This window comes from Erpetoichthys calabaricus, chromosome 5, assembly GCF_900747795.2.
Source record: "Erpetoichthys calabaricus chromosome 5, fErpCal1.3, whole genome shotgun sequence".
In the NCBI taxonomy this organism is placed as follows: Eukaryota; Metazoa; Chordata; class Cladistia; order Polypteriformes; family Polypteridae; genus Erpetoichthys; species Erpetoichthys calabaricus.
This window is the reverse complement of record NC_041398.2, coordinates 179180567-179324745: the sequence shown is the minus strand read 5'-3', so window position 1 is coordinate 179324745 and position 144179 is coordinate 179180567. Positions and strand designations below refer to the sequence as shown.

Here is a 144179-nt window from a genome sequence, read left to right as displayed (position 1 = left end):
GTCTCCCACAGACAAATAAAGTTCTGTCTCTATCAATTGTTGTTGTACTGACACTTTCCACATTGCCAAATATTATACTGTCTGCCAGTACTTTGTCTCAAATGTCCCAGAGTCGTACTGCATTGTTGGCAATACCCATGGAGTGGTGGACGTCCAGCGTGCCAAGAAGCCTCTGAGACCAATCACCCTTCAGGGGGAGGACAGGACAGTGGTGCAGAGTTATAAGTACCTGGAGGTTCACATGAATAACAAACTGGATTGGTCTGAAAACACAGTGGCTCTGTTAAAGAAGGGCCATTTTTTATTTATAAAAAAGCGCTTTATAAAAGTGGCCCGGTCGACTTGAGCTGTGGACCCACTACACCACAGGGCCTCATGTATAAATGGTGCGTACGCACAAAAATCGTGCATACTCCTGTTTCCACACTCAAATCGCAATGTATTAAACCTAAACTTGCCGTAAAGCCACTCACATTTTCACGCTAGCTCAATCCCTGGCGTACACAAGTTCTCCGCTCAGATTTGCAAATTGGTGGCACCCAGCGTCAAAGCAGTACTTTTGTTCCAGTGTGGTTTCCCTTTCTTTTTTAGATCCACATCCCTGACGCGGTTTTATCAAATACACTGAAACTAAACGCATATTGTTTATTAGTTTAAGGCATCTGATTGTAATTAACCTGTAACAATATAATGGTCCATGGAATGGCCAAACTATTCCAAATACCATAGCTGCTTTAGCGTTGTTACTCTAACAGCACCTTCTTCTTCTTTCAGCTGCTCCCGTTAGGGATTGCCACAGCAGATCATCTTTTTCCATATTACTCTCAATGCACCACTCGGTGTATTTATATCACTGTATCTGAGTGTGGAATCACAGCTGTACAGCAGCTGATTGGAAAGAGAATTATCGGTATACGGCATTAAGCACACGCTGCCTCAGCCATGCTGCCTATTTGAACTGCTCTCACACGGCAAACACTTCAGAGCCTTTCCTGTAGGGACATCGCGGTTCAGAAACAGTTTCATCCCAAGAACTATAAACGCACTCAATCAGTCCATCAAGTACTCCTTGTAGAACTGTTTGTACTTATAAGTACAATCACCTCACTGTAAACTTGCGATACAGTTATAATATTTCACAACCTGCGCCACTTTATAAAGCACGTATTTACATATGATGATGATATCATTTTTATGATGAAATGCAGCAAAATATGTTTATTATATTATACAGATAAAATGTTAACATTATTTAAATAATCTATATTGTTAATAATTAAACATGTGAGGACACGTTGTCACAGCGCTAGCTAGTTCAGGGATTGTTCCTGCCTCATGCTGTATTCTTGCTGGGGCTGGTGCGACACTGGATGAAATAATTAAACATGTACTACAAAGATATTTCAATGTTCCTTAAAGGTTTTGAAGAATCGGCGTTCCACTTACTTGGAGAAAGAAAAGGAAGGAGTAGAATTGGGGGTTAGTACGTTTGAAAGAGACAGTACTGCTGCAATAAATTATTTCATCGAAGGCCGCTCACAGCGCAGCAAGCATCTTGTGGGAGGCAGGAACAATCTCTGGATGTGGCGCCAGTTCATCACTATCACTGCGCCACTGTGTTCCCATGTTTAATAAAATGCTTTAACTCCGATCATCATGAAAATTATATCAAGTATACATCTCAGTATTTAAATTATTCAGAGAGCTCTAATATTACACATATAATGGATTCTGTGTCTTGTCGGAGAAAGAGAAAGCCCGTTTAAGAATCACGTAGTGATTCACACACATAGATCACACAGAAGAACAAATACAATACAAAACATTTAACGTGTTACTTTAGTTACGATGGTACTTGAGAAACTAGTAAATTAAATGATTTTAAGATGAAGTTTATGATGTTCTACTTTAATGACAAAATAAACTATGTGATTAAAGTGGAAATTTCGAGATTAAAGTTGACATTTTGAGCTTTTTTTCCCACTGTGTCCGTATTTTTGTTTCTTTTCTCTGTACCCTAGTAAGCTTTCATATGACGTTCAGACGGTGGGCTATGACAACTTCTTTTTTATTTTGGGCATTGTGCAACTTTGTGAACTTGAACTTTTGAGTTTCCCCGACATTCTACGTCACTTGATCATCTTCCTTTTGTTGTTTATACCATTGCTTAAACCAACAAATAGTACGTTTTTCCTTGCCTCCACTTGGTATTTGCTGAAATTCTTCTTTTTTCCCCATGTTTTTGCCATTGCCTATTCACAGAACGCTGAACTTAAGGGCTATTTATATTGATTTGCATATTCAAAGAGGTGTAATTCTGGGAGGAGTTGGGAGTGGCAGCAAGCGCGTGCACGTGCGTTACTTTTCACACTGACCAGGATTTGTGGAGTGGAAGAACGTGGAAGTTGGTGTACGCACAGATTTATGCATCTGGATTATTTGTGCATATGAACATTTCCGCTATTGTCTGTACGCCATGTTTTAGTGTGAATTCTACGCATGGCGTTATGCATGAGGCTCCAGTTGACCCACAGAGCCCAGTTGAATTCATCCCAGAAAGTCATTTGGAGGAACATTATAAACAAAAGGTGGGCGTTTGGTTTAATGCTCGTAAAGAGATGAGCAAATCCAGACATTACCAAGAGCTATTTTAAATTAAATGCTTATAAAAGCACCCAGACAGACACTGATTTTGCTTACTTTTCATTTCAGCTGAAGTGTATGGTAACAGTCTGAATCTCTGCTGATCTTCTCCTTCCTTAGCCTCTTACATTAATATTCTCTTGCTACCATATGATAATTTTTCTCCTTTCTTAGTCACATTACAAACTTTATCACATGCTGAACAAAATTGCATGTATAGTTCAAAACCTGATTTCTATTGACGAGTCATATTTTCACTTCATACTTAAGAGTAGTGAAGGCTCAACTCTTTAAATTACATGGTGGGAATAAAATGTACATTTTCTGAACGTGTTACTCACCAGGCAATCTGCTTCGTTTACCTCCATCACCTACGGCAAGTAATTATTCTTGCCAAAGAGGTATACTTTCTCAAAGCAGTTAATGAGGGACAAGGGAAGATAAATCAAATCCAACTTTTACACATGTGAGGAAGGCAATCTCTCTGTCCCCTGTAGCATGTGGTTATTGTTTTGTTTCTTTCTTTCAAGGTAGACTCACCGCTTCATTCTCTCCACAATGGCTTTCTACTCGTTCAGCCTTATCATTTATCACCATCACCATGCTCCCAATATTTGAATTCTTTCTCCTCCTATCTCCTGTAATGGTCTCTCTCTAGTCTTGTATCTCTATAGAGGTTTAGATCCCTAGTAAATGATCAAAAATCAAAATAACATCATATTCATAATCACTGGCCTTGAAATAGTCTAAAACAATACTCAGCATGCTTATGTTTAAAATGTGTCAATTTTAATCTTCTGGAAATGGCTCTAAGAGAGCTAGGACCACCAGTGAAGAATCAAATATCAAAAATATTATCATATTCATGATCAGCAACCTTGAAATAGCATAAAACAACACTCCACAGTCCTACATTACCGGTCCCAGTTTTTTCTAGTGAAAAGGAGTAGGCTTGTTCCCACATACCCCATTTAGGGGTTTCAAGTCCTTCTGATAATTTTTGCTGAAGATAACTATTAATTTACTCTTTATCATAAGGGTCTAACCTCCAGCAAAAAATATGGTCCAAAATTGACCTAGATATTTGGGTTTTCCAGGTCTTGAGGACCAAATAATTGTAGAAAACACCTAAACCATTCATGTTCTGCAGAATTAGAAATCAGGACAAGCTGAACGATGTATCATATTTGGGGATTTTCTGGTACCAGTGCCCCGTGTTTGCGTGGGTTTCCTCCGGGTGCTCTGGTTTCCTCCCACAGTCCAAAGACATGCAGGTTTGGTGCATTGGCGATCCTAAATTATCCCTAGTGTGTGCTTGGTGTGTGTGTGCCCTGTGGTGGGCTGGCGCCCTGCCCATGATTTGTTCCTGCCTTGCGCCCTGTGCTGGCTGGGATTGGCTCCAGCAGACCCCCGTGACCCTGTGTTAGTATATAGCGGGTTGGAAAATGACTAACTGACTGACTGGTACCGGTGAGTCAGGAGGCACTGGACAAATTCTACGAATGGCGGTTAGTGGCGTTAAGTTACAAGTATATTTGGCCACTTATTTAGTAAGCTAATGTTAACTGTGTTATCATGTGAAGCACCACACATCAAAACAACAACAATATTTATTTATATAGCACATTTTCATAAAAATGATGTAGCTCAAAGTGCTTTACAGGATGAAGAAAGAGAAAAAAGACAAAATATAAAAATAAAATTAGGCAATACTAATTAACATAGAATCAAAGTAAGGTCCGATGGCCAGGGAGGACAGAAGAAAATAAACTCCAGACGGCTGGAGAAAAAAAAAATCTGCAGGGGTTCAAGGCCACAAGACCCCCCAGCCCCCTCTAGGTATTCTACCTAACATAAATGACCTCAATCAGTCCTAATGGTATTCAGGGTTCACATGGAAGAACTTGATGATGACGGTCATGTGGTCCTCTGGCCTTCAATCCATCAATGTAGGGACATCACAGTGCTTTGATCAGGTGGTGGTGGCACAGATCGCCACCACAGAAAACCAGAAAAAGAACAGAAGAGAAGGTAGGGGTTAGTATGGATTTTGGAGCCACCATGAATGATAATGATAATTAAATGCATATACAGAATATCAAGATTCAGCTAAAATGAAGCTATGTGAAAGCCATGTTAAAGTAATGTGTTTTTAGCTGTTTTTTAAAGTGCTCCACTGTATTAGCCTAGCAAATTTCTATCAGTAATCTATTCCAGATTTTAGGTGCATAACAGCAGAAGGCCGCCTCACCACTTCTTTTAAGTTTAGCTCTTGGAATTCTAAGTAGACACTCATTTGAAGATCTAAGGTTACGATTTGGAGTGTAAGGTGAAAGACATTGTGAAATACAAGATGGAGTGAGATTATTTAAGGCTTTGTAAACCAATAGCAGTATTTTAAAGTCAATTCTAAATGACACAAGTAACCAATGTAGTGAAATCAGAACTGGAGAGATGTGCTTGGATTTTCTTTTCCTAGTTAAGATTCTGGCAGCTGCATTCTGCACTAGTTGCAATAGATTGATGTCTTTTTTAAAAAAAATTTATTTATTGATTTTATTGTAATCATTCCATACATATAGATTAATTTATAACAAAAAAGAATTGAACACAAATCAGACCCCACCCTTGAGAAGGAGAGCTTAGCCAAAGGAGAATTGCTTAAGGCTTTTAATAGGGCAAAAAATAAAACAAAAGAGAGGAAGAAATATATATAGGTAAATAAAAAAAATGGAGAAGGTAAATAAATGCGATAATAATTATTTCTTTTATTCTAAAATATTATTGATTAGATCCTGCCAGGTTTTGAAAAAAATCTGTACGGATCCTCTAAGTGAGAATTAGATTTTTTCCAATTTCAAATAATATAAAACATCGGTTTCCCACTGACTTATCAGAGGAGACTTAGGATTCTTCCAATTTAACAAAATAAGTCTGCGTGCCAAAAGTGTAGTGAATGCAATCACCGTTTGCTTGTCCTTCTCCACTTCAAGTCTGTCTGGAAGAACACCAAACACAGCTTTTAATGGGTTAGGAGGGATTGTGACCCCAAGGCTGTCTGAAAGGCACTTGAAAATTTTGGTCCATGCCCAAAACATGTGACCTTGTGAGGCAGGAGCTTGGTTGCAGCGTTCGCAGGTTGGATCTTGCCCTGGAAACATTTTGAACAGTTTTAAGCGAGACAGATGAGCTTGATATATAATTTTGAGTTGAATAAGTCTATGCTTTGCGCATATGGAGCTCGAGTGAATTCTCTGCAATGCTACCTTCCACTCCTTTTTTGAAATATTGATTAAGAGATCTTTTTCCCAATGTCCTCTTGGGTCTTTGAAAGGTAGGGACTCTAATAAGATTTTATATAATGCAGAAATGGTGTCTAATTCCTCGAAATTGAGCAGTATTTTTTCCAGCATGGTGGAGGGTACGAGGTGAGGAAAATCGGGCAGTTTCTGTTTAACAAAGTTTCTAATTTGAAGATAGTGAAAGAAATGTGTAGCTGGGAGGTTGAATTTGGAACGTAATTGTTCAAAGGATGCAAATATGTTGTCTATATAAAGATCCTTCAGCATTTTAATCCCAAATATTTTCCAGGTATTAAAAACTGGATATGTTTGCGAGGGTTGAAAGAGGTGGTTCTCTTGCAGAGGTGCCACAGATAAAAGATTTTCCATCTTAAAATGCTTTCTAAGTTGGTTCCATATTTTGAGTGAGTAAAGCACAATTGGGTTATTAGTATATTTGCGATGACTTGCATTTATTGGAGAGAAGAGCAGGGAGTATAAAAAAGTACTACAGGATTTTACTTCTATTGCGGACCAGGCTTGTGTATGTTCATTTATTTGTGTCCAGGTTTTTATAGTTTGTATGTTTGCTGCCCAGTAATAAAACTGAAAATTAGGTTAAGCCATGCCACCTTCTGCCTGAGGTCTTTGTAGGATTCCTCTTCGGATACGTGGGTGTTTTGAGTTCCAAATGAATGAGGTTATTGTTGAGTCTAATTGCTTAAAAAACGATTTATTGTTATATATTGGAATGTTTTTTTAAAAAAAAAAGAAGTTTAGGAAGGATATTCATCTTAACAATGTTAATTCTTCTGGCTAGAGTGAGATGAAGGGTTGACCATCTATGCAAGTCTTGCTTAATTTTTTCCATACAGACGGCAAAATTTTGTTAATAAAGAGCTTTATGTTTACTTGTGATATTTACCCCTAGGTATTTAAATTGATCTGTTATGGTAAAAGGTAGGGTGTCCAATCTAATATTATATGCTTGTGAATTCACTGGAAAGAGTATACTTTTATTCAGATTAATTCTAAGACCAGATATCTTTTGAAATTCCATGAGCGCTGTTAAAACTGCAGGCACAGTGTTTTCTGGGTCTGATATATATAAAATCATATCATCTGCATATAGAGAAATTTTCTGTTCCAGTCCTTTTCTGATAATCCCCTTTATCTGATAAGAATTTCGACAGTGGACCGCCAGTGGTTCAATGGTGATTGCAAACAGCAGTGGTGACAAGGGACATCCTTGTGTGGTGCCACGTTCTAGCTTAAAGTAGTCTGAACAAATGTTGTTAATACAAACTGAAGTTTCTGGATTGGTATACAGTAGTTTGATCCATGCACAAATATTCAGGCCAAATCCAAATTTCTCCAATGCAGTGAAAAGGTAGTTCCATTCAATCATATCAAATGCTTTTTCTGCGTCTAATGATAGCAATATCTCTGGGGTGTTTAACTTTGATGGTGAATATATTACATTAAACAGGCATCGGAGATTGGAAGATAAGTGTCGGCCTTTAATAAATCCAGTTTGATCTTGTGATATTACCGAGGGCAGCACTTTCTCCATCCTTCTAGCTAGAATTTTTGAGAGTATCTTAACATCAATATTCAGGAGTGAAATTGGTCTGTATGATGCACATTGTAACAAGTCCTTATTTTGTTTAGGAAAGACGGTGATTAATGCTTGACGAAAAGTTTGAGGTAGTATTTGGTTGTCTCTAGATTCTGTAAATGTTGCCAATAAGAGGGGAGCTAGCGAAGTGGAGAATTTCTTATAAAATTCTTCGGGGTAACCGTCAGGGCCTGCTGATTTCCCGCTTTGAAGTGACTTTATAGCATCTAGTAATTCTGATAGCGTCAGAGGTTTATCCAGTTCCTCAGCACTTAAAGCATCTATTTGTGGTGTCTGTAATGTATCCAGAAATGCATTAGATTGTGTGTTGTTTTCTTTGAGCTCAGTAGAATATAAGGATTTATAATAATCTCTAAATGATTTCTTCTCCATTCGTGTTGGTGATTACTGGTATTGCATTGCGAACTTCTTGTTTGTGAATTTGTTGAGCTATAAGCTTATTAGCTTTTTCTCCGTGTTCATAATAATGATGTCTTGACTTATAAATAAGTTGTTCAGTTTCTTTAGTCGTCAAGATGTTGAGTTCTGTATGCAGAGCCTGCCTTTTCCTGTGAAGAGCTTCACTTGGACGCCTGGATTGTTCTTCATAATAATAATAATAATAATAATACATTTTATTTATATAGCGCCTTTCCCATGCTCAAGGCACTTACAGAATATAATAAAGAACGGCAGCGTATACAGTATATAGCATTGTACAAACCAGATAAATAAATAAGGAAGATTAAGACAGTGAATTCTGAAAAAAAAAAAGAAACAAACAACATAATTGATGGTCTAGCACACACACACAGGTTACATTAGCATCTTGACAGAGAAGTAAACTGAGAGAAGGGTAATAAAGTCAAATAGAGCTAAAAGCCTTCCTGAACAGATGAGTTTTGAGTTGTTTTTTAAAAGAATTCATGGAGTCAGCTGACCTGATTAATTTTGGTAGGTCATTCCAGAGTCTGGGCGCTATACAGCTGAAGGCCCTGTCACCCATGTAGTAATTTTGCTTCTTAGTTCTGACACTTTCTTGGTTTCTAATTTATTTCTGTGGGAAAGATATGAAATAATCTGTCCTCTTGAAAAGGTCTTTAGAGTTTCCCAGAGTGTTTTGATTTGTTTGGATATAAATTCTGTGCAGTTCTCGTCTGCCAATAGAAGAGGATTAAGACGCCATCTGCGAGGTGAGTGTGAGGGGCTTAATGATTTTAGCTCCTAGACTTGAGGGGCATGGTCGGAGATAACAATTGTGTTGTATTTGCACAATTTGATCATAGGCAGGAAATTATTATCTATAAAAAAATAATCAATTCTTGAGTAGCTATGATGCACTGGTGAGCAGAATGAATATGTTCTTGAGTTTTGGTTAAGAAACCTCCAGGGGTCTGATAAGTTGTGGTCAGTTAAAAACTGTGTAATTGTCTTTGTAGTGTTAGATGTCGTCCCCCCTGTCACAGGAGTCCTATCTAAGAGTGGATTTAAAACACAATTAAAGTCCCCAGCCATTATAATTTTATGAGTGTTCACATTGGGAATGGATGCAAATAGATTTTGCATGAATTCCTTATCATCGACATTGGGTACATAAACATTTATCAAAGTAATTTTACTGTTAAATAAGTTGTCCATGACCATCACATATCTCCCTTCAGGGTCCGATACTACATCTGATGCTACAAATGGGACTGTTCTGTGTATAAGAATTCCCACACCTCTAGTTTTCTTTGTAAAGCTAGAATGGAACATTTGGCCAGTCCAGTCCTTTTGTAGTCTGAACTGATCCTTGCTTAGTATGTGCGTCTCCTGTAAAAATACTATTTTAGCGTTTAAGCCTGTTAGGTGAGAGCATACTTTCTTTCTCTTTAATTCGTGATTCAGGCCTTTAACATTCCAGCTCACAAAGTTAACTGTCCCATCATGGAGACATTGACTCTGAGTTTTTAATGTCATTTTATAGTCTTAACTGGTAGTGAGGTAGTTTTAATCTTAATTTCAAAATTCCCCATGAGTTATTGCCATATAGCCTATTGTGTTTATATTTATACTTATAAGGATTAGAGGAATAGATTAGATATAGCCTGCTCTCCTTCTCTCCCCCCTTTATTCCCCCACCCCCCCATTTTGCCTCCCCACATGAGGCTTGATCCCACTTCACAATGTTCCAGTCCTCTGACATACAAAGAGACAGAACACGTCCAAAACAAAACAAACCCCACCCCGCAGCGGCGGTTGAGAATTAAAACAAAGTAGAGATATCTATTGCAGCTAAAGTCTAAATACTATCTGCCAAAAATATAATCATTAACAGTCTTTAAGCTTAAAATAATCTTTAGCAATTTTAAGATATTAAGATAATAAAATAATGAACCCTGGGAATGATTTTAAAAAGTGGTCTAGGATAAACATAGTAAATTCTAATGCAATAGTAGAAATAGCAATAAGCCAATATTAAACAGTCTACTTTAAGGTAGTAAACAAAAAAAAACAAAAAAAAAAACCAAACCCTACTTTAATTACTTCCACACTTCCACACACTCACATTTGTAACTGTAATTAAGACATAAACATATAGTGTCCAAGTAAAGAAAAGGATGTATAATTATAATACCAGTCTCTTTAAAAGTGGATCAGACAGCAAATGATAGGTCCTTCCCATGCCATGACAGAATACGGCTCCTTATTAACTTTCAAAAGAGTGTCGGAAACAGCTTCTTTAGTTCCTTTTCAGCTTCTTCCTTGCTTGAAAATACATAATATTGGTCTTGAACTTCCACTTTCAGTTTGGCGGGATACAAGAGGCTGTATTTGATATTGGCTTTCTGTAGCAACTTTTTAATGTTTAAGTAGGCTGCGCGTTTTGCAGCTGTTAATGGTGAGAAGTCGGGGAAAATCCGAATAAGATTATTTTCGAATATAATCTCTTGCTTGTGTCTGAGAAGTGCCATCACATCAAGCTTACATCGTAGTCGCTTGAAGCGGACAATAAAAGACCTGGGTTTAAAGGTGCTTGATCTGTATATGCGATAGGCTGCTGCTATCTCAGTGTCGAATTTAAAGTCATCTCCAATTATTTTAGAGAGTAATTGTACTGCAAATTTCACTAGGTTTGAGCTTTCTCATTTCTCAGGTATGCCCTCAATTCTTATATTATTTCTTCTACACCCATCTTCCAGGGCCGCAAGTCTGTCTCCGAGTTTTTTGCATTCAGAATCCACAGCTGTAGCTTTTTAAAGGCGGTAGAAGCCAATTGTTCCGCTGTTTCAACTCGAGCCGTGAATGCCTGCTTAACGTCGTCCAGCTGATCTGTAATGTCATTCATCTGGTCGGCAAGTTTTTTCAGTTTGGTTCTATTTTCTTCGATGTGTTCCTCTAATTTCTCCAACATGTTTTTAAAGGTCACGTCAAAACGTTTAAATAGACACGTTTCCCGGTCTTTGTTATCCTTTTTAAGCTCAATGTTAGTCTTCTTAAGCTCATTCTTGTTGTCCTTTTTAAGCTCATTTATGGCTGTAGCCATGGCAGTGGCCAGTGTAGCGATCATCTCTTTCAATTCGGACAGTTCGCTTCGGCTTTCATGCTCCGCGAGTGGAAATGCAGCTCCTGTTACAGCAGGTGCTGTGGGCTCGCGATGAGTAGATGAGAGCACATCCTGCAGGGCCTTTTCTAGTCTCAAATGATCCTCAGAAATCGGCGATCCATCGCGACCTGTATCACTTGTACCTTCGCTCCCATTTTCACTCTCGACTGGAGACGATACAATGGAGCGGGGTCCTAGGAAATCTGCGCATTCGTCTGCCTGTTCCAGGTCAGTCTCCAAGAGGCCATACCTCGCACTCGGGCCGGATGTCTGTCCAGAATTTGATGCAGCTTTAAGTTTCTTTTCCGGTTCTTTCTGACTTTTCTTCTTGTTGCTCATGCTTGTATATTGTAGTGTATTGTAGTGGAAGTTCCTTGGTTGGGTTAAATACAGGATACCTCCAATTAATATGAAATATGTGGGAAAATAAAGCCACTGCTAGCGGAGCTCTGCTTCAGACGTCCATCTCCTATAACGGATGAAACCAATCGCAAGATTGATGTCTTTTTTGAGTAGTCCTGAGAGGAGTGCGTTACAGTAATCTAGTCAACTAAAAACAAAAACATGAACTAATTTCTCAGCATCTTGCAATGTTATAAGAGGTCTAACGTTTGCTATATTTCTTAAGTTAAAAATTGCTCACACTCTTCTTCCAGTGGGTATTCTGGTGAATTCAGAAACTATTCGGACCCCTTCACTTTTCACATTTTGCCATCTTTTCAGCCTCATGCTAAAATCATTCAAATTCTTTTTTTCCCTCCATCAAGCAACACTGAGTAACTCCAGGATAACAAAGCAAAAACAGGATTTTAATTTTTTTTGTGTAAATTTATGAAAAATAAATAACTGAAATATCACATTGATACAAGTATTTAGACCCTTTGCTGTTGTGACTTGTAATTTGTCTCGGGTGCATCCCATTCTATCGATCATTATTGAGATGTTTCCACAACTTGTTTGAGTATCTTCAAATGACTGGACATGATTAACAAATTGACACACAAGTCCCAGAGTTGCTCAAAAACCAAGCCATGAGGTTGAAGGAATTTCCTTCAGAGCTTAGAGACAGGATTGTGTTGAGGTGCAAATCTGAGGAAATGTACAAAAAAATTCCTGCAGCATTAAAGATTGCCTTCATAATTCTTAAATCGAAGATGTTTGGAATAACCAAACCATAACTTTTCCTAGAGCATGGCCACCCAGCCAAACTGAGCAATAGTGGGTAAGAGAGGTGACCAGAAACCCAATGGTCACTCTGGCTGAGCTCTAGATAACCTATGTGGAGATGGAAGAACATCCACTAGGACAACCATCATTGTAACACTATATTATGACAGAGTGGTCAGGCAGAGGCTTCTCTTCAGTAAAAGACACGTGGAGGCCCACTTACAGTTTGTGAAAAAGCACCTGAAGGATTCTCATTCTGTGAGAAACAAGATTTTCTGGTCTGATGAAATTAAAGTTAGCCTCATGTGTGGGAGGAAACCAGGCAATTCTCATCACGTGTGCAATACCATTTTAACGTGAAGCAGAATCATGGTCTTGGGTTGTTCTTCAGTGGTTGGGCTTGGGACCCTTGACTGGGTTGAGGAAAAGCTAAACAGTAGTTATCCTTAATGTAAAACTGTTCTAGAGTGGTCAGGACCTCAGACTCGCTCAATGTTCACCTTCCAACAGGACAGGGAGCCCTAAAGACAACAAAGTAGTGGCATAGGGACAACTTTGTGAATGTCCTTGAGTAGCGCAGGCCCGATTCAGACAAAGAGAGGCCTGAAACTCTCTGTCCACCAACTGTCTCCATCCAGCCTGACACAGCTTGAGAGGATCTGCAGAGAGGAATAGCATAAAATCCCAAAATCCAAGTGTGCGAAGCTTGTCATGTCATACCAAAGAAGACTCCAGGCTGGAATCACTGCCAAAGCTGTTTCAACAAAGTACTAAATAAAGGCTCCTAATACTTGTGTCAATGTGATATTTCTGTTTTTCTTCTTTTAATAAATTTGCAAAAATTTATAAAACCCTATTTTTGCTTTGTCATTCTGGGGTATTGAGTGTTACATTATATGGGGAGAAAATAATTGAAGTGATTTTAGCATAAGGCTGCAGCATAGGAAGATACAAAAAAAAGTGAAGCGGGCTGAAGACTTTCTGAATCCTCTCTATATGGTCCTAAATGCCTTCAGTTCTGCACGCCACTTATCATTATTGAAAATATAAAGTTTCTTATTTTCTGATGTCAAACTTGTGCTTCTTGTCATGGACAGCAACTGCCTATACTGATAGCATCAGTTAAAATGTGGGAAGCAACCACAATCTCACTCTTTCACAATCAAGCGAGCTGCACGATTTTGGACAGAAGAGGAGACTACAATCCGCACAGCAACTCATTGCAGACAGAATTAAGCATCAGTGCGGGACGGCCACAACGGGATGTGTGCAAAATAAGCAAGAAAGCTACCCTCAGTTTCTTGAGTAAAATGTTTAGTACAAAACCTCAACTTTGTCTTCTTAAGCATTTGGTTTCCAATTTTTTTCATCATATGCTCAAATACAACTTCTTAACAAGAAAATGACTGCTATTTGTAGTATGTGAAGTCACATGCCAAGTGCAGGAAGCTTGTTTCCGGTTCATCGACTGGCTCTAATGGCCCTGCAGTGCTTTAAGTTTACTATTAGGTACAGTATGTGTGTGGGGGTATTTTCAATATGATGGGGCCTCAAGGCTTTAGCCTTTTTATTCTCGGCAATAAAATGAGGATGACCTTTTTTCATTTTAATTGCACATTGTGAGCACCCCAAACACCCAACACATGGCCCAGACTCAAGTTCTAGTGTGTTTCAAAGGTTTGAATTCTTTTTCCCACCGTGAACAAAGGCTTCAAAACACAAAATCCAACCACACAGCAATTCTTTCATCACTCCTCTGCTCCTCCAGTCAAGCTTTGTCTTCCTCCTCCTGACTCTGGCTCCCTGTACTGAAGCAGACTGTTCCTTTTATGCAGGACCCAAGAGTACTTCTGGTGTCCCGGAACTGTGGCTTGGGAATACTTCTGGGCCTGTCTGAAGCCAGACAAAGTAGGCCTTGCAAATCCCCTCAGTGTCCCCTGGTGGCACCCACAGAACCCAATAGAGCTGACCCAAAGAACTACAATTCCCAATATGCCCTGTGGGTCTCAGTAGTGATATTGAAATCCAGAGGGGCTGCCACTTAGAGACAATGTCCTGAAAATATTGTCTTCGCCTGTCCTTGCACAATACCGACATTGCTGCTGGGTAAGGAGCCTAGATCAGCTCCAGGTGGGATACCAGTCTCAGCATGACGTATCTCGCAACATTTTCACTTCCAGTTTGAGCTTTTTCCCCAGTCAAGGCGCTTTGGAAAAAAAAGAAAGCAGATCAATATCAGGGATGTGCTAAGGAAAAGAATGTTATACAAATGGAGCTGAGCTGAGCAGCAGTCTGATTTTTATCCACTGTTGTCTAGGACTGCCTGAAGGTACTAAATTTGAAAAAGTAACCAGGGAAACCCAACATATCCTTCCTCCACTTTGTGGAAAAGAAACCCACAATATGATGTCCCTTTCTAAGAAACAGAGAGACACCTGATGCAGAATGAACAGTGGTGCTAACCGCTGCTAGTGGACATTCTGTCTTGTATTTGAGTCGTGCATTGTGTGTAATCTGCTTGTTCTGTCTGAGTTATTGTTGCTTGACCTTTCTTGATCTCAGACATTTCATTTTAAGCTTGAGCTGTTGGGCAGGTTATAGCCAATATTTTTTCTTCTACAGTCACTCTTTTATTGTATTTAAATCTATATTGCTGTACTGGCCAGATGATGGAGCTATCAGAGGGTATTTAATGATCTGACACCAATTGAGAGATACGAGGCACCAGCACCCCACTGTTCGATTGATTTTTTGTGACAGAAAATGTGCCCAAAATTGCACAATTTGCTAATCATTAACAAAAGGGAGGCAGATAGTATTAGTCGGGTAAATTAATATTAATGTTAGGGAAGTCTACACACATAAAGGGAAATTCTGGTTAGGCCTCACCAGAGTTATCATGTCAAACTGGGAGAAAATCTTCACAAAGATGACTGGTGGACCAGAATATGCCGTAAGATCTGTGTCAAAAATAACGTAACAATTTATGATAAATTTACATTTCACACCTGTGAATTATACTCACGCTTCTCAGAATCATGTTTGCTTCTGAAAATTACGAGTACAACTGTGAAGCATGAATAAACTGTCAGAAGGTCCTCGCTGCAAGTTGTGGGATGAGATGGAGCTCAGGGTGGCGGGGTCCAGAGCTCATAGGAGCGTGAACATACAGGGTGGGGTTAGGATTTCAGACCTGCCCATGTAGTGTTTTTCTGTGTTTGCATAGTTAGATGTTGGCGGTTTGGAGTTTGTCACCAAATCCCATCCTATTTGCCACTGCGAGGAGATTAACTTGATCTGCCAAAGCACTTCTTCGTTTTCCTCCTGAAACGTTCGGTTCATAAAATGCTGCGTAAGCTCCAAAATATTAAATTACTATACATTTTAGACTGAGTTTCTTTCTACTGTCTTTTGTTTAAATCAGGGGTGTCCTACTCGGTCCCTGGAGGGCCGCAGTGGCTGCAGGTTTTCATTCTAACCCTTTTCCTAATCAGTGAGCAGTTTTCACTGCTAATTACCTCCTTTTCCCTTCATTTTAATAGCCCTCTGAATTGATTTGTTTCTTCATTAAATGACAGCCAAAACAAGATGAGATGTGAAATGAGCCAACAAAATGACGTCAAACTCTGGCCAATTTCACCTCCAATAAGTTTGTTAATGAGAAGCCAGTTCTTGCTGTGGATTAAAGCCATTATTGAATATCATGACTTGTTGTTGCTCTCATTCTGCCACAGCAGACTGTTGATTTTCTGTTTTTTCTAAGACCATCATCAAGATGTTTTGGTGACCTGAGCAGACCGACATGACCAAGACCTTCACCCTTTCTTTTTCTTCAGGTTAGCTGGTCATGTGGCGGCTTGTTTTGTGTTTCATTATTATTTGGCTGCTCATTTAGGAAAAAGAAACAGCTAAGGGGTCTGAGTCACGTCAATTAAAACTAAGGCAAAACAAGTAATCAGCAGCAAAAACGGCTCAATTAAGAAGACGGTTAGAATGAAAATCTACAGCCACTATGACCTTCCAGGACTGGAGTAGGGGACCCCTGGTTTAAATGACTGTTAACATGTCATTACAGCATTACAGTTCATGGATAACACCTAAGTAATATTAATTTATTTCACATACCGTAGATACTCGCGTATAAGTCGAGAAAATTTATGCCTTAAAATTCATTCAAAAAAACAGGATCGACTTATCCGCAGGGCAACACAATTGTCCATAGAATTTGGGTAATGACATTGTACACTCAACGCTTCACGGTGTTAAGTCACCGGTCATCTGCCGTTTCCCATGGTCTTTGAAATAATTATAAGCCAGCAATACTATTGCAAATTAGTTAGTTTTTTTCTAATTTCATTAAATAATTCTTTAAACTGTGAAATACTTGAATTTGAGCATTAGCTTTTGCAGGTTTTGGATAACAAACATACCATTAGCTGCCACGTGTAACCAGATTTGGAATCAAAAGAACCAAGGCAACACACGCTATCAATGCGATGCAAGCGCAGCCCGTGATTCAAAAAATTTCTCTGCCTACCCGTTTGTCTCGTCTGACAGTAGCTGAAAGCAGCATCAGGAGAGAGCAGCCTGAAGTAGTCCAGCAGCGGGTGATCTGTCGTGTCCAACAGCAAGCCATTCTGTCTTGTGAAGTCCGGTAGCCAGTTCGGCTCCCACGGATCAATGTCTGGGTATTCCTCCCATGCTAACCTTGCCGTAGGTGCATCGGCTGCGCGAATGCGTTCAGCTGGCAGCCGATCAGCTGGCGCGGCATCGGCTGGTGTCCACTCAGCTGATGCCGGCTTCTCACTCTCTTGCTGAATTCCTGATCACTGTTAATAAAATCCGATGCTGAAAAATCAGAGTCTGACTCAGCGATAATGTGCAAAACATCGTCTGCCGAGTGTTTTCTTTTCTGCACTTGCTTCGCTCCCTTGTGACATATCGACACCATCTTGCCTTTGTTTACATTTCGCAACTCACAGCACACGCAAGGATTAGTTGCCGAGGTCAACGAGTCTAGCATTCCTCCAAGCACAGAGGGAATGCCTGTGACGTGACAGTGAGTTTTGTCGCCATTAACAGCTGATTGTCGCCCTCTATCTCTGATAGCTGTCAAGTTTTTACCCTCGAGACTTATACGCGGGTCATAACAAATTTCATAATTTTTCAGTTTAAAACAATAAACTCGACTTATCTGCGAGACTGACTAATACGCGAGTATCACAGTAAGTTATGGTGCCTTGATGCAAATTTTTAAGCATGTTGAAGATTCGCATTGTAATGCATTAACTGTTTTTAAGACAAATCTTTCACATTATTTTGTATTAATGTGGCTGTTATGTGGCCAAAAGTTATGTGGTTTGTTGCGACTAATGCAGTGGTAGCGGACTGAATTGTGTTTAATGATCTTGGGTTGATCTTGTTCAAATAAAATGATAATTAATTTACCATTTAAACCATAGCAAATTGCCTGCACTGCTTGAATTGGTTTGAACCTTTTAAATAATAATAATAATTATAATAATAGATAATTAGTTGATCGCCGAGGGGAAATTTGTTCTTTCACGTTACCTTTTGGGGGTCTTTGTGTATTTTACCTAATTATTTAATATGTTCAAGTATATCTCATATAAATTATTGTTAAGCTACTATGCATTTCTTTATTCTAGTATTAAACCACCATCGGCTTCCTCTTGTCATCAAATAAAGCCTTATCATTTAGTGAAATCATTGACCTTCATCTGCTCTCATACTAGAGACATTTGGACATAGATCATCTGCTTTATCTGCAACTTCTAATTTAAATAATCCCCAGTCCATCTTATCTGTGGTTTTTGCAGTAATTCTTTTCCTTTTATACTGTAAATAAAATGTATAATAATTTAATATTTAGGAGTTTATGCAGCATTTTAAGAACCAATTATTTTGGGAGGAAAACATAGACATGCTTTGGCAGATTGAGTAAATCTCCCGGCAGCAGCAAACAGGATGGGATGGGGAGACAAACTCTGAGCTGCCCACATCTAACTATGCTAACGCAGGTAACGTTACATGGGCGGGTCTGAAATCGTAACTCCACCCGTGTATGAGCACGCCCCTCTGAGCTCTGGACCATGCCCCCATGAGCTCCGTCTCTGTTCCACCCCGCGACCCGTAGAGTGGATCTCCTGACAGTTCACACTTGACAATTGTACTCGTAATCTTGAGAAGCAAGTGTGATTTTGTGAAGTTCAAGCATAATTCAGACGTGTGAAATGTAAATTTGTTGTAAATTATTGCGAATTATGTTTGATAGCGATTCTCACTCCATACCAGAAACCCTGGCACAAAGTTGCTAGCTGCAAAACTGTACACCTGCTGTAACATATTAAATTATTGTTGACTACTTCCTAAATGTTAATGATGTTTTAGTTTGCTTGTGTGTTCTTTTTGACCTGATTTAGACAGCATTTAACACCATATGTATCCTGTAACTATCTAAAGAGGGGTATTAAGTAAAGTATTAATCATGTCACACACGTGCGAATGGGAGGCAGCTAAAGGGCTTAAATAATAGTACTACCATGCCAGACCAGGGGTGGTGCGCTGCACTAACTCTTTCTCTCCAACCTCTGCAGAATTTCTCCGGGAAATCCCACTAGGTTCTGGCACTACTGATGATGTCACTTACGGTACTGGCGCAATGGATGATGTCACTTCCACAACCACCACTAACCAAAACCCAGCCCTCAAAAACGTCACTTCCAGTTCCAGAGTAGTGGATGACATCACTTCTGGTCTCGAGGACACAACTTACGGTTCCGGTCCAGATGATGTCACTTCCTGTCATGTCCTTTAAAGTTGCCATGTTATCAAACTAAAATCAGTTTCTGTTTTGGATTTGAACCTGAACACAACTCACAAAAAATACCCATTTGCAGCCAAAGCCACAGGTGGCTGCCCCAAACCTTTGATGTTTCTTGGCTATCTTTGCTACAATCAGGAAAAAGAAATTACATTGGAAAACTTTGAAATGTTATGATCCCATTGTATCAGCCAGGTTTGCTTTCTAAAAAGAAATTGGTAGCAAAATTTTAAATGGAAAGTTCTTCAATATCCATCCATTTCCCAACCCGCTGAATCCGAACACAGGGTCACGGGGGTCTGCTGGAGCCAATCCCAGCCAACACAGGGCACGAGGCAGGGAACCCATCCTGGGCAGGGTGCCAACCCACCGCAGGACACACACAAACACACCACACACCAAGCACACACTAGGGGCCAATTTAGAATCACCAATCCACCTAACCTGCATGTCTTTGGACTGTGGGAGGAAACCGGAGCGCCCGGAGGAAACCCACGCAGGACACGGGGAGAACATGCAAACTCCACGCAGGGAGGACCCGGGAATCGAACCCAGGTCCCCAGATCTCCCAACTGCGAGACAGCAGCGCTACCCACTGCGCCACCGTGCCGCCGTTCTTCAATATAAGGGACATAAAATGTAAAATATAATATGACACATTTAGTTCCTTTAGGTTCAAAATTTCATTGATTTATAGTTTATGTTTGTAATGAGAACATGTATGATTGTTGTGAATGCTGTCAAAAAAAGCCAGAGGGTACAAAAACACAGCAGGTTCTGTGCGGGTAGAATTAAATGCCAGGAAGTCAAAGAAGCGCTTACAGCTGCTTCCTAATTTTCTACAAAACTCCGGACCATAAGTAATGACTAAATCTTATATTTCTCAAGTAGAAGTGCTGTATATATCCAGGATAAAGTGATGTGACAAATCATTGCTTGCTTGTTCATTGTAAACAAGAAATAAACATTTTAAGCTCAATTTTTGTTTGGTTATACTCAACCAATTAATGGAAAAAAATCCTGAAAATTTAGAAGCTTTCTTTTCTACTTTAACTTGTTTGATTATGAGTGGCCCTGAAACAGAACTATGTTTGGACCTTATTACTTCTATATAGGTTATGATAAGCTTTTATTTTTTGATTTTTGATTATAATAAAAAAGGACATAGATAGATAGATACTTTATTCATATCCTCAGGGAAATTTAGGTATCCAGTAGCTCAAACACATCATTAAAATTGTTACAGATTATTTAAAAATAAAAAGAAAGGATAACAAACATAAATAAATAAATAATAAATAGTCTTCTTCTTCTTCTTTAGGCTGCTCCCTCTAGGGGTTGCCAAAGCGGATCATCTTCTTCCATATCTTTCTGTCTTCTGCATCTTGCTCTGTTACACCCATCACCTGCATGTCCTCTCTCACCACATCCACAGTGTTGGAAGGTACAGTGGTGACGAGGTTATGAATCACTTGTGTTGCCAACACAGTTATAAAATGTCACATCATTTGGCAGTTCTAAGGTTTTTGCTGCCCTTTGGTGAATTTGTAAATGTTACCCCACCATCCCCTTATAAAACATCATTGTGGTTTTCTCAGATTTTTTTTTTCACGATTAAATAATTTTTTTTCATTAAAGGTGGATTTTTGTTGGTTCTCGGGTTCATGAGAATGATCAGTTAGCAAAAAGCCATTTTTCTTTAGGCAGTCCGCAAATAGCCAAGAATTTCTTGTCAGTCTGCCAGGTAGGGACATGCTGTAATGAATGGGGTTCATCAATAGTGATTTTTCTGCCTTCATTACATTTTTGGTGCTCTATTAAGGCTTTGTTATAATCTCCAACTGTTATAAATGTTTTTGTGTAAATTCCTGTGCCAGACCTCTAAATCTGTATATGGATTATAAGGTTTTGAAACTCAAGGAATTTGAATTGAGGGTTAAACCTTTTTGGTGTTGTAACTTACTTTTTTCCATATAAGTGTTTTCATGACCGACCTTGAGTGTGATCGTCAGAGAAGGGAGGGATTCTTTCTCTTTGTAAATTGAGCCAACTGCGCAACCTACCACAACCCACTACCATTATAAATAGCATTTTGCAACCCACCAGCTGCAGTCCATGAACAACCCAGTGGTTGAGAAACACCGGTCTAGAACCTATTCAGAAAAAGTCCATTATTTAATCATGTCCTATTGTGACGCCATTTTCTTTCCTGTTGAGACACATTGTATTGGGTTTCTGTTTCTGCCCTGAAGATTTTTCTTAGAATTCTCTGGTGTACCCTCGTGTGGCCACCAGGGGACACTCCAGCTCCCCAAACCCAACACAGACAGGCTACAGGTTCAGACAGAAGTGTAAAAATGAATAAAGAATTTTTATTTGTGAGAAACTCTTCTTGGGTAAGCATTTCCCACCACCACAGCAAGTACAATTAAGGACAAACACAACTCTTTGTCTTCTTCCATTCTTTGCCACTGGTCGCTGTGTTCTCCATTCCTTTTCGCAAGCTTTGTACATCTTCCTCCTGACTCTGGCTCCTGGAATTGAGGCCTTTTATCCAATCTTTATTTAGTCCTTCCTGATTCTTTCATATCCCTGCTATTGTTTTTGACTTCAAACTTGTCAATTTCCTTTTTACTGTCTGTAACAAGTCAGTACAGGCTTACTCTTTGAGTTACTGAAGAACATCCTGTGCTGTGTAGTTCTTATATAGTCTTGTGTTTGGAAAAGTTTATTTTATTAATGGCTTTCTCGGAAACACTGCACAACAATTTTTTTGAAAAGTCTTGCTTCCTGAAAGTTGTTGATGCTGGTGACAGGTACCTACTGGGTATGCACAAATATAGTTTTTGGTTTTACTGCATTACGTAGGAACTCTGAGAAATAGACATTTATATGTTTACTGACAATAACGTATTTAGTCACGCTTATGTTTCGCATAAGCTATTAAATTCAACAGAATTAAAAGGCTTTTGCTCCTGATTTTATTTTGTATTCAATGTCCGGTGCGTCACTTTGCAGTGTCCAACAGTAGTCAGCAAGCATTGATGGATTCCAGTTGCCCTGGTATCGTTTCTCCATTGTAGCAATGTCCTGCGTGAAAACCTTTCACCGTGTTCGTCACTGACAGCACAGAGATTTGCGGGGAAGAAGTCCAAGTGTGAGTGGAGGAAATGAATCTTGAGTGACATGTTGCACTTCATTGTCTTGTATGCTTTGAGAATTTTGTCTACCAACCGAATGTAGTTTGGGGCTCGTAATTGCCCAGAAAATTGTCAACAATGTCTTTGAAGGCTTTCCAGGCAACAAACAGATCTTCAAACCACTTGTCACTCATAACATGTCTGATCTGGTTGCCAACAAAAATGCCCTCTTTGATCTTGGTGTCAGTCATTCTTGGGAACATCTGTCTTAATAACGAAAACCTTCACCTATCTTGTTCAGTGCTTTCACGAAATTCTTCATGAGTCCCAGTTTTATATGAAGGGGAGGCAAAAGTATCTTTGCCGGGTCGACAAGCAATTCATGTGCCACATTTTTCTGTCCTGGAACTAACTTTTTATGGAGTGGCCAGTTCTGTCGAGAATAGTGCGACTCTTTGGCACGGCTGTCCCATTCGCAGATGAAACAACAGTACTTTGTACAGCCGAGCTGCAGGACTAGTAACAGAGCAACGACTTTAAGATCTCCACAGATATTCCAGTTGTACCTGCTATACTGGACGTGCTTCAGCAACAGCTCCATATCTCATATGTTTCTTTCATGTGTGCTGCATAGCCAACAGGTACTGAAGGATAAACATTACCATTGTGTAGCAGAACAGCTTTCAGGCTTAACATTGATGAATCAATGAAGAGACGCCACTCTTCCGGGTTGTGATTACAACCCGAAGGCCGAGAACAATCCTTCAATGTCACAACAGAAACAGAGACTGTCGACTTGTGCAAAAAATTTGGTTATATCATGATGTCAGCCTCGAAACACAGACATTTTCGTACCTGGTGACAGCAAACACCATTCCTGCAGCGTCGAACCCAGCAGCTCGGCTTTTGCTTTTGACAGACTCAAATCTCTGACCAAATTGTTCAATTCAGACTGTGTTATCAGATGTGGATCACCTGATGAGCACGGTTCAAAATCCGGGTCAGTGTTACTGTCAGTACTCTGCATTGCAGTTTCTTCATCTGGTTCGTCTAAGGGTCCAGTCCTCTGGTGGTTTTGGAATTGGAAGACTGTCGTCATGTGGCATTGCTGAAGGCAGATTAGGATATTCAGTTGACTTTTTGTTTTTGGCAGAGAAACCAGACACATTAGTCAAACAGAAGTAACAGTCCGTCACATGGTCTTTCTGTTCTTGCCATATCATCGGAACAGCAAACATCGTCTTTCGAGTGCCTCTGAGCCAGGCTCTCAGACTGACAGCACATGTCGCACAGCAAATGTGAGGTGCCCATTCCTTGTCTTGATCACCAATTTTGCAACCGAAATACAGATGATAAGCTTTCTTTCACAAGAGCAGTCATCCAATGTCTCTGAGGCACAAGTGTATATTCGCCACAGATATAGCAGAATGTATCGCGGCTGTTACGACATTGACGAGACATATCGTCCGACACCAAAACGTCTATAGCATCAAGCTTACTTACTGTTATGTTGCTACAGATACTATACTTTACTATACTGATAATATACATACACACTGACTACCTATATTAACCAAATGAGCAGGATCGGTGTATGCAAGCCACCTTTATAGCATGCTGAGAGAGCGTCAAGCTTGTTCAGGCCTGCCCAGGATGTCAACTTCCACAGAACAGCTTACCAACCTGGCCTGATTCCATGCCTGGACATGCCCAGGCTGCACAAACCGCTGTTGATAAGTCACTTATGGGGGCGAAAGTGTTTGGATACAAATATAAGGAAAAATCATGACAAAACTGAAATGGTACATGATGGGTAAATTTTGATGTGATATTCGTGATCAGCACCCAAAAATCTATAAGAAACACCCAACAGTGTTCAAGAAGCAAAAACTTTGTTGTGCAGTGAAATCTGTAGCAACATCATTTTGTGTTATCATATATGCTGCCATTTTAAGCAACCATTGGCATGTCATGACTGCAGGTTGTTAGTGTTGTGATCTGTGCCTTTATTTATTTTTAATGGGATTTCCTGAATGAATTTACACAATCTGTACATTAATGTAGTTTTTTAGTTTAGTGTAAACTGAGAAAGTTCAAGATTTTTCCTATTATGCTGAATGCCAACTTTGTTTCCTTTGGCACTACTTATGGTTTTCCCTATTGTCATAGCAGTTCTCCCACAATTCTATGGGATGTGCATAATTTATGTTGTCATTAGAGGAACAGTTTAAAGATCAACCCAAGCATCTCTATAATTTTCAAGTTTTATGTATAGAACTTGCATTGAAATCTTTTGAAACCTTTTGACATCCTGGTTTCCTAATCTCTTGCTCTCAATTCTGACAACTGATTTTTAATTACATTACCAGTTTGTTTGAAAGTATATATTTAACTAAAAATTCCAGAATCTTTAACAAATTATTACAAGTAAATACTTAAATGAAGTTGTAACAACAAATTATTAAAACATATGGAAAAGGACTGAAGGCAACTAAATGGTGAACTAAACATGGCCTAAAGGTTGAGCACGTGAGGTCTGCCTCACCTTAGAGAAACCAGCAACTTAAATTTCCAAGACTAGAATGAGGTAAATGAGAAACAAACACCCCTCTAGAAAGCAAGGATAAAGTAGAGGGAAAGCCCAACGATCCCTCCTATGAAATGGCGCTAAGATCAATAGAAAAGTTAGACTCCCCTATCAACAAGGTGGCATTCAGGTAAGTGGGAGATTTGACAGGAGTCAGGAAATACAGGTGGCACTAGCTGATTGGATGGCATAACAAAGTTCTGCATATTATACATATTAAGAATCAGATGACATGATGTATTAGATGAGGTAATGGTAATAGAAATATTTAAATGAATTGTTAATTGATTGTTCACTCAAAGGACTGAGACATTTATGCATGATCTGTGCAAATAAAGAAATGTTCTGCATTCTCTTCTGAGCTCCATGACTGCCTTCTTTTAAAATAGGGGAAAGTTTTTTCCACAACAAAAGATATGATCGACTTTTAGTTCTAACCTAAGCTTGCATTTTGACTATGCATATCTCCCTATCTTTCACATTTAAAACATTACTGTCTCACTCTGAGTTGGTATAGTTAAGGACTCGCCTTTATTTCTGAGTCATTCATGTCAACATCTGTGTTTGCTTAGAAAATTCTTGAAACATTTTTGCAATTTTTGTTTTTCGGTGTAAGATTCTAGCTTGCCCGTCATCAGCTTCAGCTTAGGTTAATGTTCTGGCTTCGGCACACAGTTTAATTTATTACTTTTATTTTTGGCCTTCAATATTTCTGAACATGAATATATTCGCTTGTACATTTACTGATCCTTAATCAATAGTTAATTTGCCTTGCCTTGGCTCGGTGTAACACATGTAACTTTATTCTCTTCCATACATTTTTGGAGATGAAAGTGAAATATAAATAAGAACAAGTTATGTAACATAAATAAGATCAAGATAAAAAAGGAGGCAGTAGGGCTCAAACTACTATACCTCTGAGTTGTATTTGGACATACTATCATCTGGCATCTGTGCTATTCTGCAAACACCATAGGCCAGCACTGGAATTGCCCATTCTGTTTATTAAATGTGAAACATAATGACTTTTTTTTCAAATTTTTAAATATTCTTCTTGGTGGTTTGACTTTTTCTAAATGCCTTGTGGCCATATGATCCATTAGCAAAAACTGTTTTTCCTTAGTTTGTCCGCAGTAGTCTTGTCAGTGGGTCAGTCAATAGGGGACATGTTGCGTTATACACTGTATAGTGATGAAGAGAAAGCCTGGTATGGATCATCTTTAGACCAAACACAGTTTTCTTTAATACTTTTTCCAAAAGTGACAGGTACAAAATGCAACACAACATATTAGTTGTAACAGGTAATAACTGTGAATTTCCTTTTACATCACATATTGTACACTTTACAGTTGTATGAAACAGTGAAAACTGCATGCACACACACCCCTGAAGTTTCTTTATCAGAAAAAAAAGAAGAGAATTAGACTGGAATTATACCAGCAAAGACACTTCTTAATTTAAATTACAGATGATGTTTAAACAAACCCTGCTTTAATCAAAATTAATTTATTTCAGTCTGAATACATTCAAAAAATGATAAAGGAGACTTCTAAAGAACAATAAAAGTTGCAAGGTTCATTTCAAAAGGGAAATGCTGCCCTGGATACATGGATGTCCTATCCACTGCCATAAATATCTGGACATAACTCTGAAAGAAGAAAACAAATCCAGTTTAAAGGATTAAAATTACAACACAACATCCATCAATGCATTCATTTCCGAAGAGTTTATCCAGTTATGGGTTTGCGAGGTAGAAAACAAGTGTTAATTAATTTAATGAAGTTCTCTTACTATTAACATATAAAGTGCAGAACAGATCACCAATCGCAAAACCATCAGTTAAAGAACAGGTGACGTCCTAACAGTCAGGCAAGTGTTTGAGTTTCCGTCAGTGACATGTGAAGTAAATTTCACCTCTAGGAATGAAAATCAATTCTATTCCATACACAGCGTGACTTATTACTTGGTGCACATACCACCCCTCTATGAATCCATGATTGTTTATTGATTTTAGTTTTATAGTACAGCCAAATGCAAATTCACCAAATATCACATCAAAGCTAAAAGTCTTACCACTTCATACAAAAGAAAGTAACAAAAATGACCAACTTATGAAGAATTTAAAAGTTTTCCAGTTGATATTTTGTGAGCTTTGTATGCACATCTATTCATTTATTTTCAAATCAGTTAAACCAGTCTAAGAGTTTATCTGGGGAGGGCACACTCACACATTTATTCTTACCACATTGTACGTGCCAGTTTAGAGCTACCAATCAACCTAACATGCAAGTGTTTAGAAAAAATTATGCAGACGTGTGGAGAGCATGAAAATGTCAGTGAGCACACAGGAATTCAAAGCTGTTCTCGAGGAGCTGAGATGTAGCTGTGCAAACCATACAAATATTTTACTGCAGCAGAAATAAATCTTAACAGCATTAATGAAAATAACTTACTAATGTATTGTATCCTTATCTATAAAACAAGCAAGAAAATAACAAATTGTGTGACCTGCTCTATGGATTGCATCCGAATCACTTGCCCTCTTCTGTACCAGAAACCAGAATGAGACCTACTTCTTGGTTTCAGGTGTTTTTCCACTATAAGCAGAAACTCAAAAGAAGGCATTGTACATTGATTACATTAAATGAAAGCCACTGGTATTTGCATAATTAGTCACATAATTGACAGATATTTCTGCTCATCAATATTTTTTAATTTCTTAGCTTTTTAAATATTGGCTTACATGCAACAGTTTTCTTCAATTCTAAGTTCTGGAGGGGCAGCAGACCCTGAGGAGGCAGCTAAAACAATTCAAGAAGACTTAGACAAGCTTCAGAACTGGGCAAACACTTGGAAACTGCAGTTTAATGTAGAAAAGTGTCAAGTGCTACACACAGGCAAAAGGAACGTCAATTATAAATACAAGATGGAAGTCCAATGGGAAGCAACCCCTGAAAATGAATTTGTGGTTTATTTTGACACAAACTATTAAAAAGGCAAGTAAAATATAGTAAAAACTGTTGAATATAAATTGACAGATGTTGCATTCAGCCTGTATAATGCATTTGTGAAACCGCATCTTAAGTATTGTGTACAAGTCTGGTTACCACACTACAAAAAAAGATATAGCAGCACTTGAAGCTGTGCAGAGGAGAGCAACCAAGCGCCTCCCAGGACTCTGACAGACTCAGAGAATTACCGATTATACTCACGGATAAGTTGAGACTTGATTTTATTGTATAATTTCTGGTATTCTATAATGTTGGTCGTATAAGTCGAATGTGGAAAACATACGCTATTGGTCTAAGAGATTATGATATGCTAACGCCGACCAAAGAGAGTAACCATGGAGCACACTGCCTTTTTTTTCTATGTGGTTGCAGCAATGCGCTGTATCAGCGTGTGCTCCTAACCTCTCTTTCTCTCTATTGAGCCTACGTGATGTGGTAACTGGATGGGGGTGGTACCCAGCCGGGATGCCCGAGAAGATCGGAGGAGGGCTTGTGCCTCCTCCAGACCTCGAGGGGGCGACCGCCCTGGGGGCCGCGGGTACAGAGCTGGGAAGCTCGACCCTGTAGGGGCCCGTGATCACCGCCAGGGGGACCCCAATACCTGGAGGACCCTGGACCGCAGCACTTCCGCCACACCAGGAAGTGCTGGGGGGAAGAGGAACAGGGACACCCGGAGTGCTTCCGGGGAGACAGCCGGCACTTCCGCCACACTGGGGCGTGTCGGTGGGAGATTGCCGGGAACACACCTGGAGCACATCTGGGTGCTTATTTAAAGGGGCCGCCTCCCTTCACATATTCCACAGTGACCACACGGTAATACCCAAACTATTCCAAAGCAACGATTGCACTGTTTTGTGTTTTTTGTAATCTCACACCCTCATACATCTTTATCGTAAGAGCATTCCTTATCTATGATAGATTGTTCGATCAGAAGAAAATATGAAGCTGGTTTCAAATTAAAAGTCATTGAAGTGGCGAAAGAAATTGGTAACTGCGCTGCTGCAACAAAATTCGATGCGTCTGAGAAACTTGAGCGAGACTGGAGGAGGCAAGAAGATGTAAAAAAAAAAAATTAAGTGTCGCATTTTTGAACGGGCATATAAGATTTTATGATCGATTTTTTGTGTTTTAAGACCAGACTTATATGTGATTATATACGGTAAACCTATTTAGTCTGGAGCAGAGATGACCGTGTGGGGACCTGACCCAGGTATTTACAATCCTCAAAGCAATTGATAAAGTAGATCCAGCAGAATTATTTCAGCTGAAGGGTGAATAACATACTATAACATACTCGAGGACACCAGTGGAAATTAAGGGCAAGTGCACTTAAGACTGAAGTCAGGAAGCACTTCATTACGCAAAGAGTTGTGGGACTTTGTAACAAACTACTGAGACATGAAGCAGAAACCTTGACAATCTTTAAAAGTATCTGGATGAGATATTGGGACAGCTGAGCTATAAGCTAAACAAACAAGCTTGATGGACTGAATGGTCTCCTTTTGTGTGTCAAATTTATGTTCTAAAGTTTACAAGTTACAGTGAAAAACTGTGAGTAAGTGCCTGCACTTTGTCTGGTCTTTCTGCTTAATTTTCAAATTTGTTGGGTGGTAAAAGAAGCCCAGTGCATACAGTAGGTACATCCTGGACCTTAACTACATTTTGATCATGCTTGTTATGATTTTGTTAACTTTTTTCCAGTTTCAGATTTTATTGTTGAAGACTCTTCTTATTGTTTTAAATTTGATAAGTTGCTCTTTTTAGTTTCATTATTATTTTGTTGCTGTGTTTTTTTTAACACCTATAGATTTATTTAATCGTGGATTCTTGATGCCATATTGCCTTTTTGTATGGACATTGTCACTTTGCATGGTGCATGACATTATTTCCTATGTAGAAAGCATCTTCATCATCATCTACATACCCAAAAAGCCTTCTGCAAGTTCTTTCCCTTTTGATGTTATGTTAACTGACTTATTGGCTAGGAATTCTTGACTTTAAGTTTTCTTTCACATATGTTTTATCTATCTCTCTCTTTAGTCTCCCTGGTTACGACTCCTGCTAGGCTTTGACACCTGATTACATCTCCTGGTCCATTTTGTCTTGTCAATTTTTCACTTATAGTAGAACAAAATCCAAAATATTCTGGAGAATGACCATAAAGATGGTGAACATACACACTTTTTTGCTTACAATGTTTTCTTAATAAGTCTACGACACTATTTCTGTGAGAGTTAAAGAAGACCAGAGTGGCACAGGAAGCTATGACCTTTTTCTCAAGGGTTACTGCTGAAAGTGGACTGACCTCCTCCATTACTGTGTGGTATGAGAATATCTGCCGAGGAGAAGAAGCTGCTGCAGAGTGTGGTGGTGATTACGTCTAACATAATGGGATTCACTCTACTTTTTCACAATGAGATGTAAATCCATTAAGCTCTGATCTTACTCACTGCACCCCTTACATCTCCTGTTCAATTTCTTTCCATCTGGTCATATGGCTTAGGTCAAATTAGCAGATTTCATAACTGTACTTATCCATAAGCTATGAGATGCATGGACTTACAACTTTGACCTCAAAGCCTTCTTAGCTACTTTTATAATATTTTTGTGGGAACTTATGGAATGATGAGTACTGATGCACTTGTATATTTGCTGTATTTTAATATGTCATTGTATGAAAATAAAATCATATTTCTTGCAATTGCAAGTAAACTTTATTTTTCCTATTTATACAAAATGGACAAAGTGTATTCTCATGTATGGATAAATTGTTCTTAAACTGCATTACATGGAACAACCTATTTTAATTTTGAATCCTAATTTTGGGCAGCTTGGTGGTGGCACACTAATTAGTGTTGCAGCCACATAGCTCCAGGGCCAAATTGAGCACAGTTTACACATTTTTCCTGCTTTTGAATGGATTTTATTAAGTTTTCTTTCACATCACAAAGTAGTGCACCTGGATTTTAATTTGAATTAGTGCTGCTGTCATCACTGGCTCAAACATCTGCTCATCTCCAGTGGTCTGTTGACTTGTTCCCTTTTAGACAAGTTGCGAACTTGAGCGATGTCAAAGGGTGAGAGCAGCGGGTTTGAATGCTACCTTAAATCCTCAACATCTGAGAATGCAAGTGACTCTGAGAATGTAAAATGGGATCTATTAAATCTTCCTAAACTCAGCTGGTAGCACTGAAATCACTGCCACCTAAGGATCTCTGTTACACATTATCAGAGTGGCAACTTGTCCGAAGATGGAAGGAGGGAAAATCCAGAGTGAGCATAAAAGTAAGGTGGAAATGTTTCAAAACTGGCCTGCGTCGATTTTTTTTAAATAAGTTGAATGAATTGTGACATTTCACGGTGATTTACATCAAGTTCAGGTGCATTTTGGCTACGGCAGAGGACGGACTTAAACTTCTTATTTCAGATGACATTTAATACTGGATAGATTTCATCTAATATGGTCAGAGTGGAAAAGACAGCAGGAGACTTGAGATTTATGTGAATAAGCAATTGTAAAAAGGTAAGCACATTATAATTAAAACCAAAATGTGTGACCCAGACATTGACAAATTCAGTCAGCGTTTTAATGTTACCTCCTAGGAAGGTAAGTTACATCGTCCTGTTTTAATGTTTATTAACTGAGCATCAGAAATTATTCACTGTGTTATCAGCACCATATTTACCCAAGAATGCTGATGACTTCAACCAGGAAACTTTGAAAAGAATGAACACCTATCAATGGGTTCTATTTGTGGGAACAACAAGCTGGACCTGCTTTTTTAAAATGTCAATGTCCTTAAATGTAAACCTGTGGTACAACTGGGCCGGTCTGACCAAGTGTTACTGCCATCTTATGAGCCTGATATTGACAGCAGTTGTTCTCTTATCGTTATCCAAGCCAGAAGTTCTTGTGTAAGGAGAGTTGTGATTTCTTATATTATTTACATTTTTCTTGAGCTTTTGAAAATTTTAATTTCCCATTTGGGAAAATCTAGTTGCCTGGAATCCCAAACTGTATTACTTTATACTGTTTATCCAGTTGTGTTGAGATGGCAGCCAAATGTGACCCTGTAATGCTGCATTTGATGGATACCTAAGCATAATGTTTACTAACTAGAACATACAATATGAAAAGAGGTAAGGGGAAATTTTCATTTAATCATTGAATGATTTATGGCTAAATAGAATCACTGTAAAAATAATACAAAAAATGTATTTTAGTTCATTGGTTAAGAATGTCAGAACTTTATTAATATGATGCAATCTAACTTCATATCACCTTTAAAGACGGGGTCAGTCTAGTGCAGGACTAATGTTTGCATGCTAAAAAGTGAACTCTGATACAGTACATTCTACAGTTCTTGGGTACAAGGGACAGACAGAGAGCTACTACTTCATTGCAAAAAGTTTCAGACACAGTAATGCAATTAGGATTTGTTTTAAGGCTGGCAAAGCGAAAAATCCAAAAGGTTGACCACAAATATATTTTGGCTGATGATGTGCTGATGGACTCTAATATCATGACATTTCTTGTGAGATTACTTGGATTATGAAAATATATTGAATGGACGAGAAATAGGTTGAACAGTCGCCTCATTTACCTGACCTAAGCCTTGAACAAGCTTTACTACAATCACTGCATCTACAATGGATTACAAGTATTAATTCTTCTGATGGTAAATAATCACAACATAAAATACGTACCTCCTAGGAAAGAACTGTTGATCTTCTTCCATTTCTTGGCTGAAAGATTAATTAATAAAATTATTCATCTCTAAAAGTATAATGTAACAATTAAGACATCGCTATACATAACAACATAACATATTCTCAGATATGATAGACTAGAGTCTATCCCGGCAGGAATTAATGCAAGACAGGAAACAGCTGGTGGGCCAGTTCATGATCACACCTACATTCACAGGTCAATTAACCTAATCAGAACATCTCTGGGGATGTGGGAGGAAAACTAGGGTACCCACCGAGGAACCAGCAGAGACCCATGGAAATTAATCTGGTGTGGAATTCAAACCAAGCTGCAATGTTACCCACTAAATGAAAGGATTAATGATATATACTGTATCCGGTTGGTGTGTTGGCCTCATCTTTAGAGTATTCTGAACTATATAAAATGTATAGTGTGTGACAAACTGTGTCACTGATCAGTGAAATTAAAGGTTTTTAATTGTTCGGTATTTTACCTGGCATATTAACCTGGGCTGGTATGACTAGGAACTGACATGTTAGCGTGCACATGCAATCTAATTGAATGATCAACTGCTGAGTTTGGTGCAGTAATTGATGGGCTTCAGCTGTGGTGTTGTTGGTCGATGGTGAATGTTGTGAATATCTTGAGTGAGTGGTAATCTTTTCATGAGGGGAACTTGTTGAACAATTTGTATCTCCTTGGAGTACCTTCCAAAAGAGCAGAGTCAAACCTGCTCTGCTGCAGTAAGAATCAGGGGAGATGGTGGGCTAAGGAGAGCTCCCTACAGGTACTGAATGAGGTGGCAGAGACAGAACACAGGAGTCCAAGTTTTGCTGCCAGAGAGCAGAGATGTTAATTGTCAGATGCAAATTGCAGGCTTGAATATCTGCAGGCAATATGGCGTGAAGAAGGAGTTCATGGAGTGAATAAAGAGTCACTAGCACTATTGTTTGGAAAGCGACGATGGAGGCAATGGACCTTTGAAATATCTGTTTTTCCTGTTGGTTTTAGCAATGGTTTATTTATTTATTTTTTGCACTCCTAATAACATTTATGTTTAAGAATGACTAATTTGTGTATTGCCTAATATGCATAATGACACCTGTTTTTAGATAAATATGTATTGTTGCACTTCTTGGCATCCTTCAACTCTGTTGTTGTCTCCTCACATGCCCTAGTACATCCTTGGTTACATACAACTAGATGTCATGACATGAACAGGCACCCATGGCTGCAGGCATTGGGAGATCACACTGTACTCTAATAAGAGTCTTTTCGGACTGGAAGTTGTGTAGTGATTGGTTGTATCTGTGGTTTGGGAAGTGAGATGTTCATTACAGCCCACAGTTAATAATGAATTAATTAAAAAATGTACATTTTGCAATATCCACATAAAGAATAATGGGTTTTGTTAAGTGAATGCAATTCTATTTTTGTGTTTTCATTCTATTTAAAAACAATTTCAATACTTCTTAAATTAATCAAAAACAGAAGTATCTGTAGGCATGTGCAGAAATATGATGGAATAGGGTTAGTTTTCATGTTTCTCTTCGTCTGGCTCTCCACAACCCTAAAATTGGGTAAACCCAGGTCAGTAAATACTGCAGATGGTTGGAAGACTGAAGTGAATGGGCATATTAGATGCGGAAATGTCTCTCTACCTAAACAGAAAGTTCTTGACTGGTTTCCGTGGAGCAAATACAGAATTGTCTCTTGACCCATAAGTGACTATGGGGTTAAGCCATTAGTGATTCGAGGAGAATGTTTGAAGACATGTCACAGCCTGGAGCATATCGAGTGTATTGTTGGAAAGTGGACATGGACTCAAATACTAGAAAGAAGAGAAACCAGGGGTGGGAAAGATAGACAGAAATATAAGTAGCACATAGAAGTAAAAAAACTGGGTGAGCCAATCTACCTGGCAGATGGAGAAGCAACTTATCTCCCTCTTTCTTTTTCTCTGTGTTGAATTTTTCACCTTCTACCTGTTGACAACCACATCCTTTCATGGGCTATATACTGTATTCACTTTTACTGTTTTTTTACTACATCTTAATTACGTCCCATGATCTTAGCAACAGTTGATGTTTCAGTTGCAATTATTACATTTAACTCACACTTTAATGTTTCACACCTTGCTTTTGACAAGTAGAGCTGCCTTGATTATTTCCTACTGATTTCTCTGTGTACTTGCTTTCTGCGACCCTCTGTGTTTATCTATAATGCATATGAGACATGCAAAAATGTGACAAATAAATGACATCATTGTGACAGAAATGGGGCCTCTTCAATACACCAGCTACACATCTCTGTTTACACAAAGCCATTCACCACTGGAAACTAAATTAGCCATGAAATACAACAGCGACAACAACGAAGGTCAGTACCAGCTATGTCTCTCAACCCCTTTTGGATAAGATGCTAACACAAAATGCTATTTCCTAATATTTCTACCTGCTGGGCTATGAAATTGCTACTACATGATCAAATCAATTTTTTTTTGCTGTTGTCTACAGGACTGATGCATCATCTTCAAGGACAGTTTACTGGCATATATAAATCTTAATATTAATTTCAGTTTCAGAAGGTTAAGTGTGGAATATGTGTCAAACCCACCAACTAATATCTGAAAGCCATACATGAATGCAAAGATCTATTTATTCAATCTTTTCAGAATCTGCTTTTCTGATAATGGAGTCGTGCAGGCTAAAGCATATGCAGGTTGTCATGGGTACATGGCAGGACTCAACCCTAGTGGCACAAGAATGCTTCTAATAGCAAACCTATTGACATATACGCAGTCGGGCCAATTTAGATTTGTCAATTAACAATACATCTTTACAAGATTTAGAGTTACTTCTCCAGATAAAAACGGTGTAAGCTAACTCATCCCGAACAATGACTGACTAAAACACAAGTTCCTAAAACTGTGCAGCAACAGAGCTAGCCACTGTACCACTCTCACATTTTAAATCCATATTACCATATTGAACAGAATAAAAAAAAAAACCTACTCTTAAACACTTTTTAAAAATATCTTGTTTTAATTTTCTGAATCCCACCATCACTGGTAAGAAATTCACATTGGCGACACCTCTTTCCATTGTTCATTGGCACTCTGAGATACTGAAGGAAAACTCAGGAGACTGGATTTAGAGTTAAAAGAGAACTCTCCTCTTTTGAGTGCCCAATCAAGCCTCTCACTTTAAAGACATCTTTGTTTTATAGCAGCTTCTCTCCTTTTTAATGTTACTACACTTGCTCTTCTCAGTAGATTTGCCTCACCTCATCTTATCGAATCCTTGATTAGCTCTTACCTGTCACGAAGAAGACATTCACCACATTCAGGTACAGAGAAGCTGTACTTACTACACAGGGAGGCAGTAATTTTGAATAAAGATGGAATGAGAAAATAGATCATAAAGAATAACAAGACAAGCTTACAACCAGCAAGATAATATTTAGTAAATGCAGTCCTGGATGCGAGATAAGAACTGTAAACAGAAAAATGGAGTCAGAATGTCAGAAACCAGAATAGTGAATAAAACCAAAACATGAGATGTAAATCTCTGAGATTCTTTTAAAAACTCAAAGAATAATGCTAGGTATGAGGTTGTATCTACAAACTTGAACGATTAGCGCATAATACTGACAGTTCATATGTTGTTACGCTGATGATGTTATTCATCTTGACTTCGGGGAGATGTTACCTGACAACTCTTGAATGCATTCCAAATTATGGATGTTCAAAATAAAGGTGTCCATAATGAAAAAAGTGGGCGGCACGGTGGCGCAGTGGTAGCGCTGCTGCCTCGCAGTTAGGAGACCCAGGTTCGCTTCCCGGGTCCTCCCTGCGTGGAGTTTGCATGTTCTCCCCGTGTCTGCGTGGGTTTCCTCCAGGCGCTCCGGTTTCCTCCCACAGTCCAAAGACATGCCAGTTAGGTGGATTGGCGATTCTAAATTGTCCCTAGTGTGTGCTTGGTGTGTGTTTGTGTGTGTCCTGCGGTGGGTTGGCACCCTGCCCGGGATTGGTTCCTGCCTTGTGCCCTGTGTTGGCTGGGATTGGCTCCAGCAGACCCCTGTGTTCGGATTCAGCGGGTTGGAAAATGGATGGATAATGAAAACAAGATGGTGACACAGAAGAACCTATTTCAATTTTAACATCATTAAAGTTGCGTCTTATTCAAAAACCAATGTGGTGACCTTTAAAACGCTAAAATGAAATCTCCATTATTTTTAGAGGTTAAGGAAAAACTGTAAAAGATTAAAAATAAATGCCAAGTTATAATGGTTCAAGGTTAGCGAAGCTAAAATAGAGTGAGTCTGCTGTAAAAAGAAGCTTGACTAGCTAAGATGGCAGTTCTTTGCTCTGCAATGGGAAGAGTTTACATCTAGCACCTCCAAGTGAGAATGTATAAATGAGACGAGCACCACCCAAACTAATTTCTCTCTGGTGACACCCACCTTTCCCTACTTGAGGGATGAGCAGTTGGGGAGATGAAGGTACAGAGGTTGAAATGGGGAGAGCCTGTTTTTTAAATAAAATATGACCTCACAATCAGAAACTTGATAGGTCACTAGAGAGAGTTTTCCTTGAAGGCCATGTCACATTACACAACTTATACATAATCTTAGCAAGTTGGAGGCAGTCAGCGTTGTGCTCCTGTGAAGTCCGGTTGTCTAGTCTGACATACACAGCCACTCACTCCAACTAGTCTGCGACTCTCCATGACAAAAGCAAACAGGTTTGATTTTGTCTTTAGTCATAGTGGTGGGCTCTGTGGGCTTGATGAATGATAACCAATTAATGGTCATCTTGAAGTACAATGCATATATTGCGGCAATGAGGAATAAGGAATGTTGGTGTTTTGGTCCATAAACAGAAAAGAATCTCATCAGTCTGACGTCTCACGGTTTCAGTAACACAACTGGAGAAAAGAAAAAAAAAAGTCTGAGATTGTATCTAAACTCACCATACCTGTTTACCCTGTGTATAATACCGGCTCCATCAGCCAGTGTGCTATTGGTTGTCAGAAACAAGGGGCGAGCATAAATGTGCTGGAAAGTTGGCATGCAGCTGCTAAAACTGACATGCCTGGTGATTATCATTCATTTAAACTTATATGGTCCAGAGAGAAGTTCAGCAACTCAGTCTACAAATTTGACATGCCCAATTACTAGAAGTCGAGGAATTTGAGATTGGCATTAGTTTGAGTGGCTAAGACAGACATACACTGCACTTTGAATCTAGCAGCCCAAGATCACATCCAGGAACTCCAAGTCAGGACTGAAAGGGACAATGCCTGAATGATTTTTTTTACTAGTGACACCCACTTTCCCTATTTGGGATACAATGAGAAAAGTAAAGGAAAATTTTTTAAATTTCTTTTTTTTATAATATTTTTAACATATTTCTAAAATATCTTGGAAAGTAATTAAGGTAGCTATGTACAAAATTAAAAATTGTAACAGTATTCCGTACCCTAAACAAGAAGTATCCTCGGCTTTGAATTCCTGCAGGTCCTTGAAGATCATCCTGAAATCGTAAAAAAAGAAAAAAACAATGCATATGCATTATTTTTTATCCTAAAAGTTATAAAAAAAATGTGATGCATGGAAATATATAGTTCTAGTAAACCAGATATTGTTTGGTTTGCCTTTGACCCATTCAAAGTAATAACAATACATTTTACAAAAGATGTCAGCACGGCATAATCAAGACTGCCGTTTAGAATTCCATGAGTAAATGTTTCTGAAAGTTTCTTCTGAACTTGTGAGACATAATTCACCACTAAAGAGATGTCCAGTGTTTGTGTGAAATGATCACTAGTTCATAATTTACTGGCCTCTTTTTCCAATTAATGAAGCCTTAATCATTCTTCTTCCTCTTTTTCTTGGCCTATTCTTACTTTAAACATTGGTTACTCTGGCAATTTCAGAATAAATTTGTGTTGTTGAAAAGAACTCAGAACTTGATTCAGTCTCACATCTCTCTTATGATGCAGATGATGTTCATATTAGATATTTGCATTCATCAGAAACCTGACACAACTACAGTTAGGTCCACAAGTATTTGGACAGTGACACAATTTTTATAATTTTGGCTCTACACACCACCACAAAGGATTTGAAATGAAGAAGTAATTACATGATTGAAGTGTAAGCTTTCAGCATTAATTCAGAGGGTTTAACAGAAATAAAGTATGACCAATTTAAGAATGAGAGCCATTTTTATACATGTTCCCCCATTTTCAGGGGCTCAAAAGTATATGAACAACTGACTGATAAGCTGTTCCACAGCCAGGTGTAAGCAGCTCCCTCAATATTTCATTAACTATTAAGCAGGTAGAAGGCTTGGAGCTGATTCCAAGTGTGGAATTTGCATTTGGAAGGTGTTGCTGTGAACTCCTAATATGATATGTCCATGCAAGTAAAAACAGGCCATCATTAGGTAGAGAAAACAAAACAAACCCATCTGAGAGATAGCAGAAACACCAGGAATGGTTAAATCAACCAACTTGTACATTCTTAAAGAGAAGGAATGCACTGGTGAGCTCAGCAACACCACAAGATCTGGATAACCATGGAAGACAACTGTGCTGGATGATTACAGAATTCTTTCCTTGGTGAAGGAAAAACAATTCACTACATTTAGCCAAACCAAGAACACTCACCGGGAGGTAAAGCTATCATCGCCAAAGTCTACAATCAAGAGAAGACTTCACAAAAGTAAATACAGAGGGTTTACCACAAGGTGCAAACCTCTGGTAAACGTCAAGCATAGAAGGGACAGATTAGACTTTGCCAGAAAATATTTTAAATAAACCACTCTAGTTTTGGAACAGTTTTCTTTGGACAAATGAAATTAAGATCAATACGATCCAGAATGATGGTGGTGTTGGTGGTGGTGGTTGGGAGCATGCACTGATACAGCACATTGCTGCACAAACCACACAACGAACCACCTGAGGATCCCAATTAGGACTCGAGTGCAGCTGTGCAATGGGTGACACCACAGCACCACACTAGCTCAGATGGACTGGAACATTTTAAAGTGGTGGATAGAGAAGAATATGAAGAGAAGGGGCGGCTCATGATCTGTAGCATACCATATCATCTGTGAAACATGGTGGAGGCAGTGTTATGACAGTGGCATTGGTGACTGCCAGTGGAAGTGGATCACTGGTATTTATTGATTAGATATGACTGCTGACAAAAGTTGCAAGATGATTTCTGAAGTGAACGGGGCTATACTATCTGCTGAGATTCAGACAAATGCTGCAAAAATGGTAGGACAACGCTTCACAGTACAGATGGACAATGAGCAAAAATATACTTTAACAGAAAACCAAAAGCTTTTCAAGGCTAACGTTAGGGCTGCACGATAACAGAAAAAATGATTATCACGATTATTTTGCTCAAACTTTTTATCACGATTAATAATGACGATTATTCCTTTGGTAAATGAAGTCTGTGACCAAAGCAGTGTAGCCTCGGCCAGTTATTCACAGATGCTGCCCTAATCATATTAGCTGCGTTGTCCGTTGTGATGCACACAAGTCTTTCTTCCACCAAGCCCCAAGTGGACATCGCTTCTTTGAGGCCCACTGCAATAAACTCCGCTGTATGGTCTTGTGGGAAAAACGAAGTTTGCAAAAGCTTGCTTTTCATCTCAAACTCGCTGTCAATAAAATGAACTGTCAAGCTCAAATACGGTTACGCAGTTCTGCTTGACCATAAGTCGGTTGTGGCAGCAAAATATTCAAGGCTGAGCCTGAGAATTTCTCTTTCTATTTCTTTTCGGCATTTCGCATACAGCGAGGGCAGCGCGACATTGGAAAAATGGTTGCGTGAGGGAATGCTATATCTTTTATCAAGTGTTGCGATCATTTTGTTAAACCCCTCACTGCTCACGGTGGTTATTGGACACATATCCTTGGCTATATGGTACGTGATCGCCTCTGTTATTTCCCGGTGTCTTTGCGAGCTAGGCAGATATGGTATTGCGTTGAACAATGTCCCTGATATTGTTGTCTGTGTTGTGGATGGCTGGTAATTTTTTGTTGTTGCTGTTTGTACCTTCAGTCGTTGAAATTCTTGATAGTGTACTTTGTGGTGGCTTTTAAGGTGGTTGATGAGGTTTGTTGTGTTACCTTGGGACGTTTGGACGGAACAGGAGCAAAGTTTGCACAAGACTCGTACCTGATCAACATCACATTCCTCGAAATCGAAATAGTTCCAGACAACTGAGTATGACCCCTTTTTAGAAACTAACGATCGCACTTCTGCACCTTCCTCACGTTGCTCCGCCATCATATGTTTATTCTGACTGACTGTTATTGCTGCTATTGACTTCTACTGCTTCAGAAAGCGCTTGCAATCTAGACGCAGTAACGTCATAGTGACGCAATCCAATCCGTAAACTCAACCCATAAAAAACAGTTTGGTCTTTATACTGTAAAATCGCGACTATATTTATTAACTGATCGTGGGTCATAAATATCGTTATCATGAGAAAAAAAAGATTAATCGTGCAGCCCTAGCTAACGTAGTGGAATACCAATGGCCAAGTCAATCAACTAACTTCCACCCATTTGGACTTGCCTTTCACTTAATGAAGACAAAACTGAAAGCAGAAATTTCAATAAACAAACAGCACTTGAAGACAGCTGCAGTAAAGGCCTGGCAAAGTATCACTTGGGGGGAAACCGAGCACTTGGAGATGGCCATGGGTTCCAGACTGCAGATTCCAGTTCATTATATTTATGATTATGTTAGTTTGTCCAAATATTTTTGAGCCACTGAAAATGGAGGGGGGGGGGGGGGGCATGTATAAAGATTTCTGTCTTTTCTAAATGGCTCATACACCATTTTTGTTAAACACCTTTAATTAAAACTGCAAGTCTACACTTTAATTACATCTTGATTGCTTCATTTCAAATCCATTGTGGTGGTACATAAAGCCAAATTTATCAAAACTGTATAACTGTCCAAATACTTATGGACCTAACTGTGCCTAATTTGCAGGGAAAACTTGGGGTTTGGTGGCAGGATTGGCACTCCAGCCACCATAAAAAAAACTCTGTTCCAGTGTGGTGCTGAGGTATCACCTGCTGTACTCAGGTCTCAGTTCAAGTGGTTCTTCGTGTGGTGGGCGCAGCAAGCGCTATCAGCGCATGCTCCCCAACCTCTCTCTAACTGTATGAATATAACCGAATGACTGATCAGAATTGCCAAGACTTAGCACTGATCTCTTCTTTATCTCTGTCTGTTCTCTAACCTACTTAACATACTGTAGTTCAGGGTTGTAGTTTCCAGAGCCTAAACTTGCAGCACTGGGGGAAACCAGCTCTTGGTGGACTGCAAGTCCATTGCAGGGTTTGGTTATTCATTCACACACTCATATGGGGACAATTTAGCATCATCACTAAGGAAACATACAAATATTCTAGGTAGGAAAACAATAAAGTACTCCGACAGAGACGTGTGCAGATATGAGGAGGATGTGCAAACTCCACGCAGATGGTGGGTTTCAAATGTAATCTCCTGAACTATGAAGCAGCAACATCTATGCACTTGTGTCTCTGCAAATGAAAATGCGCAAACCAAAAATAAAGCTATCTCTGATGATCATTCACCTGATTGTATTGCTCTTAAGATTAAAAGAACGTACATTCTGTCATTGTAAAAAAGACTCTTAACTTTAGGAACTAAACATGTACTGTATATGATTTGATTGAAAATAAAAAAAGAGCTTTTCATTGCAAGCATTGCATAGAGGTAATAACCGAATATTACATGGAATGTGACTTTCCATTTTCAGTCTTCACCCTAACCCTCTATCTACAGCAGTCACAATACAGCAATTTGATATATCATTAATGTAGGACTGAGCCCTTTGTGGACTCAGCTGCCTCAATAAGTGTTTTCTTTGATTTTAAAATGCAGGAAAACATGGCCACATGGCCATTGTTGATGAGATGCATGACTACACACTTAAAATACAATATTTTGAAACTGATATACTGTGAAATGAAAGCAGTTATTTATTTCCTTGAAATATAATAGTACCCTGCATCAAACAAGCCTAATAAAGTTGAAGTATTTCTGTTTGGAGTGATAACCTGTAACAAATTTAAGGCTTGTTCCTTTTTTAACACACAAAAAATCTAATTTCATTTTTTACATCTGTATTAAAATTCCTTTTTTTTAAAAAAAATAGGATGGAATATTTATTCAATAATGCAAAAATATTAGAACTGGTATGTAATTTGGCTTCACCCTGCAAAAGATAGAACCTTCTCTGATGGACAGTTTCCTAAGCATCTGGTTATTTCGGTGATATCCTTTCAGCAGTTTATTATAATAACACTTTGCCGTGAAAAAGTGTTCAGGTCACAACATGCTTTTCCCATTTTTTTTGCCTGAAAATTTCAAAATTTCTTAAATGACAATTTACCCTTAGTGATCAGCAAAATTAGCATTTATTGTCTAATTAAATTGTACAGTAAATGTCAGGATTGTTCAACAAGTTACACAAAATGAAAAATAGAAATTGTAATATCAAAAAGGCTTTTATCTCCTTTGTAATTGTAGGTATTAATAAAAACAATAATAATACATTTTATTTATATAGCGCCTTTCCCATGCTCAAGGCACTTTTGCTGATGGACTCTACTTGTGCTGGAAATTATTAGATTGCACACATTAAAGGTCCCACAATATTGTAGATAATGTTACAGCACTGATTCTTGCATAGGATGGCGATGACATTGGTGTTTAGTCACCACTTATCATTCTGGCTTCAGCGCCAGCTGCAGGGGAGCCTAAAAAATTTATGAGCCTGCCACAGTCACACAAGTGCCATTCTAGTGTCTGTGATGGTCCAGGTTAGCTGCAGCTGCAGTAACATACTTGAACCTGAGACCGTCAATAGTCATGACCAGGATGAGCAATGAGGATGCATAACAACCAAAAGGTATGTGCAAAATGCAAATGTGCTTTTATTTTTCTGCCATAGTGCAAAAGTGCAGTACTTCTTAATAAATAAACTCAGTAAATATTTGAAAATAAAAAAAGTGCCTCCATGGAGGTTAAAATCCCATAAACAGAATCAAACAAATAAAATCCATAAGTAAAACCATGCAAATATCAGGTTCTTTTCCATTCTTTTTCTCCCAATCAGCCCAGCGCACCTTTCATTGTGGTCTCCCCAGATCACCCCATCGGGTCATCTCAACAGATGGAGACACCGACAGCAACAGTCCATTTCTCCAGCTCTCATTATGACTGCCTCTTTTGGCTTCTGCTGGAAGCCTTGGAAGGATCTGCAGGACCCCCGTCTTCCTCTTACACCCCTTCTTGGCCTATTCTAGGATCCCCAGGAGGCTAATCAATCATTCCCCACCACCCAGTTGTGTTCAGCAGGGAAAGATGCACCCCTGTAGTGACGTATGCTCGCTCTTCTGCATGCCTCCTGACCACCACTTTAATTGACACTCCCGATTCTGCCTTTCTTTTCTTTTCCAATAACATCCTCACTGACTCCAGGCTCAGGCTTCTTTTTATCCACCTTGTGGGTGCAGTTTCTCCACCTGATGACCTGCAAAATGTCAATGGAGACAGCTGAGCTGTCTACACTTGTACATAACAAGCAATCAGTTTGCTTGCCTACCAAAAACCTGCAGCAGTGCTTTCTAAACACAGATGCTCCCACAAACAAAAGCCTCAGTTGTTTTTATTTTATATACCTGCCTATAGCCATAGACCCTAATGTGCTTCATCACAGCATCGGTAAAGCGAGCCATTGTTTGAAGGAGAGCGAGCTGCCGAAAAGAGCAAAGAAATCAGCAAAAATCTAATCAGTCAGAACTAACAAGTAATATGCAGTACTACAATATTTAAAAAAATGCTTAAAAATGAAATCATAACAGCATTCATTGAAAGTCTGAGATCTGCCAGTTCTGTAGCTCTACTTGTGAGATGCCATATCCCAAAATAGGACTTCCGTCATTCTCTCTCTGGACAGAATGTTATTAGCCACAGACAGCAGAGTCTGAAGAAACTCTTGTTTTATTCATTAGTTTAACTATTTCTTTAATAAAGACCCTCATCTGGCTCTCTCTGTCCCTGGTATTATTTTGTCAGCAAAGCACTTTTTCACAATGTATGCTACTAATAATTATAACTTATGATGCTTTGAAAAGCATCACAAGTTATAATTAAATATTTAAATTATTTATCTTAAAGAGATTGATCCAACCTGACCTGACCTAACTTGACCCTTGTAAACTAAATATTATTGTTATTTAATTATTGGGTTGTAGCATCAAAGGTGTATTGCTTGGCAGGAAAAAGTATCAGGAAGACGTAGTTGTAAAATAGGCTAATGTCGGAACCAGAAAAACTGCTGTCCTTTGTCAAGCCCAAAATGTGAATTGAAAATCAAATTCAAAAAAGGTGTGCTTGAGGGTCAATAACTAGAAACAACAAAAGACTATTACATTAAAGGGCTAAAGCATTTGAGAATGTCTGAAATCTTGGATAAAGATAGAACATCAGCAGTGATGTTTTATCCTGCCGTGCCAAAAACATCAATTATGAGTTATCACCAGGAAAACATATCAACAAACAAATAAGAAGACAAATGTCCTGGCATAATATTATTTTAATAATGCCCAGGAAACATCAAAATGTGAAACTAACACCAAAATCTAAATCTCCATGATCAAAAACCTACAGAGCGACAGAAAATGTTAAGAAAAATGCAAAGGAAAGCTCAAGAAAAATTACATATGAAATGCCATCATAACAAAAGGCTAATATGGCTGACCATACTTGTTGATAATAAGTATAGTTAAATAATTTGCAGGGTGGCACAGTGGCGCAGTGGGTAGCGCTGCTGCCTTGCAGTTAGGAGACCTGGGTTCGCTTCCCGGGTCCTCCCTGCATGGAGTTTGCATGTTCTCCCCTGCGGGGGTTTCCTCTGGGTGCTCCGGTTTCCTCCCACAGTCCAAAGACACGCAGGTTAGGTGGATTGGCAATTCTAAATTGTCCCTAGTGTGTGTGTGTGTCCTGTGGTGGGTTGGCGCCCTGCCCGGGATTGGTTCCTGCCTTGTGCCCTGTGTTGGCTGGGATTGGCTCCAGCAGACCCCCGTGACCCTGTGTTCGGATTCAGTGGGTTGGAAAATGGATGGATGGATAAATAATTTGCCTCACACTTTGGGCCCACCCTTGTGCAGCAAATTGATCCCAATTTGATAAAGTAAAAAAATAATAAGTACATGGTGTGCTATGACTCTAAGGATTCTGTTAGGAGTGAAAGAATTACTAAGCTTTAATAAGTCCCTTGAGCATGGGAAAGGCACCATATAAATACAATGTAGTATTATTATTATTATTGCATAATGCACACAAAATCAACACCATGTCACTCTTCTAAACCCATCCCTAACAATTAAAAAAATGTACAATTTATTTTAACACAGTTACTTAAAATGGTACACTAAAGTTCTTGATCGCATCAAGTAAATGCAATGGATCCATTCCCAAGCTGCAATGACAATAAAGTCCTAATTACATTATGTTTCATTACTTTCTTAACACTATAAAAATATTTTTTCACTATATCACACAGATTTATCTATCAGTAATATTTCCAACATTTGAACCATTTCATTTGTCTTGTACTGCAATATTGTTACTTGCTTTGTATTGAGCTATATATTTGAACAAGAAAAAGCACCATATGATACAAACACCAGCTGCAAATATGGGGAAAAAACTTTTACTCTAACAGAAAAGGTTTTTTTAGTGAACAAATTAAAATTTTTAGGAATACCTCTCTTTTATATATTGAAGACATATTGAAGAATTCCTATAAAAAGTGAATATAGCAAAGGGAAAGTAGGAAAAATGCAAAATTGATAATTAACTTCATAAACGTCTCAGCTTTATTTTTCAGTTGCATAATTACATGTTAATTCAAACAGTCAGCTACTATAACCTAGTGTGTTTACCTCTGTAAAGCACCTGCATTTATACACAGATTCTGCATGTGTGGACAGCTGTCTTCAGTGTGGTTCCTGTGCATATGTGTAGGCTATGCTGAACTTTGCAATATGTGTCATCTGCAGGAGGTTCATGGAGATGAAAGCTCAATTATAGATCTAATTTTGGTTAGAATGTATAAACCCTGGAAATTTGCAGATAAAACTCTAGTTTTAACCAATTTGTTACTCTTATTGGCTTTATTTGTACATTGTAACACACAATCATCCATCCAGCCATTCATTTACTGAACCTGCCTTTTTAAATTTAACCCATAATTTGTCTTGGAAAGTGAATGTTACAAAGTGCAAATACAATTAAGAACTAAATTAATTGCGCTGGAAATTTACGCTGTCACTGCAAAAAAAGGCAACTGTTTTAAAATATTGTGTAGGCGATTTATAGACATTGCACTTCATATACAGTATACACTGTACACAACCATGTGTATATACAAAGTTTGATGAAAATGTTTCGAGCTTGAATCTGCACAGCAATTCTATGGTACTGATGTTGTATGTGACCAAAGATTTGTTCCTAGAACGCAGGTTGTCTCATGACGCTGATGCATAGTCTGCAGAGCTTGTAACTGGTTTGAATTATGAGGAGCAAAACAGGCAAATTTTAATTCACATACACCGAAATTAATTTTGCCAGTGATTTCATAATTGTATATTTCAAGGAGAATCTTAGCATGGGGGAATCTTAGAAATGTTTAATACTTGGAGATGAGACTGTTATTAATTGTGCACTTTGAGAATTTTTTCTCTCTCCTAAGATATTTTTACAACAATATATGACATGGAAATTTGGTCTTTTTTGGTATGGGTTCTTTGCAGTTATATATTTCCTAAATATAGTAATTATTAATTATGTTGTTTTACAATTGAGTGTCACAAGGTTATTATTCCCATCACGTGGCTCCCGGTTGCCATGGAAGTTACATAGCACAACACCATGTCTTTTGTCATCATGGCAATCCTTTAAATCCAGTACAATCATTCATTCAGTATCCAAGATTGGGATAAAAACTCTGTCAAATGAAATGTGTATTCTTTCTCTACTGTTTGGTTTACCGATTCAACCAATTCTCTCTCTGACTTGGATTTCTGGTTTATGATTAGACTTTAGTTTTAGGGCTTTGTCTTTATAGTTTTAATTTGTTTCCGTTTTGACAAGCATTTCATCTCCTCATCCTATGCTTGCCTTCTGGAAGAAGAGAAACTTGTATTCATCAATATGATCCAAAGTCTGGAAAATATTCAAAATAACAGAAGCTTGGTAATTTTCCAAAACAAAAAAATCTCAAGGTTAAGAAAAGGCTTGGCTGCATCATGTGTACAGTTTTTTATGATCTTGTTGGTTTAGTCGCTTTCGACTACATGACTGTAAAGGCACAAGGAACCAGTCAATATTACACTAATTTTGTAAGCTGTATGCTTCAGTTAGTCAGAGGAAATCCTACAAGGAAACCATCCGTGCTTCTGCTTCAAGGCCATGTGAAACTGTGAATTCATAGAGAAGCCACATCCAAACCTTTCTCTATTCCTGGCTCCATGTGACTACCATCTGTTTCCCAACGTTAAGGGTTAGCACCATGGGATATGCTTTGACAGTAATGAAGACATTAAGTCAGCTGCAGAAGAGTTGTTACAGAAGTTCAAGACAATTTATTTAAGTGGCATAGAACTGTTCTGTGATCTTTAAACCTTGTATATTAATGTTCATAAGGATTATGTTGAAAAATGAAATGTGTTCGATGTTCCCTGGTGTTTCTCTAATAGGCCAAGCTCAAAAAATTTTCAGCAGTCTCATATAAATAAATAAATGAATACTATATTTTATGTAAAGCAAAAAAATAAATTGGACTTCATTTCTCACCATTTGATCAAATTGGCTGTTTCTAGTTACAACATCTCTTAATTAGCATAATTAACATTAATATTATTTTTTTAAAGGAAAGGGGACTTTGACACTTGAAATGGTAGCACGAGTAAGGGGTACATACGTCACTTCTGAATCTCCTCATCCTTCTCACATGGAGCTGGGGGACAAGTTGCAGCAAAGGATGCAGAACAGACGACTGAGAGACATGAACACAGACACGTGAACAACAATGCAAAACTTTACATGTGATGTCAAGAGAAAACCAACAGTTTCCAACACAGAGACTTAAAAAGAGACATACAGCAAGAAACATAGAAATTAGTTTTCCCACACATTTTGCCTTAGGGGTTAATCTTTGTGAAACAGAATACGTTTAAATGGCAGGTACAAACTCATTTGGATGTATTCACAAGAAAAGTGAACACTACTGAACATACAACAAAAACAAAAATGGATGAAAAGTCAGGTATCTTTTCAGTAAATGTGTTTTGAATGTAAAGAAAAATTAAAACGTAAAAGATTACCAAAGCTAAAAGTGGGAATAAATTCATCTATCTAAAGACCCTCGATTTAGTGATGTATTTTGTAGGCTGTACCTACAAAATGTCATTTTAAATGTCAGTTTTCTTTCATAAATCATTGTCACTGACCATTAACATTTGGTTTTGTTCCAGCTGTATTTAGGGAGATATTATCAAAGGAATATGCTGAATACAGTCAAGATAGAAAAACCTTTACTCTTGTAATTTGTATAATTCTGTCTCTGTCATAGTGATAACTTATTGAAACATAACATTATACATCTGACAAACAAGAGAAGAACCTTCAGTCTATCATTTGTTTACTTACTGTAATAGCCAAGTTATCTCAATATCTCTTCCAGCTGCTTTTTTTTAAGTTTGATACAGATTTACATGGCCCATTACAGTGGCAAGAAAAAGTATGTGAACGCTTTAGAAATATGCGCATTTATGTATAAATGTGTCTTCAAATATGGTCTGATCTTTATTTGTTACAATAATGAACAAACATCATCTGTTTATCTAATAATGTATAAATTATTGCACTGTTCTTACACTTATTGAATACATCATTCAAACATTCACAGATATAGGTTGTAAAAGTATATGCACCCCAAGCCTAGTGACTTCAACAAAAGCTAGCAAGCCTCAAATCCAAACAATTAAATCAGATTGAAGGTGTGGATTAGAGATACTTTGACCAATAAAAAATGGTTCAGGCATTTTGATTTCATGGCTTACAAGACACATCTGATGATGTGAAGTATGCCTTACAAAAAAGAGATCTCAGAATATCTATGACAAAGGATCGTTGATTTTCAGAAAGCTGGAACGAGTTAAAATGTAATTTCAAACAATTTAGATATTCATCACTTCACAGAATGAAGAACTATGTATTAATAGAGAAGATTTAGTGCTGTGGCTGCTATATCTAGAAGTAAGTGTTCACCCAAATGACTCAAAAGGCCCAATGCAGAATACTCAAAGTGGTAAAAAAGAACCTTACAGTAACATCTAAAGACTTGAAGCAATCATTGGAACATGGTTAACATCTCTCTGACTGAGTCTACCATACACCAAGGAGGAAATCATTTTTACTCAAAAAAAAAAAAAACAAACCTGCAAGCCTGTAGTTTGCTAAAGACCATCTTGACAATCCACAGCCCTATTGGGAAAATGTTTTGTGGACTGATGAAACTAAGGTTGAATTGTTCAGGAAGAATATGCAGCAGGTACGTATGGTGTAACCGCAAACCGACATGAACACAACATTCCAACGGTGAAGTATGGTGGCGGGAGCATGAATATTTGGATCTGCTTTGTTGATCTGGGGCCTGGAATGCTTTACATCATCGAGGGGAAAATGAATTCCCAAGTTTATCAAAGTATCCTACAGGATAATGTCAGGGTGTATGTGCGCCAGGTGAAGCTCAGTAGAGCGTGAAGTGTCTTTAAAAAAAAATGAAAATCCACCTTTTGGAGTGACCCAGCCAGAGCCAGTGGAATAACTTCAAGATACTTGTTCACACTAGATGTACAAAAAATATGACTATGCTGAAGCAATTCTGTAACAAACAATGGTCCAAAATAGGTGATCCACAGCTACTGGAAACTCTTGTTAGAGGTTACTGCTGCCAAAGGAGGTTTGAACACATATTAAAACTAAGGGATCACTTTTTCCACAGCACACTCTGAATGTTTGATGGGTGTGTTCAATAAAGACACAAATGATTATAATTGTTTGTATGTTGTTAGTGTAAGAATATTGTGTTTATTGATACTTGTGACTTGGATGAAGATTAGATTACATTTTATGACCAACTAATGCTGACAAACATGTCATTCTAAGGGGTTCACATACCTTTTTCTTAAAACTGTACATTAACAAGTGGTTCCTAGTTTATCTCCTGAATGTACTTTTCACTAAAGTCTACATGTCTCCTTAAATAATAGTAGTTGAAAATGCATGGTTGGATACGCAATATCTTTAATCCTTTCAGATGTGGTTTTGATTACAAGTAATTATTCTGCAAAATTAGTGCAATTATACACTAGAACTGAAAGTAGAATCTTAATTCATTTAAAATTCCATAATTTATATTGCACCTTTTACATTTTTTATTATTTATAATACATTTAAGTATTTATATGTTGATGTGTAACACATTACAAACTTACAAAAAACAATTTTTGGCAGAAAACAAAAACACATTTAGTTGAACATGCCTGACTCTTCCATGCCATGTTCATTCACAAAACGACTTCAAAAATGCAACTTCAGGCATGCAATGAGAAGTTCATGCATACAACAACCCTCATAGACCCAACTTAAAAGTCAAACCAATAATTACAGGATACAAAGAAACAGGGAAACGTGTAGAGTAAAACACAGTAAATCACATTCAAAGCATACATAGGGATGGTTATGAATTTCTTCAGGCTAAAGGAGGTCAGAAATACAAACAAAAGTTATCTGCCATGGATGGAATTCTAAAGCTGTCTAAATTTGTACTGAAGGTATTTAATATTGGTTAAACATTTAGTTAATATTCAGTCATTCTTCTTCAAACACCCAGATCAAACCTGCAGTGACCAAACACTCTCCAGTCTTACAGTGAAGTGCAGGGAGTAAACAGTTTCTTACTTCTGAATAAATTACTTTAGTGCATCATGCATATTGATTTAGTAGTCTAAAACATGTGCTTTAGAACTTCCTGTTGTCACCAAGCTGACCTTACAGAGAGCAAGGGGCGGTTTGCCAAGACATTGAGTGTTTACTGATCTGTCTTTTAATGCTGAGCTGGAAGAAGAAAAGTAGTCAGCTCACCCACTGGTGAAACTGTATAAAATTTATACTGGATGACTGACATCAAGGAGAATTTTGTGACTTCTAGAATATGTGCTATGCCATCTAACAGCATATAAATTTAAACAAACTGTATATGAGGATGAGAAAAAAGAACTCTTTCAAGGCATGCTGGGGTGTGATTCGATAAGAGAGTTTAGACTGTCATCTTTGGTGGATTAAATGCATACTACCTAATGAGAGGAACAGTTTTGATCTAGATTAATAATGTTTACAATACAATTATAAGTTGAATAAATACACACCTATTTATATTTATTCTACAAAAAAATAAAAAAGCACATACTGTACATCAAAATGTAATGTGTTAGCAACACGCTAGCACTACTGCAATTCTCTGTCTTTAGATCTCAGTCCTTTTAATGTTTCTGGAGTAGATGTTCTGGTGATGTCATGGAACCTGTGTTGAATAAGATTCACGACAGTTTTATAGCTGCTGCCTCTTTAAAAGACATGCAGACATCTTTCTTTTTCATGTGTCTTGTGTCTTCTCAGTGCTCTATCTGATCATATAGCATTGCTCGGTAGACCAGTGTGAATGCATGATGGTCGTCTTTACCTGAATGATTATATAATAGTGTTCTTGCTTCAAAAAAATCCCTTCAGTTTCAATAATTTAGTTGAGTACACTGAAATTTCATAGGAGGCTGATGTGTAATTTCAATATGAATAAAACCAGTGTTATTTTAAATTCACAACAAATATGCCCGAGAGTGCACAAGCAACAAATTACAGCATACACAATTTCATTCTGCACAATGTAATGCCACATGTTTGCACTGTAACGAGCCAAAAGAAAGTTGTACCGATCAAACATGAATAAGGTGCGATTGGTAGTTTTTGCTTTGTATTTACTTTTTAAATATTTGTTGTGAGGGGCGGCACGGTGGGGCTTCCTGGGTCCTCCCTGCGTGCAGTTTGCATGTTCTCCCCGTGTCTGCGTGGGTTTCCTCCATGCGCTCCGGTTTCCTCCTACAGTCCAAAGACATGTAGGTTAGGTGGACTGGCGATTCTAAATTGGCCCTAGTGTGTGCTTGGTGTGTGGGAGTGTTTGTGTGTGTCCTGCGGTGGGTTGGCACCCTGCCTGGGATTGGTTCCTGCCTTGTGCCCTGTGTTGGCTGGGTTTGGCTGCAGCAGACCCCCGTGACCCTGTGTTCGGATTCAGCGGGTTGGAAAATGGATGGATGGATGGATATTTATTGTGAGATTAATTTTAATTTTATTTCCTTTACAGAATGAGTTCTTAACTGGCACAACCAGCACCTAAAAGTTTACTGCATTGCATTTTGAGATGGCACTTCTGGTCACATTTTTGATATTGTTGGATGATGTCAAAAATTATGTTACTTATGTACGTAGTTATGTATTGTCATCTCCCTGAGCATTATTAGATGCCTGAAGATGCTAAAAGAGTCCTGTTTGCAGCATACTTTTATTTTATTAGGTAACTTAATAATATTGATGCAAACCAAGTTCTGATACTTTTCTGCCAAACTTCAGATAATAAAGTTTTCAAATAACAGTTTCTTGAGCTCTGATTGAGTATATGTGGGTAAACTCAGCATTGACATTATGCCCTTTGATGTTTCAGTTCATAGTTTTTCAAGATTATTATTGTTCTTTGCTTAACACTAGAATTACCAGAGCCTACGAAAAAACTCGTAGATCCGGCCCACCTTAAATCGCTTCTTAAATCCGTTCACACCTCTCCGCCAGTGTCTTTTGTCCTCTAAATGTGCTGATAAAAGACAAGCTGCCAGCAGCCGGCTATTCCATCCCCCCTCTGACTTAGAACGTGCACAAACTTTTCCCAGCTCATGCCTTGATTGATGATCTGGGAGTGAAGTGGAGTTTTAGAGTGGAAATAATAGATTGTTATTTGGAACACACGCATTTCATGTGTGTACCGTTTCTACAGTAATCTGTGTAAACACATTGTTAAAACAGAAACTTTTTCATATTTTAGTAATAAATGTTACAAAATGTAGGCATAAACTATAGAATGTGTAAAGCCTGAGTTCCAAAGATCAAATAAACACTTTCACAAAAGCTTCAAGAACTATACGACAGTTTCTGTGGCATAGCGTGCTAAGATTTGCCTCTCAGAGCTCAGTAGCTTTGTTGTGCCTCACAGATCTGAGTTCAATTCCCCGCTGGGGATGAAGTGTTACTTCTTCTTTTCTTTTTAACCTCAAACGGTCATAAAATTTTTAAATTGGTATGCACTGTCAGTTAATGAGATCGTTATATTTTCATGTGGGATGCTCCTTTTAAAATATTTTTTTAACAATTGAGACTGCAATTAACATGAACAACTGTTCTTATAACTTATTTTTTCAAGATCCATAACACACAGACAGACAGAGCACTGCGTAATAGAGAGACAAACAGGCAGAGATATACAAATAAACAGGGAAGGCACATGTACTGAAAGAAAAAAAGATCAACATGTGCGTTGTTCCTGCTGCACTGAATAAACTCACGTGCTCTAACATCACCCCTCCCCCCCGATCTGACTCTCTAAGTAACAGCACAAGTACAGACACAAACCAAGTGTAATCAAGAGTTCCCCGGTTCGATCCCCACTCACTCCTATATTTGCCATTTTCAGTAGTAAGCTGCACTTTTTGTTAATATTATACAGTACACACATGCACTTGGTTTGTGTCTGTACTTGTGCTGTTACTTAGAGAGTCAGATGGGGGGAGGGGTGATGTTAGAGCACGTGAGCTTATTCAGTGCAGCAGGAACAACGCACATGTTGATCTTTTCTTTCTTTCAGTACATGTGCCTTCCCTGTTTATTTGTATATCTCTGCCGGTCTGTCTCTATTACGCAGTGCTCTGTCTGTCTGTGTGTTATGGATCTTGAAAAAATAAGTTATAAGGACAGTTGTTCATGTTAATTGCAGTCTCAATTGTTAAAAAAATATTTTAAAAGGAGCATCCCACATGAAAATATAACGATCTCATTAACTGACAGTGCATACCAATTTAAAAATTTTATGTCCGTTTGAGGTTAAAAAGAAAAGAAGAAGTAACACTTCATCCCCAGTGGGGAATTGAACTCAGATCTGTGAAGCACAGCAAAGCTACTGCGCTCTGAGAGGCAAATCTTAGTGCGCTATGCCACGGAAACTGTCGTATAGTTCTTGAAGCTTTTGTGAAAGTGTTTATTTGATCTTTGGAACTCAGGCTTTACACATTCTATAGTTTATGCCTACATTTTGTAACATTTATTACTAAAATATGAAAAAGTTTCTGTTTTAACAATGTGTTTACACAGATTACTGTAGAAACAGTACACACATGAAATGCGTGTGTTCCAAATAATGATCTATTATTTCCACTCTAAAACTCCACTTCACTCCCAGATAATCAATCAAGGCATGAGCTGGGAAAAGTTCGTGCACGTTCAAAGTCGGAGGGGGGATGGAATAGCCGGCTGCTGGCAGCTTGTCTTTTATCAGAACATTTAAAGGACAAAAGACACTGGCGGAGAGGTGTGAACGGATTTAAGAAGCGATTTAAGGTGGGCCGGATCTACGAGTATTTTCGTAGGCTCTGGTAATTCTAGTGTTAAGCCAACATTCTGATGCTGTCTTCATCTGTTGCTGCTCCACTGCTTGTTTAACAAAATCCAGAGAATGAGGTTTTAAAGTTCATCAGCTATTAAAGATTGGATCAATAACCCTGTTTATTGATAGGAATATAAATCTTAAGAATTTTTTTGAGTCCATCATTAATTTGATATAATCTACTTCTACACTAATCCACTGGTAAGTTTGTGCTTTTAATATGTGATCCATGAACTGATTCATAAGTGGCAATTGTATGCTGATTTTAAAAGATAAATAATGAGATATGATATAAAAAGGATGACATGGGTGCATTTATCTGAGAGCATACCTTCATGCTCCATTTTCACCAGCCATTTGCTTTTATTTTTTGTGTTCATATATTTTGAACTTGCTAAAATGAGAGCATAAGCAAAGCAGGAGAACAAGTGAAGCACATGGAATTCTGTGATTATATAAAAAAAAACTTCCATATATATATATATATATTATGAGGGGCCGTTCAGGAAAAAAAGATTGGTTCATAAATATATACATTGGTTCAGATATATATATTGGTTCGGATACATTGGTTTGAATATATACATTGGTTTTAATACATCCGTTCAAATACAGTATATATATCGGTTCAGATATATACATTGGTTGGGATACATTTGTTGAGATATATACAGTAATCCCTCGCTACTTCGCGGTTCACTTTTTGCGGATTCACGACTTCCCGGGTTTTTAAATACAAGTGATTGCCCGCCCTATCGCGGAAGTTAAGTTCCAGACCCATCAGCAACAGGAGAAAATCTGCGATATAGAAAGACCATATAAATAAAACATTTTTATAGTTTAAGCCTTAAAATACCCATCCCACATGCTTTAAACACATGTAAACTTATAAAACACACTTTGTTAACACATATGATATGTGGATGTCGGGCTAAGGATATGAGTAACATCTCACTATTATAAAACATTTTAACTTCACACAAGACAAGACAGTGAGACAGGAAAATAGGTGATGTACAGGCTTTTAAATTATTGACACGCAGAGCGACAAGCAGCACAAAGCCAGCACAAAGTCCACTTCTCCTTAGCATTCATTCAGCTCCCCACCCCCTTGACAATGCGAAGTGGCAGGAGCGTACTGCGCCTCCGGGGAGGGGGGTTTGAGCTAACGTGCGTTCAGCCCTCACAAACCCCCACTCCTCCTCCTCCTTCCGAACGCGCAGAGTGACAAGCAGGCATTTTGGCAGAAGCAGCACAAAGTCCATTTCTGCTCAGCGTGAGTTCAGCTGCCCCCCTTCACAAAGCGAGTGCAGACACATCGATGTCTGATCGCTGCGTGCAGTGTGCAGTGTTGGTCTGCGGTGTTTAAGAATGCAGAAAGTGTTTAAGAGCATAGGAAGTGTTTATAGAGTGTGGGAAAGGTTAACAAGAGAGTGAGAAAGGTTTATAAGAGTGTGGGAAGGGTTTATAAAGCCTTAAAATATGTATAAATAATAAAATAAATATAGGTCGCTACTTCGCGGATTTTCACCTATCGCGGGGGGCTCTGGAATGTAACCCCCGCGATAGGTGAGGGATGACTGTACATCGGTTTGAATACATCCGTTCAGATATATACATTGGTTTAGATATATTGGTTGAGATATATATAAATTGGTTTGCGTAGATCCATTCTGATATATATACATTGGTTGAGATACATCCGTTCAGATATATACATTGGTTTGAATACATCTGTTCAAATATACAGTAATCCCTCGCTATATCGTGCTTCGCCTTTCGCGGCTTCACTCCATCGCGGATTTTATATGTAAGCATATTTAAATATATATCGCGGATTTTTCGCTGCTTCGCGGGTTTCTGCGGACAATGGGTCTTTTAATTTCTGATACATGCTTCCTCAGTTGGTTTGCCCAATTGATTTCATACAAGGGACGCTATTGGCAGATGGCTGAGAAGCTACCCAGCTTACTTTTCTCTTTCTCTTGCGCTGAGTTTCTCTGATCCTGACGTAGGGGGATTGAGCAGGGGGGCTGTTCGCACACCTAGACGATACGGACGCTTGTCTAAAAATGCTGAAAGATTATCTTCACGTTGCTATCGTTTGTGCAGCTGCATGTCAGCTCGAAGGGCACGTATTGATTTTTGCTTGAAAAACAAACTCGCTCTCTCTCTCTCTCTCTCTCTCTCTCTTTGTCTGCTCCTGACAGAGGAGGTGTGAGCTGCCGCCTTCAACAGCTTTGTGCCGCGGTGCTTCGCATACTTAAGCCAAACAGTCCTATTGATTTGTTTGCTTTTGTCTCTCTCTATCTCTGTGACATGATCTGCTCCTGACAGGCACTCCTTTGAAGAGTAAGATGTGTTTGTATTCTTTTAATTGTGAGACGGAACTGTGATCTCTGTCTTGTCATGGAGCACAGTTTAAACTTTTGAAAAAGAGACAAATGTTTGTTTGCAGTGTTTGAATAACGTTCCTGTCTCTCTACAACCTCCTGTGTTTCTGCACAAATCTGTGACCCAAGCATGACAATATAAAAATAACCATATAAACATATGGTTTCTACTTCGCGGATTTTCTTATTTCGCGGGTGGCTCTGGAACGCAACCCCCGCGATGGAGGAGGGATTACTGTATACATTGGTTGAGATATATATATTGGTTGATAAACATTGGTTTAGATGTATATATTAGTTTAAATAGATTGGTTTAGATATATACAATCGGTTCAGATACATCTGTTAAGATATATATATTGGTTCAGATAGATCCGTTCAGATAAATACGTTGGTTGGGATTAACAAGTAGCATATGCCTGTCTGTTGTGTTTTGTTTAGTACGCCATCTTGTTTGGGGGTCCTTGATTTGTGCGTGTACGTGTACATGCGTGTGTACATGTGCATGTGTGTCATTTTGTCAGTTTTACTGTAAAACAGTTAAACACCCGTTACTTGTGAAGCAGGGATATGCTGATCATTCTGATCCCTGATCACTGATAAACATTCAGAAGAAGCAGTGCTATTCCAGTGTTTTCCTCCATAAAATCCTTTCAGCAAATGGGAGTAAAGTTCCTTGCTGAAGCAGATTGGCCTTTAATGAAATGCTTGCAATACGGAATAACAGATATCACCGGGCGGCTTTCGGTCAATGATAAACCAGCGTCTCATGAGATGAAAAAATGGGACATACTGTGGTTGCAATCAATGCTTTCTGGTAACTCTGCTTTTGAGAAGAATCTGTCATGGGAGGGACAAGAGGGAGCGAGTGAGGCGAGTGCATTGAGCCAGGGCAGGACGGAGCGGGGTGATGAGGCGGGTATCTGTGCAAGTGTTTTAAATAATGAAAGGAAAAAAAGTGCTATGAAATCGAGGACCCCCAAACAAGACGGCGTACTAAACAAAACGCGACAGACAAGCATATGCTACTTGCATAAAATATGCACAATAATAACAACAGTGTTGAAGCAATGATGACGCGAAAGGGAGATGCTAAACTTGAGTGGCCGCATTGTGCCTGCCCGTAAATCCCAACCGATGTATATATCTGAACGGATCTATCTGAACCAATATATATATATCTAAACGGATGTATCTCAACCAATGTATATATATCAGAACGGATCTATGCAAACCAATTTATATATATCTCAACCAATGTATCCCAACCAATGTATATATCTGAGCCGATATATATATTTGAACAGATGTATTAAAACCAATGTATATATTCAAACCAATGTATCCGAACGGATATATATATCTGAACCAATGTATATATTTATGAACCAATCTTTTTTTCCTGAACGGCCCCATATAATATTTATATATATATATATATATATATATATATATATATATATATATATATATATATATATATGGAAGTATAAATGCAATGCATGAGTTATCGCAGTTACTGTGCAACAGACATGCCATGTACTCTTCTATCCAGCCATCTTCCTAACCCACTTATCTAGAGTAAGGCAGCAGGACAGTTGGAGCCTATCCCAGCAATCATAGGGTTTAAGGTAGGAAGAACACGTGGACAGGGTATCAGTAAATGTACTCTTGTATTTAATAATAAGAGAGAAACAGTCAGTTAGTGAAAACTGTCCCACTTATTTCATGTATGAACAAAGAACAACAAGTGAAGGGGATGGCTGGAAGACTATTGCACTGGGGGTTTGTTTTTGTTCAGGTCTACTTTAAGCAGATTAACTTTTTTCTTTTGCTATTATGCTTTGGAGGTTTTCCAGCTTGTTTCCTGTTCCTTTACAGAAGCATGCATCTCTATAAATTTAGCATGTTTTATATGCAGAGACTATTCATTCTGGTCCAAAATCTTACATGTTTGCAAAGAACAACAGTGGTATCTTCTGTTTGATTTTTAATTAATTAATTCTCAGAATGTTGCAAAATCTATTTTACTCATTGCTTAAAGGTCAAGTGTGATATTTTTCAGTTCAATGTTACTTCTTCACAAACATGGTATACATGCATTTGTCATGTGAAATTGTGTTCTAAACTTAAGCATTTTCTATAAATATTAAAAAAATATCTTGCCCTTACTGGTGCTAATTGGCTAATTGGACATGGTGCACTACTGGAAAGTAAAAGTTTAAAAATTTACCAAAAATGTCCAATTCAGCTGTTGAGTATTGATCTGTGTCTTACGATTATACAAATAGTGTAAAATAGTTTATACGTGTCATTTTTGAACAAAAAAACACCAATATTATGAGATTCGTTCTTTTTAAAAGAAGACCAGCTGTGAATGTCATCTCAGCACTTGTCTTCTTCGGGAAAATCTTTCAAAATGGGGCCATGATTTCCTTTTGAAAGATTACAGTAAATGTTTTGTGTCACATGGTTGGTTTGCTTTTGATTTATGTGTGTAATAGAAAATGTATCCTTATCTCGAGAAGAATAGTACCAGGAATATGCAATAAAATTATTATTTTCAGATCCCCTTCGTTGTCACAAACATGCATCACAAAACGGCATGTTTTCTTATATTGAAAACTTTTGCTGCTTCATCAGTACGTTTTTAGGATTTTATTTTCTGGTAGTGTCCTATTAGCCCCTATTGTAAAGAACCACTGAGATCAAGATTTCTTCTTTAATTTATAGAAAATGCTGGAATTTGGAACATAATTTTACATGGAAAATGTATATATACCATGAATGAGAAGAAATAACTTGAAAAATACCAAACCTATCCTTTGAAATATTGAATTTTACTATCCTGGTTAATCTGTCCACCTGCCACTACATCACGGATTGCCCAACATTGGCAAATGAATGTAAAATTCACCTGATTTTCTGCAAAATGTGAGGTTCCTTCAAATCCTGACTGGTGTGCCTCTAGATCTGGGTACTCAAGTGGCTGCAGATTTCTATTACAACCTAATTTCTTAATTAAAAAACAATTATTGGTGCTGAAGCAATTGTTTTTCAAGCAAACGTTTTGTACTTTATTTTCATGTACTTACTTATTAAGACTCTGAACCCTTAACTGCTTCTCCCTTTAAGTCATAAACAGCTGCATTCATTGTTTTTAATTGCTTCTTGTTTTCTTAACCAGAAAACAATAACATACAACATGCAGGTAATACCATTTGATAATATTCTCAGAAATGAAAGATCACCAATGTAAGAATAACTTTACATGGCAAAACACTAACAAGCCATAAAATGAAATAACAAGTAATTAGGTTAAAACCTAAAACCTGTGGCCACTGTGGCTCTCCATGGGTAAACTCGAGGACAATGTTTTTGATAAAAAAGGGATGGGTGAAAACTTTGTTAAAAAGCTAAGAAAATACAAGACTAGTCTTTTGAATTTCTGAAAACAGCAAATAAATACTGTAGATATAAATTTTCCTAAAGATTTCCTAAATCTGTCCATAAAAAAGGAAAGGGCACACTGTCAGTTAAGCTCCTGAGTATGACACCTTGTCAAAATAGACTCATGTGAAATGAATTGAAACCAAATCATTTACTCTATGAACATTTATTAAACTGAATTAAATAAGTACATTTTGATGAATGAATTGGGATATCACTACATTAAAATGAATAAGACAGTGGATTTCAATTTTTCTCCTGTCTAAAGATGTTACTACTTAAAAAAAATGTCTGATGTAGCTACAGTGGCCGAGCTTTCACACTGGGGACATGTAAGACAGCATGGACTTCCAGCACAGGGTGTGCAGTCTATTAGATGAGAACATGAGGCACTAAATTCCTGATGTGCAAACCTGAAAACGTGACAATGTAGCAAGGTGTGTCCAAATCCGAGTCTTACAGTAATATCAGTACTAACTAAGCCACAAAACACATGGCAGCCATGTTAGTGAGAAATGTTGATTTGTTGTAATTTGAAAAGGGACTGGAACATTTTTTGAAAATGGAGGATGAAATAACAGATTTGCAGTTTAAAGATTCTTCACTTGATTTTCTTTTTTTGAGTTGGTAAGACAGACTCCAATTTGTAGTTTTATCTAAAGGTGTTCTGCCCTGAATGTCAAGTATTGCTTATCAAATATATGATGAAATTTGTCTGTTTTTAATTCTGAATTTTAGAATTGGATCTGAATTCCTAAATATGCAGGATTTAATCTTTAAATACACCAACTGTAAACTGTTGAGAGATAACAGGTTACCTTCACTCCCTTACAACATATGACATGCTCCTAAAGGATGTAAGAAATGAGTTGCACAATTTCCCATGATGCTTTTGCTATCTCCAGTTTTGCCATCTTTATCAAAAATGAAGAGGAGGTTACAGGACTGAGTCACATCCATCACTAAACACTTCAGATATTTTAATCAGGCAGGGATAAAGCAAAGAAGATACTGCAGCTTTCTAGGCAAGCAAAACATAAAAACTAGTGTGGAGGCTTCACAACTTACCACAATGTCTGAGTTGCCTGAGTCGTGGGTCTTAGAATAATGAAATAAGAACTGCGCAAAAGAGTTAAAAATTCATTTTTACTACAACTTGAACAAAATGATTTCTTCACTCTTGCAAAAACTGCCTTTTAGGAAGTAAACAAGTAAAAGACCCCAAGCACTTTTATTGGATTTTTACTTGGTCTTACCCTTTTGGCGTGATCTTTTGGTTTTGTATCCTGCAGGGGGAAAAAAAGAAAAACTGTGAGCACTCAAGAGTTTCAAGCTGCAGTGTGTGTTTTAACTAGAGGATGCAAGCTATTTTCTGCCCACAAGGATTAATCTTCTGCTATTTATATAATGGTAATAAAACAATCAATAGACTTTTTCAATATTGAACAGACTATTACACATACTGTACAGTACTACTGCAATGAACTGGGCCCCTGTACCATGGCTTTCATCCTGTGCTGCAAACGCAAGCTCCAATGCCTATGACCATGCCTTGCATGTTTGAGAATGAATAAATGCATGTACTGTATTATAAATCAAAATATACTTTACAAAAAGCGAAATACACAGTGATAGCCACATTAATTGTACTATACTTGTTATACATTAAAATGTGGAGCAACAACTAATAAATGAGTTTTGCTTTTGATAAGAAATGAATACTACAAGAAAAGATGCACTGAATAACAATGTCATGTTTCAGCCAAGTTGGATTACATTTATTCTCCTTTTCTGTGTTTATTACATTTATGAACTTTTGTAATCATTGTTCTGATTAAATATCATTTACAATATATGTATTACTTGTCTTCCTGTGTCCCTTGAGTTTTGTGAGTGGAACCCTAAGAGGCGGGGCCACCCTGACATCACTGCTGTAGGGCCGCCCTCAGCCTATATATTGTAAGGCAGAAGAGCTAATTTTTCTGTGGTTCATTTTAGTTCTTTGTGTGCAATTGTAAGCATTTGATTTTTCTGGTTTCTGGGATTTTTTCACTTATGTTCTTGGTTCTGATTGTTGGATTACCTATTCAGATTTGCTTACTTTAGATTGTCTTATTTTTTCAGTTTTTGCCTTTTTTGCTTCTTTTTATGCCTTACCAATAAGTATCATTATTTATTAAAAATATTATTTGCAGGTTATTAAGCCAGACATTTCTATGGTTTACCTGTTGGATTGCGACTTGCTTACTTTAGATTGCCTTATTGTTTCGCTTTTAGCATTTTTTGCATCTTTTTGTGCCTTACAAAGCAGTAACTTTATAAATCAAAAATAGAGGTTATTAACCCAAATGTTTTTAAGGTTTATCTCCTTGAATCCCTTGAATGCCATTTTGGTATATGAGATGTGACAATTTAATTCCCAGTATGAACTTGTAGAAAAAATGTGTGCATATCTGTGTACTAACAGCTACTGTCACCATCAAAGTAATCTCTTTCCACAGACATGCATTTAGTTAGACAATGTTGCCATTTCTAGAAATACAACTGGAACTGTGTCTCAGGAATACTCTTGAGTTCCTTTGGCAAGTTACATTAGATTTCAGGAATGTTTGAAAATCTCCAACCTTTAATGGCAGCTTTTATTTTTGGAAAGACTCGGAAATCACAAGGCGCTAAGTCAGGGGAACAGAGTGGATGTTCTAATTTGCTAAATGATTTCTTAGCTAGAACGTTTTGAACATGGAGCACATCATGGTGGATGATCCGCTAGTCATGCCACAGTTAAGTTCTTTTCGTTTGAGCAGAATCCTGTAACCTTTTAAATAGCATTGTTTATTGACCATTTGTTCCTGTTCAATGAATTCATGGTGGACTATCTTGGATGGGTGACACTACACGCCTGTTCTGGGAATTAAACTGTCACACCCCGTATTTTGGACATTTAATGCATTTTTGAACTTTAAAAACCTTTCCCACATTTTTGGAATTTGGACAGGCCAAAGCCTACCAGTATAGTTTGGGGGTGAGGTTGCCAGGAGTGAGACCTATTTCTGGGCAGGCTAGGGAAGGTTTTGGCCTGCTTTGTGGATCTTTTTTGCATTTTTACACCCTTTTGCTATTTTTTGTGCACTCACTCAAAACAAATATCTATGAAACCTGGAATATCCAGTAAAAATATTTAGAAGTTGTGGAAGAATTTTAATAGGGAGACTCATTTTAAATTTATGAATGAAACATTATACCTTGTATCCTGTCAAAAACAAAAAAAAAAGATATTTTGCTACAGTATTCTTGTAGCTATCATAGTGGGGAGGTTAAAGAATGTTGCAGCTACATCGGGTGTAAAGCAGAAACGATGTATAAGATGTCAGTTCATCACAGGACAAACTCACACACTTACACAGGCATAGTCAAGCTACTCTTTATGCCTACTAAAAATTACCCTGATAATCTCAAACAGCTTTGTATTGTACCTACCTTTATGCATATGTGAATGGTGAAAACTGTGTAGTATGATGCTGTAGTTCCACCTATTAACATTTTTGCGCAAAAGAATGCACTGCATGTGACAACCTAATCAGCCTGCTGCACAGCACAGCCCTGAATCTTTTGAGTTCTAGAATCCTGTTATCCCAGCATACACAACACATGCATCACCCATAAAACTTAATAGCTAACTAGGGCAAGTGGTATCATTGAGATGGTCAGAGTAATTATGAAGTCCAAATCCTAGAGAGATATATCTGCTAGGTATCTGGATGTCCTAAAAATATGACTTGCAATCATAAAAGAAAATATTCTTCCATATCCAACAAGGCAAGAAAATGAAACATGGCTGATGAAAGAATTAGACTGCCTTTGACATCCCAGAATAGACAAGCTTTGTTGTTTCGATTCGACTGCCTATTCCTGGGGACAGCAATTCACTTTGAAATTCCTTAAGTTTTTAAAAATGTAACAATCTCATCAACCCAAGCCCCAGTGCTTGGTACAAGTATTGTCAGAATTTTGACAGCAAGCAGCACTTTTGACTGAATCCCAGAAACAGGCTGCAAACACTTGTGAATGAATAGATGTATGTGTTCTTTTGGCATAAAACAATATTAACAGGAGTGGCATCTTTCTCATTTAACAACCTCCACTTTGGGTGCCATACGTCCATCAGTATGTCAAATACAGGCAATGCAAAGACCTTATTAAGAACTGTGATGAAACATGGATGTCTCCAGTTGTACGTGTAGACAGAAAGAATGAAAGTAAAAACATGAACAAAAGCTGTCCAATTTTCCTTACCTCCCACCTCCCTCTATACTGGAAAATATATTCACCAATTTCAAGGACTTAGACAGCATCTCTACAATATATAAAACCATTTTACTGTCCCTCCCTTTCAAAGATCCAAGAGGACAAAGGTAGCAATGCAGAGAACTCACTCGAGCTCCATATGCACATGCAGAGAACTTACTCGAGCTCCATATGCACAAAGCATACAAGTATTCAACTAAAAATTATATATCGAGCACATCTGTCTCGCTTAAAATTGTCCAAAATGTTTCCAGGGCAAGATCCAACCTGCGAACGCTGCAATCAAGTTCCAGCCTCACTGGGTCACATGTTTTGGGCCTGCACCAAATTAACATCATTTTGGACCAAAATTTTTAAATGCCTTTCAGACAGCCTTGGTGTCATAATCCCTCCTAATCCACTAACAGCTGTGTTTGGTGTCCTTCCAGATGGGTTTAAAGTGGAGAAGGACAAACAAACTGTAATTGCCTTTACTACACTATTGACATGTAGACTTATCTTGCTCAACTGGAAGAATCCTAACTCTCTCCTTTTTAGTCAGTGGGTAACTGATGTTATATATTATTTGAAATTGGAGAAAAAAAAATTCTCCAACTAGAATTAGAAGATCTGTGCAGAAATTTTTCAATACCTGGCAGGATCTAATCAATAACATTTTAGAATAAGCTTTTAAAGTACTGTACTGAGGAAGAAGATTCTCTCCCTATTCTCTTTTTTTCTTTTTCTTCTCCATTTATCTATATTCACTTATTAATTTATCTATTTACTTATTTTTACTAGGTTTAAGTTTTATTGGGCTGCCCATGCTCTCTTTCTCAGGGGTGGGGGTTGATTTGTTTTCAATCCTATTCTTGTAAAATTGATCTATTTATATGGGATGTTGTGTGATTTCAATAAAATCAATAAAATTAAAAAAAAAAAAAAAACCTAATGGTGCTACAGTCAAGGTCTGCTATCCTGTTTCCTCTACTGACAAAACACTATAGTTTACAGGTTTATAGACTCATTACTGACATGTGTGCAGAGTACATTAAAATTCTACTACAAGACCCCTTACCTGGACTCCTAATCTTTGTGGTAGTTTAATGTAATTCCACTTGGCGTTTGTAATTATCCTACAGCTATTTAAAGGTTCACTGAATGAGTACTGGAGTGTGTGCCTTACAACTTAACACATAGGAGGACTGAAGAGGAGGAAACGATCAGTTTAAGTTTGGCTCAGAAATGTTGCTTAACAATCCAAGTGTCTCCTAGGCCATGTCCTCAGTGGGCCCTAGATTTATTAGATATCCCAAGAAAGTAGTGGCTGTATGTTTTGGGCCCTAACCCACATCCTTTAAGTAAAGATGTATATTTCTGGGCTTGTCGTCATATTACATGTGATTTGACAAAATAGTTTGTCACAATAGCTTGACCTTTGCATAAAATGACAGAGGCTAAGCAGGAATTCTTTTGGGTAATATCCTGTGAGGAAGCATTTCAATCTCTGAAGCAAACCCTTTGCACAGCCAAGTTGCAAGACTTTTCCAGACTACATTCTGATTCTGGATACAGATGCTACTAATCTGGGATCTCCCAGTTAACAGAAGATGGATAACTTGGCCTATTATAGCAAAACCTTCATCAGGACTGAGAGGAATTATAATATAACATTGTTTGACCTATTGGCTGAAATCAGCACAGTTGGGTATTTCCATCCCTTTGGACAGTAATCTCATATCAGAATTCACCATCCATCTTTATCATGGCCATTGGAAGTCCCTTACCTTACATAGATATTTGGCATTGTGCTGGGTCACAATATGGTAATACTAATGTACTCTTCTAGTGCCCATACTGAGCGGTAGACTGCAGAAAATAGCAGATAATACAAGACGTATACTATGCAGTGCACCAAACGATGGACTTTGCAGCAACTGCCAGGGCTACACAGGTCAGAGCGGAACATTTTATTCCTGCTTAAATGGAAGGGCAATGGCCTACATGGGATGAGGTGGCTTGGCATTGTGGCTAGTGGTGGCTATGTGGTCTCTGTATGATGTTAAGAAGAGAACACCATCTAGGGAAGGTATTGCGTGGCAGCTAGTAGCACCTGGAAAAAGCAGCCTTCTGCTCTAGAGATAGCATGCGATATGCTCATAGTGTGAGTGAGCAAATTTACTGTCACTGTATCAATTTAAAAAAAGAAACAGCAGCAATTGAGTAGTGGATCATTGATGTTTACATGTAAAAAGAAAGAAGCTCAACAGCAGATAGATAGATAGATAGATTATTAATCCCAAGGGAAAAAAAGGTACCTTATGCATCAATATAATGTTTGTCTGCCCATGATGAAGTCTTTGTAATTGCTATGGATTACTTATCATAGCATCCAGATACTAGTGCACTTCCCAATTAAGAGGCCATGACTGTGAATGAAACAGCTTTCTTTTCAAGTTTAGGAGTTTCAAGGGAAATTCCTAGTGAACATTGTAGGAATTTTGAGTTTGAAGTGTGTAGGGTGATGTAATCTTTTACAAATCTAGAAGGCATATAGGAACAATTGTCCTGAAGGAGAAAAAAATGGTTGCACTTGCAAAAGAAGGTTCTAAAATGAAAAACAAATGTGCAGCAGATTGAAACCACAATGTCAAAAACCATAATTATAGAACAAAAAATGAGAAAGCAAAAATCATAAACTGAAAAAACAAAGCCAAAGTCCTGTCTTTTAAGGATACCTAAAGGTGCCCAAATACTATTGTGAGCACAATTAAACCTGGAGATGATTAAAGAAGCAATAAGCCATGGTCAGGATAAGCAAGGGCCAGAATACCATGAAAGACAAACAAAACAGACAAATGAAAAACCAAAGAGGCAAGATGAAATCAAAAGTCAAATACAGAAAAGGGATCAAAAACCAAATTCTACTACTAATTGTTTGAAAGCTAGCTATCAATAAGATAATAAAGAGTTTTGTATCCACTATGGGATAAGACAATGTGTAAACACCAACATGTTACTACCTTTGTCGGCAACAGCAAGATGATCGTAGTCACATGATCAACTAGCCAGGCATTGCGTAAACAAAAATGATAACAAAAATAACCTTTTATATTTCAAAACCAATCATAAAATAACAATAAGTTGTAAAAATTAAGTTCAGAAATTGATTTCTCCTGGTCAAAACACACAAAAGCACACATATAAATCAGATGAATAATACATGGTTTATCTACAGATCTTATCCCTAAATAACTAAAAAATATGAGCTTTATTGGATTTTTCCTAGAAACGTGATCACTAACAATAATACTGTATATCACTGTATTAAGTAACTTCTACAAGTTACAGATTTTTTTTCCTGAAACACATCGCAATCAATGAGTCATGTTGCAAAAAAAAACCAAAAAAAACACATGGTCACGAGCCTGGTATCAAAATGACACTAAAATGAAGTCACCAACAAAATAATAAAAAATATTAAAAGTGTGAATTTTTAAATAAATAATCAGAAATAATTGGCCCTCAAAATAATAAATTAAAATTCACAGCACACTGCACCTTCTGAATGATGGAATGGTAGAGAGGTATAAGTTTATATGTCTCTTTTACTCAGCATCATTAACATGATTTTGTTCACTGAACTTTGGCTGTTTTAGTTATGTAGCTTCTCTGTTTATTTATTACTTTCCATTTCTGTGTACTATTTAATAAGTTTCACTATGATTATTTAAATTGTATAATACAACATATATTTTTTAGAATTCAAGATTGATAGGACAGGAGACTATCCCAACAATACTAGACTCAAGGTAGGAATCCATCCTTAACAGGAAATCTTTCTGCCACTGGGTACACTCACGCACACACAAAACACACATGTATTTACATGAAGCCAATTTAGAATCACCAATTAACCTAATATCTAATATTTCTGAGGTGTGGGAAGAGTAAAAAAAAAACAAAAAAACATGGGAAAAATGTGCATCCTCCATACAACACATAAACTGCGTGTGGAATTTGCAGTAAGGACCATGCAACTTCAGTTTTACTACATCTGCTCGTGAACCAGAAAGATATAAGGACATAAAATAAAGGTGGTTCATAATTTTTTGAATTTCCAGAACATGTCAGGCTATATTCAGATTCACTTCTTGGTTGTCTGCGTGTATTGGTGTCTTTTCTGCTTATTCTTTCTCGCATTTGTCGCTTATTCCTATTATGGAGTACTTTGTCACATTCGATGACTAATGAACACACTCCTTACACCTTATTATGAGCTCTGAACATGTGCGTATTGCGTCCACCCTCTGCAATTTGCTTGATGCTTAACAGATGTCGCCCCTTTTTTTTTTTCTATCTGTCATGTCACTTTCTTGAGCACTTTGCCGTATGAAACACACAAGCACAGGTCACTTTTCCAAGGTATTTACCAAAATGTAATATTACTGAATTTCCAGAATATCTCATGTCATAAGCTTCCAATCATTACATAATTGGCTTTCTGCATTTTGCCACATGCTCAGCAGATGTTGCCGTACTTAGTCTTCTTATAGCCATGTCACCTTCTTGATCATTTTGGTGTAGGAAAGACACAACCCCAGGTCACACCGCCAAGGTTGGCAATACCTCAAATTTTTTTACTTCAGTATGTATCAGGTCATAAAATGTCAGTTAAAATCAAGATCAAGTCTCTACCCCAGTAGTCTGTGAGTAATTGCATGAAGGACAGACAGACAGATCCAGGCATTTTATTTATATATATATTTAAATTCTCTGACCGGATCTACATCTCTAGGATCAACTAGGCTTTGCTCATTTACAGTATGACCAATGAGGAAGCACTTGAATATGCTAAAAGTATTTAAATAATTTACAGATTCTGTCAAATCTGCAAATTCATTTTGACCAAGAAGCTAAGTAAAAAAGATCAACGTTTTCTTGAAGTCTTGTTGGTAAATAAAAATATAGCCTTTACTGTAATGAAAGCACTTTTCACTTTTGACAGTGTTTGATTTTTGTGGTTGCTCCCTTTTGTTTGTTTTTCGTACCCCTGTTTAAATTTATAGCTGCCTGAGTATTCACTACAATTGCTTACTTTTTCTGCTTGACTGAATTATTTTGGAGTTTATTTGCATTTGCTGGTGTTTAATATGTTATGTTATTATGGAAAGTGACCTATAGTACAAGGAACATGCATGGTAAGATAATTGGCAGGTTTATTATTTTAGTTAACTATACTTAAATGTTTATTAGCTGCTCTGCAGACAAAAAAGAAAACATCCTGAAATAAAGATAAGCAGTAGCATACTGTGTATCTTTAGATTTCTAAAAAATGTAATTCAAAATAGGTAGAAGGTATGGAAATTTAATCCAGTAACATTTTTGAATATTGTTTGTTACTTGATCATACAGTTTATTAAACCAACTTTGTTGTATTTTTCACTTAAACGGTCACAGTCACCTAATGACATAGGCACCTGCTAATGCACTATATAACAAACCTGAGTTTTGTGAACGATTCCCATGAGCAGGTAACACAGTTCATCAAGTGCAGAGGATGCCTAGCAACAAGAGGAAAGCAGTAAATGGTTAAGAGCTAATTTGCTTACTATATTATGACTGGTACATCATTTTCCATGACCCAAACTTAATGTATTCATCTCACCTGGGACTGGGAATCTACTGAGAGAAAAGACGAGCACACATCCTCAATCTGAAAAAAAAAAAAAACCACAACAAATTTCCGATGAGTTTGTTTTCAAAAAGACTATTGTAGTGTATGCAAATACTTTAATGAGATCTCTATAGTACTCTGGTTATTTATTTATTCATACTACAAGCATATTTTTGACTTTCCATTAATTTTTTTGTTTAGATTAAACTGACTAAAGCCACTGTTTTAATACATACATGTGATTCAAGTAGATTGTAGGTAGATTAATATATATGTAAGTGTGTAAGTGTTCTCAGTCCGTTATGTCTTGTCTTTAATAGACTAAAACATGTCTGAAGCAATTTTAAAAAATGAATATCTTTTGGTTTAAAAATGGTACCCCACCCAAAGCTAATCCTAATTCCCATACATCTTGAAATGGAATAATGATTTGAAAAATAGGTAGTTGAACTTCAAACAGCTCTATACTTATTCCATTTACATTTTATATTTGGATTATTTGCTTAGCAGGTACGTTTATCCAAAACATCTCACAAAAGAGGTCAACCTAATGGGGTAAAAATCAGTCTGGGGGACTGTTTTGGAACAAGTGTTACAGTACACATTGAAGGAGTTATTAGTTTGAATGGAGGTGGGAAGCTTGCTCTACCAGCTAGGATATACACATGAAGTGTCTGGATTGAGATTTGACACAACACAAGGGTGGCATCACCAGATGTCATTCATCAGCAGATCTGAGTGAGTGGGAAGAGTGTCACTGTAAATATAGGCACTAAACCATTGACTGCTCTGTCAATCATCTTAATATGTGCTGACACAGGGAGTCAATGTAGTGATCTGAAAAGAGAAGTGACATGTACCCACCTCAGCTGGTTGAACACCAGACTTGCTGCTGCATTTTGTTGAATTTTAAATTATCTGCAGTGGCTTGGTAACACATGTTGACACTCTTGCCAGCAGAGAGTTGCAGTAGGACAGCAGAATCAGCATCCTAAGGTGGGAGTTAGTAATAGTGAGCCCTAACGAACAGAGATGGGATGCTGAAGAGATGGATGAGCTGGGATAAAAAGGAGGTCTGCCTTTTCCAGTCTGAGCTGGTGTTCCTTCATCCCAGTTGCAATATCAGAAAGACATTCAGAGATCCTAGTTGTAACCATGTGGTCCTCTGGAGGGAATGACAGGTACAGCTGTGAATCATTCATATGAGAAACCATGGGAATGGATGATGGGGCCTAGAGAGTTGGTGTATAGAGTAAAGAGGAAAGGACCTAGCACTTATCCTTGGCTGATACATAATTGACACCTTTCCACGCCAGGACACAAGAGGTAGGGCTTAAACCACTTTAGGCAGTGATGCTAAGGTTAGAAAGGGTGGCAAGGAGAACTTGCTGGTTGACTGTGTTGAAGGCAGAAGAGAGATCTAGAAGGATGATGATAGATGATGTGTTAGTATTTTTAGCCAACAGTGGCAACAGTGAGTAGAGCTGTCTCGGTGGAATTGGCCTTTTTTGAAACTTGACTGATTACGATGAAGCAGACTGTTCAACTTGTCCTGACACCATTTGTGAAAAAAAGATTTGGTGGATACATATTAAAAGAAGAACAGAACATAGAGATGCATTGTGACCCCTTCTTTTTGCAAAGCCAATTATCTATCTAATACAATTGGACAACACTAAAAAAAATGCATGTGCAAAAATCAGACAAAACACTTTAAATGAGAGTTGTTTTGCTTGTATTCATCATAAAATCTGCCAAAGGGGTAAGCAAAATTTACTTGACAAGATTTCTTAAAGTAAACAAAATAATCGTAAAGTACATATCTTTGGATAAGTCAATAATTCTTAGAATAAGGAAAACTAGACTTGATGTCATGATTAAGATACTTCACTTGGCTTAGATTTCATTTTTTGCAGTGAATAATATTCTAAAGCCTATAGATTCAATGCTAATCTGTATAGCATACTAAAGTAACAAAATAAAACATTTGCAGACATACTTTATTTAATTAAGAGTCATTGTGGCAGCATCAGGTAAAGGCAAGAATCAACCCTGGATGGGGCACAAATTCATCACAAGGCCACTCAAGCACACTCACACTCACACTGGGCCAATTTGGAAATGGCATTCAACCACACAAAACACATCAGTGGGGATGTAGGTGGAACACTGGAGTAATCAGGAGGAAAATCCACACAGATATGGGGGGAACAGGCAATGACTGGATGCAGGACTCAAATAGGGGACAATGGAGTTGTGAGGCAGCAGCACTAACTACTGCACCATTCTGCTACCACATACTAAAACATTCTCTGAAATCCATGCTTGTTTTAGAAAGTATAATATCACTACTGGGAGGCAGAGTTATTACACCAGGTTCAGTTTAAAATGGTGTATTTTATATTGTCACTAAGATAACAAATGAGGATCATAATCATCTGGTACAACAACGCCTATACTTTCACCATCATCTGTGCTAGCTCAAGAGGAACTCCTTGGTGGCAACTTTAAACTACTTCTTTTTTCCTGGACTAATATTGTAAAAAACTTTGACTGATGTTTACTTCTTATTTTGAATATCAGTTCTGCTCATTACGTATGCAGGTCATTTGTTCTTCTTTCTGTTAGCGATGCTCTGTTTGAGTGAAATGGTTATTTTCATCTCCCTTTAGAAACCTGCTGAAGGGTATTAATCATATTATTCATGGATAATTATGCAATGCAATATCCTGAACTGTCTTATTTGCAAATGGCGACTAAAAAATGAATTGCTGGGTTTGTTCCCTTATGCTCTTGTGTCCATATCTCAAAAACAAATATGGAGTAATCAAAGAATATCATTAACATCAGACCTGTTGAAACTTGTGGGTGAATAAATGAATATTAAAAAAGGACCAATAGCTGTTTATCTTCATTAAGTAAATTGTTTGGCTGAACATTTCAATAAAGAACTTACAAAGATAAAAAAAGAAAGTCATATGGAAGGACTGGGGGGTATTGGGATCAAATTCTGTTGCTTGTCAAAATTGCTTTCAGGTGCTGTAAATACCATTAGTTTTACCTTATTTTTTTCATGCGAGTAAAACAACTTTTTTTGATATTCTAAAGCAGACTTATGAGGAGCACTCAGACTTGCTAAGAACCATTTATTGATGTTTATATTTATGATGCTAACATTTAAGAAAAGTCCAACAAGGGAATCAATTGGAAATAAACAAACCAAAAAGGACTAGCCAGTGTAAAAATCAAATAAACAGGCACAGGTAATGAACCCAGGAAGTCCAATACATTTTGTGTCAAATCCCAAAATAATTAACCAAAATACATAAATGAAAACCAAAGCGAAGTTCTAGCTTCCTGAAAAGCTGTTCATTAATTTAACTAACTGTTCTAGAGATTGTTTTATAGAATTTACCCATAAACGTTCACTTAGTCTTCAGCACTTAGGATATCAAAGGCACTGTTACCATTGCTTACATACCTGGCAAGAAATGTAGCTTGTTAACAACAAATGGCTCTGCACAAAAACACAAAATGCACCATGAAAGGTAATTTGCAGCAGTGTCCAGTTTTCCTAATTTAATTGGAGCAATTTAATGCAGTATTATTGTAACTTAAAGTACCTGGAAAGAATGAAGCTGTTTTAGTTAACTGCATCCAGTGACATTCCATTAACACATAGCACAGGTGTTAGTGCTTTGCTCCCAAACCCCCCGCTCAGTTAATTGAGTAATGGTGCTTCATGGTGCTTACTGCTTCATGGGGAACCCCAACTGTGGCTGTTGATTATGTGTCATAGCTTTGTGGCTCTTCATGGAGGACAACCGGCCCCTCCTGGCTAAAAATTATATAAATCCATCTGGAATCTGTACATATGTTCTTCAAATCTGCTCAGCAGTTAAAATAAAAATTTGGATGGAACATAGATGGCGTCATATCGATGCTCAAAAACTTTCAAAGTTTGGAATTTTAAATTAGGGATACTCAGCTTGTATCCTATTAGCCTTTTAAACTGGCTCATACTGTAGATATTGAAAAGTCTACTATGGCTGCTAAGTCCTTCTTATAAGATGAATCTTTTTTCAATCTTGTTTAAACCTAAAATTTTTGCTTCCTCTATGTGATACTTTAAATTTAATGTAATAAATTTAATTTGCCAAACATCTACCCAAGCCGGTATTCTGCCCAGGTCCACCTAGTTTAGTAGCAAATTGATAAATGCAATATTCAACATTGCAAATAAATATTTCACTATACACATGGCATAATACCCATTTTCTTATTTCATTTATGTATGTTAAAAGGATCTGTGTCTACAGCGTTTAACCCTGAGAGGCAACACTTTTAATATCACTTAATTCATAAAATGTTCTTCACACCATAACCCTTCATTTTCAGTATCAAGCCAATGTTGCGCCCATCTTCATGCTACACGTTGAATTCCCATTCCTAAGTTTAATCTCTACTCTCTTATATGGGATCTTCTCAAATGTGTTTTTTTAAATTAACATAAATAATATCACATGCACCTCTCTGATTGTATGCTTGTTTTGCTTACTCATGCAATTTGAGTATATTAGTGAAACACAGTTTCTTCTGTCTAAATTAATGTTAACTGTTCGTGTGTTACTTGATCTTTTCCTTAATGGTTTTTACATTAATTTACATATGATGGATATTAAGTTTACTGGTTCATGGTTACTTGGATCAGCCTGAATGCCTTTGCAATATACTGGGATAACAATTGTTAGCTTAATTGTATTACTATGTTGAACTCATTGGTCAAATTTCAATCACATTTAAACAGGCATCTGTTCATTCATGCATTTGGACCCGTCACGGTTTGCTCCTCTTCTTATGATTTAAGTGCTGGAAGTACAGGGGGAAACTTGGAAAATCAGACAAAGAACTCTTGATGCCTCAGAGCATGTTCTCTTTTCCCAAGTGAACACCAGAACGTAGCTTGAGCAAAGAAGAACACAAGAAACCCAAGGTCTAAAGACCACTCAATGAGAGGAACATAGGAAATACCTTGCCCATTCACATCTGGTCACGTGACCCAGGGACTGAAGACAAATGGAAAGACTGAAAGTACAACAGGCACTTCAACTCAAGAAACCAAGAGGGACAGAACTCCATCTTGCTGAGACTGTTAACAATTGCATTAAAAGACATGTATACTACATCATATGGAAGATGTAAATGAAAACAGTCCTGCCTCTAGACAAGGAACATCGGCTAACTGACTGAACAGGGAGTGCAAGTCTGTTGTTTTTAAACTTGCATCATTTTTGTCATTAAGTAACTAAGTTTTATATAAAAATGGAATGAATGAAGCAGAAGCTTCTTGTCTAAACCCCCAAAGTGGCTGCACTGGCTACCCTTATAACTATATTCTCTCATTTTACTACTCTGTACTATCTTTACTGATCCCAATTCTTCTCTATTATCATCCCATGCAGCATGTGCTCATGGTTACTGTAGTAAAATAATGATAAATATGCCTGAACAAGTGATGTTTATGCGTTAAGGTCATCACAATTCAAAGCAATATTAGGTAACCTAAAGGTAGCTCCGTGTCCTGACATTTATTCACCATGCATGTTTTTATTCCTCAGACAGTTCAGTAACAGGTACTGTACGGGAGAAAGAACCAAGGTTAATCAAACAAGTAGAAAACCCTGTGTTTTTTCTCAGATTTGTGAACATTTTTAAGACATTAAAGAAAATATTAATGATAAAGTAGTAGTAGTAGCAGCGGTAGTATGAATGAGAGAATATAGTCAAAAAGCCCTGGGAAAAACTAATTATAGAGGCATAAGAAAAGTAAAAATATAACCACGATACAAAGTCAAACTCATTAAAATGCAAAAGGAAGGAGATTAAAGATTTACTGATCCTACATTACTCAATTTCACAGCCACTTAAAGTGAGAGCCTACAGCAACCAGAAAAATGCCTATGAACACGTAAACTCCACATGATCAGTGTCTTGGCCAAGATCTGAGTGCAGTGTCTGGAGCTGTGTTGCTCATCTTTGGCACAAAATACCTGCATCCAGATTTATGTACTATGTGTTGATCTGACCATAAAAAGGCCACAGCTAGTCAAAGCAGGATTATGTCACTAGAGCATAATATCTAAAATACCTTGATAACACTTTCTCATTCATGTGAATAAGTGAATGAGTTAGATAGGACTAGATCGTTAGCTTATTGCAGAGCTTTATGGCATCAATTAGGACATCTCCAGATGACCATCAATGACAAGTTTGAAGCTGGTGTTGGAATGCAGGTGCCTAGACAACTACAACCCCATATTTGGTCATTTTCTGTGACAAATCCACTTCTCCCTTGATCACTAAAATTACTAATGAAGATATTGGTGTATTTTCAAACAACATTCATTCACTAGCAGAACAGAGGCTGTCATAATATGAAATACTAATGCCTACATTGCCTCTAATCCTTGTTAAGACCCTTTTGACTATTCAGCAATCTATCATGATAATTTGGACCATACAGGAATGCCATTCCTTGGGAATGCCTAATGATTCCAGAATCCTTCTGTAACAAAGAATAAGTGATACATTCTGGAAGGACTATTTGTACTATACCCACTTTTACCCTTTACTGTAGATCCAGAGCCTAAAGTTGGTGGCACATTATACAACTTCCAGTAGAAGGAGCTGTCAAATTTCTGCAATTTCTGGATCTCATTGCCTTGAGGATGTCAGATTACAAGAGCAAATTCATAGGTGGTGACAAATTACACGACTGCGTGCTGACTATCTAACACAGTGTCACATATCCAAAATAGCATGAGCTCGCTGCATGCTGACAATTATTAACGCATTGCCTGACAGTGGTGATGCATGAAGGAAGGCTTTCCAGATATGGCAAGTTCAGCTGCCATCTCAACCCTTTTAGCTCCCTTACTCATTTCTGTCAAACACACGATATTGGATAGATGAGTCTCTCTACTGCTTGCATTGTCTAAAACACCCACATTCCAATTTTCCTCAGAATCACATTGTATGTGTTGTACTTTTGGGTAAATGCTCATTGGTTGTCAGCTCTTGAACACATATAGACCCACCTCTAAAACTTAAGACAAAGTCTGTTTGATTTTGTCAGGGTGAGTTGCAGAATGGTCTAACTCACTGGGGGAGGTAAAACTACACGACTGACATTCATGTGAAGATGCCACGATTACCCCTGACTTGTTAAAGGTTATATAAAGGATGTTTGCTACTGAAAATCACTAGAAATGTTACGTAGTGTGAAAGGGGCTTAACTCAGCCATATGAAGTACAAGATTAATCCATCACAGGGCACAGTTAGATGCCAACCACTGTACCACCCTGATGTTTCCTATTAAACAGGTGAAATTCAAAATTATGTCTATTTTTCATTCTTATTAGCAATGGGTCACAATTCATTTCTGCTGGCAACTGCCTTAGCATTTGTTCTTTTGTTGAAAATGTGTTAAGCTTATAATAAACCTCAGTGTTTATTGAATAAACTATTTAATGAAAGTTGCATGTAGTTAACCTTCAACACAGAAATGCTTGATTTCCTAAAGGCTGTATCCAATATTTAAGCCTGACCTCATTCCAGTCTTGCATTTCCTGTTCTCCCTGTAGTCCTTGGGGTGACAATACTGGAACACCTAAAATAAAAGAAAAGGAGAGACTTGTTAATTACTTTATAGCCAAATGTTACAAAATGTATATAAAGAAAGTACATTTTACACTAAAAAAGCAGACTTTATTTGCTTTATGAGACATGGGCAACATTCATTGTTATGTCTCAGCCAGAGTCCTTCCCCAGCTGGGTTTCAAATTCATGTTTTTGTTTCTTTAATTCATTTTTTATATTGATTATGTGCATGATTCTTTAACTTTTTTTTCTATGTACATTAGTTGCCTTTGCTATGTTTTGTGTTTTGGGCGACCACCTGCCATCACAGACAGGAACTGCCCTCTGCCATATAAATCCCCAGAGGGTCTTCAGCAGCTCCTGGTGGTTCTTTGTGAATGTGCTCTGGTGTTGGTGAATTATTGTGCCTTTTTCTGTGCTTTTTTCAGAATTTCTGGATTTTCGACCTGTTTGCTCCGTTTATAATCTTGCATTGGATTTCTGTTTTGGGACTTGTTCACCTTGGATTGCCCCTGCTGGCAACTCCTTTTTGCTTAGTTTGCTCTATGAAGCTTGTTGTACTTACTGAGCCCTTTGTGAAATAAACCTTTTAATTTTATAAAGATTCGGTGCTTGCCCTTATTACTATCTGAGGTATGTTGGTTATATTATCCTGTAGTGGACATTACTAGAAGTGATTGGGACTACATGCTTTGAAGCTCTTCAATGCTTAGGACTCTCAGTTCACAACATCATGTACTGCCAGACTTTTTACCTATGAAGACAACAAAACCACCAAACTATGGCTTGCAGAGACCCTGTCCAACAAATAATCTTTTTAAACTGAAAATTTATTTTATGAAAATACAAAAAAAATGTTCAAAAGAGCAACAACGCATATGCCAAAAAAGGCAATCACAGCAAGTCCCAGTACACAATCCGTTAGCAAAAAACCAAAGACAGAGCAGAAATAATGAGAAAAAACAGTAAATCCACATAAAAAAAACAATACTCACTATAAATTCATTGACACTTCAATGATCTGCTGGTGAGATTATCTGGCTGGGTCAATAAATAGTCAGAGGGTGCAGTGCCATATAGTCAGAGGGTGCAGTTCTACGCATACAGTATACAGAATGGTGGCACATTTAAAGTTATAGTACACAATTACTAAATAATAGACAAACATAACAGAAATTACATTAAAAAAATAATCATTCAAAAACAAAAAAAAAAGACAACAGAAAAACAGAGGATAAATACAAGCCAAGTAAAACAACATGAATTTAACACAAAACAGGGAGAGAGTTCTTGTGTTGTGTAAGACGCATCCTTGCTGATACAAGCCCAACTTGTCATTGGGACTGAGGGAATTTTCCTTTAGAGTCGCTGGCTTACAGAGCTGTTATGAGTCTTGGTACTTTTGCCACATGAAGAAGAATCAGTGTGTGTGTGTGTGTGTGTAGGAATTGTTGTTTGAGAAAAGCCCTGAGCAGAGATCAATAGTGAACTATGAACTTCTACATATCTGCAATTTTACAATAACATTTTCCAAGCAAATTTCCAATACATGGGAAAATGAGTTTCTTTAATTCTTGAACATTTCTGTGCAGTTATTTTGTATTAAATGATTCCTGATTGCAGCAATTATTTGTTTTACTGTGCTGCAACATTGCCTTGTTTTTCATATGGGCACTACCATGTTACGAATCCCATTACCGGTACTTCCAGTTGCCAAGAAACACAGTTTCAGTGTGAACCCTTAAATACCAGTGCAACGTTTCATTTTACTCATGATTTGGATAAAAAACTCAAGGAAACATAGTGCAAATTTCTCCTTTTCGAATTGCTTATTGCTGAGCTTTTGGTTTTTCCTCTAACTTTGCTTTCTGATTAGCGATTAGGCTTTAGTGCAATAGGATTCATGTTTTTAGTTTTAACTTGTTTCTAGTTTTGGTACTTTTTATCTTGGGGTCTTCTTCCAGAAGTTTCTTTCAGGATGAAATGAGGTCATTGTGGGACAAGTATGGTAAATTCACTATTGGATATTAAAAATGATTTAAGAAACAAAACTGAAACTGTGTTTGAGAAAACATGTTTAAAGCCTGTTACACAAGATCTACCAAAATCAAGACAAATGCAAGCAAAAGATCATTAGTGATGCTCCAGTTGATCGGCCAATGATCTAAATTAGCCGATTATCACTCCATATGACTTGTTCGATGATTGAAAAAAAAGTTTTTTCAGTATCTGCTTTTCTAAGCTGTATGGTAATTTAGTTATATAGCTCCTTTATGCAGAGTATTACAGTACCTCATGTAGTTTTGTCCCCAGAACTTCATGTGAACAGAGAGCAGGTGGGAACACTTTAGAAGAAAGAAAGAGAAGACCAGGATATTGGTTATTACATTAAGGAATGTGCATGGAGAGAGATGGCAGATATATATTTTGCTCAGCTGAACTTGGAGTGAAAGAGTGAAAGAGTGAATTAAAAGAGAAGCTGCTTTAATGAGTCCAGTCCTTTTCATTTTGTCCTGTAATCAATATGTGGACACTCCTTGTCTGAGTGTGGATGGTGAACAAGCTTGTATTTCTCACAGCAGCTCACATTTTTAACTGAATAAAGAACAGATAAACAAGAATATGCCATAATTGCTTAGTAAACAACAGGTTTGTTAGTTTAGGAGCCATATTTATGTATTTTACTTGTAGACTTATCAAACATGTTAGCCATGTAATTTTTGATTAACATCTAATATACATTTTGTTAGGACCATGGCTTGCAGTTTTGACAAGCATTTTATTGTCTTTCATGCCACATGCATTATTGATAAATATTTTGTGTACATGTTTTATTAGTTAAAAAATATGTATTTTAACCGGATTATATTTATTTTAGTATTTTTTATGGCCACTAAACAATAAGCCTATAGAATTTATTTCATTAATAAAAATAAAAATGGACAGCCAATAACTCCAGTTTAACTATAAAAATATCACTTTAATAGAGAACATAAGTCGCCTGCATGACTAATTATGCAAAAACATAATGTAAAAAATGTAAAAGGATAAAGAAAAAAAAAATTGGAATCAGTATCAAAATCACACAGTTCTAGTAACATACAAATGTTGCATAGAACATTTTAGACTTTTTCAGGTAACTATTGACAACATGGTGGCACAGTGGTAGCACTGCTGCCTCACAGTAAGGAGACCTGGGTTTGCTTCCCGGGTCCTCCCTGCATGGTGTTTGCATGTTCTACCCATGTCAGCGTGGGTTTCCTCCGGGTGCTCTGGTTTCCTCCCACAGTCCAAAGACATGCGGGTTAGGTGCATTGGCAATCCAAATTGTGCTTGGTGTGTGTGTGCCCTATGGCGGGCTGGCGCCTGCCCTGGGTTTGTTCCTGCCTTGTGCCCTGGGATTGGCTCCAGCACACCCCTGTGACCCTGTGTTGGCTGACTATTGACAACTGTATATATTGCTTGAACCATTTTAAATCATTTTCTGAATTAATTTTTCACAGTGTACAGCACTCTTGCTGTTTCCCATGAGTGCCACCAGGGGTTCCTACAGGGATATGTGATCCCTGGTCTCTGAGACCTCTGATTGGCCCAGAAGTACTTCCATCGGGAAATGCCCTGGCAGCGAGTCAGAGTTGGGTGGAAAGAGGACAAAGCTTGCCTGGAGGTGTCAAGGAGAGGAAGGAAAGAAATAAAAGAGGTATTGATAATAAATCATTTATTAGAACCCAGGACATGTGTCTTGGTGGTGGTGTCTGAGGTTTGCGTTGCTGCAATGCCCCTTACTGGTCCTAGGCGGTGTAGTCAGCAGGATTCTTAGCCATCTTTTGACAGGGACCTTTTTACAAACTTTTTCTTGTGGCCGACATTCAGAGACTAGCCAACACAATAATTAAATGTGACTGTTTTTTCACCTAAAAATGGAAAAAATAAATCCTCCAAAGAAAATGGAAATCTTGCAATGAGTCAGACACCTAGTCATAGCTCAACTATGGAGCTATCTGGTTGGGGGTGAGGAAGATAAAGATGCATTTCAGGCCACTGAATAGCACAAACACCAGCAGTGAAGGGTTATGTGGACAACTACCAGTGAGACGAGCTTACTGGTGCTCTCAGTGAATGCCGGAGAACAGTATAATTTTTATATCTCTTAGTCACACATCACATGGCATGCAGCCTGCCGCATCTGTTTTTCCTCAGGTGAAATGTTGACAAGAAGCCAGTCTGGAAAGGAGCATCTGGAATCCCTATCCGTGGATGACGGTCACATGTCCAAACCCGAGAATCAGAGGGAAATGTGTAATGGCAACCAGAACACCAATCTTCAGATCTCACAACACCTCTCTGGGAAGCCGCAGAGATAAACAGTCAAGGTGAGTGATTGTACTTCTCATAGTAGCAATGCCTGTAAGTTCTGGGAATTATGTCTGGAATCCGTCGATAAATTGGAAAAGATGGGACAAACAGGTCAAGATAAAGACCATCCCCGGACCACACTTCCTGAAATGCCTCCAGAAAACCGTCTGAGCATGCACCAGTAGAGAACGGGGCTTTCGACCTCACAGATAGCAGAACACCCCGAATGATCGTCTGATCTGTGTGATTTATACAAACTGCTTTAGTCAATACGGACAATAGTGTCAATTCTAAAACATTTGGAAACAATGTTAGTTGGAGGCATTTGACAAGTAATTATGTTATCAGGGAATAGTATTGCTTACCGCTGTCAATTTGACTACACAGGTGAATGGTCATGGTATACTATGTCATAAGGAAATGCAGTGTGAAGTGGCCCCGGACAAATGTGAAGGGAACCCAGTATCATTTGTTTTGACAGATATGGCTGAAGATGTACCCCTGTCCGTTCCTCTGGTAGACACTGTAGCACAGAGTACTGAGGTCATACTGGGCAGGGAAAACAGAATGCAGACCAAAGGGGTCCTGGACTTACAGTTTCTACAATAGATAAATGTATGATGGTTGATCTCTCACTACTTGAGCCATCAGTCAGAGAAATGACAGTTCAGACTGAGGTGCCCAAGTCAGGTGAGAAATAAGTAGTTCAGAGAAAAAAAGGCCAGTATATTAATGTCAGAATCTAAATTACTCAGACTTCTACAAAATTTGTGGATGTCACCCCTTAAAAAATGGAACAAGTGGTACAGACAGTCAGGGGTCCATATTTTATTCATAGAGTATCTCAGACTGTTCCCCTACCACAAAATGAAGTGGGTAATTGTGCTAAAAAGTCATGTTCTCCTAATAATCGAGAGAAAGAACCCCAAGGGTCATATGATCATGTTGTTCCTACCCCGATGATCCTGTAGAACACAACAGGAGTGTGGAAATCCACAAAACAGAGGGTCAAGCCTGGTTTTCCATCCTGATTCTAAACCCCCAGGACAAAACATTTGATGAAGGGACTTTCAATGCTTCGAATGTCATGAAATTGGTCATAGTTGGAGGCACTGCCCATATAAGACGCATGGAACAGCCAAAGACTGCTAACGGCAGGACATTTCCTCTGCTGACTGTTGTTTTTTTTATTTCAGAAAGAAGTCAGGTACACTGTGGTGACTACATCTATTGGCAAAGAAGTGTGCCCCTCACTGGATTGGCTGCCTCACCATTCAAGACTCAGCTGAGGAGTGGAAGGCAATGTGGTTGGATGGGCTCTGGTTCCTTACCTGGCTGGGAGACCAGTAGGATGGAAGACCACCTGGCAAGGCTACGGGCTTCCCTGACAAACAGATGGCAGCCTACGGGCAATGCTACCAGTGCAGACACCGATAAGGCATGCTGGGAACTGGAGTCTGATAGAGCAGCCTTGTCATGAAGCAATTGGTGCTACAGGGATACATAATCCCTGCTCTCTGGGACTTCCAATTGACCTGGAAGTATTTTTTGCAAAGAACATGGGGGCAGTCTCTGATGAACACGGAGTGAGATTCCACCGGGACATCACTCAAATGGAGCAATAATGGCAACCAAGAAACACCTTCAGAGGAAAACACTACCAAGTGACTACTTTCTGTAAATAATAATTATATTTAAAACAATTATATGTATAATTTGTCATTTTCAGACATGTATAGTACTTTTTAAAATAGTTTTTTTTATAATTTTAAACCTCCATCTCTTAAAACCTGACGTTGAAGTGGTTTTGGCATGAAGTTAGAATGCCCCCTTGGCACCTCCCACAATACATGTACTAGATACAGCTCATTGGACAAAGAACATGGCCTGCTGCTGGAATTCTGCATCTCAGTTAGCACAGGAGTTTCAGGGAGTTCCCTAGGCGGTGATTCAAGTAACTGCTGAGGATAAAGAGGCCTGATCAGACCCACTTGTGTGCTGCCATTATAAGCCTCATCAGGATAAGTGAATAAGAATGAGGTAAATAGGAGTGTAGCACAGTGGTTAAGGATTTGGACTTGCAATCATGAGGGTGTGGTTTCAATTCTGCCACTGGCATTGTGTGGCAATGAGCAATTCACTTCACCTGCCTGTGCTCTAACTGGATCAAAAAAAGAAATGTAGCTAACTCTATTTCAGATATTCAAAGTCGCCTTGGACAAAGGTGGCAGGCAAATGATAATAAGTAAGAGTTTAAAAAAATGGCAAAATGAAAAAAATAGTAATTTAGGGCATGGTACTTTTATTACTGGTGTCTACACTTTATATTATTCATGTTGCTCTTATTTTTTTTAATAAAACGGTTGATTTTTATGTGTTTGTGGACTCTTGTTTGCTATTTTGGGTTGGACCGTTTAAAAATCAGGCTACCTATCAAAATGTTAACCTAATTCCCTACATAAATGTTTATAAACCTTTTTGCCCCTATTTGTGCACTTCAGTTAGGCTATACAAACTTCTATTTATGGCAGATATGTTTTCATCAGGTATTTTAAGGCTCATTTAATACAACCACTTTGAGGGCTTTCTTTATGTCCATTGGTAAAGCTAGTTCAATCTCTGCAGGCAAGCTTAAATACAATTACATTTAACATCTATTTGTTTCAACTTATGTTGCTCCTTATGCTGCCTGATTGTGTTAATTACACTGTCTCTATTTAGTCTTTTCTATGCATTGATCAATGACTGTTGAATTACCTTGTAAGTAACTCTGCATGATGATAACTTGAAATAATGCTACGTGACAAGATGATTAATTGATTGATTTATGTATTTACTTTCCCTTCAACATACAATTGAACACAGTAGCTCAGAAGTTGATTAATCATTTTAATTAAGATTTGTAATTAATATACAAGTAACAGGACCACATTAAATGGAGAAAACTCATTACTTTGTACAGAATTCACTCCAAAACAGGTAACACAAAAGGACCTACCCTACACAGACTGTTCACTTATCTATTCGTTTCCTGGACCATCTTAGGGGTCAGTGGGTGCAAGCCAGGAGCCAACCTGCACAGTGAGCCAGTATATCACAAGACAGCAGTTACCCTCTCACACACAGATCTACTGTCACTTACACCACGATAAATGTAAATCACTAGTCAACCTAACCAGTACATCTTTATGTTTTTGGATTAAGTAAAAAAAAAAATTAACAAAAGTACAGTTTTGAGAAATCATTTATTAAACTCCTGTCAAACCATCATCTAATAATTACTAGGCATATTAGAAGCCTTGTGCAGTGATGCTGCTAGTGGTGAGTGAGATCTCTTCCATGTAGGTTTTATGCAGAAGACAATAAGTTTGATCCACCCTGAAACCTCTACCTTCTATAAAACAATTAAAGAATCAAAAAATAACAACTACTAAATTATCAGAAGAGGTAAAAAAATTATATTATAAATGAAAATGTGTTAGAAATTTGAAATGTACAGCCTGAACTGTAGATTGTATGGATGTGAATAGTGAAGACAGATATCACACATTTTAGCCAGTATGCCAGCAGGGTGCCAGTCCATCTTAACTCACTTACTCAATCTCCATGCTAATTGACCAATTTACATTCACCAAGTGATGCATCACACATATATTTGGGATACACGAGGTAAACAGGAATCCTCAGAGGCACATATAGACATGGGGAGATGCTGCAAACTCCTTACAGGTAATGCTCAACACGACTGCAAACCCAGGACTCTGCCACTGTGCTGCCTCAAGAAATGCTAATTACAAACAATAAAAATGACCCATAATCAGAAGTAGAAGGACCCATTGATCAAATGATATATTAATACTGGCATTTTTTTAGTATTAAAAGTCTATTTATAAACAACAAACTGCATTTCACTAAAGTTTTGTGCAAATCATTATTTGTAATAATATTTATAAGAGACACTATGTACCAAAACACAAAAGGAGAAATGAATCCTATTTAAGAATTGTATCAGGGAATGGAAAAGTAATGTTAGGGGAAGGGGCAAAAAAATAAGAGGCAGGTGAAGTTGGGAAATCCAAACAAAAGACAAGAAAACAGAGTAACCAGAACAGAAGGAAAAGGCAAGAATGTAGTTAAAACAAAGAAGATTTAGAGCCAAAGATCCTAACATTATACTGGTTTTGATTTCTCTTAACTGAAACTATAACAAAGTTTGTTTTATTTAGAAATGATTCAACACTTGGATGCCAGAAGCTGTGCCCTACCAATATCATCTTTCAAGAGCTGTAGCAAAATGACACACACCATCACATGACCAGCAGTGGGCATAGCAATCATAAAGAAAATGAGTGAAGTTGATCACAACTTGAAATAAATCACAAAAAGGTGGTGACCATCCAAGAACTGAATCCAAAATTGTGTTGATATGAAGTCACCATCATAACAAAGAAACAAATCAATAATGAGAAAAACATCAATAGAAGTTCCAAAAACGAAACAAAAAAGACTACAGGGAAACCATAACATAAACTCCTGACAATTACTTCAGCATATTCATGTGTACATGTTGATGAATCTGAGATTCTACTAAAAAAAGACCCTTGTGTACAAGTGTAGCACCTGTGATCTTTAAAGTGCATGTCCTGAATGATAAAAGTTTGAGAGAGAGGGACCAGGGCACAACCGTAGAATGATTAAGAAACGAGGCAAAGTAGAAAGGAAGGAGTCTTAATCACCAAAAACTCAAAATGTACCTTTTAGTCCTTTCCCTACAGATATCTTTTCTATCACAAAGTTTGATTGTTTGCTTTTAACCAGAAACATGGACATTTGGGGCACAGAGAAGCTGTCCTAAATAATAACAGCAATTAGACGTCAATCACCATGCTGCTCAGAATAACTAGGACAGCAGCGAGCATCATTGCCAACAAAAAAAGGAATACAAAGCCATGAAGAGCTTCAAAATGGCATCATGAAGACATCAGTAACAAAACAGTAAGACAACAGTAACAACTTAAAAGAGCACTAAAATTTTAAAATAATACACAAAATCTGTTCTTTGTAATTAGTAACTAATAATCACAACAATTATCAGTCACAAAATATAAGATGCTCATATGGTTTTTAGTCCATTCAATACACTGCAGCCTTACTGGATGTAATTATTTTCATTAATTTTCTGAAGTGAAACTAAAACTAAGCAGTATTCAATGTGTCAGTGTTGTTAGTTGTATTTTTTTTTAATCTTGGTCACTGCTCACAGCAGGCGCATTTACCTCTGGATGCTCGTTTCAAATACAATGTTTAATTTCAACCTAGTATATCCAGACAATAAATGCCTCTAAGTTCAAATCCAAAGGTTTGGTCTAATGTCACGGTACATTTCTTGCATGGTTTTTCACAAATTTCAAAGTACATCAACATTTCTTCAACACACTTTCATTTTTTTTTTTTTGTAAAGCCATTAAATAAGGAACCTGAAGTGAACACTGGCATACAACACTAAATTAAATGTTCTGCCAAAATAAAAAGAAAATGGCAGAGGGATAATGTTACGAAGGACCAGGGGCTTCATGTATAAACGGTGCGTACGCACAAAAATGTTGCGTACAAACGTTTCCACGCTCAAATCGCGATGTATAAAATCTAAACTTGGCGTAAAGCCACGCACATTTCCACGGTACCTCATACCCCTGGCGTACGCAATTTCTCCGCTCAGTTTTGCAGTCTGGTGGCACCCAGCATCAAAGCAGTGCTACTGTTCCTGTGTGGTTACTCTTTCTTTATTAGACCCACGTTCCTGACGCGGCTTTATAAATACACTGAAACTAACTGCATATTGTTTATTAGTGTAATGCATCTGATTGTAATTAACCTGTAGCAGTATAATGGACCAGGGAATAGCCATAGTATTCCAAACACCATAACTGCTTTAGCGTTGTTACTCTCACTGCATCTTCTTCTTCTTTCAGCTGCTGCCGTTAAGGGTTGCCACAGCGGATCATCTTTTTCCATATTACTCTCACTGCACCACTCGGAGTATTTATATCACTGTATCTGAGTGGGGAATCACAGCAGCAGCTGATCGGAAAGACAATTATCGGGATACAGCATCAAGCACATGCTGCCTCAGCCATGGCAAAACGCTTCAAAGCCTTTCAGAAACAGTTTCATCCCAAGAACTCTAAATGCACTCAATCAGTCCATCAAGTGCTCCTTGTAGAACTGTTTGTACTTATAAGTACAATTACCCCACTGTAAACTTGCACTACAGTTATAATATTACACAACCTGCGCCACTTTATAAAGCGCGTAATTTGACGATATCATGTTTAAGATGAAATGCAGCAAAATATGTTGGTTATATTATACAGATAAAACTTAAACTTCATTTAAATAATCTGTATTGTTAATAATTAAACATGTGAGGACACAATGCCGCAGCACTAGCTAGTTCATGGATTGCTCCTGCCTTGCGCTGTATTCTTGCTGGTGCTGACGCGACACTGGAAGTATAGACGGATAGAATAATTAAATACGTAATACGAAGATATTTCAATGTTCCTTAAAAGTTTTGAAGAATCGCGTTCTAAGCTTACAGATGGCTTAACGTCTACTACAGAGCTGATTGTGTGGCGATTGGGTATTTGGAGAAAGAAAAGTAAGGACAGGAATTGGAGGTTAGTACGTTTGAAAGAGACAGTACTTCTGTAATAAATTATTTCATCGAAGGTCGCGCATGGCACAGCATGCCTCTTGCGGGAGATATGAACAATCACTGCGCCACCGTGTTCCCATGTTTAATAACATGCTTTCATTCCTATCATCATGAAAAAGATATCATGTATACATCTCAGTATTTTAATTATTCAGAGAGCTGTAACATCATGAATGTAATGGATTCTGTGTCCTGTCGGAGAAAGAGAAAGAACGGAAGCAAGTAGTGATTCACACACACAGAGCACATAGAAGATCAAATACAGAACAAAGCATTTAACGTGCTACTTTAGTTACGATGAGATTTGAGAAACTAGTAAAATAAACGATTTTAAGATGAAGTTTATGATGTTCTACTTTAATGACAAAATAAACTATGTGATTAAAGTGGAAATTTTGAGATTAAAGTTGACATTTCGTGCTTTTTTCCCACTGTGTGCCTATTTTTTTTTTTTGTCTGTACTCTAATAAGCTTTCATATGACACTCAGACGGTGGGCTGCGACTCCACTTTTCACGGCGACTTTGATATGTGACAATTTCTTTTTTATTTCGGGCACTGTGCGACTTTGTGAACTTGAGCTTTCGAGTTTCTCCGACACGCTATGTCACTCGATCAACTTCCTTTTGTTGTTTATACCACTGTTTAAACCAACAAATAATACGTTTTTTCCTTTGCCTCCACTTGGTATTCGCTGAAATTCTTATATTTTCCCCCGTGCTTTTCCCATTGTCTTTTCACAGAAGGCTATTTATATCGATTTGCATATTCAAAGAGGCGTAATTCTGGGAGGAGTTGGAGTGGGACAGAAGGCTTGTGCACGTGCGTTACTTTTCACGCTGATCGGGATTTATGTAGCGGAAGAATGTGGAAGTTTGTGTACGCAGAGATTCCTGCATCTAGATTTTTCTGTGCGTACGCACATTCCCGCTTTTGTGCTTACGCCATGTTATAGTGTGAGTTCTACGCATGGCGTTATACATGAGCCCCAGGAGATGAAAAGGACAAATTCAGAGGCAAAATGTAACTTGCTAGGAGTCAAAGAACCAGGAGATCAAAACAAGACAACTAACTAGCCCAATACTTTTAATAACAGCAATTTCAAAACACCATGTGAAAGTATTAGCCCTAAAGTACTTAAAAATACACTTCATACACCATGAAAGTTTTTAGTCATCTTTGAGAATCCAGAATCTTGGACACTAAGAATAGCGTGCTTCCATCTTATATATCTTTGGAGCGATGAAATCACAAAATCGGGGTTACTTGTTTCAAAATGGCCATGGCTGCCCCCACAAATAAAATCTTTTATGTGCAAGGACTCTTGATGCAGGGGCTCCCTGGAAAGCGTGTGGCAGTATGATGGGTTGGTGCAGCCTCAGTTTCCTGGTTGTACTGCCTAATACTAGGGATGTGGGGTTGTGTGGGTCTATTTTACATGTTAATTGTTACACATTTTAAAATATTGACTTATTTTCAGCTTTGTCAAATAAAATAAACAATCACAAAACAAAAATTACCTTATCAAAATGGCAACATGAAATTAAATAAAAATAATGACAAAAGTGGTACTGTAGAGTTTATTTATGTTAACTTCTTTTTTATGTTGTTTACAAATGTGTAGGCATAAAAGTTAAAAGTATGATGGCCAAAAACTACTTTGAAGAGTACAACGTTTCTCAAAATGCACTTAAGTACAAATAACAGACTAAATGTAACATGTTACTACCAATCTGTAGAAATAAATATCGGTCAGAAAGCTGTTGTTAGTTTCTACTTCAAAAGCACAAAAAGACAGCACAACATATTCAGTGGACTTATGTGCAGCAGCATGTACTTACTAGGAAGCAGAAATCAACCAAACAGAATTATTTTGCATTGCAGTTCCTATCATTTACATTAAACAATGTGGTAGCTCAAAAGTGAATAGTCAATAAATATAAGATGTGACATCATCTAGGCACGGTGGCGCAGTGGGTAGCGCTGCTGCCTCACAGTTAGGAGACCCGGGTTCGCTTCCTGAGTCCTCCCTGTGTGGAGTTTGGATGTTCTCTTCGTGTCTGTCTGGGTTTCCTCTGGGTACTCCGGTTTCTTCCCACAGTCCAGGTTAGGTGCATTGGTGATCCTAAATTGTCCCTAGTGTGTGTGTGTGTGCCCTGCGGTGGGCTGGTGCCCTGCCCGGGGTTTGTTTCCTGCCTTGCGCCCTGGGATTGGCTCCAGCGGACCCCCGTGACCCTGTAGTTAGGATATAGAGGGTTGGATGATGGATGGATGGACATCATCTAGTAAGGTGATATTCATGTGACAAGTTAAACTGCAGTGTTTTTACATTTTATCAGACAAACATTTCAAGCATACAAAGTGCTGTGGCAGTTATTTATTATTGTGGTTACTGTAAAACTGTCAAAATCTAAAGTTAGACAGGAGGCAAACCACTTCTAACTACACAAATGAAAAAATTGTTCAAACTAATTTCTAATATTGAAAACACATAAGTTGTCTTCTTTGTTTTGATTTTTTGACTGTTCTTTAATTGTAGACTTTAATAAAAATGTTTTTTGCTATGTCTGTCCGCATGCCCTGATCTGCATTCACTATCTCCCTATGGGAGTATGACCCATCTAAGAAAATTACTTTAAGAGAATTTCAGAGTTATGACATCAACATTGCAGCCCTGAACAAGATGACAGGAGAAAGTTTAAATAGCTGGTCATTCTTTCATAAGAGACAGCTGGCCAAAGACCTGTGTATGTAATCACTTTAATATCAAGAACAAGACCTTTGGGCAAGTATCTGCCTTTCTACTGAAATTAAAGTGCCTAATAACTTTTTATGTCCAGCTAAATAACTAGTATGCATCCATCATTGTCTGGGCCTATAGTCGGCCATCATCATCTGGGCCTATGTGCTAATGCTGGTTGGCAATCAGAACATCACGAAACAGTTTTACATCTATTTGCACACAGTACTGACCACCATGCCCAAGAAAGGCAAGTAGATCTTGCTGAGAGACTGGAACAAAATGATTGGGTGAGACTCCAGTTTATGGTAGGGTAACATTAGCAATGGAAGGTGTAGAAATGGCATCTTCTGACAGAACATAATCATGTAATCACCTACACCCTGTTCCACCAGAAGAAAACACATAAGACAACGTGCTACATACCTGAAGCACTGGCAAATCCTGGACTATGTAGTCATCAATTCTAGTGGCCTTAAGGGCTTCTCTTTCTGACAGGCTAAATACTGAACAAGTCCTTGCTTGATAGACCTTTGCCTTATATGGCTTATCTGCAAACATCAATGGTGCCCAAAAGTAAATAGGGAAGAAACTCTGTGGTAGACCCTTTCAATAAACTACAAAGAGTGCTGAACTTTAGGAATGTCTTCCTGTTCAACATAAAAAACTGCCCTATACTTAAATCCATCCATCCATTTTCCAACCCGCTGAGTCCGAACACAGGGTCACGGGGGTCTGCTGGAGCCAATCCCAGCCAACACAGGGCACAAGGCAGGAACCAATCCCAGGCAGGGTGCCAACCCACCACAGCCTATACTTAAATGAATTGTGAAAATCTGCTCAACTGTCATCTAACAGACATGTGTCAATGACAGCACACATCTTCTGGTATCCTTGTGATGGATTTTCCTTAAGAGCAAACCTTTATTTTTAGCTTTGTTTAGGGAAAGAAACCTAAAATAGTGTTACAATCTTATTTATTTTTTGCTTTGCTTCTATTTTCTCACTTTTGTTCTGGTATCTGGTGGGATTTCATTTTGTGAACTTAGACCATGTCCCTTGCTTTTAGTTTTGTGCTTCACTCTATCTCCTGGTAATTTGCTTGTGCTCAGAATGAATTAGGCGCTCATAATAATAAAATAGCATGAGTATGATACCAAAATCCAGGCCATCCTGGACTGTAATAATAATAATAATTCATTACATTTATATAGCACTTTTCTCAGTACTCAAAGCGCTATCCACACAGGGAGGAACTGGGAAGCGAACCCACAATCTTCCACAATCTCCTTACTGTAAGCAAACAAGCATTCTGTGCACGAGAAAAGTGTGAGGAAGACCAGTGACTCAAATGAGAAGATGAATAAACAAACAGCGGCAGGAGAGGAAAGCTAGAGTTTTTCTGATTTCCATCATTAATACTTGGTCCCAAAGTACAACTTTGCTATAAAAAATTACATCCCCATATTGTAACTCTATGAAGAGCACTTTGGAAGAACTGCTGAAGCATGAATCCATAGTGACAGATTATCCTTCAAGTGGTTCCTAAGCATGCAGAAAATGTGAACCACCAAACCAAAAACATAACCTTTAAGCAAATTAATAAATAAACAAGTTTTTGCAGCTCAATTGGTATTCCTGCAGAGATACTATATGTAAGCCTGGAGCAGGGACTTATATGTACACCTCATGAGATCAGTAACAAGATGTTGAAGAATGAAAAACAAAGCACCAAAGCTGAATGTGTCAGCATGTCAACATTTTCAAATTAAGGATAATAGACTACTTGGCTGCTGCCCCTCTTGAGAGATTTCATCTGCCTCTAAAAAGTCTTTGTATCAAATTGGATAATTGCTTCAGTAATTTTAATGTACTCAATGAGGCAAAAATGACAGGTACTGAAATCACAATCCTGCAGAACCAACTCCATTGTGTGGGCCTCTATATCAGAAAGCCCAACTACTGCCTACCCAAACAAGTCCTCTGCTCCCAGCTGAACTGAGGTTAGAGAATGCAAGGTGACCAGTAGAAACGCTTCAGAAACACTTTGAAAAACTACAATATAAAAGGCTGGACCAATCCTTAGATTTGTGATTGTAGCTAGGAAGTGTCCCCATTATTTCTGCATGATCCATCAAGTGGTGTACATTTTGATACTGGCCATCTCTCTGAATGCAGCAGAAGAAGATGGAGGAGAAACAAGATCTGTGGTAGTTACTTCCAATCAGATTCTCCTGCCTCACATTTAAAGGAGTGTTGTCTTGTTAACAATCCTTACAGCCTAGCTTTTCAGCAGCATGTGGGGTCAGCTATTTGAGTGGCTACATGTTTAACACAAGGAGAGTTACTTTGAGAAAGTGAAAATGAACAGGAGATGGTCGGTCCAAAAATGAAACATAGTCATATGAAGCAGGGGGTCAAAAGTGAAAGATCAGAAAAAAGTTAGGAACCAAATCAAAAGGGGCAAGCAGTAAGCCAGAAATCAGGAGCAAAATAAATGTCAAAAACCAGAAGAAACAAACCTTACCCTAGGGCCTACTTGAATTATGAAACTAACCAATCAAATCGCTATCCAAAAAGTCGAAAACTAAAGCAAAAGTCAAAAACCAACAATAGACCCAAAAATAAATGTTTTTTTACAAATTGTTTTTCAGATTTTTATCCAAAATCTTGTATGTTGAAGGACACAAAGAATCACCTTTTATATTATCACAGAGATGACGACCGACAGTGCTAAAACATGGCGGTGATTGAATTAAACAGAGGTGGTCAGCTCTGATCCTGGAGGAGCACAGTGACTTCAGGATTTCCTTCCTGACACTTTCTTAGTCAGTTAGATTTTTAGATATTATTTGATGGACACAGGTTGCTGGTCATGTGTTGGTTCATTTTGTATCTCATTTTTATTGGGCTGCTAATTAACAAAAAAGAAAACAAGTGAGTCTAAGTTAATTAAAATTAAGGCAATTAATTAATTAGCAGCAAAAGCTGGTCACTAATTAGGAAAAGAATTAGGATGAAAACCTGCAGCCACCCTAGTATAAACAGATGTGCCACCGCAAATGAAAATGCAAAACATTCAAATCAAATTATATCCGAGTTAAAAATAATTCCAAAATATTCCCTGAACAAAAACACTCCAGAAAATGTATCAAATCAGGAAAAAATGATTCCAGCTAAAAGTAATAAAATATAGTACTTACAGGAAAGATATTAGGAGATAAAATATTGTAGGGATATTTGTGATGTGGTTGTATCAAAGAAAGCAAACAGATTGATTATCAAGTAAGAAATGCAAGGAAAAATCAAAAGTCTAAAGAAACAATGTATTTTCAAATACCAGGATGTCTTATATAATGAGATTCGTTCACCAAACACTATTTTTATCCTAACTAGGATAACCAGGAAATCTTTGAGCTGACCTTTATACTCTTTAACTTGTGACATCATGGGTAGTAATCTCCAACTGCAAACATGGCTAGCAACAGTACATAAACTAAACTCGAAATGGCAGTACCCACAGAAAACAAAATGTCATTACGGAATATAGTTTAATATCAAATTCAAAGATTTTAGGTTCAAAAATGCATCCAGAAGAACTCCCAAGAAATTACTACTGCTCATTACAACAGCAAGGCGCACTCTGATAGACTCTAGGAGATAAAATCTTTAGTCTCTAACAGGGTAGGCTGTATGTTGACCTAATTCAGGTCTCCAAAATTCTAAAAGGCATTGATAAGATAGATTGCGCAGAATTCTTTCATCTATATAGTGAATCACATACCTGAGGACATCAGTGGAAATTAAGGAAAGCATATTTAAATGATCTTGATGGACTAATAGGTTCCATCTTGTTTGTCAAATGTCTTGTGTTTTAATTAATATAAAATGAAACTAATATTTATTTTAATATTAAGTCAAATCAATTTCATCAACTGACTTCATTAACATTTCTCTTATTAACCAAATATCCCCTCTATTAGAGACTACATTAATGTGTTTGTCAAATTGGTAACCAGGATGATTGCAGTTGCTATTTAGATCAACAAAATTTACTGAGCTGATCTGTTCATGTTAAGTATTTTTCTTTTGTTTCATGTTTTTTAAAAGCAGTTTAATTTTGTAAGAGCAGAGGCTTAATATATTTTCAGACTGGAATTATACTTCTTTCAACACTTGCATTTACAGTATTAACCCTCCCTGCTTTTTAAAGAACTGAAGAAGGAAACAAATCTATGAACCTTAATTAAAGCTAAAGGGTGCCTCACAGTGGGAACTCTTGTACAAAATAAAAGCTATCAGATGAACAATGCTTATCAGAAATAACATTATATTTAAACAGTACTCTAGGGAAGAGTACCTCATGGTACCAAAGCAACAAATAAATAGAAACAAACCTTTCCTATTTTAATGTTTTGTGTTCGCCTCTTCCCTTAGTCTCACTTTCTTTTTGTTGTTGCCTGGTGATAGCCTTCACCTCAGTGAAGTGGCCTGTTTGAGCTCAGTTTATCAAACGGGCTCCTGGCTTGATTGTTGAATTATCTGCCTGTTGTACATAATCTATCAACATACTGACCTCTTCTCTTTGTTCATGCGTCTTCTCATTGTTCAGTGTAGGCTCTTGACTTTCATTGGTATAATACTGCGTTTGTGTGCTGTTGGTCACAAATTCCACATGAAGGCTGTACCAACTCAGAGACACGAGAAGGACAATTCGGACAAAACAAAGCTACTTAAACTGTCCCAGTTATGAAGTAATACCGACCTTTCATTGTAGTCAATACTTAAACTTAAAACATATAACCTAGTCAGACTGAAATACCATTATTTGGATGAATTTTATTTAATATATTTATTTTTCTCTTTATTTCTACAAAATTGCTATTTATCATCACTTCCTTTTTTTTTTTTTTTTGCAGACCAAGTAACAAATCAAGAGCGACCTCGCCTTTCTCCAAATCCCATGTGAAAGCCATGAAGCGGGAAGGTGAAACATCACAACTCAGAGCTACAAATAGGGAATGCTGCATAAGACCCCCATGCCCTGCCTAACTGCAATCACTTAACCAAAGAGCAAATGTAAGCACAGAAGAAAGGATGCAGACCCAGTACATGTTCATGACAGTACCATACAATGGTCTAACACTTCCATTCAAAGGAGCAGGCGCCTTTAAGAACTTTTGGGCTTCTACATCCCTTTCATAACCAGCAGAGCTACTGCAATTATGAAGTTTGTAATTTCCTGGATGCCATGGTGAGAACAGGAAGGCTATGCAAACTACACACTAAAGTCACCTCATCCAGAATTGAAAGCCTGTGGGACAATGAGGCTACTCACTGTTCTGATTGTTGGGATAGCACCAAAGTATTCACAGTGAGGAGCAGTACAGCAGATCACCATTATACCACCTAACCATTTACATTTCCCAGTCTACTACCAGTATTTCTTCAATCACATAATCCCTCCTTACTGACTGGGCACTAGATCCATAAGGGCAAGCACTCTTTATCCTGGCATTCTCTCTACCAAACTATCTATGTATGAATGCAGATTAAATTTACTACAGAGATCTACCAAGAGAAGATTTCAGAAATTGAGAAATCTAACAGAAACTATTTAGAAAGTATTCCCTCTTCCACGGCACCCTGCCCAGGGTATGTTCCTGCCTTGCGCCCTGTGTTGGCTGAGATTGGCTCACGCAGACCCCTGTGACCCTGTGTTAGGATATAGCGGGTTGGGTAATGACTGACTGACTGACCCTCTCCAACTGCAGGGCCTCAGCTACAGTATATATACCTGAGTGTCATGTTTGGCTTTCAATATGAACAAAAAATTCACAATGCTTAATAGTCAGCCCACTTCCATTTATTTAATGCTCATGAAATTAAAACTACTGACACCTTATACTGAGGCGGCACCCTGATCCTTTTGTTTGGTTCTCAATTTCCCCTATTTGGTTCTAGCTGTGGATATGCAGCAGCCACATGACAGGACAATTCAATGTAGGCCTTCGTACTAGCATTGTGTATTCTGCATTTGTGAAAGCCTCTGTCAAACTCTGATTTGTATTTAATATTCAGTTCTCAGTGTTTCTGTCTTTTTGGTTCTTGTTTCTTTCTAGTAATTTAGAGATATTTACCTGGGCAGTGCTTTGCTTTGCTCTGTCTGTTTTTGCACCTTTTTCTTGGATAGTGGACTGTAATAAATAGGATATACTTAAACTTCTATGGCTTTGAAGACATCTTTACAGTGTGTCATGCTTGACTTCGTTCTGGTTGGCCAGATTCAGAGGGATTGAACAAAATAAAACAGCCGCCACATCCTGGGACAATATTTGATGTCTGCTCCTCAAAGCCCTGCTTGTCCTAGTATTCTTCTACGTTGCCAACTGACAAAAGCATTCAAATCCCTACTCTTACTTTTATCATACTGAAGCAGAAACTTTTTGTTGTGAAGATCTAGCAGGGAATTGTCATTTATCAGGCAGTGGGAAGAAAAACTATGGTGATAATGATATTTCAACAAAACTAATACAGAAACAGGAGTTTCAAAGTCAGAAAACAAAATGAGAATCAAAAATCAAGAACATCATTAAAAATTATTATTGTTTTTAACTGCAAGTTATTATAACAGAGGTGTTTTAATGTTCAGACCCATATTGTTCTTTACATCTTTTATATCACATGCTGCAATCACTATGATCAATAAAATATATAAAAGTTAATAATACTGAGAAATTAAAAAAACAAACTATATAGATGTCAAACACTTCTCCAACACTTTGGAATGGAATGCAGCCTTAAATAGTAATAAATCTAACTGTAATTTAATTTCCTTCTTCTCGAATGTCCTTTTGGTGAAAGAAGTTGGCTTTCAGCAAAAGGTTATGAATGAAGTAAACACTTGTTAGCAATTGCGTGTTCCCCACAGTATAAAGTAAAACGTTTAACAGTACTTCACACTTTGTTACAAAATATTTATTAACTAAACTAGATCTAAAGCTATGTGGATTACATTTCAGATATACTGTATTTTGTTTTAAAAACCTGTTCTTTAAAAGGTTGAAATATACTTCATGTAAAATTTTCAATACATTACTTAACTCTGGAGTTTGGTTTACTAAATTAAATTGTAAATTATAAATAAAGAATGATGGTATATTATGAAAATGTCCAGTTACTAGCTGGAGAACAGCTTTAAGAGTATTTCACTTTGCCTAATTGTGGATGGTGTTTAGCAATGATTCCAAAAGAAAATTTTCCCTATTTATTTATACAGGCAATGCTGGGTACTTTGGCTAGTCTAATACTAAACTGCATAGAAACAGTACACTGAAGAAAAATAATGAGCCTCTATTGAATATATGAAGGCACATCACTTGGATTCAATTTATTTTAATGCTTGAAGTTAAAACGTGATTATATTGTGTCAAGTCAAAACAAAAATAGTTTCAATCTAGTCAATCAAGTTATAAGAAAGTGATTTGATCATGTTGCAGTAGGCGATTAAACAAAATGGTGCAATGAACATTGACTGTGCCAGCACACTTGATCCTGTGCTGGGGCAGAGAATACTTAAAACTTTTCCGGGATCAGGACTAGGATTAAAAAAACACTAGTTTATGTCATAGAAAGCCTGTACCTTCTAAAACAGCATGGAGGATTGTTGAACAGGGTCATCCGTGGAACTTTTGAATAAAATTTTTGAATCATATCTATTTCTGTTTTACTAACACAAACCATTAAAACTTAATGAAAATAGTGATGCAAAATAAGGACTTTAGTGTGTATGATTAACATAATCAAAATGTGTACCTGAAAACAACAGAATAATGCTAAAATAGCATAAATAATTCCTGTTGGAGTAATTTTATGAAAATGTATCATTTTTGTAAATATTCTATGTTAACAATACAGATGTACAAGGCACTGTAAAAGCAAACAATTGATAATACTAAGGAATCCACACTGTGGTGTCACAGATAAGTCATGCCTGCCATTTGCTCCTTCAGCTTGGTGGGCTACTAAGGAGAACTCCCCTCACAGTGCTAATGGGACAGCTTCTAAGCAGCAAGGACACACATCAGTGTTGTGTCAGGCTGGCTTTCTCCCAACTCTGAACTACAGGGCACACCTTCACTGTTACAGGAGCGAATGTTCACAATTAGATTACATCCAATGTGCCTAAAGTCTCAAGGGTTTTGACAGAATGAAAATTTGAATAATTTTCTGAACTCTTTAAACCAAGTACCAGTAAAATGTGACTGATTATTTTTCAACATTATGCAAAAGATTGACTTCTTCCTTTTTCCATATTTTTACCGAGCCTGTAATGTAATGAAGCTTTTCCAATGGCCTGTTTGCTGCATCATCATTAAATGTGCTTATTTCCCTATATCTCTAAAATATCAACTCAAATCCATAGCCACACATGAGCATTGGGAGTACCTAATGGGTTAAGGACTGACTGTCCTCGGGCTGCCCCTTTTGGTCTTTGTGATATTTAAAATATGATGTGACTGGATGTCGACGTATGTTCGAGGAATAGTTTCCACACAGGATGGAGCTTCCTGAAGAAGCACTTACACACTATATTTCCTTTTTTTAACTTAATTTTCAACAAAACTTTTCATTTAGAATTGGACATTAAACTAGAATATCCCTGGGAGGTCTCTCCATATCTCATTTACATTTTCTCCAGATTGAGCTTCCAACAGGAGCTACTGCCAGAACAGTGGTCATACCAAATGATACTGTCTGTTCCATGATACCTCCCAAATTATGTACCTCCTCAATGTCTTTCATGTGCTTTAGCATAATCAAACTCTTGCTATTTACTGTGCTCCATTGTCACTACTGCTGCTCACAGTATCAAAAGCCTTGGCAACACATGCAAAACCCTGAAGCCCCTGTCACAATTCTGACAGTCCTTGTGCAAAGTTCTGTAATGTGGCATTAAAAAACTAAATCACTGAAAGCAATGTACTGTAATATTCAAGACTTTATAACACATGTTAAGTGGAAGAGGATGGATGGATGGATATAACACATGGTCACTTCATCTGTTATTCTTACCCAATGACAAGTCAGAGAACAATTCTACTCAGAAAGCTATGGTATTGAGTCAATAAAGCGCTGAAAGTTTGCAAAAGACTGTTGGCCCAAGTCTGCTCCACTACTCTTACTTACACGGTGGTCTACCTCTCGTGCAAATAACTCATTCTGTCTTATAGCATAAATGTTTCAATGTCTGGTGTTAATTTAATATTGGAGATTTTGTGCTGTGCATACACCATTACACTAACACCACCAGCTTGCATTGTTGTATCCACACTCTTAAAAATACTGGTTCTTTAATGGCATTTTATGGTTCTTTATTGGATTGTGTGGTTCTTCATAGCTTGACAAAGCACCATCCTATTCTGGGAAGGGTTCTCTGCATAAGATCTTTGTGCTTTGAAAAACTTCCTAATACTGTATGTAGAAAACAAACTGAACTCTTTAATGTATGGTAACACACTGAGAACCCCCGTACTTAGCCTGCATTACTGTATGCATGAACAGTCCTTTCAAAATCATGACATTATTTGTATTTCACAAGTCTGTTACCATCTGTTCTTGGTTATAAACTGCATGGAGTCTTTTACAGGAATCTTTATGAGGATGGCTCTTTTGGGAACCAAAAAGTGTTTTCCTGTGGCATCGCTCTGAAGGACCACTCTGGAACCCTTATTTTTGAGATTGCATGTGGGCTTTTGGTTTTGTTTTGTTTTTTTTTTGACATTTCCTGGACTTACTAGCTGTGCTAATCAATAATAGCTGGAATCCATCAAGGTGATTGTTTATTTTCCAATCCTCCAGGGTCCAGCGATTGCCCACTTTACAACAGGGCACACTAACAGACATGAAGATTATTTAGAGTATCCAGTGAAACTCTGGATTGTGGGAAGAAGCCCACATGGAACATTCAAGTCAGTTCAAGTTTACTGTCCCAAGGGGGAAATTTAATGTGTCAGTAGGTTTGAGAGACACTTTTCATCCATCCATCCATTATCCAACCTGCTATATCCTAACTACAGGGTCACGGGGGTCTGCTGGAGCCAATCCCAGCCAACACAGGGTGCAAGGCAGGGTGCCAGCCCACCACAGGACACACACACCAAGCACACACTAGGGACAATATAGGATCGCCAATGCACCTCACCTACAAGTCTTTGGACTGTGGGAGGAAACCGGAGTACCCGGAGGAAACCCACGCAGACATGGGGAGAACATGCAAACTCCACGCAGGGAGGACCCGGGAAACGAACCTGGGTCTCCTAACTGCGAGGCAACAGCGCTACCCACTGCGCCACCATGCCGCCCGAGAGACACTATGAAAACAATAAAAGCACATCAAAAAAGAACTTTGTCAAAATAAATAAAATGTAGCTGTTAACATAATACAGTATGATACCAGATATAAAAATTAAAGACTTGACTGATTGAAACGAATAATAATAGAAAACTTTAAGATGAAGGAATATTTGACCTGGCTTTCTTTAATCCTTGAAACTTTGAACCGGTGACTTCATTGCAAAACCTGGAATGGTTTATTTATTGGGAGAGTCCTTTCTGACAGAATAAACTCTGCTTTCTGTAATACCTGCTTATTAAACAGGTGAGTCTGTCAGATTTGACTGATGAGATCTTGCTATTTTACTACTCCTTTTTAAAATGTGATTCTTTTTTATGTTAAGAAATAGGATATACAAGACTGACATAATGTTTAAATTCCACTAAAGGAACTCAGCTTTCTTAAAAAGTAGAATCACTGTTATACTTTTTTGCAGACAGTTTCTGTGTTTTGATTGGAAGGCAGTCTTGGGTCTGTTATTGTCCAAAGATACCTATAACTTTCAACAAGCTCCACTGTCTGGTCTTTGCTTATTGATTCTTGTGAGCGAATGATGTTACTTCTAAAATTAATTATTAGTTTCTTAGATTTTGTAATGTTAAATTGTGGAAAAAACTCGTCACCCCAGTTTACAAAACCATCTACCACTGGACCACGACTGGCTCCATTCTCATTAAGCAGACTTACAATTTTAGTATTATCCTGTTTTCAAATTTATTTCAATGTTTATTAGTGTTGATAATGTATAAATGAGATGAAATAACGCAACCATTTACTTTACTGTCGCCCTTTTTTTTATTTATTTTTTATTTTTTTACAAATGCAGCCATCACTGTGCCACTATAACGCTATTTTGTTTTCTTTAGTTTAAAGGTGCCATTTCTGGGATGTCATCCTACTGCAAGCATTTAGATATGGAAGGCAACTAAATGCCAAAATAAGCCAAAACTTTACTACTTTTTAAAATTTTACTTTAAAGGGTCCCCAGATGATCCTATTGACTGGACGCTAAGCATTCCCTGCTCAACCCACAGCTATGCCCTGTGATTCAAAATAAATACATACATAAATTGCAAGGTGGTGGCAGAGTGCTCAGTGGTTCTGCCTAATGGATCCATTGTCGATTTGGAGTTCACAAGTCTCTGTATTTGGGTGGGCACTCCATTTTTTCTTGCCACATCCCCAAAGGTTTGTGTGTCAAGTTAACTGGTGAGTAGCAGTGTGTGTGGAGGCGGGCTTTAGGATAGATTTATACTTGCTCAGGGCTTAATATGTAGCACAAATAATGTACCTTTTTCACCATTACCCAGTAATAACTCCATTTTTTATAAAGTATTTTTCTGTCAAGAGTTAGTGCCAATTCCTACACCACTGTGCACACTGTCTGATACACCCACACAAACTATAGTGGGTTACGTCTTCATAACATATTCGGTTTAGGGTCATGAAATGAAACAAACTCAGCCACAGGGGATGCACAAACCAGTGTGTTTCTTCGTGCCGGTCCCAAGCCCGGATAAATGGGGAGGGTTACGACAGGAAGGGCATCCAGTGCAAAATTTTGCCAAATCAATATGCAGACAACAATACAAACTTCCATACTGGATTGGTCGAGCCCCGGGTTAACAACGACCGCCACCCGTACTGTTAGTCAACAGGGTGCTGGCGGAAACTGGGCTACTGTTGGCCGAAGAAGAAGAAGACGGAGAAGAGGGGGGAGACGTGTCTGGAGGCAGGTGGAGAGGAGGAAGGTAAAGAGAGTGAAACTGAGGGTAGGAACTTTGAATTTTGGCAGTATGACAGGTAAGAGGAGAGAGTTAAGGTTTATGGATGTGGTGTGAGAGGACATGAAGGTGATGGGTGTAACAGAACAAGATGCAGAGAACAGAAAGATATGGAAGAAGATGATCCGCTGTGGGGACCCCTAACGGGAGCAGCCGAAAGAAGAAGAAGTCATGAAATGAAACAAAAGAAAGCAAATGAGTCCAGGACTAACCACTGCCACCACAACAACATTCCAATTCAGGAAACATTGGAAACCGATCGCGGAATTATGAATTTATCTAATGGTGAAATCTACATTATTCATATTTAATAAAATATAGTAATAGGTGACTTTAGATAACGTAATTTTACGGATAAACCTTTCAAAGCAATAGCACAAATAATCAGGTAGAAATAGAATGGTATTTCTAAACATCTTGAGTCAAATAACATGCTTTAGTTGTCAAATGTTATTTCGTCGTATTGTTTCCTTTACCTGTAATATTTTATATTCATTTTATTTAAATGCTTAGCGCCTTAGCGCAGTGGTAACTTCAAACTCCGAGTCCACTCACGCAGCCGCTGGTCACTCGCGGTTACTCGCGCTGATTCCTTATGTTCCGCATTTTATTTTTTATTTAGAATCTCTAACTGCATTTTAAAGCAAACGAATCTCTGAAGTTTGACAACTGAAACAAAAAGTCTCTTTTACTTGCGCGCTCCGCGAACACCCGGACTGCCGTAAATCTAGAAGTTACTAAACCGCACAAATCAAGGAATTTAAATCCCCCCAGATGACGTCTGAACCAATGGTTCGGCTCTCTTTTTTTCCCCTTACCTCTGCAGGCAGGCAGCGCGGACACAAGCAGCAGCAGCGCGGCGAAAGTGAGGGTGCATTGCGAGCTCCTCCCGCCGCGGCTTTCGGCGCATCTGTGCTGACAATAACTGAAGCTCAGCATCTTGAGATCTTCGGCTGCTCGGCAAGTCGCTTCTCTCTTGTTCTTCTGAGCGTTAATGTGTCGGACGTTTTTAGCCTCTTGACTATGAGAACAGTTTTAAAGCCCGAGACCACACCTTCACATGTGGAAAAACATCAACTCCAGACCGCGTCACGTTCGACCCCCCCCCCCCCCCCCCCCCGTCACCCCCAACAACATTGGTGTGGGAATCGTTGGCGATTTTATTTCCAGTGATTCAACAATTACTCACGTTACGTTTCCAAGAAATTGGTAGATAACTAATGCAGAAGTATCCCTTTTGAAAGAACTATGACGCACTCTTAATAGTCGGCGACTTTAATTTTCATGTAGATAATCAATGTGACCAAAAAGTAAAAGAATTTATGAACCTCCTGGACTCTCTTGATTTGAGACAGCTCGTTAATCAGCCTACACATAAAGCAGGTCATACGTTAGACTTAGTAATTACTAAAGGACTAAAAGTTGATATAAAGCAGGTCATTGATACGGGTCTTTCAGACCATTTTCTTCTACTTTTTAATATAGAAATAATGATAGAAAACACTCATGAGAAGCATATTGTTAAAAAACGCTTCTTTGACTCATCAGCAACTTTAAAACTTACAAACATTCTAACCAATCAGTCCGTTTATAGTGCCAACTATAATAGCGAGGAGAATGTAAATAGTAAGGTGGAAAGATTTAATACTAAAGTGAGGGCTGCTGTTGACATAGTTGCACCTGAAAAGACAGTTAAAAAATCTTCTAGCATTGTTATACCTTGGAAGACCCAAAGAGTGTCTGATTTAAAGAGAACATGCCGTAGAGCTGAGCGTAAATGGAGGAAGACTAAACTAACTATTGACTATGAAATATTAAAAGTTAAAATAACAGAATACAATAACACAGTCCGTCTTGAGAGGCGCTGCTATTTCTCTAAGCTTATAAATAACAATGCTAGTAATCCCAGAGTCTTATTTTCGACAATTGATCATCTGTTAAACCCAGGTAACTCAAAGGAATGCCCCCTAAGTACTTCCAGTAAAACCTGTGAGGCTATCGCTGTATTTTTCAATCAAAAAATTAATGATATTAGAAATAACATAGTATATCTCCCCAACACTAAGGATCCCCCGAAACCCCAGTACTCCATAATAAATAAATTAGAGTTTTTCACTAGGATAGATTTACCTGATTTGCATAAAATAATTTCTCAAATGAAACCATCCACCTGTGCCCTTGACCCAATACCAACAAATTTTTTCAAAGAAGTATCGGGTGTGCTTATTGATAATGTTCTTGACATAGTAAATTCGTCATTAGATACGGGGGTCTTCCCAGACTGTCTTAAGACTGCGGTAGTTAAACCCCTACTTAAGAAAAATAATCTCGACCCCTCTTCTCTTGAAAATTATAGACCCATCTCTAACCTGCCTTTCTTAAGTAAAATTCTAGAGAAGGCAGTCATTATGCAGTTAAATGAGCACCTCAATAAACATGCTATTCTTGATAAATTTCAGTCAGGTTTTAGAACAAATCACAGCACAGAAACTGCACTCGTTAAAGTAGTAAATGACTTGCGGGTAAATGCAGACAGAGGCCATTTATCTGTTCTCATCCTCTTAGATTTGAGTGCCGCATTTGACACTATTGATCATAATATTCTTAAGAATCGCCTTAGTCAATGGGTGGGCCTCTCTGGCAGTGTCTTAAACTGGTTTGAATCCTACCTGGCAGGGAGAAAATTCTTTGTTAGTTGTGGTAATTATAACTCAAAGACACATGATATTCTATATGGTGTTCCACAAGGCTCTATCCTGGGTCCGCTGCTCTTCTCAATCTACATGCTTCCATTAGGTCAGATTATCTCGGGACATAACGTGAGCTACCACAGCTATGCTGATGACACACAGCTGTATGTATCAATAGCACCTGATGACCCTAAATCTCTTGATTCGCTAACACAATGTCTAACCTGTATCTCAGAATGGATGAATAGTAACTTTCTCAAATTAAATAAAGAAAAAACCGAAATCTTAGTGATTGGCAATAATGGATACAGTGAGGCTATTAGAAATAAACTGGATGCATTAGGATTAAAAGTCAAATCGGAGGTAAAAAGCTTGGGGGTAACCGTTGATTGTAATCTGAATTTTAAATCGCATATTAATAAAATCACTAGGACAGCATTTTTTCACCTAAGGAACATAGCAAAAGTTAGACCTCTTATATCATCGAAAGATGCAGAGAAATTAGTTCATGCGTTTGTCTTTAGTCGACTAGATTACTGTAATGCACTCCTCTCAGGACTACCCAAAAAAGACATCAATCGTTTGCAGTTAGTGCAGAATGCAGCTGCTAGAATCCTTACCAGGAAAAGAAAATCCGAACACATTTCTCCAGTTTTGATGTCACTACACTGGTTACCTGTGTCATTCAGAATTGACTTTAAAATTCTGCTTATGGTTTATAAAGCTTTAAATAATCTCGCCCCGTCTTATATATCGGAATGTCTGACACCTTATATTCCAAATCGCAACCTCAGATCCTCAACTGAGTGTCTCCTTAGAATTCCAAGAGCAAAACTTAAAAGAAGTGGTGAGGCGGCCTTCTGCTGTTATGCACCTAAAATCTGGAATAGTCTGCCAGTAGGAATTCGCCAGGCTAATACAGTGGAGCACTTTAAAAAACTACTGAAAACACATTACTTTAACATGGCCTTCTCATAACTTCACTGTAATTTAATCCTGACACTCTGTATATCCAATTCATTATAATAACTATTCATTCAAAATCTGTACTAACCCCTACTCTCTCTTCTGTTTCCTTTTCCGGTGTCCTATTGGTGGTGGCTTGTGCCACCACCATCTACCCAAAGCACCATGATGTTCCAACAATGATGGATGGATTAAAAGCCAGAAGTCTGTATAACCATCAGCATCAAGTGACTCCGTGAGAACCCTAACTACAAAGAGGACTATTTCATTTATGTTAGGTAGAATGCCCAAAGGGGACTGGGCGGTCTCGTGGCCTGGAACCCCTACAGATTTTATTTTTTTCTCCAGCCTTCTGGAGTTTTTTTTTGTTTTTTCTGTCCACCCTGGCCATCGGACCTTACTCCTTCTTATGTTAACTAAGGTTGTCTTATTTTAATTTCTTATTTGTCTTTTATTCTTCTTTTCTTCATTATGTAAAGCACTTTGAGCTACTTTTTGTATGAAAATGTGCTATATAAATAAATGTTGTTGTTGTTGTTGTTGTTGAAAGTGTCAAGACAAAATATGTTGCACAAAGACAAAGAAATTAGTGTCTGCCAATGGCACTGTTTCCGTTTTACGTGGGCTGAGGCAACAGGAGCGCGCGTGGAGCTGCGACTCACGGAAAACCAAAGTGCGGTGCGGCGAGAAAGCTTTGCAGAGAGTTAGACCGTGTCCCCTAATAACGGAATGTCCCATACTTCCTGTGCCTGGTATGATTTACCTTCAGTGTAGTTATTAAAAATAATAATTTATTAGCTTGACTGACATGACATTCGGTTCTTTTTTCAGTTTCCTGAACCCCTAATACAGGGCTAGGGAGCAGCAACATACACAAGACAAGTCCCAGGTCCAACAACAGGTCCAAGGCAAGGACATTTATTCTATTCTGATCTGTTCTATTGTAAATGCATGTCTCTACTTTCATATAGATTTTGAAAATTATCTTTTTAATATATATATATTTTTATATTATTTTCTCAAGTTGTACTGTTTACATATTTGAATTTTTTAAATATATTTTTTCACATAGTAACGTGCAAAAGTCTTTGGCCATCCAAGAAAATTATTTTTAAGGTCTGGGTGTTTAATTGCTCATTGCTCAATAAACACAAGTAAGCACTGATTAAAAAAATATGGAGGATTTTTCCAGAAGCTTATTATCTTATGAGATGCCCAGAATGAACCAAAGTCCTCCTTGTAATACCCAAGCCATTCCATTAACTTGTTAAATTCCACCAGACACCTGAATCAAACTAATCAGGTAGTGTCTAGCCAATCGAGGTGTGATGTAGCTGTCACTACATTGGTTATCTGTTTCATTTAGAATTGACTTTAAAATACTGCTTATGGTTTACAAAGCCTTAAATTATCTTGCTCCATCCTGTATTTCAGAATGTCTTTCACCTTGCACTCCAAATCGTAACCTTAGATCTTCAGATGAGTGTCTGCTTATAATTCCAAGAGCTAAACTTAAAAGAAGTGGTGAGGCAGCCTTCTGCTGTTATGCACCTAAAATCTGGAATAGTTTACCAATAGAAATTCGCCAGGCTAATACAGTGGAGCACTTTAAAAATTCAAGCTAAAAACACAATATTTTAACATGGCTTTCTCATAGCTTCATTTTAGTTTAATCCTGATATTCTGTATATGCATTTAATTCTCATTATCATACATGGTGGCTCAGAAATCCATACTAACCCCTACTTTCTCTGCTGTTCTTTTTTCGGTTTTCTGTGGTGGTGATCTGCGCCACCACCACCTGATCAAAGCACCTTGCAGTCCCAACATTGATGGATTGAAGGACAAAAGTCCACATGACCATCATCATCAAGTTCTTCCATGAGAACCCTGAATACCATGAGGACTGATTGAGGTCATTTATTTTAGGTAGAATGCCTAGAGGGGGTCTTGTGGCCTCGGAACCCCTGCAGATTTTATTTTTTTTCTCCAACCGTCTGGAGTTTTTTTTTTTCTGTCCTCCCTGGCCATTGGACCTTACTTTTATTCTGTGTTAATTAGTACAGTATTGCCTAATTTTATTTTTATATTTTGTCTTTTTTCTCTTTCTTCATCCTGTAAAGCACTTTGAGTTACATCATTTGTATGAAAATGTGCTATATAAATAAATATTGTTGTTGTTGTTGCTAGTGATGCGGTTTACAAATCAGTAAGTGTATTGGCTGGCAACCACCAGGAGTGGATTTAGGAGAAGAGGGGGCCCTAGATTTCATTGTTCAGATTCCATCGATTTGTTCTGAGGGAACTCCATGTAAAAACTAAAATGTAACACCAAAGCTTAGGAGTTTCCTAAACTTGAATAGGTAATAGACCAGAGCAGCAAACAGTGTAAAAACATAAAATAAGGACAGTAGCAGAAACCACAATGAGAGGGAGAGGGGGACAAAGTATACAATTCCCAAGTCAAATGTCAAATATTAAAATCAAACAGACTGACCCATTTCAACAATCTCTTTTCAGAGAAAGAGAGATAGATAGATAGAGAGAGAGAGAGAGAGAGAGAGAGAGAGAGAGATGAAAAGAGCGAAGAAACTATTTAAAAATTAACAAAAATTGTGGCACCAGTTATTTTTAAAATATTTGGTATTTTCAGCTGTTAAGGTAAAATGAAGAAATAAATGTAAACAAAAATGAAAACCGGTAAAAATAAAACCAATAAATAACATAAAAATATAAATGCACTAGCAGGCTGAAGAATTCACCAGTTCACACACAGGCTCTGGACAATAAGCTTCTTCCTGATCAGGAGAGATACAGCCAGTTCAGTATTTGTGGAAGTGCAGCGTCGCTTCACTGTCCATCGTCCATTCCAAACCTTGTGATCTGTCCACCGCAACATTCAGTTCAGGTATGTAAAGTGTACAGAATGGCTTCATTTTCAAAAAGGATTTTTCACTATTGTACAAAGTGACAAGTAGTGGTTATCAACAAAATCCAAACATCTGACAAGTAAGTTGAAACGTTTTTTTACTTTTGATGCATTTTCAGAATTGTCCATAAGGTGTTTAAAATAAAGGTTTTGTTGATCAGTATATTTCAACATCAGGCTTTTAAATTATTATATACAATAAGTATAAGAATGCCAGCAACTCATCAAAACTAATGTCATGCCACATGTACACCTGTCATTAGATTTCAATGTGCTGTGCTGGATGAGTTTCTGTACTTGTCAGTTTATTCCCCATCACAATTACATCCAAATACATGCCATCAGTTATTAATAGACTGAAATTCTGCAAGGGACTATCTGTACAAGGTAAATCTGACATGCAACCTGGAGATCAGGGAAAGGCAACTTTGAAATTTGCCCAAAGCTCTGGTTACACCAAGCACATTTAGAAGTGGCGTCATAGTTTACTGTTTGTATAAAATTGTCACCTTCTTATGCTTCACTAGATCTAGAATCTTTAACCCCATCAATGGACACTGCTGAAGAACTGTCACTAATATTACCCAACAGATTGCTTTTTTCTGCTTGCTTGTTTGCTCCAAAAGCCCTTATTCTACTCTCTTGTTTCTGCAGATGTTGTTCAACCATTGCCCTCTGTCACTAACTGCAGTTCACTGGAGACGTGTAAACTTGGAAATGGCGGTGTGTGTGTGACTAATGGTGTAGCTGTGCCAGCACACCTCCTTCTTGTTATGTTTCATCAACTGAGATGACCAGATGGCAGTTTTCTGTAGAGGCAATTTAAGGTTTGTTCGCCAACATAAGCTCTCATTTTACATTCTTTGGTAGGCTGGTGTCTTTTCGGCACGTCACAATCCTCAGCCTCTTTATATATTTTTGTTGTGATAGCAGGTTAAAAGTGTTTTTAAACTTGTCAAGTTATTTCCCTTTAATTGAGTTCCACAAACCTGACATGTCATTGATTGCACACTTGTTCACCATGTTCAAAACCACATTCTTGCTAACCTGCAGATGACCATTATGCTTAATAGGCTTCAGAGCCATACAGTGCATAGAAATTTAATAAAAATGAGGGACACTCAACAGTGTTCCCTCTAAGGACCGGGTTGACATCAGTTGCATTATCCTGAGCACTACTTACTATCCTCTGTTTACCACCTGTTAGGGCGTATATGGACAATCTGACTACAATAACAACTACCATCTCATGTACAAAGAGATTATTTGGGAAGATCTATGACACTTTGAAATGGGTTGGAGTGAAGGTAAAGCCTAATAAATGTCAAAGTATTTTCATTATTAAGGGTAAATTAGTAGATAAAATATTTCAAATTGATGACGAAGCTATTCCTACTATTATGGACGAGCCAGTAGAAAGCCTTGGTAGATAGTATAGCGCCATACTAAATGATAGGCAGCAGGTCCAAGACATAAAGCAGCAAATCATTAGTGAATGTGGGTCTGCTAGGCAAGTTTAAAGTGTAGTGTTTGCAGTTTGGGTTGTTCCCACGGATTATTTGGCCTTTAACAATATACAACATTGTTGTTTGCCAAGTGAAGAAGTGTGAAAGGAAGACTAGTGTATATTTAAGGACAAGGTTTGGAGTGTCAAGGTACTTAAGCAAAAGTGTTTTATATGGCAAGGGTCTCTTTCAGCTACCAGTACCCAGGTTGGTAGAAGAGTTCAAATGTGCAAAGGTAAGGTTGCAATTAACATTGTATCAGCCAAAAGATACAATAGTAAGAAAGACTGAAATTTCAGTTGAAGAAGGATGTAAATTGGACCCAAAGGTAGTGGTGAAGTAGGCAGAAGTGGATCTGAGGCTCAAAGAGGTAGTGGGGCACGTGCAACATAGTAGGGCAGGGTTAGGTCATTAAATTAGGAAGCCCTTTTGGAGTAAGGTAAGGAAGAGAAACTTAGTGGTGGAGGAAATTAGGCATCAGGAGTAGGTAGGCAGATGTGGGGTATTGGCATCTCAAGAAAAGTAGGGTAAGTGGCTTAAATGGGAAAGTATGGAGAAAAGGAGGCTGAACTGGAGAGATCTGTGGTAGATGGAGAAGGTGTGCAGTTCCTTTTTGGAGCAATTTATATTATGCTCCCGTCTCCAAAAAATATGATGAATATGGACATGGACTGACCCGAATTGTGTGTTGTGTGCAGGTATTGCTTCACTACAGCACATTATGTCCAGGCTGCAAAGTTAGTCTGAGCCAAGGTTGATATAAATTAAAGTGCTATCATGTGGTAACACTGTGTTGAAAGAGAAAAGGATGGGAGTAAATTCCGTTAAGCAGGCAAGCGCGAATAGGCAGGTGTTTGTTAAGGAGGGAGAGAACATCACCTCTGTGGGTCTGGCTAAACAGAATAAGGGGCAATTAAGGTGAGCAAGTGATTAGAAGCTTAATGTAGACCTTAATGCAAGGCTATCAGTCCCAAAAGAAATAGCTACAAGCAACTTGCGGCCAGATATTATATTGTGGTCAGAAAGGGAACAAATAGTGTACAGTACTTCATTGAATTAACAGTTCTCTGGCAAAGGGTTAATTGAGGAAGTGCATGAAAGGAAGAGGACATCACATGGACATGTTGGGTGGCACACAATTGAGATAAGTTGCCGTGGCTTTGTAGCTAGATCAGTAACATTGTTACTGAAAGAGTTTGGCTTTTCAGCAAGTCAGGTTAGGCAAGTGATAAAAAACTGATTAGAACGGGAAAGGAAGCAAGCCATTGGATATGGCTGAGGCGGGAGAATATGGAGTGGGGAAAAGACTGCTAGATTTTTTGTTTAAATTTGAGGTATATTTTTACTTTATTCTTAGCATTTTAACAATATTTTAAGATATTGAAAAATGGTTGTGGTTTTATGAGGTATGTATTGAATGCATAGTGTCTGTGTATTTGTGTGTCCATCTGGTTGTTAGGGTTAGGAAGAAAAATATAAAAATAGGCAAAACATGTAGAAGAAGGTTAAAAAAATCAAAAAGGGTCTAAATACAGTATAAGGAAACTGGTCTTATCAACCTATTCTGTTTTCCAGCATTATAGTGATTGTCTTGCACTTGCTCAGGCCATGTGAACAATGTTTATAGCTGTAATGCTAATGACTAATAACTTCATGTGGTGGGCAATGGATAAATAATGATAAATTGAAGCGCACACTGGGGAAACCAAAGCTTCCACATGACTAGGCTAGAGCCGCTAAACCAGGTCAATGTGGTATTTCCTAGCAAAACATTTCAACTATAATAATTGTTAGTTCGTCAGCAACCACCAAGAGGAAGTGATGAAAAACGTTGGCTCTATCTGAAGAGCATTATTATACTAGACCAAATAGACAACCCATGTATCAAAAACAATAATGATGTCTATATTGTGCCATACATGTGTGATTGGGAGGCAGCTAAATTGCCTGAATAATGGTAATTCCACACCAGACCAGGGAGTGGCGAAGTGCACTGACTTTCTTTTTCAGTCCCTTGCAGACCATCCACGGGAAATCTCACACCGTTTTGGCACCTCTGATGATATTACTTCTGGTTCTCGGCGCATCTAACAATGCCACTGCCGGGCTTTCTGGTGACGTCACTTCCAGTCCCATCCCCTCTGATGATGCCACTTCCTGTCTCGGCAAATAAAGCCACCATCTTTGACAACGTGCCTCAGTTCTGTTTTGGACTCGAACCTGTAAACAACTCCTAAGAATTACCCATTTGTAGCCAGGGAATATTATACAGGTGGCTGCCACAAACCTTTCTTGATGTCTTTAGCTCGTTTTTATGACAATTGATTATTTAAATTTCAAATCATCTTCGATGGGTAGCACAGCTAGTTTTAAATTAAAACAGTATGATTTTTCAGAATATTCTGTTTCAAATTTTGTCAGCTTGATGGTTGACTTAATTTGTCCTGAGTCTCTTCTCTGATTCAGTGACTTGAATGGAGATCATATGTTAGGACAGTCTTCTTCAGATCTGGGTTATCTGTTAACATATTACTGTAGGTCCCTGAGGTTTGTTTCTTCATGTTCTACAAAAAAGTCCTGCTAAAGTAAACCACCACCAAACTGTGCACAAATAACATTAACAATTACTGGGCATAAGTCAGACTCATTGACATAGTGAAGGGCTGCATCAGTGTGCATTTGCAAAGGAAAAAAGGGCTAAAGGTTATTTCCAAACTGAAAATGAAGAAGGTTAAAGACACAACATTTCAGCTATATAGCCTTCATCGAGTGTGCAAATGAAAAGAGCAGGTAACATTTAAAGTGGGGGGGGGGGGGGGGGGGGGGGGAACAAAGCCAGGGCAGATGAAAGGAGAACAAGTTAGAGTAGGTGAGGAAAAACCGTCCATTAGAGAAGATGAAGGGAAAGATTAAAAAGTTAGTCAGTGTGAGATATGGCTGGCCATTCATCCCAGCCAATACCCCCACGCCGCTAGAGGGAGCCCTTCCGGCAGCATGGAGGTGCCCTGAATTCCAGCATGGCATCATGGATATTGGAGTTTTCCTTCACAGCCCTACTGGATACCATGGGGGCCGCAAGGGGACGCTGCAGGGAGGCCCAGGGACTATTTACCCTACACCCCGGAAGTACATCCCAGTCACATGGACAGAAGAAATGACATGCTTCCGGGATGAAGAAAAGGAGAAGTTTTTACCTGACCCGGAAGTGATAGAAAGTCACATGGACTGAGGGACAAACACTTCCGGGTCAAGGACTATAAAGGACTCTGGGAAATCCCAGACGGACGAGCTGAGTTGGGAGGCAGGGTGGCTAAGCGTCTGGGAGAGTGGAGGATTGTATTGATTGTTTATTGTGTATTGGTGGATTTAATGAGTATTGTGGAGAGGAGGGTGCTTTGTGCACTTATTTATAATAATAAATATTATTATTGGAGTTTTATCTGGTGTCTGGCGTATTGTCTGAGGGTTCAAGGGAGCGAGAGCGACCTTATTTGTCACACTGGACAGATACAGTATATAGTAGTTGACCCCAGGCTGAGAATGAGCTTAGCTTCTTCTGATTTTCTTTGAAATGTGCCTTTGAACTCCTGTGAAGGAACATAAACAGAGTGCCTATGGGTTGTGAAGCAGTCTCCCTGTTTCATCTATGTAAAGAGTGGAACACTTTCTACAAGAAATGCAGTAAATAAGATTTTTAGCCTGGCAGGATCCCTTTTGTTTTTAATACCGAATTATCCAGAAAGAGACCAGACAAAAGTGTATTGTATCTGCAAACAACATAAAAACTCTTGTTACAGCTGAAAGTGCCTTGTGAGGAATGTGACTCTCCTCAGAGTGAGGTGCAGATTAGAAATTTGCCTAGGTTAGGTGGTCAAAAGAAAGAGTTCAAGGGAAAGTTAGGATAAAGACTTTTGTGGAAGGATCATTCTCCAAAGCTGAGACATTTTGTTTGATGATGTGTGGGAGAGAGAAAATGTTATGGTGGAATGGAAGGACCAGCAGGATATGGGCTTCATTATTGGGGTTCCTGTTAGAGTGGATGTTACAAGGTCTACTTCTGACTTGATCGAGGACCCTGATCATAACATGAGAAGGATATTCTCTATCAATGAACAGACTCCTCATTGCAAAAAGCATCCTCATCACTGCAGAGGCAGCGGAGTCCAAGGAACTGTGAAAGAGGTAGAGAATGCTTACTATGCCAAGGATGGAAGAAACTGTGGGGAGGCCAGACTAATTGGGTTAATATCAGTTTTCAAAGGATTCACCTACAGTATGGCTTACCATGCCAAGCATTAATAATTCATTATCCTGGATGAGGGCCATTGTGCTGTCCTTCCTTTGTATACTTTAGACAGAGAACTCCTGATTTTCTTCTTTGTATGCTACTGGAAAATGTTATGTGCTGAAGCTTTAAAGTTGAGTAGATCCTCACACATGGCCACCCAACTTTGACAAACAGTGGCTTACCAGCACTTAGTTTATTTAAAATATAGAAACATCCATCTTAATTTTATTGAGACGTGTGGCCTTAATTTACACAATGTGTTTTTTACCATTTATTTTTTACATTTGAATGCATTTGTTGCATTCCTGTCTGTATGAACTTTGAACTGTAAAGCACAAAAATAACTGGATATTAAATATGCCAAAAATTAACCAATGCAACTATGGAATAAATCGTGTAAATAACATAAGGTAGTCTATGGGCAAGAACTGTAAAACAAAAGAAATTAACATTTCAGAACATGCTAAAGTATATCATTTTTCTTACCGAATATGACGGGTGAAAGCTGATTGAGTCAAATTTTCATGATGTGTGTTATCACAGTTCATGCAAAATCGAAGATCACTACTGCACAATGACATGGCATTCTCTTGATATTGTAGGACAATACTTTTTAAATTTAAAATGACCTTTCAGGTTCAGCCCCACACTAATTTGTGGTAGTAGAGCAGTGATCAGTTAAGATATGTAAAACAAACATAGCAGTCCCAAACATGACAAAGAAAAGTGATGGGAATAGACTTGACCATCATATCATACTAACTGTGCCAGTCTCTACTACCTTTGACATTCCCAACATCTCAAAGGGCCCTGGACTGGTATTCATTCAGTATTAGTTGTTAGGAATAGCTTGTAAAGTATGACCCTTGGGGGCTCGGGTTTAAGGTAATTGGAAAAGAAAACATGAGATCTGAAAGGAAAGTGTAGTTTAATGAATGTCAGCTGTGTAAAGTTAAAATGGAGAACAAAAGAAAAAAATTGTCATAACACATTCTATTTTTTTTTGGAGAAAAAATGTTTTTATTTTAGTAAGCCAATTTTGTTTTAGTACACAAATTTAATTAGACCATTTGCTTCTATTAAACATTATGATGTAAGAGACAAACATGAGGTGCCCATTTAATACATTAGCACTTATTATCTGGTGACGTACTTGACTTATCTACTTTATAGACTTTGACAGTTCAGAGGGAAAAAAACAAACAGTGCTGCTCTGTTATTTTAAAAGAAAATAGTTAACGTACAGGAAATGAAAATGTTTCTGTCAGTAATTATCCTTAGTGTGAAATTGCTATACTGTAATTACACTTGGCACTATTTGTTCAACCTGAGTTAAATCACACTTTGATTAATATGACACCTTACTCTTATGATTCAGAATTTCCTATATTAAAATCATACATTTTCATTATTTTTTCGCACTAATTAGTTGATAAATTTATTTCCATTATGTACATGTTACTTACATTCTCTCTTTGTGAGAAAACAGGATGCATCTCTTGCATGTCCATGAATTTAAAAATAATCACAGATTAGTGCCATGTAATAACATTGATATAATATTGTAATGAGCTTGCAGCCAAAAGAAAAAGAGAAATGGATGGAAAAATGAAGCAGAACATAAAGGAAAAGACAAAGAATAGTCTTTTAAACAGGCAAAAATCGAAACTGGAAGGGGCACAGTTTTGCATTTGATCAAAAAATCAAGAATCAAAAACCTTGATCAAAAAACAAAACCAAAAGAAGCCAGACACTAACTTCTGGCAGTATTTTATTAGTAATATCTACTCTACTTGTATATTGAGAATACTGTGGCACCATGTTAAATATTGGCTACATGATGTCACATGCAACGTTTTTGACCATCGTATGGTAGTTAAAAGATGCCTTTTTCATACACAAAATGGCCACAATCAAGAAACCTAAACTCCTGGAGTTACGAGGTAACTGCCCTAACACAATGACCCATTTCCTGTTCTTTTAAATTTTCCTCCCAATGGTTAACTGGGAACGTTGACTAATAAGTACTTGATTCCTTATAGAATTATGAAAGTTTACCTTATTCCATTGTGGCACACCACTGAGCAGGAATGCAGATAGTGTTGTAAAGATCAATAAAGTACATTGTAATAAAAAGCACAAACACACATAAAGAATTGGGGCACCTGAAGGCAATCCCTGTATAACTGAAAACAAACGCATTGTATTAACACGTTGAGGAAGGGGAAAAGATGTCTTCACAGACATGAGTCTCAAAGTGACTGCTCCAAGATGGAGACACTTCCATTTAAGAACATACCATGCAGGAAGAGGCGGGTCCAGGGGGACTGACACTGGAAATGACATCAGAGGTAGTGGGGCTGTCAGTCATGTGGTCTGTAGAAGCAGGAAGGAAAGAGCACCATGTTGTGGATTGGTAAGGAATTACCACCACCAGCTGTCCCCAAGGCACACATGTGTGACACCATGTAAAAAAACAATTCAATTTATTATTGCATAGTGCTCTTCACTGAATGCAGGCTCAGAGCACTGTAGCAAGTTCATGGCTAAAATGTAACTACAGCTTTGTGGATTACTAATCCCATCATGCATACACATAAAGATATACTGTACAGTTGATTTAGAAAGTATTCAGACTCTTTTACCCTCTACACAATTTATTGTTTTGTAGAATAAATTTTAAATAGACACATTTGCAGTTTTTGCCCTTCAGTCTACACTCAATGACCAAAAAATTTAAAACATTTTTTCTCAGAAAAGTTTGCAAATTTATTTAAAAAAAATACCTAAAAATTAGTGAATAATAAACAAGCTAAATAAAAACAATAGGTAAAGAATGAGTTTTACAATAGTTTTCTGAAGCTTTTTGTTATAAGTTTAAAGTACTTCTCTGTTGGGCGTCCACATCAGAAAAGCGGATTGTAGATAACAGGAACATCAATCACACAAATTTCAATGGTCAAGTATATTTTGTATTATCACACTAAATATGTACAAATGTTAAAAAAGAGTCAAATTAACTTTTCAACTAATAGGTAAAATTTTACCATATAAAAGGAGCCAGCCGTCACTACTCAGGCAACCATAGTCAGGAGGAGGTGGACGAAGCTTACACGGAAAAGGAGTGGAGGTGGAAAAAGAAAGCGAGAGAGATGAAGAGAAGAAAAGTACTGTGAACTGTACTTTGGTGCTTTCTACTGGGCTGTGCTCTGGAGAGCAAGGAAAAAGCGCACCCCAGCTGTAAATAAAAAGTGTGATGTGTGTGTACTTGTGTCTCTGCCTGTCTGTGTCGGGTTAGGGTGGCTGTACTCGCCCCTGGTTTCCACAACACATACACTCCCTTTGCATGGCTTCTCAGGATGGCTCCAGCCTTTCTGATAGCATTTCTCTACCAGGTCCATGTCACTCCACCAGAATTTTCATGCCAAAAAGCCCCTGCTCTCACTACAGACTATCCTGTATATCGAATTGAATTCCTGAAGTAGGCTCATCTTCTTGGAAGGCAACTCTCCATACTACCCAGCACTGTGTGTGTCTCTGAAATCAGTCCAGTTCTGTCAAGCTGACTGAATGGCTTTCCTGTGATTCTTTTGTTTGTGCAGCTGTTGAACACAACCAGCCAATTAGGAAACAATATTGGGAAACCCAATATCAACTTTCATTTATAAGCCAATGACACTCAGCAGCATATACTATTTAAACTAAATAAGACTTCTGCAATTACATCATTAATTAACTGTTTTATTGACATGAAACAGTAGATGAGTGACAATTATTTATCTTCAAAAAAAAACCTGTTCTTGTAGTGGGTGGTAGTTCTGTAAATAGTAAGGCAATACTGTATACTTTCAACTCTAAGGCTTGTATTTGAGATGCTTCCTTCCAAAATGTAGGAATTATCTGTCATTCACATTCCTGAATTATCTGAACCCGATTTCTCCAACTTACAAATAAAATGTTACCGAAAGCTGGAGGAGCTGAAACACTAGTTCACTCATTTGTCTTAAGCACCGTTTACTGCTGTAAGGCTGTTTAAATCGATCAATTGCTGTTCTAAAGTTAATAGAAAATGTGGCAGTAGGGATTTTAACAAGGAGAATGAATTTTAATAATGTACATTGCCTTCAGAAAGCATTCAGACTCCTTCACCTTTTACACATCTGTAGCGTTGTAGTGTTAAGTGTTAATTTTTTGTCTAATCAAGCAACACTCAGTACTCCAGAATGAAAAGCGAAAACTGGATTTTAGGATTTTTTTTATAATTTATGAAAAATTAAAAAATGAAATATCACATTGATACAAGTATTCATGCCCTTTAACATTGAGCAGAGGTGCACCCTGTTCTGTTGATCATTGTTGAGATGTTTCTACACCTTGTTTGAGTCCATCTGTGGTCAATTCTATTAATTTCAAATAATTAGGAAAGGCACACACCTGTCTATAGAAGGTCCCACAGTTAATAATGTGTGTCTGAGCAAAGAATGAGCTATGTTACATGAACTGCCTGCAAAACTTGACAACATGATTGTGTCGAGGAACATAAGCAAGGCTACAAAAATTTCCTCCACCATTTAAAGTTCCCAAGAGCGCAGTGGCCCCTATGTTTTTTAAACAGAACAATTGAGGGTGTCACACACGTGTGCATGGGAAGCAGCTAGAAGGACCAAAAGAATGTAATTCCACGCCAGGCCAGGGGGTGGTGGGGTGTAGTACACCTTTTTCTTTTATCTCTGAAGACCAGACATGGGAAATTCTGCTTGATTCCAACAACATCACTTCCAGTTCCGGCCCCCAAGAAGATCACTTCCGGTTCCACCCCCAGATGATGTCACTTCCAACAACCTGTTTTTTATAGCCAGTCATGCTCCATTTGTACTCAGTTCTGTTGTTGGACTCAACCTGTACACTTCTGTGTTACCTAATCTTCATATTTTCAGCCTTATTCAAGTATACGGATGGCTGCTCCAAACCTTCTTTTGGTGTCAAGGTCTATTCCTTTCACAAGGGGAGAAAGGCCATGGAAATAGAGGTGTCCAATAATCCAATGTTCACTTTGGCTGAGCCCAGAGAATCTGTGTGGAGACAAGAAAAGCTTTCAGAAGGACAACCACCACTGCTACACTACACTAATCTGGGCTTTATGGCAAAGTGACCAGAGACACATGAAACCCCACTTGGAGTTTGCAGAATGGCACCTAAAGGACTCTCAGGCTATGAGAAACAAGATTCTCTGATCTAATGAATCCTTATTGAACTGTCTGGCCTATATTCTAAGCTTCATGCCTGGAAGAAACCAGGCACTACTCATCACCTGTGCAATAGCATTCCAACAGTGAAGCATGGTGATGACACCATTATGCTGTGGGGGTGTTTTAGAGCAGCAGGCACTGTGAGACTGCGAAAGCTGCATGGAGCAAAGAAAAGAAATATCCTCAATGACAACCTGCTCCAAAGAGCTCTGGACATCTGACTGAGCCAAAGATTCACCTTCCAATAGGACAATGACCATTAGGAAAAAGAAAAAACAGAATAGGAGTGGCTTAGGGTCAACTCTGTGACTCCTCTTAAGTGGCCTTTACAAAGGCTAACATCTCCTGGATATTGCTGTCCACCAATAATTTACATCCAACCTGACAGAGCTTGAGAGGATCTGAAAAGAAGAATGGCACAAAACCCCCAAATCCAGGTATATGAAAACTGTCGATACCCAAATCATTCCAGGCCTTAATGTCTTCCAAAGGTGTCTTCAATGAAGTACTGAGTAAAGGGTCAAAATACTTGTGTCAATGAGTTGTTTCAGTTTTTAATTTGTAATAAATTTCCAAAAATGTCTAAAATGTTATTTTGCTTTGTCATTCTGGGGTACTGAGTGATGCCTGAAGAGGGAAAACAATAATATAAATGATTTTAGTATAAGGCTGTACTTTCTGAAGTCTCTGTAAGTCCAGTATTTAATCAATTCACTGGCTTTCAGTAAAGTTTAGTGGTGATTTTAAAATCCTGCTTTTTAAATACTTTAGAACCTAACCACACTGCCGAACTTAATCTCTATATATAATCTTCATTTGGATCTTGATCTTTGTTTGTCCGCGAATGAATTAGAAGAAGAAGCACTAGATGGCAGTAGCGAGACAGCTAAAACATAGGCTTTGCATTAAGAATCTCCTCCAGGCTTATACTACTGAAGACTGTAGTACTCCAGTCACACCTCAAAACACAGACATTCATCCATCCATCCATCCATTTTCCAACCCGCTGAATCCGAACACAGGGTCACGGGGGTCTGCTGGAGCCAATCCCAGCCAACACAGGGCACAAGGCAGGGAACCAATCCCGGGCAGGGTGCCAACCCACCGCAGGACACACACAAACACACCCACACACCAAGCACACACTAGGGCCAATTTAGAATCACCAATCCACCTAACCTGCATGTCTTTGGACTGTGGGAGGAAACCGGAGCGCCCGGAGGAAACCCACGCAGACACGGGGAGAACATGCAAACTCCACGCAGGGTGGACCCGGGAAGCGAACCCGGGTCTCCTAACTGCGAGGCAGCAGCGCTACCACTGCGCCACCGTGCCGCCCACAGACATTCAAACTAAACAAATTGTTGTGCTTTAAATTAACTGATCTTTATATATAATCTTCATTTGGATCTTGATCTTTGTTTGTCTGTGAATTCCATGCATGCGTAGACCACCTTTTTACCAGTTGTGGAGGATTGCCGGCTTTCCAGTCCGGCCCTCACCCCCAGGCCGCTAGGAGGAGCCCTCCGGACAGCATATTGGTGCCCCGAGTTCCAGCAGGGCCTCATGGACTTTGTAGTTTCTATACACAGCCCTGCTGGATACCTTGGGGGCCGCCAGGAGTCGCTGTGAAGGGGCTAGTGGACTTTTGCATGCCCTATAACCCGGGAGTGCGTCACAGTCACGTGACTGGAGGAAGCGACGTGCTCCCGGGATGAAGAAAAGGACTGTTTGCCCTGACCCGGAAGGAAAACGGACTTGTGGGTTTGGCTTGGAACCATTTCCGGGTCAGGGGCTATAAAAGGACTATGGGTAAGCCCAGACATTTGAGCTGAGCTGGGAGGTAGGAGGGCGAAGTGTCTGGGAGTGGAGGATTGTTTATTGTAGAGAATAGTTTATTGAGTATATGAGTGTGGTGTGTGGAGTGCTTTGTGCACATTATTATAACAAAATAAATAGTTATTGTATTTTCACCTGGTCTGAAGAGTGGTACCTGAGGGTTCAAGAGGTGGACAAACGCTATATCTGCTACACTGGCGTAGTCGGCAGGAGACTCTGGCCGTCCGTTGGCAGAAACCTGCATTTAAAAATAAATTTCGTTGTGGCAGAGAACCCTAAGAAGGTCCCTCTAGTAACCGCGGAGGTGAAAACTCCACCCGCGACCAAGAGCGCTGCAGCTGTGAGCCATCCTCTACAGCAGGCTAAGTATGGGGAAGAAAACTGGGAAGAAAGCTGGAGTTGTCCAGAAGACTTCGGTCCCAGATCCAGTGGAGACGCTGTGGACTTACCTGACGGGCAGTGAGGAAGATCAGGAGCAGCTTAAGGCCACGCAAACCCGAGCAGGGCGGCAATCGGAACGTTGCCGGATGGCAACTCCCGAAGATTACTACAGGGAGTTGGAGCATGATCGCCAACGTTCCGAGGTATGTGCTGGAGCAATGCCCGAAACGCCGGGAGTATTTGTTTCCTGTTTTGCAGGGGCCTGTCTGCACGAAGCGGACAAAGAGCACGCCCGCCTCACACCTAGACAAGATGGCCACGAAGGAAAGAAAGCAAGCCAGTCTAGGTGTCCGCAGAAAGGGAGTCCATTGGCTGAGGATGTCCACGTGACCTCGCGCGCCGGCGACCAGGAAGAAGAGCAGTTGGGAGCCGTCGGCGAGGCGAATACTTCCCCGACGCATCTGCGCTCCCTGAAGGGGAAGGGGGCGGCGAGTGAAGCAGCGCCAACTTCAGATAAAGGTAAAGAGGGGCGGGAAGTGACTGTAGTGTCTGCAGGCAAACCTAAAAAGGCAGATCGCAGCCAGCCGCGGGAGGCTACCTGTTCCTCTAAGGACTCCATGTCCCAGGAGCCCTTGCGCTCATCAGCAGAACACGTGCCAGATGCGGACGTGTCCATTGGCTCCCGGCTGGAAGGTAAGGGGAACGCGGAAGCTACCTTGCCTCCAGCCGAACTAATTAACTATATGACTGTACGGGATCTCGAAGAGGTACTTGACTCCGTAATGGGTTTCTTTCAGGGGATCGAGGACCTGAGGAGACGGTTGGAGGAGCTGGGAGCCACGGTCGAAGCGCCGCTGAGGAGACTGCATGATTACCTGCGGCGATTAGGCCGTGAAGCCCCGGCCTCGATTGATTCGGCGGTGCAGGTGAGTGAAATCTGCGCCGTATATCATAAGGGGACGCAGTGTGAATCGGCACCGCGTTTAATAAGTTGCGGTTGCCAAAGTGCTGTGTGCCCGACAGTAGAGTGTGGCGTGATGACTGACTGGACAGGGGTGGAAGCGATCTATCCAGGGCTTGCGTTTGACGCAGGTCCCCGGAACGAGACGCCACTCCAGACCCCGATCGGTCTGATGAAGGGGTTACCGTTGGTTACTGAAGGGGCGGGGGAAGTACCGATCGTCCCGGGGCAGCTGAATAGTGCTGTTACCCGGAGCGATACGGTACTAATGACGCCGCCTCCGAGTTTACATAGGACAACGGGCGTGCAAACAGCAAAGAGGCTCTCTCTTTTCCATAGAGAGCCTCACGCTGTGCACAAGCCCCAGACAAAGCAGGAGATCCCCGAATTAAAACGAGGGTCTCCTAACAAAATAAAGAAAAGGGCAGAGAGCAGCAAGGTGGCTATAATTCCCTCTTTGGCGGAGGACAGGGCGGAGCTAACCCTGACGGAATTTCCAAAGTGTTTTAGGTCCCAAGAAGAGAGGCGACCAGGAGGACGGCGGCGGTGTTACAACTGCCATCAACCGGGCCACCTATGGCGAAGTTGTCCCCGGAGGACAGGGGAGCGGTGGGTTAACCGTTACACTGTTCCCCCAAGGTTCGCTGGGGGGTCTCGACATCGTCGCCAGGGTCTGGACGATGCGTCCTCTTGGAGGAGAACGTCCCTCGCGGGGACCAACGCTCCGCCCCAGTTGGCTTCGCTGAGAGGGGGGAACTGTGGAGGATTGCCGGCTTTCCAGTCCGGCCCTCACCCCCAGGCCGCTAGGAGGAGCCCTCCGGACAGCATATTGGTGCCCCGAGTTCCAGCAGGGCCTCATGGACTTTGTAGTTTCTATACACAGCCCTGCTGGATACCTTGGGGGCCGCCAGGAGTCGCTGTGAAGGGGCTAGTGGACTTTTGCATGCCCTATAACCCGGGAGTGCGTCACAGTCACGTGACTGGAGGAAGCGACGTGCTCCCGGGATGAAGAAAAGGACTGTTTGCCCTGACCCGGAAGGAAAACGGACTTGTGGGTTTGGCTTGGAACCATTTCCGGGTCAGGGGCTATAAAAGGACTATGGGTAAGCCCAGACATTTGAGCTGAGCTGGGAGGTAGGAGGGCGAAGTGTCTGGGAGTGGAGGATTGTTTATTGTAGAGAATAGTTTATTGAGTATATGAGTGTGGTGTGTGGAGTGCTTTGTGCACATTATTATAACAAAATAAATAGTTATTGTATTTTCACCTGGTCTGAAGAGTGGTACCTGAGGGTTCAAGAGGTGGACAAACGCTATATCTGCTACACAGTTTAGTACGTTGTTGTTACTCACGGTGTGACACCCCGTGTAGTGGGAAATAAAAACACCAGCCTACACTCTGGATGTCTAGTAAATGGGACCGAGCGTGACCAGGATGATAATAGAAGACAGGGAGACACGGACACAAAAAGGGTTGGGTTTTTTTTTTTAAAATAAAGTGAAATTTTTATTTACAGGTGCACTTAACAAAAATAACGTCCTGCGGAATTTATATATTAAAACACAGTTCAATACTGCAAAAGACACAAAAAAACAATAAATAAATGATGTTCAAAAATAGTGGCTATATACAAAAATAAACAGTGCACCAATACCCATAACCCAATTAAATACCTCCACCAAAAAAATATTCCAGAGATATTTTCACGAACAAATATTTACAAAAACAAGGCACAAGCCGTAATGCTTGGTAAATTCGAAACTGCTCTACCGAGTACCTTTCTCCAGGAAGATCTAATCAGAAAGGGACCAACCTCTAAGGGCCATGAGTCCCTTTTATATTCGGTGCCCTTGTGCCGACCAATTAAGCTGTCCTCCGTCATCTCTCTTCAATCACGCGACGTCGAGAACGCGTCTGCGAGATGTGGGGTCTCCTGCCCTGCAAAAATACTATTAATCACCCAAGCAGCCGGTGCGCGCGCGCATAGCTGTGCCAGCTTTTGAGATGCAACTGCGCTTCTGCCTTAAGTTACTGTAAGCACTCTTAAATTGTCACGTCCTTCCCCTGAGCTACTGCCCAGACAACTACACACATAGGAACCCTTTTCTAAACCGCGGTAAACTAATATTACGACGCTTCACACTATCTTTTTACTCCTTTAGAGTTATGGGGTCGCGGGAGGCACACGCAGGACTGAAGGACTGACAATGCCATCCCGGCCGGTTAATGGCAAGGCTGTCTCTCCATACTACACGAGACCTACCGTGACACTCTCCAAAAGGCGCTAATAAGGTCAGTGAAGATGTCTATCTGCATTCTATACAAAAGGAAAAAGGCATGTTTCCTTTCTTTATACTTTGATTTTTTTTTACCCCAAACAAATGCCTCTCAACGCTGCAGAGGACACTTGAAAAATTTTAATTCTAGGTAATGCCAGTAAGGCACATTACCACACACGGATGTCAACAATGTGCCGGAATAACGAAAGGGGTGGTGGACAATGTTACACTGGTTAGCTCCTGAGGCCTGGTTAGAGAATGAGATTGCCGAAGATAAAAGGTACGTGCCTACGTAACATATGAATGAAAGAAAGACAGTGGGTAAAATGAATGACAACATAACAGCACATTCCGGAAATTATTATTGTTATGTTGTAGCCGGCGAGTGCTGGGCGTCTCACAGTTGTACCCTGGCTTGCTCACATGTTAGTGAAGTGATCCCTATTTATGCTTTAAAGAGCCTGGATACCTATGTGTCCCTCTTTTATAACCATTGCTCCGTGTATATTGCCTTACTCTTTGGATTGCCACAAAGCAACCTGCGAGATTGGAGAAAGGTTGAGAAGAGATCGTGAGAGGAAACGACAGCGTCGTGAAAATGAGATGGACTGTGAACGGAGAGAAGCAGAAATGCTCCTACACCACCACATAATTACTATTCGGACAGTGATTCTGAGTAGGCCATTCCTATCGAATCAATGTCCAAGGGTTTTGTTTTGTAATTTTGTTTCCCTTATAAAAAATCATAATGCTGTGCAACGAAGGGCCCAGTTCACGACTGGCAGCCGCGTTTAAACAGGGAGCCCTTCACAAACAACTTTAACACGCGCAACGTAGTTGGGCGCACATGGCTAGAATATTATAATTATTGAAAACTAAAATTGCAAGGATACGTAAAATTGATAAAAGACTTAGAACATTCAGAAATTAGATACCCAAAGTGCAACCTAATCTGAAATGTCTTGGACAAGAAGCATTTTGGATTTCAGATATTTTTGGATTTTGGAATATTTATATATACATAATGAGATATCTTAGAGACGCCCTTGATCAAGTAGGAAAAGGCAGCCCAGCCAACTAAATGATGACTCATATGTACAATAATTGATAGTACTGAACCATTATTGTAATGTGCATTATGAATATGATATTTAGACTGTATTTTAGTTCCCTTTTACGAGGGCAAACCCTGCATATTTGTACTGAAGAACTTTTTTGTTTTTTCATTGGTTTATATAGCCTACATGTTGTCACTTCCCAAGTAACTGTCTGACAGGTCAGGAAAATCTCAGCCAAGCTTCAGCTCCATCGTGCCCACTGTTCTTGAAGCCATTAACTGACCAAGAAATTGCTACATTCAATTTTTGTACAGTGTGGGTGTACATACATAAAACATAACATGTTTTTGTCAACATAAAAGAGCAATTTGCAGTACTCTCCAGTTTTTACTAATATAATTGGAGCAACTTACTGAATTCATATTGCAATAAGGGCACCTAGCAAGAATGAAGCTGCTTTTGTTAATCGTAGCAGTGAAATTCATTAATGCATAGAGAGAGAGAGAGAGAGTTAATGCATAGCTCAGGTGTTATTGTTCTGCTCTTAAAACTCCCATGCAGCATTCGAAAAATGCCATGCAGCAGCTATCCAATGTCATGGTACTTCACAGGGGATCGAGTGATGGTGCTTCATGGCAGACCCCAGACCCGGTCATCAAAAATATGTCCTATCTTCTTGGCGCTTCACAGAGAACTACCTACCCATCCAGGTTTGGAATTAATTAATACATTTGAAACCTGCACATATTTTGTTCACATCCCATCAGCAGTAAAAAAAATACAGGAAACACAGTTGTGTCATGTTGACAGTCTAAAGGTTTTGGGTTGTGGTGTATTTCGGATTTTGGAATGTTGGATTACTCAACTTGCAGTTTATTTTGCTATTTTTGAAAGTGAATAAATCATATTAATTTTTTCTATGTTTATATTTTTGTAAAAATCTTATAGTGCTGGATAACATGGCATTTTTAGAATAAGAGGAGATAAGACATAATCAATGAATGAGTCAAAAAAGTTTATCTGGAATTCAATCCATCAAAATACCAAATCCAAAACACTATACATAATACAATCCAGTAGCTGTGACAGGATTTCATAAAAAATGATGGGCCTAAATTTGTCACAAGTAGTCCTAATATTATTTTATTAAATTTACATTAATTTAAAAAATTCAGTCATACTAACATAAACAGCATCATCATTTTTTTTCACGTCTGCCTTAAGATGATTTTTGTTAATCATCACAAGGCATAAACAGACTAATAAAATCTTACACGTATAATTTTGACCTGTAGCATTATATAACAACATACAGTCAGCTTACTGTATGCATGCCTGATGTGTGCGTTTCCAGTCACCAAACACACATGTGAATCTGTCCTCAAATAGATTATTACAAAAATGGCAAAATTGCATCTCTTGACATCCTGTATTTCAGCCATGCACTGTTATCTGTTGTATCAATGAGCCGTAAAGCTGTGCACCTTACAGGCTGTAATAGAAGTTGGAAACTTTAGTACTGATTGAGTTTAAACACCTGACCTGGCTGATCCCTCAATATCTGACAGCTAAGTGGTTGTAGATTTTTAGCACATGTAGTAAGATCTTTGGTAAGAAGCCCATTCATTACTAAAGTTAACACAGCTAGGCAGTGGGGTTTTCACTTGTTACTGGGTCATCACTGTCGATATCAGACTCTGTTACATTTTGCACTTCTATTTGTTTCGTTTTGTTAATAAAATTTTAAAGGGTTGTTTGTTGAGACACTTTTCACTTTATCCTTAAACAAGACCTACCGTTAGCAGTTGATAACTTCCTGTTGACGTCATGTTTTGAGCAATTGTGGCTGGTAACATTTAAAGTCAATCTTATGTTCTAAATCTTGTTATGCAGACATTTGCCATATAATTACTATCTAGATATGCACTTTCCAAATATTTTTAAGAGTTAAATTATCTTTTGTAGTGATACAATTAAGTTGGGTGATTGTGTCGTGTAAATTTATAATCATCTGATACTTTAATTATGCATTTCAATATGCATTAAAGTGCATGTATGCTGTAAATGTTAATTTTCATTTGTGGAAAAAAAAATTAAAAATCTATGCTAAAAAAAGGGTAGGCTAATGAGAAAAGTGAATGAACCTAGGCCCACCCAGGTCCAATACAAACACAAATTAGAAGTAGAAAATTAGTCACAAAAGCAAGCATGAGAAGATATTGTTTGTGTTGGTAATCTTGGATAAGATGTCTACACCCTGGAAAAAGACAAAATGCAGTGGGAAGACACACAAAAAATACTTCAACATCTTCAAAACAACAATGAAGGTAAAAATAAAGCAAAACATAAGAAAAATATTAAAGAAAAATCCAGGAAAAGAATAAATCAAAATGAAATCATAAAAGTTCCATTATTTCATACTTTTATTTTCATTTGGTGTTTTTTTAAATTATTATGTTACTAGCCAACCCACGGCGTAACATACGCCGCATAATTATGTATTGATGGGTGAACACTTGCTGAACGACACAGTTGTCCAAATGGGGTGGGTTTGTGGATACCACTGTGAGTGAATGAAAAGATGGACCTCTGGAGAGAGCAACATACAATTGTCCGTGACTGAAAGCGGGATCGTCTGTGACAATGGAGGCCACGCTGGTGAAAGTTACTTCGTCGGTAGGGATAAGTTTCAGCACTTGTTCATTAAGGTGTAGCGAGTCTTCGTTGTTGACGCTTAATATAGCTTGCGTACTGAGTTGTTCCGGAGTCACAGTTGAGAAACACTTTTTTAATGTCTTTTAAGCACAGGGAAAAAAATTAACATGTGAAACATCCATAATGTAATAAGGCACCAAGAACAGTAACATTGCAACAATGCACGCTACGATCCGATCGCTGTAAACAGAAGTGAAAACAAAATCGAGGCCGGTGCATTCTTTAACTGCCTTGTAGCGCAGTGGTAGTGTTGCTGTTTTGCAGTAAGGAGACTGTGGAAGATTTTGGGTTTGCTTCCCGGTTTCTCCCTGTGTGGATAGCGCTTTGAATACTGAAAACACCGGTATATCAATGTAATGAAGTATTATTATTCTTATGCGTCCAGCGCTCTCTCTCTCTCGCACGCCTGGTTGCGTGTGTGTGTGTGTGTGTCGCTCGCTCTCTCTCGCTCGCTGCATGTGTTCCTGCAGGCATACCAGTAAGTGAAAGAAAAGATGGAACTCTGGAGAGAGCAACATACAGCTGTCCGTGACTGAAAACTGGTTTTGGCAGATACATGCACATCTTTTTGAAAGTTTGGCCCTGTGCCTTATCAATTGTCATCGCAAAGGCAAATCTAACAGGAAATTGTCTTCGTGTTAAAGTAAAAGGCAAATTATCCGCAACAAACAAACTGTTTTACATGCTGCATACCAACCCGCGGCGTAGTATGCACCGCATAATCACGCCGCTTTTTTAATGTTGTTTAAGCAGAGGGAAAAAATGAACATTTGCAAAATCCGTAACGCCGCTTTCAATAAGTGCAATGCACACGCGTTTAATTTGTCAGCCACTTTTTGCCAGCCGTCTTTTCTGGTTTGGGCTGCTTTTGCAGTGTTACCGCTTGTGCATATTAAATCTTGAAATTTTTCGAGTAACTAATTAACTAACTAACACCCACCCACCCAGCTTGTGAGAAAAAAATGTGCCCGTTCTTTCATCATTTTGTTGCAGCCTATCAAAGACTTGCTGATCATGTTTTCTAGACTCAATATACAGTGGAACCTCGGTTCACGACCATAATTCGTTCCAAACCTCTGGTAGTAAACCGATTTGGTCGTGAACCAAAGCAATTTCCCCCATAGGATTGTATGTAAATACAATTAATCCATTCCAGACCGTACGAACTGTATGTAAATATATTTTTTTAAAGATTTTTAAGCACAAATATAGTTAATTATTACACCATAGAATGCACAGTGTAATAGTGATCTCTCTCTCTCAGCAGCACGCGAGCCTCCCCAGCCCCCCCTCTCTCTCTCAGCAGCACTCGAGCCTCCCCAGCCCCCCCCCTCTCTCTCTCTCTCTCTCTCTAAGCAGCACGCGAGCTCCCTCCCCCTCTGTCTCTCAGAAGCACGTGAGCCCTCTCTCTCTCTGTAACATTGCAGCAGTTGTATAAACACTTTTTTTTAAATGAGTTTTAAGCACAGGGGGAAAAAAGGATCATTTGAACAAATCCGAACTTTATGTAAAAGCCAACCAAGATAGTAACATTGCAGGAGTTCACCATTTTTAATCAGGCGACTGACAGTAGTGGAGTCAGGCACAGAGAAGGTCAGCTGCTGAGAAAGCATCTCGACTGTTGCAGGGCGGTGAAGCAGGTGAGACGCTAATGAAAAAGAGGCACAGGGCTTATTGGTTTTTAAAGACTGCTTCCTTCATTGTGTTTTAACCTCAGTTTTAAAGGATTGCGCGGCTCTCTCTGTCGTGCTGCCTGTGTGTGTGCCTCTGTCTCCCTGTTGTGCTGCCTGTGTGTGCGTGGCTCTCTCTCTCGGGCTGCCTGTATGTGCCTCTGTCTCTCTCTGGCGCTGCCTCTGTGTGAACCAAGGTTCCACTGAGGTTGACTAATGAAATGTCAACATGGCTCAGAGGTCCATGTGCACTGTTGCACAGACGAACATAAATGACGTCGTTTTTTCTGAGGCGTCGCGTCCGAGGTGGTGGGCGTGGCTCTGCGAGTTGTCGTCATATCCAATGGTCATAGAGTTGGTGGGCATGGCTCCTTCCTACTTGTCGGCGGCTTAGTGAATCCACGCCCCTTCCTGCATGCTTTCATGGGTGTCTTGTTTTGGTGTGTGTGCTTTCATGGGTGTCTTCCCCTTCTGGCGTCGACTTTGTGAATTATATATATAGATTATTAAGTATGATTGATTAGCCTGTTACTTATTTTGTTACCATGTGTATATTTTATATGTTCATCCCAAAGTTATGGTGCCCCCAACACTGCAGTAGTAGCCTGATTGAACACTTAAAATGCCTCACAATTGCTGTTCAGGTCCACTTTCTACCTTTTTTGAATTACTAAGTCTTGTTGATGGTTTGAACATTTAATCTAGTTCTCTGGTTTGTGGAATTTTTGCTTGGTTATTTGTTTTTTGCCTTTGATTTTCATCTATTGCTTCCTTCACATTTGTGTAATTTTTTATGTTGGTGCCATCTTAAATTTTAATATAAGGATGCAGAACTGTTAAACAAGCCATGGCCAAATGTTTTGAGAATGACACAAGTATTGGTTTTCACAATGTTTGCTGCTTCAGTGTTTTTAGATCTTTTTGTCAGATGTTTCTATTGTACACTGAAGTATAATTACAAGCATTTCATAAGTTTCAAAGGCTTTTATTGACAATTACATTAAGTTTATGTAAAGAGTTCATATTTACAGTGCTGGCCCTTCTTTTTCAAGACCTCTGCAATTCACCCTGGCATGCTGTTAATCAACTTCTGGACCAAATCCTGACTGATGGCAACCCATTCTTGCATAATCAATTCTTGGAGTTTGTCAGAATTTGTGGGTTTTTGTTTGTTTACCTGCCTCTTGAGAACTGACCACAAGTTCTCAATGGGATTAACGTCTGGGGAGTTTCCTGGCCATGGACCCAAAATTTCGATGTTTAACTTTTAGTTATCACTTTTGCTTCAGGGCACAGTGCTCCATCATGCTGGAAAAGGCATTGTTTATCACCAAACTGTTCTTGGATGGTTGGGAGAAGCTGTTTTTGGAGGATGTTTTGGTGCCATTCTTTATCCATGGCTGTGTTCTTGGACAAAATTGTGAGTGAGCCCACTCCCTTGGCTGAGAAGCAACCCCACACATGAATGGTCTCAGCATACTTTCCTGTTGACATGACACAGGACTGATGGTAGCACTCACCTTTTCTTCTCCCGACAGTCTTTTTTCTAGATGCCCCAAACAATCAGAAAGGGGATTCATCAAAGAAAATGACTTTACCCCAGTCCTCAGCAGTCCAATCCCTGTACTTTTTGCAGAATATCAATCTGTCCCTGATGTTTTTCTTGGAGTGAAGTGGCTTCTTTGCTGCCCTTCTTAACACCAGGCCATCCTCCAAAAGTCTTCACCTTACTGTGCATGTATATGGACTGCCATTCATAAGCAAACTCTGCACTGGTGGTGCCCCGATTCTGTAGCTGAATTAACTTCAGGAGACGGTCCTGGAGCTTGCTGGACTTTCTTGGGCGCCCTGAACCCTTCTTCACAACAGCAGTGGAAATAGGTTTTTCTGGATTACGTTCATTTTCATGGCAAAGAGGGACTTTGCAATTAATTGCAATTCATCTTATCATTCTTCATAACATTCTGGAGTATATGAAAATTGCCATCATAAAAACTGAGGCAGCAAACTTTGTGAAAATTAATATTTGTGTCATTCTCAAAACTTTTGGCCACGACTGTAGAGCAAGAGTTCAAGCAATTGTCATTTGTCAATGTTCTCCTTAATCCATTATAAAAGCAGTGCATTGCGTTAGTCGTTCTTTGCTAACATTTTCTCCTATAATTGTATAAAACATACTGTCAATTCCCTATATCAGACCATTTTTAGTCTGTAACATGTGAACTGAAGAGTGGAACTCAAGAGCCATTCTCAAACCCAAATAATGATCCAGGTGACTGAGTTCGACTCAATTTGAGACAGGGCAAGTAGTTTGTCAATATGGGAGGACTTCAAAGTAGTCCTGCTTCTTTTGATTGAGAGGAACCACTTGAGGCAGTCTGGTCATGTAGTTAGGATGCTTCCTTGGTGCCTCCTATAGAAAGTGTAAAAGCCACAGCCCTCTGGGAGAAAACCATCCCACTGAGAGCCTCTCAGCATTCCCCAAGTAGGCCTGGAGGAAGTTGCTGGGGATAGTGAGGCCTGCTCAACTCAGCTCAACATTTCCCTACTGTGACCTTCATATGGTAAAGTGGAAGAAAAATGATGATGATATGATGATGATGCAAACATTGTTAGCAAGGCTTTCAAGTGGAGAGAGATGTGTCCCCTTTAATGATATCTCAGCAATATATAGGCTTGTTGCTTTGCTCAGCTAGTATCACTAGTTTAAATTGGTGATGAGAAAAGTTAATCCTTAATGTTATTCCTTAATAAATGGAAGTGTTAGTTGAAGAGCAAAGGTGAAAAACAGACTTTTAGAATTATTTAGAATTTAGAATTAGTCTATTGGCACGTAGACTTATCTTGCTCAAATGGAAGAATCCTAACTCAGCTATTCTAAGTCAGTGGGTAACTGATTTTATATACTATTTGTAACTGGAAAAAATCAAATTCACACTTATAGGACCTGTTCAAAACTTTTTTAAAACCTGACAGGATCTAATCGATAACATTTTAGAATAAGCATTTAAATTGAGGAAGCAGGTTCTCTCCCCTCATTTACTCCTTTATTCATTTATTAATTTATCTGTTCACTTATCTTTACTAGCATAAAGTTTTACACTGCTGGCCTAGCTCTCTTTCTCAAGGGTGGGGGTTGATTTGTTTTAAATCCTTTTTTTTTGTAAAACTTGAGTTACGTGTATGGAATATTATTTGATTTTAATAAAATCAATAAAATTTAGAAACAAAAAACATTTTTACTGATTCACATGAGCCCAAAGAACTTAATGCTCACAAATGCATATTAAAGGTCTACTGTAGAATCCACTATGATTAATTTCGAATGATCTGTAGAGTTCTAAATTTACTTTGTTTTCAGGTTGAACAGCAGTGAAAAATGTAAATATAAGACTTTAATTTTTTGTATTAGGTGGCACAGTAGTAGCCCATATTGGACTGAAATCAGACCCTGGCTTGGTAACTGTTTTAAGGATCCCACTGAGACTTCATTCATGGCATTTGTTTTATTTAATTTTCCATGTGTAATCTCTTTTCCAGTTTTGCTTTCCAGTTTGTAATTAAGCTTATTGCTTTCTTACAATTTAATTATCAGTAATAGTCTGCCTTTTAGTTAATTGTATTATATTAGTTTTGACCTTATTTTATTAATTTTATTGCCTAATTATATTGAATTTTTTTTTTTGCACCGTAGTATGTGGAGCAAGTGTGCTGGCATTATGGAAGTCACCTGAGGTTGTCCTATTTAAGCCCGCCTTGAGCCCCAGTCTAATTGCCAGGGGATTGAGTATCTGAGTTAAGGCAAAGTATTTTGTTATGGATAAAGTGTATCTGTTCTTGTCTATTATAAAGAGTCATAGGCTAGTAAAAGCCTTTTGATCTGGGGGCTCTTTCCTCAGTTAATTTATGCTTTTTAACTGGGATTCAGATTTTTGAAATTTATAGAAATGTGTTTGCTTTGGGAGTTTTACCTTAATGTGTAATTTAGACAGCATCAGGGTCCTCACCAATGTCAACTTTAAGGTGTTTAAATTTAAGTTTATTCTTTTATGAAATTTTGGATCACAGAAGTGTTTATTACTGTTAAAAATAGTTACTGTGTTTATTACTTAGTGTCTTCTTGTTCTTTTTAAAAGGGATGCTTTGTTCATTTATTTAGGCACTTTCTGCTTAAAAGATGATTGAATTTCATAAATAAGCTTAAAACCATGTTTAATTTTTGAGGAGTGCATTCTCTTTTTCCTTCTGTACACAGGAAAGTCATAATATACGTCTATATGGAGTTCACACATTTTTCAACCCACAGTCCAAACATATGAGGCTATTTATTGTCTCTAAACTGGTCCCATATGACTGACTGTGAGTGCACATTGTAACAGTCTCTTACAGTATTATCGTGATTTTTCTTGTTAGTATTATTTTGAGTTAAAGGCTTCTTGATGTGAATGGAGTTCATTGCAATTCTTTTTGTGATATCAATATTATGTTCTTTTGGTCTTTTTCATCCCCATGATTGGATCTCAGGTATGCAGTTAGAAGGGATTTTGGTTTAAGAATTTGTTTAATGCATATCTTTTTCCAAAGGGTGCCAAAATTTTGCAGCCTCAGAGAAATTGTCTGGAAGTGCACGATGTGTGAAGTCAATGCTGTGATGAGTAAAAGTTTAACCCCAGGCATTTCCTAGCCATCTGAGATTGGAGATATGTCCTTAAAACTTTATAGGAGATTTTCTTTTTTTCAGTATTTTTTTCAGTATCTCCTTGTTGGTAGGACTTTTGACTTTGATTTAGGAATTTTGTCTTTTGTATATTTTGAAAGTCTACCTGCAACCTCTGTGTGAATCATTTTGATTTTGTCCATCTCCTGATCTTTTCTTGACATTTTTTTTTGGATTAAAGAAGTTTGTGTTTAAAAAAATCATTAAAAATCATGGTGTAGATAGGAGGAGAAATGGGGTAGGGTTATTCTGAAAGAACAGTATGTGAAGAGTGTTTTGGAGATGAAAAGAGTGTCAGAGTAATGATTATGAAACTGGAAATTGGAGGTGTGATGATGAATGTTGTTAGTCCATATGCCCCTCAGGTTGGGTGTGCGATGGAGGAGAAAATCTTTGGAGTGAGTTGGATGAAGTGATGAACAGTGTACCCAAGGGACAGAAAGTGGTGATTGGAGCGGATTTCAATGTATATGTTGGTGAAGGAAACAGAGGAGACGAGGAGGTGATGGGTAGGTATGGTGTCAAGGAGAGGAATGAAGAAGGTCAGATGATAGTGGATTTTGCCAAAAGGATGGACATGGCTGTGGTGAATACGCATTTTAAGAAGAGGGAGGAACATAGGATTATGTACAAGAATGAAGGAAGATGCACACAGGTAGATTACATTCTATGCAGAAGAGTCAATCTGAAGGAGATTGAAGACTGCAAAGTAGTGGCAGGGGAAAGTGTAGTTAAGCAGCATAGGATGGTGGTCTGTAGGATGATGTTGGAGATCAAGAAGAGGAAGAGAGTGATGGCAGAGCCAAGGATCAAATGGTGGAATTTGAAAAAGGAAGACTGCAAGGTTGAGTTTAGGGAGAAGGCGAGACAGGCACTAGGTGATAGTGAAGAGTTACCAGACAGTTTGGAAACTACAGCAGAAGTAGTAAGGGTGACAGCAAGAAGGGTGCTTGGTGTGACATCTGGACAGAGGAAGGAGGAAAAGGAAACCTGGTGGTGAATGGGGAAGTACAGGAGAGTATACAGAGGAAGAGGATGGCAAAGAAGAAGTGGGATAGTCAGAGAGATGCAGAAAGTAAACAAGAGTACAAGGAGATAAGGCGCAAGGTGAAAAGAGAGGAAGAAAAGGCATACGATGAGTTGTATGAAAGGTTTTACACTAAGGAGGAAGAAAATGACCTGTACCAAATGGCTAGACAGAGGGATCAAGCTGGGAAAGATGTGCAGCAGGTTAGGGTGATAAAGGATAAAGATGAAAACATACTCACAAGCGAGGAGAGTGTGTTGAGCAGATGGAAAGAGTACTTTGAGAGGCTGATGAATGAAGACAACGAGAGAGAGAAGAGGTTGGATGATGTGGAGATAGTGAATCAGGAGGGGCAACAGATTATCAAGGATGAGGTAAGGACAGCTATGAAGAGGATGAAAAATGGAAAGGCCGTTGGTCCAGATGACATACCTGTGGAAGCATGGAGGTGTTTAGGAGAGATGGCAGTGGAGTTTTTAACCAGATTGTTTAATGGAACTTTAGAAAGTGAGAGGATGCCTGAGGAGTGGAGAAGAAGTGTACTGGTGCCGATATTTAAGAATAAGGGAGATGTGCAGGACTGTAGTAACTACAGGGGAATAAAATTGATGAGCCACAGCATGAAATTATGGGAAAGAATAGTGGAAGCTAGGTTAAGAAGTGAAGTGATGATTAGTGAGCAGTAGTATGGTTTCATTCCAAGAAAGAGCACGACAGATGCAATGTTTGCTCTGAGAATGTTGATGGATAAGTTTAGAGAAGGCCAGAAGGAGTTGCATTGCATCTTTGTGGACCTGGAGAAAGCATATGACAGGGTGCCTCGAGAGGAGCTATGGTATTGTATGAGGAAGTCGGGAGTGGCAGAGAAGTATGTAAGAGTTGTACAGGATATGTACGAGGGAAGTGTGACAGTGGTGAGGTCTGAGGTAGGAGTGACGGATGCATTCAAAGTGGAGGTGGGATTACATCAGGGATCGGCTCTGAGACCTTTCTTATTTGCAATGGTGATGGACAGGTTGACAGACGAGATTAGAAAGGAATCCCCGTGGACTATCATGTTTGCTGATGACATTGTGATCTGTAGCGATAGTAGGGAGCAGGTTGAGGAGACCCTGGAGAGGTGGCGATATCCTCTAGCGAGGAGAGGAATGAAGATCAGTAGGAACAAGACAGAATACATGTGTGTAAATGAGAGAGAGGTCAGAGGAGTGGTGAGGATGCATGGTTTAGAGTTGGCGAAGGTGGATGAGTTTAATACTTGGGATCAACAGTACAGAGTAATGGAGATTGTGGAAGAGAGGTGAAAAAGAGAGTGCAGGCAGGGTGGAGTGGGTGGAGAAGAGGGTGAGGAGTAATTTGTGACAGACGGGTATCAGCAAGAGTGAAACAGTAGTGAGAACAGCTATGTCATATGAGTTGGAGACGGTGGCACTGACCTAAAAACAGGAGACAGAGCTGGAGGTTGCAGAGTTAAATATGCTAAGATTCGCACTGGGTGTGATGAGGATGGACAGGATTAGAAATGAGTTCATTAGAGGGTCAGCTCAAGTTGGGCGGTTGGGAGATAAAGTCAGAGAGGTGAGATTGTATTGGTTTAGACATGTGCAGAGGAGAGATGCTGAGTATATTGGGAGAAGGATGCGAAGGATAGAGCTGCCAAGCAAGAGGAAAAGAGGAAGGCCTAAGAGGAGGTTTATGGATGTGGTGAGAGAGGACATGCAGGTGATGGGTGGAACAGAACAAGATGCAGAGGGCAGAAAGATACTGTATGGAAAACGATGATCCGCTGTGGCGACCCCTAACGGGAGCAGTCAAAAGAAAATGAAGAAGTGTTTAAAAAATCAGATGGACTTGCCTATGTTGTGATTCAGCAGAAATGATAGGTGCTTTTTTGTTATTTGGTATTTAAAGTTAATTTTTTCCCTCTTCTGCCTTTTCCACTCTGGCAGAACGCTATTGTGTTGATTGGACGATCCTATATTTTTTAAGAATATTAAATGGGGTGATGAGTGTGTGAGTGGATTTTAAAACCTGGTTGATGAGAGTCTTTTTTTGTCTGCAATCTGAAGAACTACCCACTGCATTACTTCTTGAACTGGAAGTGGGCCGACTTAAATAGGATGGGGCCAGGAGGTGAAACGTAGTAAAAAAAAAACACAAACACAGGTCTGTAAAAGAAGATCGCAGGCACTGTTATGAAAACCAATACAAAGCCCTTAATTGAAGTCAGAGCTTATTTTACCAGGAAAAAACAGACAGAAGAAATTTGCATGCAAAGTCTTAAGACAGTTATCCGCAATCTCGGATAGTGAAATGTGCATCTTGCCAAACTTGAACCTGTTGCACTGTTGACACCACAGGTTGCGACCTCCCAGCACAACTACTTAGCAATCACATAGCAATTGCTCCACCTATACTAGAAGTGTCAGGAACTGGCACAAAAACAAATAAATACATTTACAATTACATTTTACAATTTTGTCAAAACTGAAATGACCATACTTCAAAAGCCTAACTGGCTTTGAAAAAAAATCAGAAAAATATAATGGTAAAGTAAAAAAAAAAAAATTAAACTTAATGCTCACCATAATACAGCCTTATGCGACAGAATGGATTCTAGCCATGTGCAATCCTAAATTGAATTAAGCAGGTTTGAAAATAGCTGGATAAATGAGTTTTCCAAATTGTTAACAGTAAGTGTGAAAATATGCAGGGGAGCCTGGGTGTTAATACTTAACGTACAGAGTCATTTCATTTTGTACTGTGATCAGGGGTGTAGCACAGAACTCTGGGCCCTATACATAAGCAGTCTTCCTATCAAAGGGAAACATTTCATTTCAGGTTTCGGGGGCCTCCCCCAGTAGGCCCTGGGTAATCATTATCCTTTTTCCCAACACTACAATGCCCATGACTGTGATGTTCTACCTACCATTAAATGGCTATCCGGAGCAGACAAGGCTGCTTTAATGTGGCCGAGAGAAGGACATTTTCCTTTGTGAAGGATGGATACTTCTTTGAGTGATCAGATAAAGGATGCAGTTATGACGAGGAGTGCTAAAGTCAATAAGCTGTTCTCCAGGAGCATGAATAGAGAAACATGGGATAAAAGAGTTTCAAATAACAGTAGGAGAGAATCTTGCAGGGCAATTAAGTTACAAAAAAATTGACTAGGGTCATTTTTGATGTAGCTCTATAATGTACAATAAATAAAAGCACTGATGGTAGCGGACAGTTGATTATGGGAAATACTTTACAAAGGTGTCTTGGGACTAAAGAAGGCAGCAAAACTGGAAAATAATTAAACCATTTAAAAAAGTGGATATGACTTATCACATCGACATGAACTGGAACATTAACTTGAGGCTTGACGTAAAGGAAAGGCTTACTTTTTCCTCAAAGGATTTGTAACCTTTTATTACTGATGAAGAAATCAGAATGAGAAATGAAAAGATGCATATTACTTTGTTTAGAAACAAGCTAATTTTGCCTTCAGATAATTTTTGTAAGTGTCTAGATTAAACAACCTGCGACTTTTACCTAATCTGTTACTCACAGGTACTTCGCAAATTAGGTATCATCTATTCATCATCTTCAATAATTCAAATTAATTTATACATTTACGAATCTACCACATGTCTCCAAGGCTTTGACTTGAAAATTTCCAGGACAGGAATTATGTATAGGAAAAAATGAGTTATTATTTACCACCCAAAGGATAATAATTTCATTGCCTTTATTATTTTTGTTCCACTGGCCTTATTGTGTTTAGAGTTTTTTTTTTTTGTTGTTGTTGTTCAAGCTTTATTAGTAGCAATTTAGCTAAAATAAATATATAAATCACATAACATGTTTGAAATTGGAGGAAACAATTCAGTCCATATTTCTCATTTCTTTACTAGCAGCAGATGAACAGATATATTATATATATTATAGTATATTATTCAGTTATCTCTAAAAAGAAAATAATGCATAAACTTAAATAATAATACTGTAAAGGTGACATTCATTTATGTATAGCAGTGCTTCATGCATTCTTTCTTACACACACATTGTTCACTTTGGCAAGGATGACAATGGGTTCAGAACATGGATTACTCAATGAACAGGTGGATGGACCATCTCCTTAGAAAAAATGTGGTCCTAGAGCCCGCAGAAATAGAAAGTTTCAGGAATAAAATGTGCAAGAGTTGTTTGAATAGATTCTTCTGCAGCTGCTTTTCTGTACCCTGTATTCTGGAGTGTTGTCATATCCAGCCATGTTTTACATTATGCACCTATTAAAACAAAATGAACATTGTGTTACTCTGTGAGATAATATCTATGCATGGCCTCCAGAAGGAAAGTGTTTCAAGTGAAATTCACATACATTGAAGGCAGTGCTTAATTTGAAAATCAAGGGAAGCTGGCGCTCACAGTGACCACCCAGGGGGAGAATGGAATTGTTCCGACAATGGGAATTTGGGCACTGGAGCACAGTGCTGCTAGCATTGAATTACATCATCAGCCTAAATAATTTATGAAATAATCTGTATTAACATGTTGTCGACAATGTGTTGGAAAAGGGTTCAAGGATTAGGGTACCAGCCTGGCAATCCCATTTGAATTTACACAAATTAATGAAATAACAGCCACATCTGAATTCTTTTTTTTAAGGTTAAGATAGGCTGTGGAGACGAGCTTCATCCCCCTCTCTGTCAGGACCCTAAATGAATGTCTCTGGTCAGCAGGCCAAATATACATACATCCATCCATCCATTATCCAACCCACTATATCCTCACTACAGGGTCACGGGGGTGTGCTGGAGCCAATCCCAGCCAACACAGGGCGCAAGGCAGAAAACAAACCCCGGGCAGGGCACACACACCCACACACCAAGCACACACTAGGGACAATTTAGAATCACCAATGAACCTAACCTGCATGTCTTTGGACTGTGGGAGAAAACCAGAGTACCCGGAGGA

The 144179-nt window shown here is 38.6% G+C and overlaps 1 protein-coding gene across 3 annotated transcripts; it reads right to left on the bottom strand.

Moving 5' to 3' along the window:
- Positions 1-26080: 26080 nt before the first annotated feature.
- Positions 26081-106037, bottom strand: nmu (neuromedin U). 3 transcript variants are annotated; one of them, XM_028803016.2, is made up of 10 exons: positions 105764-106037; positions 78901-78962; positions 71284-71331; positions 71120-71179; positions 62588-62617; positions 62400-62450; positions 48646-48720; positions 38071-38124; positions 32585-32623; positions 26081-26514 (listed from the first exon to the last, which is right to left on the bottom strand). In XM_028803016.2, the coding sequence occupies exons 1-9, from the start codon at positions 105882-105884 to the stop codon at positions 32588-32590; spliced, it is 537 nt and encodes a 178-aa protein (XP_028658849.1). In that variant the 5' UTR covers positions 105885-106037; the 3' UTR covers positions 26081-26514; positions 32585-32587. The 3 variants fall into 3 exon arrangements, with proteins under 3 accessions (XP_028658849.1, XP_028658850.1, XP_028658851.1); XM_028803017.2 differs by lacking the exon at positions 62400-62450 and having other exon boundaries at positions 105764-106036; XM_028803018.2 differs by lacking the exons at positions 48646-48720; positions 62400-62450 and having other exon boundaries at positions 105764-106033.
- Positions 106038-144179: the final 38142 nt, after the last annotated feature.

What these genes read in the sequence shown, in the direction of transcription:
- nmu (XM_028803016.2), bottom strand. Translation starts at nt 105,884, where the DNA reads ATGCTGAGCTTCAGTTATTGTCAGCACAGATGCGCCGAAAGCCGCGGC. An exon ending in GAATCGTTCACAAAACTCAG is followed by an intron (nt 62,618 to 71,119) that starts GTTTGTTATATA and finishes TTCCCCCTGCAG; the next exon opens with GATACAAAACCAAAAGATCA. An exon ending in GAGGATACTTCTTGTTTAGG is followed by an intron (nt 32,624 to 38,070) that starts GTACGGAATACT and finishes TTAATCTTTCAG; the next exon opens with CCAAGAAATGGAAGAAGATC.